Source organism: Clarias gariepinus, chromosome 10 (genome assembly GCF_024256425.1).
Source record: "Clarias gariepinus isolate MV-2021 ecotype Netherlands chromosome 10, CGAR_prim_01v2, whole genome shotgun sequence".
NCBI lineage: Eukaryota > Metazoa > Chordata > Actinopteri > Siluriformes > Clariidae > Clarias > Clarias gariepinus.
Genome location: NC_071109.1, coordinates 1,839,528 through 1,944,468, shown reverse-complemented (window position 1 = coordinate 1,944,468; position 104,941 = coordinate 1,839,528). Strand labels below are relative to the sequence as shown.

At 39.6% G+C, this 104,941-nt stretch overlaps 1 protein-coding gene across 1 annotated transcript; it reads right to left on the bottom strand.

The window, feature by feature from the left end:
* Window positions 1–34,217: 34,217 nt before the first annotated feature.
* pdgfc (platelet derived growth factor c) lies at window positions 34,218–98,022 on the bottom strand. Its single transcript, XM_053505133.1, has 6 exons — window positions 97,405–98,022; window positions 62,084–62,279; window positions 53,034–53,214; window positions 38,785–38,983; window positions 38,018–38,238; window positions 34,218–36,511 (listed from the first exon to the last, which is right to left on the bottom strand). Exons 1-6 carry the CDS (start codon window positions 97,559–97,561, stop codon window positions 36,407–36,409), a joined length of 1,059 nt encoding a protein of 352 aa, XP_053361108.1. The 5' UTR covers window positions 97,562–98,022; the 3' UTR covers window positions 34,218–36,406.
* Between the last annotated feature and the right edge of the window lie 6,919 nt (window positions 98,023–104,941).

The window sequence follows — 104,941 nt, the reverse complement described above, 5'->3', positions numbered from 1 at the left end:
GGAAAAGGTTTTGCTGGTTGTGATAGAAAGGAGTCAGAACACACAGTGCATCACTATTATGGTGGTAAAGGGGGGGGGGGGGACTATACAATATTAGGCAGATGGTCATAATGTTATGTAATGTTAATATATTTCTTTTCATGGTTATCCCCATGTGAAGCATTTTGTCTTTGTTCATAAATACATGGAATATCAGTATTTCAATTTAATCCATATTTACTAACAGAGAAAGAATTTGTTTATTGAATTTTATCATGGATCTTCGCACAATTAAACAAACGCTAAGCACAAAGTGATCCTCAGCACTGCTTAGCATTTCCTTTCTCTACTCTTTAGCTTTATTTCTCTAAAACGAAGCTGAGAAAGTTCGTTTTTTTGCCCTCTATAATAATAAAAGAATAGAGCGTAATGAGCGAGTCGGCCGTCGGAGAGGTTCCCCGTGGACGCGGTCCAGTTGAGCGTTTGATCGTTCAGGTGGGAAGCGAAGTTAGCAGGGAGGAGAAAAAACACTTCATCATTGTCCTCCTTGTCTTTCCTTCCTTTAATCAGTACACACGGCCCTGTTCAGTCTGCTCCGTCATCTGGATAATCGAACAATTGTTTGAAAATAGCCCAAACCCCACGCTGCGGCACTGAGGCCACGAGGAATGAAGACGTAGTTTAGCTGAAATCTGACGATTAATCCGAGGCGCATTCATCACAATGAAACATCAGAGGGAATCCTCCACTCGTTTTTTTTCCCTTTTCATTTTTTATTAATCCATTCTGGAAACCACACAAGCGCTATCTGATGGGTTTTTAATGAAAGCCCTCGGGTCACTGAGAGGTCACGCCAGGACCTGAGAGAGATTTTGGCTTTAAGCCGTTCAGATAAAATTATTAGCAAAAGACGTTCACACACACATGTGAAAGAAATTATGATTAATGATACTTTTAATCATTTCAGTTTGTACTTCTTGCTAGCAAATCCTAAATAAATATCTACAGCATGTTTGGAGAGACCAGTGTACACTAGTTTTTTTTTTGTGCACTGGAAGCAAAGTATGCTAATGTAGCTTTAATATGTTAACATTTGTAAGTATGCTAGCATAGAATGGCATTGCTGTACCATTAATATGTTGGTGCATTAATAGTGCAAAAAAGTATGCTATTCAATTTCTTTAACAGGGCAAATCTGCCACAGAGACGTTTGACGTGATGTGACTCATTTTTACGGCGATGTTGCAACGAGGCATTCGTGGTGTTTTGGGTGGCACGTGCGCTTAAAGTGCAGTAGCACATCATTAGACGATGAGAAAGCAGGAAGATCTTCAAAGATGTCAACCCCCGGAAATGTTAAAACCATTCGTCCAAGAACTTCATGCCGAGGATCATTACTGGTGACAAAGTGTGTGTGTACGGGTACGACCCTGAGACGAAGCGACAGTCTTCACAGTGGAAGATCATCTCCATGACCGAAAAGGCGAGGCAGGTCCGCAGCTCCACCAAATGCATGCTCATCGCCTTTTTCGACATCCGCGACGTTGTGCATCAAGAACGCGTCCTCGTGAGCCAGACGAGGTGTCTGTAGGAGGGCGTACCGTGAAAGCGACAGGATCTCCGGCACAGTAATTTTGTTACCACTAATGTCCCTTTGCTATGCTCGTCTCAGGATTTAGAGAGAAAGAAGTATAATTACTTAAATTTTAATATGCTAATGCTAAAGTATTTAGACAAAAATATGCAAATAATATTAATATGCTAATAGGTTTAATTTTCAGCCTATCTTATGGAGATTTATCGGTGTGCTTCAGATCATCGTCCTGTTGCATGACCCAATTTCGACCCAGCTTTAGCTGTCACTTTTGTCTTTACAAATACTCTGGTATACAGAATTCATAGTCGACTCAGTAACTGCAAGGTGTCCAGGTCCTGTGGCTGCAAAAAATGATCCTAAATCATCACCCCTCTACAGTCGCGCTTGACAGTGGGTATGAGATGTTTCTGCTGAAATGCTGCTTGGTTTTTGCCTGCTTGGCACTTTGGTCTCATCTGTTCATCTGGACATTCTTGCAGTTTTATGAACCTCAGTCCTGCTTCCATCAGCATGCTGTGGATGACTCACTGCTGTTCTTTTTAAAAAGAAGAGGCTTTCTCCTGGCTTCCCTTGCACACAAACCATACTTGTTCAGTCTTCTTCTAATTGTGCTTTAATGTGCCTGGATTTTAACATTTAACATGCTCAGTGGCGCCTGCAGGGTCTGATATGTAGCTCTTGGGTTCACTTCTGGGATGATTGGCGGCTGTCTTGAATGCGTTCCACTTGTGAATAATCTTTCCTACTGTAGAACATCAAAGTCCAAATTGTTTGGAAATGGTGCCCGTTCCAGATTGATGTGCAGTAATAAATGCTTGTCTAAGACCTCTGCTCGTGCCTTTCCTCTTGGCATTATGTTAACACACACCTGAATGCTCCAGATCAGATGATTTGTTGATCTCAAGTGCTTTTTTGATTTCTATATATAATAAATATTGTTTCATACAGTATGTATTCTATGTGTTTATATAATGTAATGTATTAGGAATACCGCCTTCTCCTTTTCTTTCCCCTCTCTGAATCACTGAAGCTTTTCAATCTTTTCCTCCTCCACTACAGTACTTCGAGCTGTCTATCTCCCGGTGTATTTCTTCTCAAGCTTGTGTAAGTTTTACAGGGGCAGAAACAGCGAGTAGCTGTAAAGCACATCTGACGTGTCGGAGACAGAAATGCCTTTGGCAGGAGACGTGAAATAAAACTCTTTGGATTCAGGACTCTATTATCCAGACCGAGTCATGAATCTCGTCTAAAGCCGGGCGAACGGACATCAGGCTCAAACGGCCACGCCGGAGATATATTTATTACCTTACGCCAGTTCTTTAGCACGGGCTGAAAAATAAATCTAAACAAAACAAGCCAGGGGTTGGAGTGAGATTAGAACGAAGGGAATGGATTACAACATGTCCTGATATTTCTTGTCCTGCTGCTGTTTCCTAAAATCCACTGGATTTTACAATTTTTTTTTGTTATCTTAATACAGATGAACAGCTTGTGTATCTGTCCTGTGATTTTTATTACTTTCTGTAATTCTAAACCTGTAACGCGACCTCTCTACATGAGTACGTGTTATAAAAATATCATATGAAAATAATGAAATATATGCAGGAATTTGTAAAAGCTGGAGAGGATTTTAATGTTATTTATTAAATTGTGTGTTGCTTTTCCAGTGACACTCTGAAGTGAATCTCAATATATTAAACAGGAGGAAAAAAACATACTGCGTCACACGGCTTTATCTTATCACACGGTGAAAGTGCTGCAGAAATAAGAGCATGTAAAAAAAACCTTAAATATAGATAAGTTCAAGTGAAACTGATTAATTTATTTTTATTATTATTTCCCATAGTGAAGCACTTGGACTCCAAATTCTTTAATTTTCTTTAATGTGAGGGTCAGCCTTTTGTCTTTTTTATTTATTCATTTCTTCTATCTATCTATCTATCTATCTATCTATCTATCTATCTATCTATCTATCCTTTTAAGGGGATATTCCTCCTTCCCCTTTCTTTTTTTTCTGTTGTATTAACTGTTATTTTCCCATCTTTTTTCTTTTTGTATTCCGTTCTTTTCTTTCCCATTTTCTTTCTTTCTTTCTCTCTTTCTTTTTCTTTCTTATTGTATACCTTTCTTTTCCTTTCCTGTTGTATTAACTACATTTCTTTTCTCTTTCTTTCTTTTTGTATTTCCTTTTTTGTTGTATTCAGTGTTTCTTTTTTAATTTCTCTCTTTATATTCTGTTAGTGGGACCCTATCCTTTATTTTTCTTACCTTCTTTACTTTTTTCTTTTATAATATTCATTTCTTTTTCCTTATGATTTTTTTTTACTTCATTTAGATAAACAATAACATGACACTAAATCAGTAGGTACTCGACACATGGTTACATGACCGTCTGATGTTGGCATGTTAGCTTTTTTCCCTTTAAGATACAGTGTATTTACTAGGTAAGTGTATACGCACACTTTTATATTTAATTGGCCCAAATTTAGCTTAATTACAGCATGCAATCAAACGCTCCCTGAACCACCCTTTCACACCCTGAGCCCGATGAATCCTGGCATCGTCATCTTGGAATATGACCCCATCAGGAGAGAAACCCTCCATAGATGTGATCCTCTGGTGGTTCAGTACATTCAGGTGGTCAGCTGACTTCATTTTATTGCCCCATAACGTTACTGAGTCTAGACCTGAGTAACTGATCAACCCCAGATCATAACACTGTCTCCAGAGGCTTGTACAGTGGACACTATGCATGATGGGAGCATCGCTTCATGTCCTTCCCTTCTTACCTTTTCCCTTTGCTCCACAGTGCGTTCTTTATGCTTATTCATGTCTCTTTGATAAGTGGTTTTCTTAAGGCTACACAGCTGTTTAGTCCCAATCCCTTAAGTTCTTAATTCAATATTAAACATAACTATGAGTTCTAGTATTTGATTTCACTAACAGTTTAGGTGATACCTCATCACGCGAAGATAAAGGAATCCTTCCACCCCATGTGGAAAGTGTTTTAATTATTAACCCAATGTTAGTTTCCATACAGCATTCTAGCAGCTATAAACAGTCAGTCCCTCATTAGACTCTCTTAATTCTTTTTTTTAAGTAAAAAAACAAAACCCAACAGAAATGGCAGTTTGTCATGTGACTCAGAAATCACAAAGAAGCATAAACTCCTGTAGATGTGGAAAAACATACAGTTACAGCTTCACCTCTGAGAGCTCTGACACTGGAGACTCCTTCCACTAAGGTTAGAGAAACACAGATCTCTTTTCAGAATAAGACACACTTGTAAAGCGGGTACTATAAAAACATTTCCATAATACTACAAGGTCCTCTCTCGTGTGATCTGAAAACCTCACTTGTCTGTAGTGTAGCTGCTGGGCTGCTGCGCGTCGCCGCTGTCCTGAGCGGTGCGTGAATGCTGAATACAGAGCTCTGATTGGGATGAATGAGTCCTGGAGAGGCTCCGAGCGCTTATTAATCTCTGCTCAGTGAATCCGCTGAATCACCAGAAGAGATTGGAGAAGACACTGCTGTGGTTTTGGGTTGCAGATTGCTGACATAATGAGATGCTGAGATGAAAGTCAGACTGGAATGTTGGTTTGGCGTGTGTGTGTGTGTGTGTGTTTGTGTGTGCGCGCATGTGTGTGCGTGCTGCCGTACTGTATGGCTTTTAATTCCCTGAAACCTGAAGCTGCTCTGAAATCACTCACTCGTTAACTGTCTGTAATGGAGACGTGCAATATTTAACCAATAATCACTACTGAGCTTCACTGACACTTCACATGGGGGGGGGGGGGGGGGGGGAGAACAATGGGGGTGGATCGTTGTGCCAAAAACGTCCAGACTGTCCTTCAGTCCTTCTACCCATCTTTCCCTTTATCCACCTGTCCTTCTATCCTTCTATTCTTCCGTCTTCATATCCTTTTATACTCTTCCTCTTGTCTTTCTATCCTCCTGTCCCTCAATCTTTTTATTGTCTTGTCATTCTTCTTTCCTCCTGTCCATCTACCCTTTCATTGTCCTGACCTTCCATTGTTCTGTTCTTCTGTACTTTTATAATTCTATCTCCATGTCCTTCTATTCTCTTGTCCTCCTGTTCTTGTGTTTTTATCCTCCATATGTCCTTCTTTCAATTCAATTCAAAAATTTTTTTGACAATTGTCATTGTCGCAAAGCAGCTTTACACAATCAAAAGAATTATTTAAGTTCGTATGGAATGTGTAATGTGTGTAATGATAGTCCCTGGTGAGCAAGCCGAGGGCGACAGTGGCAAGGAAAAACTCCATGAGATGGTAGTAGAAAGAAACCTAGAGAGGAACCAGACTCAACAGGAAACCCATCCTCATCTGGGTGAAACAGGAAGCAGGAATTGATCTGCATTCATACTGTGCGTTAGGTGGCAGCCAGTTCAGTATAACAGTTAATGTTAATTGATGTTAATATGAAGTCCAGGTAGTTATTGGAGGCTCAGGTAGACTCGTAGGAAATTCCAGTCCTGAACCATCCCCAGACACCAGACGCATCCCAAAGAGACACACGGGGCATCCATGTGACGAGATCTCCAACCAGAAGCGGGGCACCAGGATGGGTCAGACAGGTCTGGAGGGCAGAGGGAGTCTGGATCACTGGCAGCTCAGGAACGACATGTGTAGCTCGACAGAGAGAGGGAAGAGAGAGAGGGGGAGAGAGAACAGAAGAGGGGAGAGCAGAAGAGGAGAGGTAACATCAACCGTTATGTAGTCGCAGTCACACAATGTATAATGTGAATGTATATTAACTGTAGAGTGCAAGCAGAGACTCCGGCAGGACTAACTATAACATCATAACTAAAAGGGAGGAGGCAGAAGGAAACACAGACATGAGGGGGAACTGAGATGTAAAGCGACCAATCACCTCACCGTCAGCAAACCTGAGTGATCAATGAGAGTGAGGAAGACAGCATCTAAACATACCAGTTCACCATAATACTCTACGTTCATGAGTCCCCCAGATCTGCTCCTTTACCTAAGGCTAATCTATTTATAAAAATGCTTGGCTAAATAAATAGGTTTTTAGCCTGGACTTAAACACTGAGACTGTGTCTGAGTCCCGAACACTATTTGGAAGACTATTCCATAATTTTGGGGCTTTGTAAGAAAAAGCTCCGCCCCCAGTTGTATTTTTTATAATACGCGGTACTGATAAGCAGCCTGCATCCTTTGATCGAAGTAGGCGTGGCGGATCGTAAGACACTAGCAGTTCGCTCAGGTACTGCGGCGCGAGACCATTTAATGCTTTATATGTCAAAAGTCGTATTTTATAATTGATGCGAAATTCCACAGAGAGCCAATGGAGTGAAGATAAGATAGGGGTGATGTGCTCATATCTTCTGGTTCTAGTGAGGACTCTCGCTGCTGCATTCTGGACTAGCTGAAGCTTGTTTAGACACCTGGTTGAACAACCAGACAGTAAGGCATTACAATAGTCCAACCTAGAGGCGATAAAAGACTAGTTTTTTAATTAGTTTTTAGTTTAGCATCGTTTAGTAACAATATATTTCTTATCTTGGCAATATTTCTGAGTTGAAAGACTGCTATCCTGGTAATATTATCTACACAAGCCTTAAATGAAAGTCTGGAATCTATAATCACACCGAGGTCTTTCACTGCTGCACATGATGGAACAGAAAGGCCATCTAAAGTTACAGAGTGATCTAAAATCTTACTTCTAGCTGTATGTGGCCCTATGACTAGAACTTCTGTCTTATCAGGATTAAGCAGAAGGAAGTTAATTAGCATCCAGTCTTAGGTCTTCTTTCCTTCTCGGCTTCTATACCTGTGCTGTCATGTCTTTCTATTCTGCAGTTTTCAGAGACTGAAGACTAGTTCCATTAATGTTTCCTACCTTCCTTTCACTGTGATGAGTGTGGGACAGATATGTGTGGGACAGATAAATGGGAGACAGATGAGTATGAGGCAGATGAGTGTGAGACAGATGAATGAGAGACATATAGTGTTGGACAGATGATTGTGAAACAGATGAATGTGAGATAGATGAGACAGATGATTGTGAGACAGATGAATGTAAGACAGATGAATGTAAGACAGATGAATGTGAGACAGATGAATGTGAGACAGATAAATAAGAGACGTATGAGTGTTGGACAGATGATTGTGAGACAGATGATTGTGAGACAGATGAGTGTAAGACAGATGAACGTGAGGCAGATGAATGTGAGACAGATGAATAAGAGACGTATAAGTGTTGGACAGATGAATGTGAGACAAATGAGTGTAAGACAGATGAATGTGAGACAGATGAGTGTAAGACAGATGAATGTGAGACAGATGAATAAGAGACCTATGAGTGTTGGACAGATAAATGTGAGACAGATGAATGTGAGACAGATGAATGAGAGACATATGAGTGTTGGACAGATGATTGTGAAACAGATGAATGTGAGACAGATGAGTGTGAGACAGATGGGTGTGAGACAGATGAGTGTAAGACAGATGAACTTAAGACAGATGATTGTGAGACAGATGAGACAGATAATTGTGAGACAGATGAATGTGAGACACATGAGTGTAAGACAGATGAATGTGAGACAGATGAATGTGAGACAGATAAATAATAGACGTATAAGTGTTGGACAGATGATTGTGAGACAGATGAATGTGAGACAGATGAATAAGAGACGTATAAGTGTTGGACAGATGATTGTGAGACAGATGATTGTGAGACAGATGAGTGTAAGACAGATGAATGTGAGACAGATGAATGTGAGACAGATGAATAAGAGACGTATAAGTGTTGGACAGATGAATGTGAGACAAATGAGTGTAAGACAGATGAATGTGAGACAGATGAGTGTAAGCCAGTGAATGTGAGACAGATGAATAAGAGACGTATAAGTGTTGGACAGATGAATGTAAGACAGATGAATGTGAGACAGATGAATAAGAGACGTATGAGTGTTGGACAGATGATTGTGGGACAGATGAATGTGAGACAGATGAGTGTGAGACAGATGAAGTCTGTGCTACATGAGGTTGTTGTTCTCAGTCTCGTGTATCCGTGGGTGTTTCAGATCACACTGTCCTTCTTTGCTCAGTGAATGAAGCTCCCGTTGCTCATAATAAACATTGCACTCCTCCACACGCAGCTCCTTTACCTTCACTTTACTGCTTTAATCAGGACGCAGCCAGATGCCTGGCCTCCTTTCAACACGCACACACACCACACACACACACACACACACAGACCTTGTCTCAGATTGTCTGACCTCCAGAAGTAATTACTCAGAGGAGAGGAACAGCGCTGCTCTCTGACCTTTGACCTTCAGAGACACACACTTCCAGGACAAAAGCTGATCTGACCTCGTGTGCAATTATCTCATCATGTTCCCATTTCCATTAGGCTGAGTGTGTGTGTGCGTGCGTGCGTGCGTGCGTGCGTGTGTGTGTGTGTGTGTGTGTGCGTGCGCATGTGTGTGTGTAAGTGAGTGGGTGTTCTATTAGATATACAAGGCATTTCAGAAACATTGGCACCATTTAAGGGACAGACATTACATCCAACCACCAACACACACACACACACACACACACACACACACACACTTATTTGATCAAGTGCCCAGGCTTGATTAGGGCTTTTGAAAGACACAGATGTTACAGACAATCATCATCATCATCATCCTCATCATCATCATCATCAAGCGAGAGAGAGAGTTGAGTTTGTGAGTAACAAAAGTGAAAGGAACAAAACTCACTGCAGTGTCAAGGTGGGTGGGGCTTACTTTTCTCCCCTGTCAATCACAGCCAATAAGGAACATCTACTGTATGAGCTCATATCGGTGAAAGAGAACAGAGAGCGCCTTCCTCCATGTGTGTATCAGCACCCTGTTATAGCTCTATTTAATAATAAATAAACCCAAATCATGACCTTTCGACCCATCAGAATAAAGAATTCATCTCCTTATAAATTAAAGCCTGAACTAGATGTCAGTGGTTTTTAACAGTAACCAGAACATCGCTAACAGACATTAGCAGATAGCGACTCATGGGTCTGGTGAAGAACTCATGAAGCAGACTTCAGAGCGACTCCGGTCCTGAGCTGCAGCTTTACCGCCGTCCCCTCGGCTCAGCGCCGAAATCTGATGCCTGAGGTTTGCGTTACGGCTTTATTGGGGAAAAGTCATTAAGGGCTTTTTAAAGACCCGCAAACGGTGATTATGGGTAATCATGGTTTAGTGGTTTTACAGCTCGCTGACTCTTTCGCTGACGTCACAGCGCTGTGGAAAATTATATATATATATATATGCTCCGGATATTAAATCTTAAAGCCTGCGAGAGTGTATTAATGTGTACGTGCAGCCGTAATAATGACTTGAATGTGTAAGGTTTGCTATTTTGGAACAATTCGTTTTGTACTAGGTATATTATTTATATTTTACAATTTAGCATGATACAGTGGACGTACACTTAACCCTTAGGGGTCTGCAGTGATTTAGCGCTCTTCTTAAATTTGTGTAAATTTCAACTCTTTACCAATATAGTAGCTAATACATTTATGTAGAGCACGAACTGGGCTTTTATAATGTGGCTGATGTAAATATATCAGCTTCATGTGCAACTTTTAAACTTATGTCAAATTGCGCACACACAACTTTGGCAGAAAAGCAGAGAAAAAGGAGAATAAACAAACCCGGCAGATTGTTTTGAACACAGAAATGAGTTTGTGAAAGTGTCGGTGTGTGTCCATAGCAGAACAACTCAATTATAACACTTAGAAAGACCTTTTATTTGGGGTAAAGTGACTGATGTGCCTAACTTTTTTCAGCAGAACCTCTGTTTCACTGAATAATCTAAGACTTTCCATGAATATGTAAGATCCATTCAAACCTGTGATAGGTAACATCCTGATCCAAGTGTGAATGGGTTTTACATATTTCACCAGGTCTCCTATTGTCTCAGCTGTTCACACCTCACACTAACGGAAAAAAAAGTTTCTAAAACATTCATTAAAATACAATTCTTATACAGCAAAATATGTTATATTATATCTTATCACTGCTGTTATACCCCTATCTTAGCTACGCGGTTTCACGCGGTGGCCGTAAGTACGGTTTATCATGATTCACAGTGAGTTTTGGTGCTGTGATTAGGTTTCCTTCTTTCCGCACGTCGATCCTCAAATAGCGAAACCACACAGGTGAGATAACAGCAGGAATAACAGAGGGGGGCGGGTTATCGGGGGCGGGGCTTGTAGAACCACTTTCACACACTAAGGGTTTGGGAATGACTGCTGTCTGGCTCACGGATTACGTACATTTTCCGAATAGTGGATTACATTTTTGAAAAATAACTAAATAACTGAGTACATAAATGGCGAAAGTAATCAAAGTTGCCTTGTAACTCGTTACACCCAACACTGTCAGCAAACAACACAGCAATTAACATTTACTTACATCTGAATAGAGTCTTTCACAAAAACACTTAAAAAAAAAAAGAAAAAAAAAGTGATTGGCATCGTTGACGACGCCGTCGACCCATAAGGTAATGTAATGCTGTGAGTGAACTAACATACAAACCTGACTCTGTGATTAGTGAAGCTAAAATGTACATTTTATTATATTATAAATAAATGTTTTTACATTTTAAAATGTCTTATATATACAGTATGAGTAAGGTACCATTTATAAGGTAGCAATTCTATAGTAATATATGCACAGTTCTAGTTCTAGTTTATTTCAGTTACATTAAAGAAAAAAAATTGAAACCCAGGCCTCACTTCCACTGTATGTCTGTTTTCTGTTTTTGTTTTGCTTTTAACAAAATAATATGTTAAATCTCATCAAATTTATCTACAATTTCTTATCTTACTTTCTAATATAAGATTAAAGCAAACCAAACATAAGATTAACCAAATATTATTCATTATTAGCAAATAATTTGCTTATTTGTGTTTACAAATAAATTCTTTATTATATAGAAAACATTATTATAATGTGTCTTATTTATTATGCTTATTTGTACCACATTTACACCCAGTCACAGAAGCACTTTCAGTAAGAACACACATCTGATAACATTATGGCGTCTTAAACAACACGCCGTCTCTGCACTAATCACTTCTAAGTCCTTCCAAAATGGCTACTAAGCTAAGCTAAGGGCACTACTAGGTGTGTAGAACAAGGAATTGTGCTCCCTACATAGTGCACTAGCTTTGTATTTAACATTTTCTAAAGTGGATTAAGTGGAAAATAAAGTAAATCTGGTGAGTTTCTCAGGACTGTCCAACACCTCCAGGGTTTAGTCTCCAGCTCCGCCAGCAAAATAACTGGTTAAATAAAGAAACAAATCATAATCTGATAATAAATGGCGTTTGTGGAACTGTTGTACTGTATAAAAGCAATATCACACTTGCGATCGTGCTGTTGTACTGAATATCAGCACGGCTGTGATATCTTCAGCATTCAAGCTGTGACTCTTGTGCCTAACCAGTACAACAGCGTGACCTTGAGTGTGATATTGCTTAATTCTCTTATTTTTGGGTTATTGATTTTTTTTTTCTTCTTCCAGTAAGACATATTAAATAAATTGGAGTAGATTCAAGATCTTTCCCCTTACTAAGGTGGCTGTTCTTGCAGTGCAGGAGACCTTGAGTCGGATCAAAGCAGTACTGAAACGCAAGCCAACCTTCATAATCATGGCATTGAAATGATAAGTGAGGACATTTAAATTCCACTGACACACAGCCATAGATGTTTTGTAACACTTCTCTGGCGGGACAAGGTGTAATATTAATGAAATAAAGATCACACAGAAACAGCACGAGCAGATATCTGTACTCTCTCGTATACCATTCTGTAAAAAGATGTTTTAAATCAGTTTTAAGAGTCCTGCAACGTGTGTGTGTGTGTGTGTGAGAGAGAGAGAGTTAGTTCTCCTTTAATTTTTATAATAGGAGAAGAGTATTGCAGATCATTAGAAGGGGACATAATATGGTTAAAGTTTAAGCTTTTGGAAGTTTTGTATGTTTTAAAAATTTTTTTTTTTACTTCCTCACATCTGTTCAGATCTACACATTGTTGCTCTAAAGTATATATTTGGCTTGATTTCTCATGGTGTGTTTTTATTTTATGTTTTTTTTTAAGGTGAGTTCGTACTTCGATAAGAAAATTTGAACCACATTTCCCATCACACACTTGGGAAAGAGTTCGGCTTTGTCCCTGTATACTGTATGTATTGTAAATACTGATGTAAAAATTCTTCACTGTACTTACAAAACTTTTTTGCTTTAGCTTTAATTTTATTGTCTTTATGTTGCGCTTTTTCTTTCTTTTTGAAGTAATTTTTAGGATTTTTAAAAGAAGATGCTTGTAGTCACGAAGAAAGTTTACTAACACTGATTTACATGACACAATGTACAATTAATTTAAATAACTTCTTAATCATAAGCTTACAATAAAGTAATTAAAAAATAATGGTTTACTTTTCAGTATATACTTTTAATACTTTATATACGTTACGGATGATGCTTAGTGCTCCGGTGCGCAGTCATCTTGGAACTGGTGTGGGGTTGTTGTTTAGGAGTTGGGCTCAGCCCCTTATTTTCATTGAAAGGAACTTTAAATGCTTCAGCATACCAAGACATTTTAGACAATTTCATGCTCCCAAGTTTGTCTGAACAGTTTGGGGACATCCCTTCCTGTACCAACATGACTGCGCACCAGTGCACAAAGCAAAGTCTATAAGACATGGATGAGTGAGGTTGCAATACTCCACCAATCAGGCCTGTATGGTAGGGTGGCCAGACAGAAGCCACTCCTCAGTAAAGGCACATGACAGGCACCTGGAGTTTGCCAAAAAGCACCTGAAGGACTCTTAGACCATGAGAAACATTTTTTTTGTTGAAGCGTTTCAGGCACCAAAACAGCCTCAGGTCTTTTTGAGTATGATGCTACAAGATGTTTATTTCTTTAGGCAAGTTCCCCTCTCTTCACAGAGAAACATTGAAGCTCTTTCAGACCATTGAGTTCTTGGTCACCTCCCTGACCACCGCCCTATGGCCTTCTCTCCGATCGTTCACTTTGGCCAAGTGGCTCTAGGAAGAGTCCTGGTGGTTCCAAACTTCTTTCCTTTATAGATGATGGAGGCCACTGTGCTCATCTGGACCGTCAATACTGCAAAAAAAATTCTGTACCCTTCCTCAGACCTGTGCCACGATACAATCCTTTCTTGGAGGTCTAAAGACAATTCCTTGGACTTCATAGCTTAGATGGGACCTTATATAGACAGGTGTGTTTTTCCAAATAATGTCCAGTTAACTGAATTCACCACAGGTGGACTCCAACCGAGTTGTAGAAACATCTCAAGAATGAAGAAATTAATGTTTACATCACAGGGCATTGGTGGCTCAGTGGTAGGTTTCTCTCATGTTATGTGGAAGGCCTGGGTTTAGTTCTCGCCCAGCACCCAAACCCCAACCACTGGATGCCGGTCCCAAACCTGAATAAAGCGAAATGGTGGCGTAAAGAAGGACATCCAGTGTAAAACCTGTGTCAAGTTGTGGCAGATCGAACCTTTCAACAGCAGCCGAAAGTCCACCAACAACATTATTTACAACACAGCTCTATGGAGTCCCCTGCAATGATACTATGAACCACTAGGGGCGCACATAACCCAGGGAAACCCCTATCTAGTAAATCTGGACACATGTGGGTTAAGATGGCCATTTGTTAGTTAATCTAATGTCAGGTCTAGATAGATTGGACGGGGGTTGAACGGGGGTTGGACGGGGGCAGGTGGGAGAGATCTCAAGTGCTGTTGGCTGTCGTGTAAATCATTCAGACACTTCAACACATCATCACTCTGACTTCCTGTTTTCAAAAGAACATGTGTTAGCATAAGGAATTAAATCATGTGGATTTTGAGTGCAAAAGTTAGACCATGAACATCTGTGTTTTTGCTTTTATCTGGTTCTCTCCGGGGCCACACCCGCATATCTCTGCTGTTATGACAGCTTTGATCAGACTCTCTGTCTAGACCGTGAGAGGAGTGGGTGGTCAGCGGTGTTACTTTATCAGTATTATCGCAGAGTAACAGATCTGCCGCATCACAGCACCCTCACTTTTCTTTTTGCCTCTGTCCCTCTCCGCCTAAGGACACCTCAGATTCCTCTTAAATACACATTTACTTCCTCAGGTCATGACCTCTTTAATAGTGGTGATGATGTGAGCGATGTCCAGCTGCGTCCGGCTTGCTCAGAAACTCTCGCAGGAGTCAGGCTGATATTTAGGGGCAGATGTTTTATTTGGGTTGGGCTCCTTTGATCTGAAATGAAATTCGCTGAGGAATGCTGTCGGTTGGCGCAAAGATCCTTCACACACACACACACACACACACACACACACACACACACACACATACAGTGTTTTCCCAGTGCTGTGTTTGCCATGTCTTTGATCTCATTTAAGCAGAAAGAACAAATTTGCAGGGACCAAAAAAAATTACATTAGATCACATTAATCATATTAACAATATAATCTCAAAAACATTGTGGCTGTGTCTTAAATCATGCTCTATAGCCATGTTATAACACTAGATACTACATAGCTATGTCTAGTACCTGTTAGTTTTAAAACAAATGTGAACATTTTCAACATTTAAAGCAGAATTACCATTCGCCGCATTATCCGAACTCACTTTCAAAAATACTAAATTGTGTCCTAATTAGTACAGATGTGCTACTACACCCTGCAAAAACATGATAAGGATACATGAGGTTGAGTATTATATATGTGAATTATAGTACATGTCTACAAAGATGAATTTTGAGGGAGGAAAAAAAGAATAATAACACTAATAATGGGCCTGAAACTCAACCTTGTGGGACACCACGTCACACAGTAAGCTAAAAAAATGCTCCATTAAACATGACCATTTATTTCCCTTTAATTATTCAGCATTGAAAAAATATATATTTTTTAGACATTATGGGTTTTAAAACTGTGATGTAGACAGACTTCTCTAGACTTGTTAGAGAACAGTTCATAACAATGTGTTTCAGTAACTGTTTGTCCCTGTTGGGCCCTTGTTACATTGGTTTGCATTGCCCTGACCTTGACTGCTACAAAGGCGATTTAATGACATCCATTCTTCATGAGGGACATTTAAACAGATTTCAGGATCCTCCACTGGCTGGTACTCTAACCACTGCTGCTGACAAGGTTGTAATAATTCTATAAATAGTGTTTGGAAACTGGGATGCGTTTCTGCTCTGGGCATTTTGTCATGTCTGTCTTGAAATGTGAAAACAGTATAAGCAAATCGAAAGGAATATGATGTATTCAGCCCAAACCCAAACCTTGTGGGACACTATATTGCATTTTTTTTTTTAGTTTTGAATTAATGAAGAGAAATTAGATTAACAAATCTGTAGTGGGAATAAATATTGCAATGAAATATTGCAAAAATAACAACCAAACACACAAAAAAGGAGAAGAGTAATAGTGGGCCTAAAAGTGACCCTTGGGGAACTCCAGTATGTTCTCTGTTACATCTCATTACATATTTTATGGAATTTCAACAGTATGAAAGTGTTTTGTTTTAAACATATTTTCTTTATTTTGCTGACAACACAAGCAAATAAAATAAAAATGAAAAAATAAATAATCATGGGCTTAAAACTAAACCTGTGGGGTGCCTGTATTAAGCTTATTAAACATCTCCATGATTGAGAACAAATTAAAAAAGTGTCCTTGATTGAGAATATGGATTGGATAGTTCTCTGCCTTTGTGTTGTTTTTCCAAAAAAAAGGCTGCATCATGGGCTCTGAGGTTCTGAACAATTTAAGTCTATTAAGCCTGACTAATTAGTAAAAGTCTGTCATGTAAAAGAGCAGCGAAGAACCATTCTGTCCGCGTTCTCCAGACTCACGGTAAACAGGACTTAAAGCCAACAGTCCCGGTCTTATTCCATTATACTCAGTTCTCTGCCTTTGTGGTGTTTTTCCAGAGTGTATTTGGAATTTCTGTTTCTGTTCCGAACACTTTGTCATGTCTGTCTTAAATTTTGCGAACAGAGCAGGCAGTACAAGCAGTGGAAGGTTTTCTGGGTTTAAAATAGCAAATAAATGGCGTTCCTGTTTATTCACCAGCACACTCCTGTTTCTGATCCCGAGCCAGTGCACGCTGGGAGGAAACGGTGGTTACCTGAGGATACGCTGCCGATTTGTCACAGAACCTCACTTATCCTCCTCACATCTCATTTTTTTCTTAGCTTTGGCCTGTACACTTTTTTTTCTCTACAGTGGCTCCTGTTTTTTTTCCAGCAATTTCACTTTATGGCCAGAAAAGGAAAAACAAAAACAACACGTGAGTGTGGAGCTTATTTTCCTTCACTCCATTCTTCCTTCATGCGTAGCCAGAAAGAGCAGCGTGGCCTTCATTTGCTGCAAAACTGCGATTTCCCAGGGGAACAGCCTTTCTCTAACAAAATGTCATGTATATAAAGCACGCTGACATTTATACTAAAAAGATTTTTTTTTATGTACTGTATACTTTTAATTTTAAAAATGATAGAATTTTTTTATCTGAAAAGTTCTTAAAATTAGGACATTTAATCTGAATTAACTTTTAACACAGATCAATACAACCAAAGGCCAGACAATAAACATATACTATAGATACACAGGTAATAAATATATTATGTTATATATTCCACGTCATCATGAACAATTGTGACAAAAAAAATTAGATTTTTCAAAATGTGTTTAATCACAGAATCATATGTGACCTGGTTATGCGTTACATAATTATTTATCACAATGGCTTGACAATTTAATATTATTCTCTAATATTTAATTCAGTCACCATTAGCTGCGATTACATACACTGCAGTGTTCATGTCATGTGTGAAAATGATTCCTCTGGTGATTCAGTACATTCAGGTGGTCAGCTGACTTCATTTTATCGCCCCATAACGTTACTGAGTCTAGACCTGAGTAACTGATCAACCCCAGATCATAAAACTGTCTCCAGAGGCTTGTACAGTGGACACTATGCATGATGGGAGCATCGCTTCATGTCCTTCCCTTCTCACCCTGACACGCCCATCACTCTGGGATAGGCTCAGTCTGGACTCATCAGGTCACATGACCTTTTTCTATCGCTCCAAAGTTCAATCTTTTTGCTCCCTTACAAATTTAACAGTAAGTATGAGAATAGCATGACATTATATCAGGGTTTTAAATTGATAAGTGTGTTTCATAAGACTGCTTATAAGAGTTATTTATTAATACTTTTAACATCTTTATGACACTATAATGACAAAGTTATGTATCTGTTTTTAATCCCTAAGCAAAATTTATTTTTTGCTATTTTTATTATTACTATTCTTTATAAGTACTTGTACAGTGTCAGGAGGATATTTACTCTTCATCAAAGTACAAAAAACCCTTAAAGTTCCTTTCTAATGAACACTCAGAATACTTTAAACTATTTTTTTAATGGAAAGTTTTAAGACTTCCTAATGGTACACATATGTATCTATTCTCTGGCCTTCCTTTGAACATGTTTTTGATGTTTTGATGATTTAAAAAAATGCTTTTATAACTGCAGTTATAAACCAGCAACTTATTAATAACCGGCATGTCAGTCATGTCCTTTCACTCAACGGAAAAGTGTTAACGTCCTGTTTGCAGCTTCAGCATCCTTCAACCTCTTAGTGCCAGATGAACTAAAGCAAAATGCCATGTCTGTGTGTCTACGTGTATGTGTGTGTGTGTGTGTGTGTGAATTCGATCTGCTTCACCTCCCTGCCGTTTCCTTTCGTCCTCTGAGAGTTCGTCTCATCGGCTCGCCGACTCTCGCTCTCTCAGTCAGTCTGACTCAGACTCGGCCAGACAAAGTCGTCTCGCTCTGACAAACAGCTAAATGGCACAAATCTCAGTGGAGCTCACTCGAGATCCGCCGTCTCTGTTTTCCCGTGCTAAATACGAACGAGAAAACAGTGTGGTCCAGAAATAACCCCTGAGGTCGGGACACGGGATCAGGATCACTGATTGTTTTGGAGAGATTGGAAAAGGAGCCATTTGTTTGGTTTATGTTGGCCTGACAGAATGTTCAGAGTGAGGGCGTTTTCAAGGACCACGAGCAACTTAAGAGCCGAAAAGACAAATCAGAAAGTTTAAATTGGTAACATTTTATTTAAGGCCGGTGTCAGAAACTGAACATAAATCAACATAGTGTACATCAACATAAAGATTTATGAGACCGTACACCAGTAAAGTGTCAAATGTCAACTGTCATGAAGACTACCTGCCTCGATGAACGTCGATGTAACTTTGAAATGTTAACAGTTTTCTTGCTTTTTTATCGTGTTACTGCTTATAATGTATGTGTTATATATACTTACAATATGACATTTATAGCACAATAATGTCCGCTATATGAATATTAATAGCAGGACGATGCCATAATAACCATAAGATTATATATATTTTCTCATAACCTTAATTCATTTTATAACTGCGTTTTAATAAATAAATAAATGTTATGACATTTTAATGATAGACCTACAGTATGTATTTATCTTATGACAATTAAATAACAGAATTTCTAATTACTTTTTAATATTAATGTTATTATATGTTAGGGCAAAAAAAAAGTATTTAGTCAGCCACCAATTGTTCAAGTTCTCCCACTTAAAAAGATCAGAAAATCACTTTGTAGGATTTTTAATGAATCATTTGTAAATTCCTCTGTAAAATAAGTATTTGGTCACCTACAATCAAGCAAGATTTTTGTCTCTCACAGACCTGTAACTTCTCCTTTAAGAGGCTGCTCTGTCCTCCACTCAATACCTGTATTATTGGCATCTGTTTGAACTCGTCATCAGTAACACACTGCGCCGCCAGGTACTCAAATCCTGCAGTGCCAGACGTGTCCCCCTGCTTAAGCCAGTACATGTCCAGGCCCGTCTGAAGTTTGTTAGAGAGCATTTGGATGATCCAGAAGAGGATTGGTCAAGTGAAGATGTCATATGGTCAGTTTAAACCAAAATAGAACTTTTTGGTAAAAACTCAACTTGTCGTGTTTGGAGGAGAAAGAATTGCATCCAAAGAACACCATACCTACTGTGAAGCATGGGGGTGGAAACATCATGCTCTGGGGCTGTTTTTCTGCAAAGGGACCAAGACGACTGATCTGTGTAAAGGAAAGAATGAATAGGGCCATGTATCGTGAGATTTTGTGTGAAAACCTCCCTCCATCAGCAAGGACACTGAAGATGAAACAGGGCTGGGTATTGAAGGATTGGCTTCGTAAGAAGCATTTCAGGTTCCTGGAGTGGCCTAGCCAGTCTCCAGATCTCAACCCCATAGAAAATCTTTGGAGCGAATTGAAAGTCCGTGTTGTCCAGCGACAGCCCTAAAATATCAGTGCTCTAGAGAAGATCTCCATGGAGGAACGGGCCAAAATACCAGCAACAATGTGTGAAGACCTTGTGAAGACTTACAGAAAACGTTAGACCTCTGTCATTGCCAACAAAGGGGATAGAACAAAGTATTGGGATGAAATTTTGTTACTGACCAAATACTTATTCCACCATAATTTGCGAGTAAATTCGTAAAAAATCCTACAATGTGATTTTCTGGATTTTTTTTTTCTCATTTTGTCTCTCATAGTTGAGGTATACCTATGATGAAAATTACAGGCCTCTCTCATCTTTTTAAGTGGGAGAACTTGCACAATTGGTCGCTGACTAAATACTTTTTTGCCCCACTTTATTAAATTTTTTCTCAGGTTTTTTAAATAATAAAAAAATAACTTAACACAATATTATGAAACTGTTTTGACAATATATACCATAAGCTTACTAGCTGTATTTAATGCAACAAATTATACATAACAACATGGACATTTAAGCCAGCTGTTAAGCTAACTAGCTTTTTATAACTGCAAGGCGAGACAAGTTGATCAGCCAGTTTTAAAAAGAAATCAGACTGACTTGATTAGCGTCCTTCTGCTATTATTTAAAAACAAGTTAAACTTGTAGGTGAATTATATTTTTGGATATGAACAGAAACCCAATTTGCCACCAACAGCTAAAAGAAGTTTCCTCTAGTTTCTTAGTTTCCAAATTATAAGTCCATAGATTTAATTCCATAGTTGTTGTTTTTTTTAGTTCTGAAATTCTCAGCCCCTAGCTATTCTCCCCTTGTTTTTTTCGTTCCCTACCTTCTTAAGTCCCCTAGGTTCCCAGTTCCTTGATTTTTTAGTTCTCAACTTTTCAGCCCTATGTGTTGTCTCTCAGTTTTTATTTCACGTCATCCTTATTTTCCTGGTCGTCAGCACCTAGCTGTTGTGTCCTAATTTTGTTAATACTACTGTAATTATACTAATATTACTTATATACTAATAATACTAATAATAATTAATACTGAAACTAGTTATTATGGTCCCTATTCCCTAACTGTTCTATATTCAGAATTTCTAGTTTCTAGACAACACTGTGTTCATCCTTTTTTAAACAAAAATCAAGGTGACCTGATTAGCTATCCTTCTTCTAGCACTTAGCTTTTAAAGACTAGTTGTTTATATTCTCTAATAATGTGTTTGCTAATAAGCTGTTTGTAATAAACATGTTTTTACATGACGGTCATGTGACTAATTCGAGTTGCTCACTTGAGAGTGAATTTAATTTCCGGATATTAACAGTTCCTCAGTTTGTGACCAAGAGCTAAAAGGATTTTTTAATGATGAATCAAAAAAAAATTTAAAGTTAAAAAAGGCTTATTAATGACCGTCTTCATTTCCTCGAGTGACATTAGCGAGTCTATCACAGCAAATGATCTCATTTCAGACATAATGTCCTGTGATCATATTCAGCCGTGCCCTGTTCATCCATTTTTCCTGAAATTCTCTCGGTTCTCTTGGCGTTCCTCGTGGCAGGCTCAATAAATCCTGCTGAAATGAGACCATTTCCACTTTCTCTGAATGAACATGTGGCATTTAGACGCTGCTTCCTGCCGCGGCCGACCTGACACACTGGCTTTTTCAGCACTTCTGTGACTCTGTGGTTCTGGAAAGGTCAAAGCAGACATCTGAGTCACGTGCAACAATCGTTTAAACATCACACATCTTTTTCCTAATGTCAGGAAACACTGCATGTCTTTTTCCTTTAGACCTTTTTAAAAAATCCTCTGATCACTTTAACATCAGCTACTCATGATGCGCTAAGTCTGACTAATACCACGATTAGCATGATTGGCATGGTCTTGTTAATGATTAACTTGGATAAATCAAACATATCTAGTTTGAACTGTAGTGTTTCTCTAAGGTTAGCTAGCATTAGCGTGTTGCTTTCTTTATGATAGCTCTTTATTTTTACTTTCTAGTCTCACATTTTAAATTCCCTAATTTACAGATCATTGGCATAGAGTCCAAAGTTACTTTATTTTCAGTATCTGTATCTATTACTTCTGTAAATAACTAAATTCTTAGTTCCCTAGTTTCTAGTCATAATCTCATATATTTCTAAGTCTCTTGTTTCTAGTTATTGCTTTGTAGTTTTGTCTTTGTTTTCTATTCACTAGTTATTATAGTCCCTTTCCCATATTTCCCTAAAAAACTCAGCCAGAGCTATCGTCTCCTAAAATCTTAGTTCCCTACTCTGTAGATATAGTTATTGTCTCCTAATTGTTTACTGTAGTTTGCTAGTTTCTTAGCTTCCCAGTACTTATCCCCTACCTATTGTCTCCTAGTTTTTCAATTCCCAAATTCACAGCTGCTAGTTGATGTTTTCCAGCTCAATCATTTTTTTTTCAGTTCCCTAGATTGTATTTCACATTTATCTAATTCTCTAAGTCCCCAGTACTTTCCTAGCTGTTTTCAAATTCTTAGCCACGAGCTGCTGTCTCTCAGGTTCTCAGTCACTAATCCTCAATCTCTAGCTATTGTCCTTTTAGTTTTTTAAGTTCTACAGTTGTTTAAGTTTCCAAATTCAGAGCCCTAGCTATTGTCTCCTACTATTCAGTTACTCAGTTTCCTAAATGTTTATTTCTGTATATTTCTAGTTCCCTACTTCTTTAGTTACCTTTTGTTTAGTCTCCTAGTATTTTTTTTTATTTCTTAAATTCACACCTGAACGTATTGTATCCCAAACTGCAATATGTTATCTTAGCAAGTCAAATATTCGTGAATCTAGCCACACCTATCTATAATTTCTAAAAAAAGAAAGTAAAAAAAAAGATTACAAAAGTCAAATACAAGATTATTAAAATTCTTTCTAGTAAAATGTTACTAAACTAAAATTGCAAGTAAAAAAAAGACAATTTTGTCTCTTTCAAAAAAATATATTTCTGAAAACAAGCAAAATTATCTGCCAATAACGAGAATTTTTTTGTTTGCAATTTTAGTAACATTTGACCAGAAATCAATTTAATATTCTTATTTTTAACTTACTAAGATGCTAAGATTTTTTTTAGTTTACTTTGTCCCAAAATTTGTCCCAAAATCCCCAGATTCTTATACTCTAGCTATTGTCTCATAGTTTTATTTTCTCTAGTTTCTTAGTCTTCAATCCATAGCTAGTGTCTCCTAGTTTCTTGGTTCTTTAGTTTTTAATTTAAATTATCAGTAACTTTTAGCCTCTAGCGATTGTCTTCTAGTTTTTTTAGTTCCCTGCTTGCTTCCTTCCCTACCCCTCAATACAATACAATATCCGTTTGATCCTAGGTTCTTTATTCTTTATCCCAAGTGCACTAATTATTATGGTCCCTATTCCCTAACTCCTAACTTTCATGTTATAGATTCCTGGTAGGCCAGAGTTTCCACTTCAAAGCTTAATGCTGTGTTCAGGATAAATTTGCAAATTGTTATTCCCTAAAAATAAATACGCCCCTCAAGCTGTAGTTTCAACTCATCAACTTGGGGTAGATTTCTCAGCTAACAGTTCTTGACATTTACACAGAGAGGTCGAATCAACATGGCAGCTCACAGCATAAAATTCCATTCTTCACTTCCTAATGAGTTCACAGCCCTATGGTTTTGAGATCTGTTTATATACAGACTCAGAACCTCGTTAAATCTTTCAAATTTATTAGATTAATCTCTAATTTGAGAAGGTAATCCTGACCACGAGAGTCATCACTTGAGGCTAAAGCATGCATTGATTCAGACCTGTGATGTGTCGAGGATGTGGTGAAAAACTTAAGACGTAATAATGAACCAGTCATGAAACAAAGATGTAAAACCTCTTATGATGCTCTTTTTGGTGTGCTTAGCTCTGTAACTAGAGGTACTGACTATCTAAAGTCTTACTTAATAAAAATAAAATCTTTAAAGCACCAAACAGAAGAGCTTAAATAAAGTTTATTGCAGGACAAATCCACTAAGAAGCTTGAAGTAAAAGTTAGATGAATGTTGGATAACATTCTTTTTAAGAGCTTAGACTGTAATTTGCAATTGAGTTGCGCTTTTTTTTACAGATTGGTTTGATCTCGTAAATCCGAATCAGACTTCAAAGACACTTTTCACGTCCAGGACGAGGAGGGATCGTCTCACACTTCACGCATATGATGTCACGCTGAACTTACATCACACACATTGTTTTGAAAATCCAATCTGTAAAAACCCATCAAAGTTTCCCACCTCGATGAGTTTTCTGATTCAGGATCAAAGGCGACGTGGAGAAATAAGTCCCCGAGCTGATAAAGAGTGATTAATTCAGCTGGGACCGAGAAGAAATCATGAAAGGACACAGATGCTCCTCCGCTCAGGGAGGGTGAGACTGATGGATACTTGGAGGCTCACATCAGCTCGCGCTCGAACCGATTCAAAGAGGCTTTGTGCGACTTTATGACCTCTTAGCATGCAGAGAACCGGTGATTTAGATCCGTGGCATCCCGAAGCGGCGCCCTGCCCTCGAGACTCCGGGACGTTTGGCTTGGACTGAGGCCATTTTAGTGAAGTCAAGCAACGTCCCACCCTGCACACACTCCCCAGAGAGACAGAGGGAGAGACAGAAGAAGAGAGAGAGAGAGAGAGAGAGAGAGAGAGGGTGGACCTGGGCAGTACACTGGCCTTTATATCCATAACTGAGAATCTCAGCTAAACAAAAACACGTCTTTGCTTCAGCACAAAATGCCGCTTTCATGGACGAGGCTTGACACTACTGCGTGGTATGATGCAAAGCGATGACCGAGTCGAGGATGGAGAACACACCCAAAATGTGCTGATGAGTCAAAACGTGGCGAGTCATGAACATTAGTGATACTCGTAAACTTTAAAGCTCTCTCTCTCTCTCTCACACACAAACAAATAAACAAACAGATGTCTGATGGTTTATCTTCTCAAACTTAAAGACTTAAAATCCATTAATGAAACATATCTACTGTATCTCGAGCGGCGGAGGAGCAGATTCCCCGGTGGACCAGAGGCTAGCATTCAGCGCTCTTAACATCATAGAGTTCTTAATCCTGAGCTCGAGGCTTGATTAATGAATCAAGGGAAACAAACATAACATTAGGAGCACGGACAGTTCCAGGATGTATTTGAGTAGAGAGATAGAAATATACTGTTTTGAAGTTGTGTTTGCAGCGTCGTGTTGAGGTTGTTTATTTAACCTCAGTGTTTTTGTAGTCAGCGTTGCTTCATGTTGCTTTCCATTTAATCAATGTGATTCCAAAAAGAGCTTAATACTTACAGTGTTCCAACATCTGTATCATCACATTAACATTCGATGGTGTTCCAACATCTGTATTGTCGTCATATTAACATTTCCATAACGTTTTAATAACCAAAACATCCTGCTAGGAAAATGATGGAGATTTGGGAAGAGTGTCTAAAAATGTTTTTTCTATTTTAGTTTTGTGAGTTTTGTGAGTTTTGTGAGTTCCACTTTTGGCATTACTGTTCAATCTGAAATAAACAATTAATTATTATTATTATTATTATTATTATTATTATATTGCTCAAAGATTTTAAGTTTGCCTTTAGTACCACACACACACTAAGACACAGACAATTTCTCAGAGCTTACACACATCTCACACACTCTGTGTGTGTAATAACTTGATCCAGAAAAGGTGACACTAAACTGAAGGTCTGCTGTAAGATTTGCTTCCTCTTTGGAGTTTTCACAGACCACCACTACACTCTAACACACACACACACACACTCTCTCACACACACAAACACAAAGTGTAACGAGTGTGTCAGACTCAATGCCAAAGCAAACACACTTTTGGTTGAGATTAGGCCGATGTTAGATGCTGAATGCCCCCAGTGTGTGTGTGTGTGTGTGTGTGTGTGTGCGCACGCCTGTGTGTGTATGCTCTCCTGATCAGCTCAGATGCCTTGCAGAAACTTTCCGAACGCCGGTCGCAGAGAGAAGGGCGGAAACTTCCACGGTGTTAAGCATCAGCGGTTTCCTAAATTTGTAAGCCTTTGAGCATTAAAGAGTAAAGTGACCCCGGCTGTTGTTTTTCCGCCCCTGCTCGCTGCCACTCCTTTTTTTTCCCCCTTCTGATTTTTATTTTTAAGAGACCACATCACTTATGTGAATTAGAGGCCCTGAGGAAAGACAGGAATGGTGCATTCTGGGACGGCAAAGCGGTAATGTGGAAGGACTTACATGTGGTCGGTGACCCTCTGTTCAATCAGGGTCAGAGAAGAAAGAACGAGAGAGAGACCAGGGCAGATGTGGTGCTGGGGGGGGGCGGGGGGTCAATGGGGTAATGGAGGCGGGGGGCAGCTGTGTGATCTCGACATTTATTTCATGGCTTATCAAAGGCCAGATAATTTATAAAGAGATTCAGTTTTATTTCAAGTAACAAAAAACTGTTTGAAGTTTTACTGTTTCACTTTATCTCTGTGTTACTGCAGTAAGTACATTAAGTCTGTAAATGTGATTGCTTCTGAGTATTTCTTAGGCAATATATTACATATTTTAGTATAATTTTAATTTTAATTTGATTTCGATATTTTTATACACTACTTTGACTTGTACGTCACACTGTAGTGAGACGTGACCTTTAAAACGTCTCATCACCGTACTGTACTTGAAGTCTTCTGTAAACGTCAATCATTTTCACTCTTCAGAAAGTCCCGGTTTGACTTGAACGCTCCTGGTAGATCCAGATTTCAGATCAGACGGAGATCAGATTAAGTTTCTGCTCCAGAAATGAGTAAAAGCTAAAAAAAAAAAAAACGAATAAAAGTGCTCCCTCTTTTTCTCTCCTTGGACCCGCCCACACGTCTGTGAGATGAAATTACTGTACAAGGAAGAAAAGAGTTCACAAAGAATGAATAACAAAACACCCCAGAAACACACGCCGGCCTATTTACGATCTGCTGACTTTAAGACCGTGACTGCGTACATAAAGAAATCATTAATTCCCGCTTCCTCCGCGTGTTTTAAGAACATCGCTCAGACGTATTTACGTTCCCAATTGGCCGTGGACGTGTGGAAGGAGGAAAAGGTTTCGACCCTCTGCCCCGCGCCGAATAAAAGCCGTTTTTGTGTCTCGTTTGTTTTTTTTCAAGGTTCTGAGCGAAAAAAGGAATAATGGGGCAAAGGTGTCCAAGCAGGGGATTCTGGGATAGTGGACGGGTGGGGGGGAAACCCCGACGTCATGGCCCGGGTGAGAGATGGAAAACAAGGTGCGAGAGAGGAAATTTCCCTTCATGAGGAAAAAATGGCAGAGCATTCATCTCACACACAGAAGTGTTTTATTCATTCATAAGCACGCGTGAGCTTTAATTTACAGCCCTGGGAACTGAAGGAACTTTCCAGAAGGTGTGAGATGTCGAAGAGCTAACCGTGTGTGTGTGTGTGTGAGGATCTGATCTGAAACTACAACATCAATCACCGAGTGCAGATGACCTCTGACCCCTCGTACCACGTTTCTTCTTCTTCTCATTTTATTAAAGTTCATTATCGTTAATTGATTCATTTGCCGACAGTGAATGACAGAAGGGACACATGCGAGTGTATTGCCATGAAACACAAAAACACACACTGTGACCATGAAACCAACAAAGAAAACTAAGGAAAACATCTGAGGATGGACAAAAGAGAACCTTAACACACGCGGTAGACTAATGCCGTGATCAGACTGCCAGCCCTAATCCGATCTCAGATTCAGATTGGACTCCTAAAGACGTGTCTCACTCCGGACGCTCCATCCGCCCAAATCGGATTTCAAACTGTCCATTACGTCACTTGCAACCTGACATGGAAGTTCAAGTCCACGTGATCCATGGTGGAAACTAATCAAGCATGGAGGCGACGGAAGAAACGGAGACGGAAATAAAGAATTGTTTTTATTTATTCCCACTTTTGGTGGCATGACCACTAAGCATGTAAAAGCTGTGCCCTTCTTCTTTTCTTTTGTGTAGCTAAATTAAGTGTGTCTTCAGGAAGAGCGTCTGGAGAACAGCAGCGTGTGGACAGAGGACGGAGTGAGATGGTCTGATAGCACTTTGTGGGACGCATCAGTACAGGCCAAGCGGGAGTTAAGGTACAGAATCAGGACAATATATTAGGGAATGTGGAGCCGCGAGCGAGCCTCCGGCGTTGTTACCATGGCAACCGGTGCAGATAGGTCAAAAATGTCTGAGATTTGGTTACTAATCTGAACAGAGACAAATCCGATCTGATCACTGACAAATAACAGTGTGAACTTAACACTCAGCCCCAAAGATCAGACTAGTGAAATAAATCAGATTCACCTGCAGTCTGAACACGGCCTCCGAGACCCTCAACAACAACCACAGAGAGGACAGCGAGTCTAATGAGACACTTCTCATGTGATGTGCCGGGGCTGATGGGTAGTGTAGTTCTGTGCTGTATCACTCTCATGACATTAGCATCACCATAAAGGAGTAAAAAACTGTCGAAAAGTGTAAATCTGAACCAAAAGAGTGTTTTATACAAGATAAGGATGTCTTAGTTCCCTGTTTATAATCCTAAAATTCTTCTTCTTCCTCTTTCATTCTGTGTAATGTATGTTTAGATTTTTAGGCAATTTTATTTTAGTGTAATTTAATTCTGTGCTTTTTTTAGTAATTATGTAAGTATCACAAACATGATAAATCTGTGAATTATAATTTAATTGATTTAACATTAAATTGGACTTATTATCCATTAATACAGTAGTTGCAGCTGTAAACAGTCCTTCCCTCACCTGTTTGTCTCACTTCTCTTATATGAACATAATAAAACAAATCAAAAATAACAAAAATAAAATTGCAGCTTGTCATGTTAGTGAGAAAGCCTAAATCATCACATTACCGTTTTAAATCTTCTGATACTGGAGACTCCTTCCAGAAATGTTACTACAGAAATAATATCATAAATTCGCTCTACTGTGGGAGAAAACTAAGCAACACATTTTTTGACCAATCAGAATCCAGAATTGAGACCCAGAGTATATCCAAGCTCCTGGTGTGACATCAGCAGTAATGAGCAGCGTGTAAAACTCTTATTAATACCGTCTCTAAAAATCTTCCTGATTGGTTAGTATTTTTCTCCGTAACCGCGACTGCTTCCTGGAACACAAGTCTGTAATTAACAAGCAGAAAGCGAGGCGGTTAAACGCGTCGTCCATGTGCTCTCTCAATTACAGACAACAGTGATGGAGAAGTCATTTCACAGAGCCGTCACCGCCGCCGTAATTCTTCCCCGGTTCGCCTCGCAGCGGGCGACTGACATAAACAGGACTCCGCGGGGAGCGCAGCGGCCGCGCTAGCGAGAAATATAGAGTTTGAACAAAGACAAATGGAGTCATGAATCACGGGGAAGATGTGTGACGTGTCTCCTTTCACACTGCGCTCTTAATTCAATTACACGTCCAGCCGTTCTGTCTTTACACTCTGTACGTGTGAGATCGACAGAATTCGGTTTAATAACGCGCGTTAGCATTGGCTAGCATTTATTATGTAACACATGTTTGACTATGTGTGTGAGAATTACAAAAACTAATCCAGCAGATCGATACACACACACACACACACACACACACACACACACACACACACACACACACACACACACAGTTCGGGTCACGTTTGTAATTTAGAGTCCAGTGTGACTGAAGACGTGTTTACAGACGCAAAGCTTTTATATTTCATGTGCACGCAGAAATACACACTAGAATTTATTCGTCAGGAAAGTGTTATGACTTTGGGACTTTAAATTTTAGACTTTTTAATCAGAATGATAATGAGTGATTGTGATTTAATGTGTCTGTTATAGAGCTGTCCAATTTAATTAATCATATATTAAACAGATCAACGAATTAAATCAATGAGTTTAAGATTCAGAATCAATTCACTTTAACGTTAAATGAAGAAATGAGTCAAGAACATCACACAACTTTTTCAGAAAATACAAACCGCAAAAATACAAAGAATGTACATCTTCCGCTTTGTGAGATTATCCCTTCTTTAGAGTTTATGTACGGTCAGTGTAATACCACCACCTAATGGACTGGAGCGCAGAGCAGAAATTTGGCAGGAGAAGAAGATCGTGGCTCTGTATGAGACACGACGTTTACACTGTTTATAAAATACTTTAGTAGTTTTTCATACATTAGAACCTGTAGGAAATTCAACTGAAGAACTTAATCAAATTAAATTGATGAAGAGATCTCACAAAAATCAAATCATATCTAATCGACACTCGTAGCCCCTGAGGTCATTTTCACACTTATGTTTTTTTGAACTCTCCTCCCACTCTCTGTACTGCGGAGGATGGTATTTATGGAATAAGATCACTGTCAAAAATATTTGTGCGTAAAAAAAAGATTTGTGTGTAATTCTGTCTTTTGTCTGAGTTGGATTTCAAAATCTACGGTTAGTTGATTTTGAGGAGTTAATTTTGGATTTCAAAATCACAGACGAATTGCGAAATTACGCCCACGAATGCTGTGTGTTAAACATCTCTGTAATTTTACTTCTCTTAAACATGTTCGAATCTGTGGTGAAGAAAGCTCACCTGAGACGAGGAGAGAGCGCTCGGCTGCTGATCTGGCATTTTGGCGCCAGAGTTGTAAAAACGAGTTTTGTGTCTGTAAACGGTCAGAGTCGTATATATTTCAGAGTTGTATTGTAACAAACACAGAAAATCTCGTATCTGTAAGCTGTCGTGGCCGTAGATTTTCTCTCAGACAGACGACAGAATTACACACAAATCTTTTTTTTTACGCACAAATATTTTTGACAGTGATCTTATTCCATATGTATTTTGCCACTGAGACGTGTAATTCCAGCTCTCTGAATCTTTTCAAACTCACTCACTCACTGTGTCAGGGCTATCCACCCACTTCCACCTGCGCCTGCTTCGTGCCTCTCTCAGTGGGCGATCTGGGAGAAGGTGTACATCTCTCTCCACATCACCAGGACTCGATGATCTTCTTAACTGTTCTGCTGCGCCGCTCAGACACTCAGAAAGATGTTTTAAATCCTATATGATCTTTGATTTACTTTTTTCCTCCTGAACCACAGGGTTGAGTTTTATCTCCTCTCACAGTGATTGGTTCGGCTTGTTACGTTACTTCCTGTTTCAGGTTCGGTGATGATGCGGATGGTGTTATGGAAACTGACGATTTTTTATATGATATGTTTTATTCCAATCTTTAACTTTGTTACAAATGTGGACAACTTGTCAATAAAAATGACAAAAATGAATCAGATTTAAGGTTGTTTTTGTATTGAGAAATATAAACTGCATTTTTGTTGTTAAGTGATTTTTTTAACGAAATAAAAATCAGGATTTACAAGAGATCCAGATGGGTTCAAAAGAGAAATGTGATGTTAAACGTGTGTGTGTGTGTTTGTGTGTGTGTGTGTTTGTGCTTTAAAGTGTTGACTGAGCCACTAGAAGATGAGCTGAACATTCTCTCTCTCTCTCTCTCTCTCTCTCTCTGTTTTCTCTTCTTCTTCTCCCCCAGCTCCAGATGAACATTCCAGGCGTTCGGAGCTGCTGAAAGCCTCTCGCAGGAGATGATGGATCTAAGAGCTTGCTTTAGAGACTCTGTCCTCCTGCTTTGAGGACAGCGTGATCAAAGCGGAGGAGACTCATCTCGAATGACGTGCGAATTGAAATCCGTTCCATCAAAGAGCTGAGCGTGAGGAATGAGGGGGAAAGACGCTGAAAGATGAGAAACGTCACGCTCTTAATTCGGGAAAGATGACTCGGAGATCAGCTGACAGATGGCACTTCGTCTCTGCCGAGGGAGAGCGGCGTGATGGATTGCACATGCTACCGTTAGCATGGTAGCGTTCAGGTGTCTCAGCAAAATGACTTTGCTTTTAAGACGCAGGTCTGATTGGTCACATTAGTTTTTTTCTTACGTCTGATTGGTCAGAAGTCGCGTGTTGGTTTTGTGTGGTTCTGGCTGCAATGTCCAGTTTATGGTTATGCATCCGTTTTAATACGATAGCGTTGCTATGGTAACAGCCCATGTGTTGTTTTTTTTATTATTTAAAGCAGGTTTCATTTAAAGTCTTCTTTCTGTCTTTCTGTCTTTTCTGAAGAGAGAGAGAGAGAGTTAATTGAATTGTTGGTAGACTTTAATTTAAGTTAAAACTGGAGGAACAGGCTTGTCCCACAACATTAAAGGTTCTGTGTTATGCAAAATTCACTTTTTAGTCACGTCTAGACGTTCAAAGCTCAAACATTCATTGCTTTTTGCTCTTTTTTCCTTTTTTTCTTATTGGCCGGGACTTAAACAAAACAAATATCCATAACATTATACATTTATTATAACAATTTCTCTTCTAATGTGACATCATATAAGAACAGCCCCACCCCCATGCTCAGATCGGTTGTTCCCTGGAGAGGGCGTGGCTCAGCAGTAGCTCATTTACATAAACACTGAAATGGCGTGTTTGGAAGAGTTATAAAACAATGCATTCTCTGATGCAGTGTTACAGCTGGGGAAATAACACACACACACACACACATTTTTCTTTGTTAAAGAAATAGTAAAATATGGGACCTTTACGTCTAAGGACAGGGTTTACCCAGAAATCTCCACATAAAAACTTAAACAATTCCACACATGAGAGCAGAAGAGTTACGACGAGTTCATGATTAGTGGGAGACATGAATCCATGCGTGTGTGTGTGTGTGTGTGTGTTTACAAATAAATGGCTTCATCATGTAGTGGAGATTTTATAGTATTTGTTGTAAAGTTAGAGTTTGTTCAAAGCCTTTATTCCCCCTGTGTACAGAGACTTACGTGATTCACTGTTTAGTGTGAAAAGCTCGACATGTCAGAAAACTTTAATTTAATCTTAAGAAAGTATAAATCAGTGTGCAGAATAAAATATAACACACTCCAGGAACACAAAGACACACAGAAAATCAATTTGTCTAACGCCAGAGCCAGCTGTGTGTCGTTGATGCTTATTTATTACTCAATATAAGAAACTTGGAATATTTTAATTTCTTTCTTTTTTTTGAAGGACAGCAGTTTTGCGTTGTAGTTTCTCAAGGTGGGAGAAAATTGATTCAGTTACGTATCGAGATTCGTTTGTGTGGCGGTTCATGAAAATCGCTTTATAAGAAAATAGTACTTTGATATTGATAATAAAGAAGGCGTGTTTGATCAGCCGGTGACTGGAGGTTCGTCTCTGGTCTTCATTTTGATCACAGAACTGAAACCGAGCGTGTTTTCACGTCTTCACATTATCAAAAGTGCCACACAATAAAAAGCGTCTGATCAGCGCGTCTCCAAAGTCTGCGAGTGAATTCGTTTTCAAACCCCACTGCTTACACACACTCACACACGTCACAATCCGTGTAATCACACCCGTTGACCCGCGCGCTCATGGTCAAGTTGGGTTGTGAGAACTTGGAGGCGTTTGAGGCGGTAAGAAGTTGCTGTTTCATTATAATCCTGCAGGTGGCGCTCTGATGTATTCACACATCTACATCCCGTGTGGTAGGAGTAAACGATTTGCTACGTTTGTTTCGAAATTATAATTATGATGTAACAGGGATACACGCTGTTTAGTAACAATGTAGCTTATTTCTTTAATTTTAAGTAAAATGTTAAACTCTTTTTGAAGTTGGTTTGTATTGTTTAAATGCAGCATTTGTGAGAAAACTAATGCTATAAGGCACATGCTACATGAAGATGCTAAAAAGATATAAAGGTTTTAAAAGGTCTTATAATTGTAAAAAAAAACAGAAAAAAATGTATCTTGAATTGGGATATTAATAAAATCGTGACACTTACCGAATCACAATATTAATTAAACCAGCATGATGATAATATTGTATCGCGTCCCCCCCGTGGTTCTCATCCCTACATGTTTACAGACATGACTTCATCATCTTTTTAAAACAATGATGCATAGTTTGAAGACAAACTGCAACATAAAGCTGTTTTTCCTTTTATTTTTTTTTAAAACCATAAACCTAAGTGACTATTCATGTATTTATGTAAATAACTATTTTCATATTCATATCTCGGGTCGAGTCCTTGAGGACGTCAGAGTGGAGTCTGAAGGTATGTTTAATGTTTTAAACAATCCAGAGAAATTTCAGGGATAAAAAAAACAACAACAGCAACAAAACACACACACACACACACACACACACACACATAGAACATAAACACAATAAAATACGAAGCGACAGATCGGTTACTTTAGACCGTGTTGCACATGAAGTTAAATAACAGATTACACAAAAGACTGCGGTTAGAAAGCACATATACAACCGTGAGACATTTTACAGGATGATTTAACAGAAATAATAAAACTTCCAGTGAGATTTATAAAATAAAAATAAAATAAAAAACACAAAACAAACAAAAAACAAAAAAAGAGAAAAGAAGAATCGAGGGAAGAATGAGATGTGATTAGTGTTTAACTGTAAAGCTCAGGTTATAGACGTGTAATGATTGTTAGTTTTTGAATGATTACATTTTATGACATCACTTTAACTTTTAAGAGTTTGTTTGGTGATCTTTAAGTCTGTATCTGTACACAGCAAAACTCAGAGTGTCGAGTGAACTCTTAGAGAACTGAATTAAAGGCTCCTGGGTGGTAAAGGGCGGAGTCAAGTAAACAAACAAACAAACAAACAAACACAAACAGTCATTATATTATGCATGCTTTTGACCTCTGTTTCCTTGTATATTTTTACTTTTAAGTGCACAATATTTGTCGTATGTTATTTCTCAGTCTCAGTCACTCGTGTATAATTTATTTCTGAATCATGATGATGATTATTGATATAACAACATGATTGCAAAACTGTATCTGTTTAAAAGTTTGTATGAGGTTAAAAGAAATTCCTTGTTCTGCATTAAGATCGACTACATGAACTCAATCTCCTCTAGAAATATTAAATAAATAAATATACCTTTTTGTGAGAACCGTCATGAATTCCCCTGCAGTGTAATTTTTAAGCACCGTTCAGTAAATCCTTTACAGTAAATCTTCCTTAATTCGCACCTGAAAGTTTATTGATCTTTTTAATTTTTGTTGTAGTGTGAACAATTTTCCCACAATAATTTTAAAGTCCTGTGATTGTGATGTGATCTCCAGTCCTCAAACCAGTAGACGTGATGATGATGATGATGATGATGATGTTTTCTGCAGTAGAGACTTTAACATCATGTTTTATTAAACTGACTAGCTATTTTCTAGTTTCAACTTACTAACTAGTGAACTAACCAGTGAAAGTACTTAAATGTGGTCAGAGTGTCATGGTCTACCACCTCTGTTTTTCTTTTTTGTGTGTTTCATCAGTAACAGGAGGCTATAAGTACATAAAAATAACATTTTTAAACGTACCTGTGTTAGCATGCTAGCTCTTTAGTTTATCGTGCTTTTAAAATGTCGCTTTTCTCTCCTTAGTTCAATTATGTAAATTATTCAATAAGTTTATGGCTCCTTAAAACTGTGCATTATAATTTTATTTCAATGTGATCTTTATCTTTTATGCTGCTCTGTGTTATAATTAGTGTTGCCTGATTCATTTTATTAAATTCTAAACAAGAGTCAAGTTTTAGGGTTAAAAAAAACAACTGAGAACTTTTTCTTCTCCCCGATCCTATAAGAGCTCATTCGACACTGTGGATTTTGCTGTGAGGGACTCGTTACTGATTAAAAGTGAAATAACGAGGAACGAGTGTAAAATTGTGTGACACGAGGCACATGACTGATAAAAACAACGATACACAACCAAAGAAAACCAGAACAGGAAGGCTATTTACAGTACATCACTGAAAAAAATCTAAAAAAAAAGAGCTTGTCCAGGTCTCCTCACTCATCTCGAACCCCAGCGTTGGACGTTTGATGAACGAGCTTAAGAAAGGACACTCAGAATCAGACATTTAGCTCTCTTTTCTTTCCCTGAACCTCCATTTCAAACACAAACCAAGAGACAGTTTTATTTTCCATAAAAAGCCAAATGTAACGTGAAGACGGCATGAAGAACAAAGACATGTAGAGTATGTCTCTCTGCCCTCCTTATTTTTATTTTACTAATAAAGTAAGTTCAGTAAAAGTTGGAGGTTCTCTTCTGGTCCTCAGTGACCTCCAGGGAAGAGGTTCATGCTATCGAAAGCGTCATTAACAGAATCCACTGAGACTTGGAGAAGGATGAAGAACGTCAGAAAGAAAAAACAGCGTAATTAGAAGCAAAGGTTCTTAAAAAACTTTTGTCCATATTGAAAATGTTAAAAGGTCCATCATGTGGTTTTGTTCCACAGATCTGTGAGATGAACAACACTGGAGTCCAGATACAAAAAAACATGTTTGTGTCTCCATTCAATCGTAAAGTTAATCGAATAAATATTTCCTCATGAGAGCTCCTCATTCAGTTGTTCTTGCACTCGCAGTTGCACTCCTCATGATGCTCCAGCGCCACGTCCGTCAGCGTCTTCTGCGACCCCCGACCTGGCCTGTACTTCAGCATCAGGACCTTCAACCGAGACGAGAGAGAGACAGAAACGAGACGCTGTGAGTCTGAGTCAGTAACACAGAGATAGAGTGTGATAGAGCGTGCGGAAAACTAACATTACAACATATACAAATAAGCATAAAGAGAACGTCCATGAAACCAGTCGGTTCTAGCAGCAATAAACACACATCGCTATCCGCTCCTTACGCTTACGTGAGATCACAGACGCCCGTGATTGGGCTGTAGAGGTGCGTTTGGTGTGCCACTGCATCGAACCCTGGCCGTCCGCATTGGCAGGTGAGGGTACGACCACTAAGTCAGCGATGTAAAATCTCATAAAACTATTTTTTTCTACATATTTCTTTAAGGAAGTTTTTTTTTCCTTTTGTGTCCCTTCAGAGGCTCAATACTTAATATAAAGCAAAAAAAAAATAAAAAAACTCAGCTTGTCATTTAAATATTGGAAAAACATAATACAGACATTTACTGTAGAACATTAAATTATCTGAGTTTGGAACATGAAGCTGAAGATAAAGGGCACAAGAGTCTCAGGACTACAGCAGTAATGACATTTTATAAAATAACTACATTTTTATCTGTGAAACTGAATTTTGCTCAATAACGAAAGATGAAGCGAAAAAATATGTGAAAAAAAATTAGACGTAAAAGAACTAGGTTATGTCTGCCTCGCTTTGATATAACAACATGAGTGCAAAACTGTATCTGTTAAAAAGTTTTTATGAGATTAAAAGAAAATCCTCGTTTTGCATTAAGATCGACTACATGAACTCAGTCTCGTCTAGAAATAAATATTCTAGTCAAGACTGAATAAATATTAGATACTGTAAATAAACATACCTTTTTGTGAGAACCGTCATGAGTTCTCCTGCAGTGTAATTTTTAAGCACCTTTCAGTAAATCTTTCTGAACCCGCACTTAATAATAATCATTTTTTTTGTTGTAGTGTGAACAATTTTCTCACAATAACTTTAAAAGTCATGTGATTGTCATGTGATCTCCAGTCCTCAAACCAACAGTAGTGATGACGATGTTTTCCCCAGTAGAGACTTTTTTTTAAAACATTTTTTAGCTTTGTATTAAGTATTGAGCCTCTAAAGGGACACAAAAGGCCAAAAAAAAAAAAAAACATTCCTTAAAGGCCAGGGTTCGATTCCCACACAATGCCCCAAAACCAAAAAATTTGGCATAAAAGAACTAGGTTCGGTCTGCTTCGCTTTATAGATATTGCAAGTCGGGATACAATAAAAAATATATTGTACATCATTCGTTCATTTTCTTAACTTTTTTGCAAAATCATTTTTGAAAAGACCTAACATGTTATAACTTTGCAAAAGCAATTAAATTGATACATGTAACAGAATCAGTTATAAGCTTTCACCACTGGAGGCACTGTTTTAAAACAGTTTAGCTAATATCTAATTCCCCACACCCATGTTAAGGTTTAAGACGTCCTCATTCTTGCATTGCTTTTGGGAACCCGAGAGCTCACTGGAGTCTGTATTGTACCTCGTGATATTTTTTGGTGATTTTAGTGGGCGTGCACTGACACTCGAAGCAGTTGTTCGAGCAGCAGGCGCAGTTTCCACCACATCGCTTCACCAGCAGACAGCTGGGCCAAAAGATCACGTCCGTCCTCTTCAGCTCCTCACGCAGGGACACCGAGTAATTACGAGGAGTGCAGCTGTAGAGTCGGACCTCCTCCCGGAGCAGGTTCAGATCCACCACGCCTTAACACACACACACACACACACACACACAGAACTTAGACAGCTGTTTACTTTAGCTTTTATTGTTGGCCTGAGACGTAGCAAGTTCCAAAATGTCTGAGTCCAGAGTCAGGATCTGTAAATCAAACACTTCCTCAGCTGATCCTTATTACTCAGGAATTTTTTATTCCAAACTGGGACGAATCTAGAGTTTTACTGTGAGCCCAGAATGTTACTTATTTGTTTGCTTTTTTGAAATTGATGGAATTTTTCATTGAAAGTGAGCGACATCACATCAGAAACATTGCATCAGCATTAGAAAAGTGAAACAAGTACATTTTATTAATATTAACATCCTAGTATATGACAAAGACATAACATTAAAGTGTCACAGGATCAAAAACAACTAAAAATTCCAATTTATTCTTAAAGATCAGATTTATATTTACTAACTAGAAATAATAATAATAAAAAAAAAAAAAAGATTAATGATCAGGTCATGATAAAAACCTCTGGAAATTATAACTCCAAGAGCCCTGAACGATCAGTTCCCTGCATTATTCTTACCTCTGGTTTTCTTCTGGTGGATGAAGGACTTGCCCAGGACGTGCCACGTGGGTTTGTAAAGCTCCTCCAGGTCGAGCTGCCAGCGATCAGGCTCCAGGTATTTCAGGACCTCCTCCACTGTGCTGAATTCAGACACGGTTTCACTCAGAACCTCCACGCTGTGCAGAGCCACGGGCATGACGGCGGGCACGGCTGGCTTCTGCGCCAATCAGATAGGAAACAACCTGGGTCAGGTTTATTCACCAAGCACGTTTTACAAAAGGAGTGTGTTCATTTTCAAATATTTTGAATAAAGTATCATATAAGTTCAACAAGAACTCTGAAGAATTAGAGTAAAAACATATTTCAGAGGGAAACCCATGAAAATTATATGGATTTCTATCATATGAAATGAAACACAATCCTTATAGAATTTAAAAATATATTGAGTAGGAACTCTACATAACTATTTAAATAGATAACCCAAATGTATTATTAATGCTCTTAGGAACTCCATATTTATTCATATAACTAAAGTTCAGTAAGTACACTATCAAAATTTGATGATATTTCATTGGATCTCCCACCCAAATCCTGTAGAGGCTTACTGAACCACAGATGGAAGCCAGTAGAAATCAACCACATTTCATTAAATATCCCATACAGGTTAAACAAGAAGATTATTTCTATCAGTACTGTATGAGTACCTCATAAATATTCAACAGGAACCCTACACAGGAACCCTTAAAAGAACCAAATTTTAGAGGCCAATTTATAGATGACCAATTAAATTACAATTAGGACCCAGCAGAAATCAACCATATTTCGATAGATAACCCATCTGAAAAATCCCCCATGAGCACCACAGAGCAGCACATGATCAATTCATTAAATAGCATGAAACAGTCCAAAAACAAAAATTCTACATTAAGTAGACTTATATTATTCAAATGGATAATGCATGAAAAAGCAGGGACCAAAAAGAATCTAAAAGAAACATATTTCAATAAATGATGAATCTATTGTTCACCGAGAACACAATAATGTCCAAACTTACAGTAATATCCAACAAGAACACCATAGAATTAGACCTGATTTTTGTACATAAGGATAAAAAACTTTAACAAGCCACCTAAAGAATTAGACCCCACAAACATCCAACAACAACCATATAGAACATTTTAAAAACTTAATTTATTAGACAACCCCTTAATATACATTTGGAACCCAATTAAACCATATTTTAATGTGTAACCAATTAAAAATAATCAATCAGGAACGTTAGAGAACTATATAAAAACATTCTAATAGATAGCACACAATAGCCCAACAACAATAGTTCTAAATTATGTAGACTTGGACCATGTTTTAATGGATAAAACATAAAAATACAATACAATAGGAGATGTTTGGATTTTGGAAATTCCAAAATACACCAGAGACCCAAAAGAATCTACAGAACCATAATTCAATAAATGAAAAGTCCAACATGAAGAGGAACACCAAAAAAAAAAAAACAGATTTCAGTTTACTCTATAATGATACACGTCTAACAAGAACCAAATCTTAATGCCCCCCCCCCCCCCCCCCCCCCCACAAAAAAATTAAATAAAAATAAATAAAAACATTAAACAGGAGCACTATGGAACTAATAGCGACCCAAATACGACTGGAACCCAACAGAATTCCACTACAGCTCAGTGAGTAACCCAGTAAGGTCCTTTAGTCTCCCATTAAAATCTCACATCCAGTGCATCTCCATTGCAATTCACCAGAGGATTTGAGCAAATTCCTCATTCAAAAGGCATTTGCTGAGTCTTTACTGTAAGCACAGGAGGAGAGTGAAAAGCTTGTTGTCATGGTTACGGCTGTGTAATGGACGTCATGGTGGCTGATAAAGGACGCTCGCGAAATAAAGGAGAGCTGTGAATGGGGTCAGCGTGGCTGAAAGAGGGCGCCTCGAATCCAAAGACACAAAAGTGTTTCCAGAACAAGGACGGTTTCAAGGTTGAAAAATAAAATAGCAGCAGAGCAGATGGATCGTTATTCTAGACGAGAAACCGCGGCGCGTGGTTTTAACATAATTTCATCATACTTTCAAAGTCATCCCTGTATAAAGTATGAACACAACCCCACACCGGCCGACATTACAATGCACCGTAGAGCATGAGAGCATACTAATGACTCGAATTAACATATTCTATTAGGCTTCACACTGAAATCATGAATATTGAGACAGATATTTTGCGATATGTTGCAAGTCTGTCCGTCATGAACGGGAAATGTCACTTGTTTGGGACATTATTTAAAGAAAGAAAACATACTTTAAATAATGGATTTGTTTCTAATCTTTCTTCTGCTTCTAAATGTTCTTGCGACTCGCGTCCTCTCTCTCTCTCTCTCACCCTCTCTTCATCTCCTTGCTGTCATGAATAATGTGGAATGGAAACCATTAACAACTTGTGCATGTGTGATGCTTTTCCATTCTGTCACATAACGGACATGTGAAGTCTCGTCTGCTGAGACGTATATCATATTAGATGGTTTTCTGATGGAATCTTGGACACAAAGCAAAGTTCCTCTGCACAAATCTCATCAGGTCTTCACAGTCCGAACTCAGATGTTATGTACCTTATGTACTGTGTTTCCACTTGTTTTTACTTCCTGATTATTAGCATTTTGCAACGTGTGAACATGATCGATGTCTTTAAACAGGATGAAGTTTTTCTGAATAGTAACACACAACATTCCTGATATGAGGATCTTACAAGGACGTACAGTAGTTGGAAGAAAATGTGGTGTCCTCATGCAGTCATAGCGAGGCATTGAATGTTAGGGTAGGAAGATGTCCTTTTAGAGACCTTTGGGTAATTTAAGTCATCTTGCTCGTTAGGAATGCCAAAAAGACATAATCTGCTCTGCTAGGTTGTAAATTCTACAGTAACCAATAAACTGAAAATTTCCATATATAACACCCACACACACACACACTCCAATACAACATGTTCGCAGAGAGCTTTTTCTAATTCTAAAACAACCCATATGCTCAGACAGCCTTATGCATAGCAACCCAGAAAAATATTTACCCCCCTTAAAAGGAGTTAACCTGATCTTATTCCTCTGCCTTCCTCCGACAAAATCCCTTTGACGTCATGCACAAGATCAGAGCTGATGAATTGATCTCGTGAGGTATAAACCCCGGCATGAAATAATGAATCCCACTGTGTTGTGTAGCTCTGACAACAAGGTGTTCCAAATTGGTTGCATCTGTGCGTGTTTGGTGGGGTCGGAGGTGGGGTGGGGTGAGCTGGGGAGGGGTATGGGGAGGGGGGGCAAAACAGACCTGAGACAGACTCGGTTACTCGGAGCGAGAGAAGTGTCCGAGTACAAAAACTCCACCAGGAACGTGTAATTAGAGGCGAATAAACGAACAGCCTGGGTGAGACGGGTTTAGTGCGATGGCATGTTCAACATAAAAACTAATCTTAAAGCTACCAAGGAATTAGGAATAACTCAATTAAACATGCTTATTTATTTACTAGTAGACATTGCCATGACAATTTAGATAAATCTGGATGTAGATTTCAATTCCTAATTAGGAAGCCAGAACTCTGAAGTGATCCATGTAAAATTCTCTTAGCAGAAGTTTTTTTAAACAAGCAGCATGGAGGAACATAGAACATTTAGTACAGGTGTGCTTCCTACTGCAAACAAGTCTTAAAAGATTAAAGATCCATCTAAAACCTTAAACATGAAGCTCATTTATGGCATTTGGCAGACACCCTTATCCAGAGCGACTTACAATTTATATCATTATACATCTGAGCGGTTGAGGGTTAAGGGCCTTGCTCAAGGGCCCAACATTGGCAACTTGATTTGAACCTGGAGCTCAACAGTGTGTTCTTAATCAGTGCGTGTGTACTTAATCAGTCCTCTTGGAGAAATCCTTTTGTGCTGGCTTGGTGATATGGGCAACCAAGAACATAAAAAAACATGGAACATCTGGTGATACATTGTTCTTTAGCTTGTCTCATGTCTTCAAGGACTTGCTTAGGAAAAAGTTAAGTTAGAATTTAAAGAGAATCCCAATAATTGTCTTCATGGAATGAGATCAAGGAATGTATACAAGTTGTATCCTTTGAGGAAAATGTTTGTGGATGTAAATTAATTCCAGGTTGATTAGCTTCTTATAAAACAGTCCACACAGATTCTTCACAAACTCGCAGATGAACATGTTACCCTTGTTTGTGCTGATTTTCTCTCCCGGTTTTATTAATAAGCTTGCTGATACTTGCAAAAGCAAGGACTCTTCTATCACTCAACAGCTAACAATCTGGAAGGATTATTAGCTAGCATCACTGGTTGATGGAAGGGAGACAAGGTGCTGCTTTATTTTTAGCAACCCACCTCATTCCAGCTCCATAATGAACCCACAGGGTCACTAGAGGCCAGAAAGGTCAATAACGTTTGAGTGATGTCTAAGATCTGCCTCAATCTTACTTTCCAACATCTAATTATGGACCTTCTATGACTGTGGAAATAAGGAAGGTTATTGAGGGTTCTTGAGAAGTCACCTAAGGGCAAGAAGACTTCTTTTACTTTTTTATTATATTCATAAGAAATATTTGACATCTCAAGCTTGAACTCCTCAACAACAGCTTCTCCATCGTCCTCCATGGGAATATGATTGTGCCCCGTTTCCAGAGCTAGGCGCTATTTTAACAGGCTCTTCACTCAAACCTTTACTGTTTTCCAAAGGCTTTTCCTGGGGTTTTTATGGCTGAAGCTGGTTTTTCCTCCGCTCCCGGGTGAAGTGGTGAAAGTGAGTGATTGCTTATTTAGGTGGAGTGTGTTTAGCGATGAGGCTGACCACAGAGAAACAGAGCTCTGCTGTTTTAACAGAAAAACGAGTCTCAGTGAAGAGGAACTCTGAGATGATCAACAATCAAGAGTGATTATGTTAAGAACGTATCCTTGTTGTTCGGGGGTCTTTTTTGTACCTCCAGTTAGAGTAACATAATTGTAGAGAAACATCATGAAGGTCTAAAATTTGGACATAACTGAGCGCTCTTGTTTGTAACTTGAAGAAGTACCATTTGTGAACATTAACACTTTCTCCCAACCTTTACCTTCACATCAATATAGCCTCCAAACATCTACAAATGATTGTAGATCATAACAAATGATGTACAAATGATGTACAATAATTTTTTAGCATGTACAATTGATAGCCTGAAATACACACATCTGATCTTCTGCAATAACCACCTCAACAGATTTCATTGAGATTCTGCTAATATCAATAATCTTTGATCAGCTGTAATCTCTAAAAAGTGCATCCTTTATCCAAAGACATTTGGATTATAACTTCATTTACAGTCAAATGATTTCCAGAACAGAACTACACACATTTGTGTACCACATTTGCTATGCAATTTAAAGCAAACATCTTAAAGCAAAAAGCATGCCATGTTTGGTATAGCTATATATTTTTTTTGTTATTTAAGAACATGGATTTCCATTTTTTTTTTTCATTTCCAAAATTTAATTTATGGTACATTGGCAAAAGTTAAATCCTGGACTTTTTCATCTCCAAGCATGAAGGTTCTTTGGCATGTCCTTCTGGGGTTCCTAAAGGTATGTGATCTCATTCCATAAACAAAATTATTGGATTGTGCTTGTGTGTGGGATTTCCTTCAAATTAGAAGAATGGAAACTTTCCCTAAACAAGCCCCTGGAGACCGAAACAGTCTATTTCTTGTAGTTCTCCCAAAGCAAAAGAACAATGTATCACCGTTTCCAGATATTCTATTTTCCTGGTTGTGGAAACACTTTCATAGAGTTTTTCTGTAGAACATTTAAGGGCTCTTCTTGAAAGACAAACCATAGCAGTTTTACTTCAGATCCAAATCCAACACACATAGAGCTCTTCAAGAAGATTGACTAAGCAGAAAAAGTACACACACATCAGGTATTCCATGTTGGTTCTTCAAGTGCTCTGTTGGACTCCATATGTAGGGCTCAACTGTAGATAGATCTGTCGAAGGATATATAAACTTTTCCAAAAATGTTTCCAAACCTGTGCGAAATGTTCTGTTTTATGTTGGTTATAGGTTTGTTTTTCTTTTGTGTGAAGATTATGCATGTTGGTAAATGTTGATGTCCATGTAGAACTTTAAAGGAGTTCTACAGAAATCCTAACAGCAGAGCTTTTTCCATTGAGAAAAGGCAAGCATCCATAGAACACTTTATTTTTTATACTTTAATGTTATGTTTAGCTACATGTGTTGATAAGAATGATCATGGTTAACTAATGTTATTTTAAGTGTTAAAGAGTTCAGGGAGCTTTAAAAAAAAAGGAAGTGCTACAGGGTAGACAGACACAGCATGACATGCAATAGCAAGCCGTATATCTGTCATTCTGAGCTGGCATTGTCTGCTTCTGCTTGGACACCCAGAAACACTGACAAATGAGCTGCTTGGTTTTTACTTTGGCAAAAATCGTACCTTCTCAAAAGCAGTATTATAAGACATGTAATTATGCTAATTTAGCAACAGTACTGGATAAAAATGGTGCTTAAAGTCAGTAGGGCTAGCGGTTGCTCGAAGACAACATGGCTTTACAATCTCAAATCCACTTTGGCGTCACTGTGATCCGGGCTATTTTTGACAAAGTTCCCCAGTGCACGAGAAAGACATCGATAAACACACTGCAATTTAGCCAAACGCTTCTCAGAAAGGAAGGCAGCCAGACCGAAAGTTGCCTCGTCACACTGTGTCATAAGCGTGACAACAGTATTACAAGACCTACCATTACCTTAGGTTATCATTTTCAACCATGCGGATTGTTGAATATGGAAAAACCAATTTATCGCTTTGGCATCAGGCAATTTTCACATGAAGTAAACACACACCTTACCACAGACCCAAACAAACACATCGCAGTTTTGAAGGCCAAACACTTCTCAAAGGGAAGTCGCCGTCTCACACCTTGTCACAGGTTCCCCTGACAGGAAGCATGTCTCGGCTGGATGGAGTCATGAAATACTTCTGGAAGTCTATTCAAGGTCTGCTCAAACAACTGGGACTGTTAAACAACTACACACTCTGTCAATCATCAGACTTAAATGGGAAATGAGTCACATCATTAAATCAACACGCAATTATGTAATGGAAAAATAAAAGTGCATGCTGTATACCAACAAACTGAAGTTTTTATTCATGATTATCACCCATGGTTTGCTCCAGTCCATTATGATATTACTACAGTAGTTACTAAATTTAAAATGAAAAAGAATAGATTTATATGAGGTCCGTTCAAAGCTGGACTTTGGACTGTACAGAATAACAGAACACAGTTCAGAGAGTAAAAACTCCCTTTATTTCTCTATATAACTCCCTGATACACTAATGCACTTATCCCAGTGTTTCAGTAGAGCTTGGACACCATCAAGATAGAAAGGTTTCTCAGTAGGCTGGAGCCATGATTGGACTGTCTGATTCATGTCTGAAACGCCGGCCTCCCAGGAACTCATTTAATGGCCCAAACATGTGGAAATGGCTTGGAGCGAGAACAGGACGGTACTGGGGATGTGGCAAAAACTCCCAGCCAAGTTCCTGTAATGTGCAAGTGGTGTTGGTGAACAATTGTGTGTACATTATTGCAGTTACAGTTTCTAAATGTTAATGGGCATCACTGCAGTTGGCTCTGAGCCACCCCACACATAAGGAATTCTTTAAAATGTGTACACCATTCAAATGTTTTACTGCGGGTAAAAGTCTCATCAGTTTACTGTTTTTGTAATCTTGCCATCCTCAGCAGCAGTTGGTGAGTGGTCTCCATGTGATGAGAACTTCTCTCGATTACAGCGGTCTACCTTATAGAGGCTGTGCAGAAGAACCTGTTTGTACTGTAGGTTAAACATTTATGATGAAGAGTTGGAGTGGTTTGCTCCTATATTCTGCATTTAAAGCAGAATTATACATTACAAACTTTACTCTGCATTACGTTCTTAGAATGACTTTCATTGATAAAGACTTTCTTTGTCTTCAATCATAAAGTCTTTGTAAGTCTTTATAGGGATTTTGTCTTCAAATTTGACTTCAGGGAAAAAAACATGAACTAAACAGTTACAGATGATTAAGTGACAGGTTCTCGGCCAATCACTTACAGCATGGCAAAGATTTATGATGGTTTGCTAGATTAGCTCTAGATTATCATCTTACATGGAAGATAGATAAGCATCAGTTGGAACATTGCTTAGATGCAGTTGGTTCAGGACAATCCTTATGATTCTTTTGCAAGAGAACCCTGAGAAAACTGGTGGAAAACCATAGCGGTGATGAATCCTTCAGCATTACAGTAGGTTAAGGAATTTGTAAAATGCTGGAACAGGGTGTTTTACAGTTAGAAACTTCTCTGCAAACAAAACAATTAAAGTTCGCAATTTGACTTAAGCCCAGTAACAGCTAACAGCAAACTCAGTTCCAAAAACCTTTCCAAAATGATGACACATGCTAATAGCTACAGGAATGTGAGCTTGGGTGAAGTGAGCACATGGTTCTGGGAACACACAATAGCAGGACATGGAGTCTAAGTCAGTAGCTATGCGAGTGCCAGGAACCAGACCGACATTGTATCATGCACCGCATGCTCATCTCTGACACGCAACACTTTAAACACTCTCGAGACGAATCCCCTTAGATGGAATTCTGACCGCAATCCAACTGGACGCTAAATGGGTTTTGAGAGAGGGTGCCAAAAGAAACGCAGGAAGGCTGTGAGTCAGGTCTGGAGGGGCAGCAGAATTGTAGGTTCCCGCTCTCCGTCCTCCTCGACGCTCTATAAATAGAAGCTCCATCAGTCAGCCACACCTTCTGCAATGGGAGAACCCTGGGCCAAAACACACCTCCTGTCCGTCTCAAAGTGCAAAGAAAAAACACAACACTTACAGACCTGAGAGCGCTGATTGCATAAACCTCATCTAGAGAATCCATCTTCATGGGAAAGCTGTTCAAATATTAGTTTTTCCTGTCATCAGTCATAATCTGGGATATGACATTTTAAAAGCATGGGTGAAGTTGCATAACCTTTATTGTTCATTCATGTACTACAGCAAACATCTAATAAGGTATACTCTGACGGGATTAGTTTTTCAGGGATTTCTCTGTTGAGTAAAGTTAACAGAGAAATCCCTGAAGGCTGGAGTAGGCTGGAGACCAGAAGGCTGGAGTAATCACAATGTAATCATTGTTGTCTTGTAGACCGAATAGAATGCCTTTATCCTCATTGTGTTGTGCAAAATGAAATTTGGAGAGCTTCTCCAGCAGACATACGACACACTCACACTGTGTAGACTGTACTAATGTATACTTAATATTGCAATTGACATGCTTTCACTAGTAAGTAGCAGGTTCCCTGCTGGACCAGTCGCTAGCGTTCAGCGGGCCGTGATCAGGGAGCCGTGACCTTAGTTGCAGAAAAAAAAGCTAGCATCATCAGCTTGGGCATTTCAGACACGGAATTCAATCATAAATATATTCTACTGGTCATTTTAAAGACAGTTAAATATAATATTTCCAGACGAATACATGTGCAGTCCACAAGACAGATTCTGATAGGTCTAAAATGCCAGAGGTTCTCCAGTAATAATTCGATCGCCGCACCTCCGTGTTTAAAACGAGTCCCGTCCGAGTAAGGCTTTAGACGTCAATCGTGACTGTTTTCTCCTGAGCTCAGCACCTGAACCACTACTAAATCACCGAAAAGAAGATAAAGAGTGACTTTGTTCAGCATAAGGTGAGAGTATCTCTTGCCAATTCATAAAACTGTCAAGACACGCTCGAACAGATCTGTAAACAAGCAAGACAGAGAAAGAGATGGGACTCGTAAAGTCCTGACAGGCATCAGACATCAAAGGCGAGTGTGTCTATTAAATCATTTCAAGGGAATAATCCTCCCTAAATGTGCCATGCGAAACCCTGGAGGAAATTGAAGTGCGGCCGAGTCGGAAATGGAAAGCGACGCTCGTGCAGGCAGGAGTTATGACGGCAGCCTGGAAAATCTCCCCGGCTATTATTGTTGGGGAGGTCAGAAGGTCATTTTGGCTGGGATTATACACCTCAGTGCGCCGCAATTAGGCCGAGAGTGCGACACATTCCTGGTGCATGAGCTTTCCTCTCTAAGGTAAAACGCTCCACTTGGATGGAAAGAGCTGTCTAATACTGTACAGGTTAATCATAAGTGGTGTATCAGAACCTCCTTCTCAACTCGGACCAGATTCTAGCTACTGTTCAACCTCCTCTGGGCCTCCTGTTAATAAAAAAGAAAAAGGTTTTCTTTCAAATTCTTTCTATACAATAACACACAAACATTGGTTAATTTTCTCCTGCAGCATCCCTGGCGGTGATTAAGACTGCACCCTGTCTACTAGAACACCACTACAGCCTGAGATTTCTTCCTCGCATTCTACAGCAGTGCATCATGGTAATTATGGCTTGTAGATGTTTTATCTGGGGCTTTACGGTATCTTATTATAACTGTGGTTGTTGCACTCATGAGCAGGACATTCTCATGGTTTTAGAGCATTTAGTGGCTAAGGAATATAGTTTTAACTGTTATGTTATGTAACGGTCATGAATGTGGTTTCCAAACCATATTTAAAATAATAATAATAGTAATAATAAAAAGTATGATTAATCTTTGCGAAGGCTTGCGTTTGGTGTCTGATGATTTAAGTAAGTTTTCCCAGGCAGTCCTGCCACACCAGGCATAACAACGTTGATCAGTCCGCTCTGTTATTTTTCTCTCAAATTCTTCATCTGTTCCTGTTGTTGATGTTTAAACAAAGGCCCACTTTGGGTCGTCAAAAGCTTTCAGAGCTTCTCTAAAATATTTGCCAACTGGCAAACTGTATATCAGCCTTTTTCTACCCGTTCCATCCTCTCGTGTAAATGTTTAACTAAAAGCTAGACTTTTAAAAGGGCAGATCATTTACAGTTCCCTGCCGCGATCCTTGCGCCTCCTTATTTAGCATGATCTAATACCTATTTACAAGAGCCAATCCAATCTCACTTCTTATCAGACTTTAAACAAATGGAAGACAAGCGTGTGAGATGTTTCTGACCAGTATATTAGGGACAGTGCCTGGTGGCATGACTTGGGGCAAATATATCGTATTTGTTTGCTGATTCGTCTTCTTGTGAGGTCGTGGTGGCAGCAGACTGGGAAGATCTGTTGAGAATTTTAGATTTTCTTTCTCGCTTTTTCATTCTTAACCCTGGCCCAGGAGGACCCACTGAGTAATTTCCCAGCTCCATCAGACCCAGTTCGCTTTAATTCGGTTCAAAGCACGACAATAAGCAGGAACGCGGTGAAGAACCACTGGTCTAACCCCAAATGACATGAGCCTACATGATCTCAATAGCACTAAACCTGACCAGGTGGAGAACCTGTGATCAATTGTTCCACTATAGAATATCATTCATTGTACTGGTTCCAAGACTTGATTCTCAGTAACTCACACCCATAGCGTTTTTTCATAGCTTTCACGGAGGTCTTTGCTCTTTGTCTAAGAGCTCAAAGAACTTTCATCATGACCCTTTAAGCAAGTTGGCATCTGTCATTATTCGGTAGTAGGAACTTCCTTGTCTTAGCCAAGACAAGGAACTCTTTCATTACATCTTCTTAAATTTCACAGCCCTTATTGTTTTTTTTGTCCCCTACCAGCCCTCATTAGTTGTACAGATGAGCAGGTTTTGCTTAGATGTGTTTACTCAGAAGAGTAACAGCCGAGTGACAGGGAGGACCAGACAGGGCACTCTCGGAGCTGACAGCTTTTGTGAGAGAAAGTAATGGAGTGTGGAGGCTCAGGATGTGTGTGGTCTGAGTGGAGGAAAAGGAAGGATGAGATCGGAGACAACACAGGACAAAGAGACATTAGAGTCAAGGATGAAGAGGAGGGTATATGCAGACAGACAAAGAGAGAGAGATAGAGACAGACTGATGTTAAATACAGTGTGTAGAGTGACAGAAAGGAGTGTTTTTCCCCCTCAGACTCATCTTTCCTGTGCTCTAAGGGTAGGAAAACAACGCGAGTAATAATTCACATTGTCTGGATGCTGTACTGTATAATCTCAAAGCCCTTTCTCCACTCATTAGAGCTTTATCAGTCAAACCAAATGCTGGGAAATTCCAGCAAGTGTCATTCACACCGCTGATGTCATCACCTTGGGTAAGACCACATGACACTCAGGGCCTGGAGGTGTAAACGACTGGGGAAAGCTGAACGATGCTATTGTAGGTAGATAATCGTGGTGTATCAGTTTCTCAGCCTTTGTTCAGACACAGACTGTTCCAGATTTACACAGATGACCTCTTATACTCCTTTTTGGAACGGAGAAACTACTGTATCTGAAGCGCTTATTGTCCTTGAAGGAGTGTGTCTTGTCCTTTAGATGGAGATAAACTGCTGAGTCTTGACGTGAGGAATTTGCCCTCCTGTGTTTGGACACGTATTCACAAAGTGGTCGTTTCATCTCACTGATTTCTGTCAGAGCGTTTTTGCCCGGATTGTGTTACACCGCAATGGGATTTTTGAAGTTTTCCAGACACATATACAGGACACTGAGGTTCCACTCGCCCTACTTTTTCCTCTCTGCTAGATGGTGTTGGCTTTGTGTTGGACCTTGTTGAACTAAACTGGGTGGTCCCAAGCTGTTTTTTTTTTTTTTTTGCTTTAAAATGTTCCTTCAAAGTTAGCAATGTTTAAGTGTCCTAATGTATAGAAAACATGCCAGAGGCTTCAGCATTGTGGGCACCAAACAGTCTCCAGAACTTAATGACCTCCAATAGACCATCAAATTATCTAAGAACTACTCTATGAATCCCTGTGTATAAAGGATGAAGTTGATGTCTATGAAGATCTGGGCAGTTATTTGCGACATATTAACAAATATCCAGGATGTACCTACTGGATTAGTGGAAATATGGATCACTTGCATCCAACAGTGAATCAGCCTCAGATGAATAAGGCTGGAGAATATGATCACTAACAGGACATGGTTATGGGAAGCCTGGAGCCTATTACAGGGGATTCGGGGCACGAGGCAGGGTACACCCTGAATGAGGTGCCAGTTCTTTGTAGGGCACAAGCACACACATACTCATTAACACACTAGGGGCGATTTGGAAACACCAAATAACCTAATCTGCGTGTCTTTGGACTATAGGACGAAACTGGGGTAACCAGAGGAAACCCACCTGGTGGACAAGAACCCTTGACCCTGTAGGTGTGAGGTCACCGTGCCACTAGAATATAGTCAATATAATGATAAATTACATCATTATACACTGTTTTGTATTGTGATATGATGTTAACCGTTTTAAATACAAATCAAAAAACACTTCTTTTCCTGGTTTGCATAGTGCAAGTTTTAACCAAATGCTTAGGTACTGTAGAGGCTTGACACCCAGTGGAACCCATCAAAGCTTTTAACCCCCCAAACACCCCTTGTGATTTGGTCCAGCTTCACTATCAGTTTCAATAGACAGTAAATTTTAATGGAGGTTGCTTGTGTATGGAAATGTACACTGTTTAATTCTCAATCGTAAAAGATCCAGACTTTAATCCACACTCCAGAGGTCCTGTAAGACCACCTTGTCCTGTACAGTTTTGTGTTTTCCTGGTCTATCATACACCCAGCGACTAGGGATGAGACCCACTCATCTGGACCATTCAACGTATAACGTTTCACCCCCTTTCGCCCTTCTGTGTGTTTAGAACGGGCATGTTGGGTAAACCAGTCACAGTGTTTTCCTCCATGGTGCCTATTTTTGTTCTGAACATACTGTAGGTGATCAAAAGGAGGAAATATTTCAAGCATTTCCTCATTAAACCATTCTTCTAGTCATTCTATTTACTCCCACTGGCAATTTAAGCACCTGAATGACAGGAAACCATAACAGACAAAAGAAAAAGGAGGACATTTTCCTGAGCTGAGTTGGAATAAAGCCTAGTTATCTCTGAATAAACCTTCAATTACGCCTGTAAATAGCAGCATTTCTCAGTGTGTCTTGAATCATCTGATTTAAAGTGAAAAGGAGAGAGGAACAGAAAAACAAAGAGCTATGATCTAGGGACAAACTCTCAGTCACGATCTCACACTGCTCACAATGTGGAAAATAACCTTGGCTCTCCAACCAGCTCTCGTTATATAAGCGATAATTGCATATTTTGAGAGAGAGAGAGACGTTGTGGTAAACTGCTTACCTGCTGCATGATGGAGTAGTGGATGCTGAAACCAGGCTCAGAGGGAAAGTACTCGTCTGAAATGAAGCGAATGCGAATTTGGGTCCCTTTGGACGTCAGAGGGCCAGGAGCAGCTTGAGAGCCACACCAGCGACCCAACACCAGACCTCCATCAGGTTCCTCAACTTCTACATAATCATACCTGAAGGAGATGAATAATAAACACAATAAACACACCGATTGTACATTCAGTTGTTAAGTGTACGCTCATGTGACTAGAGTGGGGTGGTAAGCGGGGTGGTAAAGCATCCATTACATTGTATTTTGGGAAACGATATAACACCTTTTGTTCTGATGGTGTAGGCTTTGGAAATCACACAACAAGAGTTGTCCATTTCCATTATTTTAATGATGCTTTTTCTTCTATCCTATACTGGGACTAATAGAAACAGAGGCTTTTGGGAATCCTCTTCACTCTAATCAACAGGCTCAAGAGGTGACACCTCTTTAATTTGGACCCAGAGGCCACACCCCCTTTACTGTAATAAACAGAAACAGAGGTCACGCATCTTTTATTAGGATTAACAGGCGAATATAACACCCACTTCACTGAATGCACAGGAACAGAGGCCACGCCTACTTTACTGTATGGGTATGCACATAGGCCACACCTCTTTTACTTGAATTGAGTGACAAATAGGCCTTCAAAGGCCTGACAAATTGAGTGACAAATAGGAGTGACAAATAGGCCTTCACCTTCTTCACACCTTCCAGAAAGGCCATGCCTACTTTATTTACAGACCATGAGGCCACACCCACTTCATTGCATGCACAGGAACAGAGGCCACGCCTCCTTCTCTGTAACGGCCAGAGGACACACCACCTTCAGTATGAAAGAAAGGTGTCACACCTCTTTCCCTTGGACTGGGAGATAAAAAGAACACACCTTCTTTGTATGATAAATCATAGAATGTTGAATAATGTTTATTACTGTTCCAACTTTTATGTCAAATTTCATTTAAAAAATGGTTTACATATATTATAAAATCAGCGAATCTTTACATCCCATGTTAATTTGTTTGCAATAATGTAGTTTCTTATTTATATTTACTGATTTCTGGTCCTACAATGTATGTAAAATTTTTATTTTATCTATATAGATTACATTATTAATATATACATTTTTTGCTCAGCAAATGATCTAAAACTTGGAAGAAAACAAGTCATGAAGTGTTCCAATGCTACATTACAGGCCAAAGAAACGATGTTTAAAATTAAATTTTGCTACAAACCGCCATCGCTAATTAACCACAAATGCGGTTTCTTGTTTATTCAAACCAGCTAGCGCTAAATAAACTTCAGGATCATCAGTCACGAAGCAAAGCTGCGCTCATATTCCCGTTTGGCTTTGCGTGTTTTTTAAGTTCTAAGCAAGATGTGCTTTGATTCAGAGCGCATTAATTTGCGTCATGGGGTATTTGGCTTTGATTAGTAATGCGGTAATACATCACCATCTCACAGCTGAAAAATGGGCGCCACCTGCATCGCACCACAGGTCTGGGTTCAATGTGTGTGTGTGTGTGTGCGTGCGTGCATGTGTGTATCTCTGTCCCTTATCACCCACATACCTTTTTGTTTCCGTGTATGTGTGTGTGTGTGTGTGTGTGTGTGTGTGTGGGTTTGGAGAGAGACCGCTAATGCCTTAAATGGGATCTAAACAGACCGCTAATGCTCCAAGCAGCTGCTCTCTGATGAGTTGGAGTGAAATCATTAAAGTCCATGTGAACATGTGATTTTTAAACCACACACTTTTTCCCAAAAATACTTGTGTGTGAAAGAATAAACAAAAGAAAAGCTAGTAAAAAAAACGTTCTAGCTAGTGAACTGTAACTTCTAGCACATAGTCGAGGATTTATTCAAGGTTTACAGTTTAGTAAAAATATTAATGTCAACGGAAATACTTTATTTTAATCCAGTACAAATAAAAAAAAAGTGTGTTAAAGAGCAGAGAACTGACTAGCTTAGCTGAGAGTGAGCTAGCATCGATCTGTGGTATGTTGATCAGCATATTCAGAACCTTGACTTTCATTGATATTTATTCATTTTTTTGTCGAAATATAAACCAATATCAACCATAACAATTGTTTATTACCGGAATTAGCCGTGTTAGATAGTTAGCATAGCATGCAGGTTCTAAGAGGTAAACATGTTTGCACATAAGATCATCATCATCGATTAATAATTCGCAAGTCATAATTAATACAGACGTATGATGTACGTGTACATTGATGCTAATTAATTGTGACTTGTTAGCTGCGTTAGCCTCATACACGAGCTTCACTGAAACAAACTCCTCATTCGGAGTGAGATGAGCATCATGTAGATTTCATTACTGGCTGAAATACAAGAGATTAGCTTTGCTGAAATTGCGCCTTGTATATATTTAATTTAGCTATGATTTCTCTGATGGTCTCCAAGACACAGAGCCAATTAAGCTAAAACAAGTCTCCTCAACGTGGCTCCTCATGCTCCTCGTTAAGGTCTCGTTACGTCTCGGCTCATAAACAGCCACCGGAGGAAGCTTAATAAAAGATATCAAGGAGATTCAATATCCGTGACCTGGATATCCAGGCCGTGTAGACGCCCTACACCGTGTCCTCAGAACCCCGCTGAGAGACGGATATTTACAGACATAATGAAGTTCGTTTGTGCACATCAGCACTCGCGGGGACAGCCAATCACATCGCGTGTTTCCCCGACAGGTTGGCTATAAAGTAATTAACCAGCATGTAAATGAAGGGAATTGACTTCCAAGTAAAACCTGAGGATTCGTAATTAGCGGCGTGCTGTATGTGCACACGGTCTAACCTGATGAAGGAGGAGTCGCTGTAATGATGTTGATTGTTTTTCCTATAACGACCTTTTCTGTTCCTGATACCTTTAATCAGGTCACGTGTCTCTATAGTCCACCATATATGGTGCATCCTACTTATCTTACATGTTACTATGGAAACCCGTGATTTGCATCTTTAATCTTCTGACCAAATAGAATCCAGAATTTAAGAGCGCTTTGTTTTTAGGTAAAACACACACACACACACACACACACACACGCATGCTAACCTTTTCTCTTTTTAAAGGTTTTAATGCTGTAGTGCTTTGATGTAGCCTGGCTTTGAGAAAGTGAGCCAAACCATTTTAGAAATGGAAGGCAAAACACACACACACACACACACACACACACACACTCAGTAAGCAATACTTCTCCAGTGCTCGGTAAAGCTTGGTTTCGGTGGCCAGTGCCAAGGCCTGCTACTAATCATTTGAGTAGATGAGACAGGCATGCTAACCCTCCCCTGTTTGTGTGTGTGTGTGTGTGTGTGTGTGTGTGTTTGTCAGCACATATGCTTGGCTTTCTAAAAGGAGTGTTTACTCGCGGTCCGGCCCGGCGCTAGCACTTGAAACCGCGTTCAGTAAAAGGAACAGGCGTCATGCTGAAAGCAGACATTTGCTGAGACGTTAAGCACACACACACCGGATGGCTAATTTCCGCATGCGCTTAGCATTGATTTACACTCCGCTAACACGTTGCAGATCTCAAACATCAGATGGCAGGCTGAGCTCCACTGCGATTTCACTCCTTTTAAGTGAGAACGGCGCCCTTTCGCGAGATCGAAGGAGCAGAATGGACAGCAGGGGTAGATCGGATTCTGCCTCGCCCGGGTTTGATTCCCGCCTTGGAGTCTGTGTGTGTGGAGTTTCCATCCACTCCCATGCTTGGTCGGTTTTCACTGGGTACTCCGGTTTTCTCCCACAGTTCAAAGACATGCAGATTAGGCTAATATGTGTGTGTGCGTCTGTGTTTGTGCCCTGCGATGGATTGGCACCCAGTCCAGGGTGTATCCCGCCTCGTGCTCAAACATTCCTGCTGGAATGTCACAAAGCAACTTTACAAAGCGGTTCATATAAGTTTTGATCCTAAAGCATGATGCATTAAAAAGTTTCTAAGATTAAATACGTTTTATTATATTGAGTGTCGAGAGCTGCTAAGTTTGTGCAACAAACCCTAATTTACAATCAGTAAAAGCAGCATTTTTCCAATACGATTGCACACACACACACACACACACACACAGGACTGTCACATGTACACTAGCGGTGATGAAAGTCAACATGCTAAAAACCAGCGAAATCTCCTTCGTACCTCAAGATCACTCTGAAAAACATCAGTCTTTAAATTAAAGCCAAACTTTTATCAGGATCTGGTCGTGTTCGGTGAGTAATGATCTGTAAAGACCGCTGAAATCACACGGTCTACAACCGGCTTAGTAGGTAAAACTAAATCCTGGCTCATCGCTAAAAGTTATAAATCTTACTTAGATATTTTAAGCCTGAATAAGAGGACAGGATAAAAGAGGACGCTGGGTAACCTGCACTAACCCTCTCTGTAGTGTTTGGATAGAAAACGTTTGCGAATGTGTGGTGCTGAGTGATGAACTGCTCATGTGTGGGAGAAAGTGTTTCTCATCTCGGCCTCGCCGCGAAAGAGCGACGCGCTCCAAAGCAAACACCGTGCCGGACAGATGGAGCATCAATAACGCAAAACTCACTAATTACTACCTGGACCTGCTTCCACTCTGACGGCTTTGAGAGAAGATTTCAGTGAGAGACCTGCGAGTGCACACGCGAGTGTGTCTGAAAGCTGGAAAAACGGTTCGGCGGAATTCCTGAGATTTTTGTGTATAATCGCTCCACTTGTGATTCTCACACTGTTAAAAATCATTTTCCTCTATAAAAGCGGCAGAAATCTAGAACTGTACTTACATCATTATTTGATCAGTTAACGACACTTGTGGGTGGGGCCATAGCAATGCTAATTTGTTATTTTACGTGTACAGACTTTTTAGTTTTCTTTATCGGTTTTTATCCAAACACATTAACACACAAGACTTATAGCTTTAAAGATCAGCGACACCTCAAAAACCAAACGCTCAGTTTATAATAATGATTTTTCAACAACGCAGCACTGATTAACATTACCCCCCCCATACTAAAATAAATTAATTAAATGATGTAGATTAAATGAAATAAACAGGAACAAATGTTTTACTGCGACAGGCTACAAAGTGCCTAAAGATACAGTTTAAGAGTTGTTGGTTTATGTACAAACCTTACCTATGACCTCATTTCCCTAGGAGGAAACCGGAGAACCCTGAGAAAACCCAGGAAGAACATGAATAAACTTCACGCACAGACCGGGGCTGAGATTCGAGCCCCTGAAGGTGTGGGGTGATCTGGTATGAGTGACCTTTATCCACTTACATTATTATCCCTTTTTTATATCTAAGCAGTTGGTATTGCTGGAGTTCGAACCTGGAACCTACCTACCCCTCCTCTTAGTAAGAAATCCCCAGAAATGCCTTTAATAACCTTCACTGACCTTGTGAAGATATACAGGTACGACATCCTCATCAACAGTCGGTAAAGGTTGTGTTACATGTTGTTGGATTTATGGATCAGAACAAACGATTAGAGTTAAAGACACAATGTTAATCCATGTTGAATTGATGATGATGTTGTTACAAGCCGTAATGATGATGATGATGATGATGATGATGAAGCAGTCGTTTATACTGTCGTCATGGAAACTGATCCTGTCTTATTTCAGCGTGGTGGAGATTAAGCTGTATGTGCAGGAGAAACACACGTGCATCAGACACAGATGGAGCTCAGTAAAGAGGGGATGAGCCCCATCGTGTGTGTGTGTGTGTGTGTGTGTGTGCATGCGTTATTCTTTATTGTTCATTAGGGGAAATCCAGCTGGTCTCATTTTCAAGGCGAATGAATAAAAAAGCAAGCAAAAGCATCAGCGCTGCTCGTATCTTTAATCCTCACGGCAATCAGTCTGCCATGAATATTTCAACACAGCCATGATGAAATGAAAACATGAGAAGTGTGTGTGTGTGTGTGTGTGTGTGTGTGTGTGGTTGTGTCAGGCGGGAGAGGGGGCAGAGAGAGAGAGAGAGAGAGAGAGAGAGGGAGAGAATGTGTGATGGATAACAGTTCTTGACTGATGACAGCAATGCCAAATAGAGCAAACACAATTCCAGCATCTACACACACACACACACACACACACACACACACACACACACACACACACACACACTTTCATCTATGCATCGTCTAATCATTTCCCGGTTTATCCCAAAGTGTTTATTCCTTTTATACCACAGAAACCTGCCTATGATAATTATTATTTATTTTCTTTTAAATCGTACTTTTTGTCCATTTCCTGTTCTCATTGTGTCCTGAACAGTTCAGAAAATGTTCAGTTAAAGCTTTATCTCTGACTGTTATTACACAGCACTCACACTGGAGACTCCTTCCACAAACGTTAAGAAGCTGCTCTTTAGAGCTTCTGACCAATCACAATCCTGAGCTCTACAGCACTGTGGAATCCCTCATACTGTGTGTGTGTGTGTGTGTGTGTGTGTGTGTGTGTGTGTGTGGATGCTGTGTTGTTGATGTAGATCCAGATGGAGGTGCTGTGGATCCAGCTGGCTTTGCTCCAGCTCTCGGACTGATGCGCAGCGTCACGTGATCTACTTCACACGACGTGAGAAAAGAGAAGAAAAGACAACGCTGCTAATTATGTTGAAAAGTGTCACGTCATGTGTTGGACTGAACCCTGACACGTGTGGCTCGAGTTTCCCATCATGCTTTGGTTGATTCAAATTATATAATAATAATAATCTAGTCTAAGAATTTAGACCCGCACTCATTAACCAATAGCAAATCCATGATTAAAAAAAATAATAAGATCATTTAAAAAAAAATAATCATTGCAGGTGTGTGTGAACTTGTTACATCAGGTCGTTTGTAGGAAAGATTGATGTCCGACTTGTGATTTATATGAAAGAAGAGCAGCGTGCAGAGATCCAGGTTTGTTCTTGTGGTCTGAGGGTGGACCTGGTGCTGAAACAACTCACAAAAGAGCATAAACAGGAGCGTTTGCGTATCTGCTGAAACAAAACATGGAGCGATACTCTAATGAAGGTGAAAGTTAATTTTAAAAATAATTATTACTGGTGACGAGACACGGATTCATCTGAGAGTAAACGGCAGAGTCTGGAACGGAAACATCCTCAATCGCCGATCAAGAAAAAGTTCAAAAGTCAACAATCACCTGGAAAATTCATCAACACTTTCGGTTTTCTGGGATTCTCAAGCAAAATTAACAGTGCTTGTTCCATTTCAACCATACCATGTAAGTTCCATCAATCCATCCATCCATCCATCCATCCATCCATCCATCAATCCATCAATCCATCAATCCATCCATCAATCCATCCATCCATCCATCCATCCATCCATCCATCCATCCATCCATCCATCCAGGAACCTCTAAGGACGTCAGTAGTGACTGCTGTATTTATTCCCATTTTGTACAACCGTGGTAGGACCTCCGGTCAACATTCAGACTTATTTACAAACCACGGGCAATTTGGGAACACTAATTAGCCTAATATGCATGTCTTTGGACTGTGGGGGGAAACAGGATAACCCAGAGGAAACCCACCAAGCACGGGGAGAACATGCAAACTCCATGCTCACACATGGTAGTTATTTGCTGATATATTGCTTGTACAACACTATGGTACATGCGTCTACCATGGTATGTACTTTAGTGTTTATTATTGTACATGGTTCTACCAGTATACTGTCAAAAATACATTGTACCATACTGGTAATATTAATTTAATATCCTTTGTAGTGCCATTGAACCTATAATGGTTTTCTCCAAATGTTAACACATATTACTTATTTGACACCACTGGTGCTTCCAAAGTTTAGCAGGTAATTAATATTGTACTGCCTGTACTATACCATATTGGATACCTGTTGAACTTTAGCAATAAGGGCAATGGTATTTACCAAAGAATTATGGTACCACCACAGCTCCCACTGAAGGGGAACAGTTCCCACAGTACCTACCCTGGTACTCTGGTTCCAACTATGGTAATGTCCAAAGTACTACAAAGACGTCTTCATGCCGTTCTGAGATCTGTTAAAGAGCAAGGGCCTCCTCCCAAAGGACTGTACCCGAGTCAGGTGTTGCTCTCAAACAATAAGGAAAGTCAACAAAATGTTCATCATGTACCAATGACCAAACCTGACTCACTCAGACGTTCAACACATTCTAATGCAAATGTTTTATCCTAAAGCTTTTACTCTTTGGATGTGCTTCCCGCCCTTTTGTTTTTCCAACATTGTTGCGATATGCTAACTGTAACCTGTCCTCATTAGTACGCTCAGACTTCTGGACGTGACTAATATTACAAATCAATAAGTGTGGAGAGCCCGGGGCACGCCGCAGAAACAGCTTGTGTGAATTTAAACGCTCTGAGCAGACGCTCGCTTTTATCGATCTCTCCCAAAGTGAAACTCCATCCATCCATCCATCTATTCATCCATCTATTCATCCATCCATCCATCCATACATCGGCTCCAAATAAACAGCAGTTGAGGAGCAGAGTGAGCGAGGTACATTGCCTTAAGCCTTTTTTAATGTGGACAAACTGGCTAGCATGTGTGTATATATACAGTATGTGTGTGTGTGAGTGTGTGTCCATGTGTGTGTGTGCGCTGAATCTTAAATAGATGCCCAGCAGTGACATGGGTGACTCAGGGTCGATATGTGCTGGATGCATCACCATGGCAACAAACCGAGAAAGTACATTTAAAAACACAAAGGAATATTCAACTCCATTCTACATGAAGGTTGGAACAAATATTATAAAAATCCAAGTTTAACTATTAATCTGGTCACAAAAATATTTTTAAAAAAGGATGGCATTGAAGGTAGTTAGTTTTGCACTTAGATTTTTGTTTCCTGATATAAAATGTATATAAATTAAATAAGAAATTATACATACATTATACTGTATATACATTATATATAAAACTTCCTCTTCTTAAAAAATGCATGCACGTGACAATGTAGGGGACAACTCCTGGAGTAACTGTGTATATACTGGGTGTGTGTGTGTGTCATTGTTTTCACATACTTGCAATTGCCATCCTCAGGATCCTCCAGGCCGAAGCGGGGGTCAAAGTTCAGCTGAATCCTGGCGTTCTCATTGGCTGCCACAAGCCTCCACACGATCACAGTGCTGCGTGGGTACGTGTGTGGAAACCCGGGACTGTGGATGACCCCGTCCCCGCTCACCATCACTACCTTCTCATGCTGAGCCTCCTGAACTCCTGTATACACACACACACACACACACGGTATAAGGAATGTTAGCGTTATAGAACACAAGCTACAAAATCTTTAAAAAAAAAAAAGATTTATGAAAACAATCTCCTACAGTTCAACAATCAATAGAGTAAAATGAGCTGAGGGAAGCGCGCGGCATGCTAACGTAGCCATTTCTCTCAGCATCAGTCCTCATCGACGTTCCCTCCCTCCAATCTTAACCACTTTTTAATTAACACTGATTATCCAATTAGCCATAAAACTATATTTTACCAAGCACACCGCTAAAATCGTTATTATTTAAGTAGCTCGTGAAGGTCAGAAACATTACATTACATTAAGTGCAATTAATTTGGCACAGGGAAGCGGTTTAGTGCTAAGATTCTGTTTGAATGATGTTTTCATCATGAGATGTAATAAAGTCGTACAGTAAAAACCCTATACACCTACATAAACACAAAACTGCCTGAATATAACAAAACTAGCATGGGGTAGTTACTGTACGTAGCACTGATATCAGCTGACAGCGCATGTCAAATTAGCAAGATAGAAGTTTTTATGATTACTACTGTAGATGACAAAAAAGTGGGCGTGGCTGACATTGTGTAAGGCTTCAACACACTCATGAGTCACTCATCACTAACGTCACATGATCTGTCCTGAGCTTCAGGCTTAAAAAGTCCCTTTAGCCCTAATCCACCTAGCGATGACGAGCTAATCCAGAGCGCAAACGCTAACCGAGCAAGAACAGGCTAATCTGTCGAGTAAATGCTAACCTAGATAATAAATCCTAGTCTAATGCTACGTGAGAGCTAACTCTCTGACTAAAAGCTAAGCTCGCTATATAAATACAAGAAAGGTTTTGTCTGTACATCAGTCAGAACTCAGTCTTTTAATAATATCTTTACATTTTATATGTTGGAGGACCAGAAACCAGTCAAAAAAAAAAAAATCTGTTTATCTGTCTGTCTGCCAGATTTTGTCACATCACCACACAAAACTCTCTGGATAGAATTAAATGAAGCTTCGCTAGTGCTTTTTTTTTCCTGAAGTTTAAAAGTGATGTTATGAACAGTTATGTGTGGGATTTAATAATCTACTGTAAAATAATCTACTAATGCGCTCCTGTCTCAATGTAAACAAACACCTGCACCAATAGATATTAATTAGAAAAGATAAAGTGGATATTTTTACTGGGATTAGTTCATATTTTCACTTTGGCTGAAATAACAGCGCTGAAGTGGTATAAGTGAATTTTAACACGCTGGAGTGGTTTTAAGACAAAACTTCATCTTTATCCTTTGATCTACTTTTTCCATTTCTCATCTGTGATTCACTCTCCGATTACCGAACAGGGAGTGTATTTGTCTGAGCACCAAAGAAGGACAACTTAGTGTAAACAAGGCGTAAGATACTCAACCTTACAGAATGGGATTTCTTTGTATTAATAAGTTAGACAGAGAGTTCTGCTGTACAGAGAGACACACAGACATGTACGTGGGCTTCAACCTCAAATAATAATAATAATAATATCACTGATTACATTAAAGATCAACAGAAAGTAGTTTATCCACACGATCTGTACAATCAGTTGTTTTTTGTTTGTTTGTTTGTTTGTTTTGTTTTGTTCTTAGGTGGGAAGCTGGAACATCAGCATGAGCAAACCTTTCCTAAACCAGTAAAGCATGAAAAGATTTCCAGACATTTAGGAATCCATGAATAAATCTTGATGTGTGTAATTTGTATCTGTTGGCCTTTAGATAAATAAATGCCTTGTTAATGTTTTCTTCCTGTGTATTAAAAACCTATTAAAGACAATCAAAGTACGACAGCAACAATCACACAAACGCAGTCTGAGGCATGGGAGAGAACATCGACACTTCTAGAACAATCAGTGAACGATATTCATGTTTTTTCAGCACTCAGAGCCACTGGACCGGAGAGAATTCACCGACATAAACGTTCAGTGTGGCTGTGAGAGGAAACGAGATGCCGCTGCCGCCACTGCGCTGCCCCGAGCGTGTCATGTGATGTGGCGTAGGGAAGTGTGTGTGTGTGTGTGATGGGAACAGACAGCTGTTGGAATGCGACAGCGCTGAAAGGATTTTCACACACTTCCCACACCCGGCGCCCACCCAGGGGATACATTTCACTTCACCTTTCACACCGCCTCAATACACACACACAGCTCTATTAAACACTGTGGGAAGCAGCATACACACACACACACACACACACACACACACTGCCCCCAGACAGACTGATCTGTTCACATCCTGCTGCTCTCATCACCACACCTGACCACCGGGGCAAGAACAATCAGGGTATTAAAATAAAACACAGCTCATGACCAACACTACAGGGCATAAAACACACAAAAAGAAGATCTCGGAATGCCCTGGTGTGTGTAAACTGTACACACAACCATTTACCGACACCACTCGGCCACAATACAGCCACGTCCCCCATACAGTCCTGACCTCACTCCAAGCTATTTCCATATGTTTGTTTCATTAAAAGGAGTTCCTGGGAGGCCGGCGTTTCAGACGTGAAGCAGGCGTACTGAGAAAACTTGATGGTGTCCAAGCACTAGTGAAACACTGGAATAAGTGCGTTAGTGTTGAGAAATAAAGGGAGTTCTGACTCTCAGAGCTGTGTTTTGTTATTCTGCACAATTAAAAGTCCCAATTTGACTTGAACAGTCCTTGTATATACCAGATTTTTGGCACGTTTTTATTCCAGACACGAAAATACTTCCAACAGGCCATAAAACAGTCTGTGCAGGCTATGGGGTGTCTTCCTGTCCTGAGAAATCCTCGTTCAGAAAAAAAAAAAAAAACAATGGAAAGACTCTCTGCATAAATATCACATGAGTCATGCATTATACACTCATTTGCCACTTGTAATGGGAACCTCGGCTCTTCCAGTGAGCCAGACCAGCCGAGTCGCATCGTGTGTACAATAAGAGTCGACTCCTTCGGTTCAGAAATATCCAAAGTCTTCTAATGAGCCAAATAACATTGTCTAAGGTTGAATTGAATCAAATCTAATAATGGAATAATGCAAATTAAATCCGTAATCAAACATTAGCATTCATCTGAATGCTTTTCCAGATTACTCAAATTAACAACCAATCGACTCACTGGAATCAGCTCAGCAGTGAAGAGCCCTTCTAACATTCCCAAGCTTTATGTGATAGAGCATGCCAAATCGAAGGATTCCTGGTCTCAGCCACACAACTTTGCCAAACTCATGCTCAAGCCTACAAACTTACACGAGGCCCGACTACACCTCACGATTTTTGATGAATTACCCGGGCGTATTATGAACTGCTCTGAGTTCTCATCGTTAAACAGCCACCTGGATGACTGTGACTACAGATTCGTGAACCCGCCATGCTGGTTCAATTAAAAATAAGTAACTAGTAGTTAATACAGGAGCTACTAAAACCTAAACCTAAGATTCAAAATTCGGTTTAGTTTCAATTTAATTATTTAGGTTTTTATTAATCCACTTATATATTCACATTTATTGTTGTGGAATATCTGTGAAACGCCGGTTCTTACTCACATTCCAGCACTAACATCTGACTGTCCCTCTGAATTTCACCACCGTGTACTGAAAGACTGAATGTCATAGTTTTACTCTAATGATTTTACTCTTGCTCAGCATCTTATGATTAATGAATAATACAGATTTATTAAGAATAAAATCTATAATTTTGGTCAGATTGCTGGGATGGAACTATATGAGTGAAAGAACCAGATGAGGATGGGTTCCCTGTTAAGTCTGGTTCCTCTCAAGGTTTCTTCCTATTGCCATCTCAGGGAGTTTTTCCTCGCCACTATCATCAGGGACTATCTGACCATTTTGATTCATACACATTCACATTCCATATAAACTTAAATAACTCTTTTGATTGTGTAAAGCTGCATTGCGACAATAAAAACAAAAAAACAAAAAAAATGCTATACAAATAAAATTGAATTGAATTGAATTAAACTAGGTGTTCATGTTGTCATGTTGTCAAGGCGCTAGGGGTAGCTCAGTGGTTAAGGCTAGGGGTAGCTCAGTGGTTAAGGCATTGGACTACGGATAAACGAACGTGCTCTGGACGTCCTAGACGTTTATGTTGCGTTTTGTAGTGGCGCTTGATTGACTTCTACACCTGCGTTCGTTTGTCTCTGTCTAACGTCAGCCTGCAGCCCAAATTGTAGTTTGTGTGTTAACCTGTGGGGGCAGTGTGTCGGGAACTGGATATGAAAGCCCGCTGCTACTGGGTTCACCCTCTGACTGCACAACGTCGGATTAAAGGAAGTTTTCTTGTGGTTTATGAAGAAATGCGAATATTTCCACGTACATTTTTTTAACAATTTATTTTTTTTATTTTGCCCTTTTGTGCATTTCCCTATGTATAGCATGTAGGATCATGGGATATATCCGGGCCTCTGAAGCGTAACATGAACGCGCAGAAAACAAACTAGAAGCGGTTTCTTTGCGTTCGTTGGGTTTTGAACGCCAAGAAAAAGCTGCATGCAACGTTTTTTTAATGCTGTATAAACGCGCTGCCGGACAAACGCACGTCACCAAAGCCCGTGTGAACACTCTCATTGACTCCTACGTGTAGAAAACACTCGCCGCTTGATCCGCGCTCACCGGACGGTACGAACGCAAAAAAACAAAAAACGCTGGAATTTAAAGTCCGTGTGAACAAGGCCTAAGACTCCTGGGATAGGCTCCGCCCCCAGCGACCCTGAATACAGGATAAAGCAGTATAGAAGAGGAGTGCGTGAGTGAGAGAGTTCAGTTCTATGTTTGTGCTTCACACCTTCTTTTGCTATCAAGAGATGTTTTTATTAAAAGCAATAAAAAATATATATATAACTCTCAAAATAAGCAACAATTGCTCGTACGAGCTACCATTTATGAGGAGAGAAAACCTAGAACAAGGTCATGACCCCTTGTCTCGTTTTATTCTTGTGCCATTTTCCGATATCATGAAGCTTCGTTCGCTGTAATTTCTCGTATATGGTGCGTCAGATTCTTGGCCTCTTTCAGTTCCAGATGCAAGACGACTGAAATGCGTAGTGGCACAGGACTGACTCATTAGTCTCGTTACATGGACGGAGCCAGATGCCCGACCGTGTTTGCGAGTGGACAGCGAGTCGAGTCTGCGAGCGAGTGATTCATGCAGGATTCTGTTCCAGGAGTCTGTAACGTGCCAAGAGCAATAACGCAATGATTTACTGTCTGCCTCGATAGTTACAGACAGCCGTGGGCAAGCGCTCCAGCTCTCGAGAGAACACAAGGAGAAAAGAAAAATTCCACCGGCTTGACCTTAAACTGGGGAAGAAAAGCGTCAGGGTCATCACAGTTCCCCATGTATAAAAAAGGGGAAGGTTTTTCTTTCCTTCTTTTATGTCTACGTGTTGTGTCATGATCAGATGCACACCAGGGACCAGGGGTGAAAGACGTGTCATGTCTGGAACACAAACGCCCCACACAGATCATGGTATGTTCTGCCCCGGAGAGCAGACAATCATCAGGCTTTCTGAGGTGAAGCGAGATCTCTGAGGCTCCCCCGAGACATTCAGCGCGAAACTTATCCAAACACGCGGGGCCGCAGGCGACCGGTGTAAGGTTGCGCTGAAAATCTGCCTTCTCCGCAAGACAAAACACTTTATGTATCCAGTTATATAAACAGATCAGGGGGCTGGCTGTCGCTGCCAGCTTCGCTTTTTATGTCCTGTCACGGGAGAAGCTGGAAATGACACAACGCTTTGTTTCATCTCTTTTCAGCGTGTTCCAGCAGGGTGCAGGCCGCTGATTGACAGCTCGCTCTCAAAGAGGTTTCACGTTTCCTGCAAGATTTCACCAATTCAGACCTGCAGATCTGCGGTTTTAAACAATATTTAGCCCTTAAAGGGAGGATTGTGCTTCTCAGTCTCCTTCCTGATGACCGCACACGATTACAGCTAGGTCGAAATGTCAGATCAAGAACAAGGAACGCTCCTAATGTGATAAATCTGAGGGGGGAAAAATGCGTTGGACGGAATGAAAAGCTGGAAAACAGTTTAAACCTAAACTACAGTAGTTCTTCCTGACATGAGAAAGGTCCCTCCGCTTCATTTACCCATGATCACATTCTTCATTTAAGCTGTAGTGTTCGTAGGTTCTTTCCTGTAATGTTAAACATTATGTGCATTATAATGCAATATAATGTAGATTATATATGTGTATCACTCTAATCTACAGTAATTCAAATGTTTGCTGCTTGTCAGAGAGGTGAATTATGACCCGGTGTATTCACCGTACAGAGAACGCCACATGCCATGTACACTTATGTTTTATTTCTAGTAAGTAATAATTAAACGCTGTAGTTACTAAATTACTGTAAACATTGTAATTTGTAAACAATCTGAACATCAGATTTAGGTACTAAGTTCATTTATATTTTAATTCATATACACGTTTCAGTTTTTAATTCATTTGTGCAAATGATAGTTACTTTCACAATTTGGTTTATTTGCTGTTCAAATTTGTTTTTTTAAACAAGCGAGGCAAAATAGGAATAAATACGGGACCACTGTAGGTCACTATAGAATATAATTACAAGAATTAAATGAATCACAAGCTCCGCCTTCACATTTTAGGACACACCTCTTCCCAGTCAAGTCTAATGCTAAAGAAAGAAGTAATCTACTGTAACTCTACCAATGTTTATAATAACCCTAATGTCTTTGTGTATTTTACTTAAATACAGTTAAAACATTATTTTTATTTCTTTGTTAGCCTTATGCACACTCAAGATAAGATAAGATAAGATAAGATAAGATAAGATAAGATAAGATAAGATATACCTTTATTTGTCCCACAGTGGGGAAATTTCTATTGCATCCTCTATAGCGCTTATCCTGTACAGGGTTGCAGAGGCCTGGAGCCGATCCCAGGGAACTCTGGGCATGAGTCAGGATACACCCTGGTGCCAGTCCATTGCAGGGCACACACACTCACACACTACGAGCAATTTGGAGATGCCAGTTAGCATAATCTGCTAATTTGGACTGTGGTAGGAAACCAGAGTACCTGGAGGTGACCTTGCAAACCCAGTGAACACAGATCCGAGGTGGGAATTGAACCCTCAACCCTTAAGGTGTGAGGCCACAGTGCTTACCAGTACGCCATCGGTGCCACTTAATTCATGATTTAATTTGAGTTTTTTTAATAAAATCATGTTTCAATGTGTCCAGTTCTAATCATAATGCAAAACAATGTAAACTATCCTGTTGCCATTTTCAATTTTCGAACAGTTTCTGTGCTTCATTTCTCGCTCCCTTGAGACACCAATGACGTTCAGAAAACTTAAAATTACTTGCTGGATTTTTTTTTTTTACTTAAATTTACATTAAATTTGATGAAACTTAAACTCCATGCGTCTCTCACACAGACCTGAACAACATGCAAAACAATCACAACAGCCTGATCACACACACACACACACACACACACTGAAATCTACCTTCAGAAATCTGTGACGTGCATGAGGATTAATGAGCTCTAAACACGGAGTACAACACACACACACACACACACACACACACACACACACACGTGTCTGACGGAGAGACGTAACAAGCCCTTAACACACAGACGGCCAATTAGGAACGCACATATGGCTTTGCAGAAACGTTTCCTGATATAATAATTCCTTTAGAGAAATCAGCAACACAGTGAGTGGAGTTACAACTTACAGACGGATGATTAAAGATGGAAAAATCTGGTTTTACATTTAGCCTCCGTAAGAGAGAGAGAGGGAGAGAGAGAGGGAGAGAGAGAGAAAGAGAGATAGAGAGAGAGAGGGAGAGAGAGAGAGAAAGAGAGAGAGAGAAAGAGAAAAAGAGAGAGAGAGAGAGAGAGAGAGAGAGAGGTGATACAGAGTTATAACAGCACGTCACAGAGGCGTTCTATTCCACTTATACAGGAGTAATTTTGCTAAAGACTGTCACATCATAGTGTTTATCTGTTTATAGTTCTATTTAATTATTAATTGTAGTGAGGCTCGCTTGCAGTATAGCAGCTATAATAAACAAACAAGCAAACAAATAAAGTTTTTTCCTGTTATAAAGAGCATAAACTCTTCTGTCTCGGTGTAGAGATGTCTGAATCAATAAAGTTACAGCACTGACACTGGAGACTCCTTCCCTGTTACAGAACACCAATCAACACTTTCTGAACAATTCCTTGCCACTCTGTTCAGGTATAAGAGGAAATAAAACGCTTCACAGTAACAGTGACTCTTTGTCTTTGATTGTTTTTCTATAATGGCACAACACGCTGTGGTTTAATCCTTATTTAAAACACTCTGGTGCTCAAGACTCGCGGTCTCCTCGGCGGCGACAGGACCGTGTTTCTGAAGCCGTTTTCATTGCGGTGAAGTGTGTGTGTGTGTGTGTGGTGAGGTGACCTCATCCGAGCAGGTTAAATAATGCCGTACACTGATCAGAGGCCGTTCCCCCGAGTGCATTACCTCAAACATGACTTTTCCTTGACCCACTTTTCCCCGGACCCCCTCCCTCGCTCGCTCGCTGTCTCTGATTAAGGGAGGAAGCTGAGGATGAATAAACACAGACGCACAGAGCTACCATTGTGCCTCGGCCGTGCATCAGACCTCCGACCGAGCGCACGGTTTAAATATTAACCCGCGAGCAGTTAGAGACAAAGAAAGCTCTCACACGTGCCTCTGTGTGTATGTGTGTGAGCGTGTGTGTGTGAGTGTGTGTGCTGTAGTATATGTATGACAGAGCAAGTACAGATACGCCCGCAGTGTAACGATAGACTGAAGGACCCAAAAGGAAACATTAATATCGTATTTCAGAAACATGTAATGATTTACGGCGACTGATCGAGTTATAACATTAAACACCTGCCGTGAAACGAATCGAACAAACCAGCAATTTGTTATCTATTAGATTAACTAATACCACCAACCATGTCTGCATAATGTCCTGTGATGTCATCGAAATGCACCTTTGTGTGTGCGCCTGTTCTCGCTCATCTCATAAAAGCTGCACAAAGTGTTCATTCATAAAAAAATATTAAAGTCGCACCTCTTTCACCAGTCATTCATTCACTCATTCATTCATTTGTCTGATCCTAAGCCCCGCCCATGCCTGGTTACTGTCGCTATGAAGCAGATATGAAAAGGAAACACGAAGCGTTAAATCTGTAACTTCATTTAGGTATTTAAAGTAATAAATAAATCAATAATCAGAAAGCAAAATTATGATCCAAGATATTTATGGTAGGATTAATGATAATAATAATAATAATAAAAGATAAGTCTTAATTCTCCTGAGAGATCTACATCACACTTCTAAAAACCACAGCTTCATTTCATCCTTCTCATCTGCGTCAAACTCCAAAAACCTTTCTTTTGCCAGGGGCTCAGCTTTCTGACTCGGTTATGAATCGTTGAATATTTATGACTTGTCATATTACAAGCTGAAAAACTGATTTGTTTCGGTTTTAAGGAAACAGGTCTTTCATGAATAATAATGATTAAAGTGTATGTGAAAATCTTTTAGTTTTGTTTTTTACAGAAATGTAGTAAAAAAGCGATTCTTGGTACTCGCTAAATTTTTTGGTAGACCTGACCAGAGGCTATGTTGATGTACAAGCACTTCATCTTTCATTTCCGTTTTCTCTCCCTGCATCAAGATGGCCTTAATATCCAGTCGAAGGAACGAGATTGGTTACGCCAACACTAATTCAAACGAGCGGGGACGCACACTAGGGTTTTAAATATTTGTATAATTTTTGGAAGGAACTCTACGTCCAAAAAAACAAAACTGGTTTGTATAATGGGTGCCAAAACTTTCAGTCTTTACTGCAGACAGCGTTAAGCTAACACTTAATCAAGTGAACAAATAGGGTGACTCCCCAGGATGCACTCCTTAAAGCGGTGGATATTTGGAACACCCCCGAACAATCTGACGAATTCCCACTTCCCAGTTCCAATAAAGGAAAATAAAAGAAAGTTTACATTTCTTTCTTTCTTTCTTTTTTTTTTTACAACTTTAAAGCTGCAAAATCCTTCCTTTTTCCCCATGGAGTGCCTTTTAATCCCCACATGTGTTTAGGGTTGAAACGGAACCCCTCGTTTACTGATTCCGTTCCTCGCTCACGCTCTCTCGCGATTCTCGTCCCCTCCTTTCATGTCTCTCGGACATCTGCTGCTGGTTAGGGAGCGACTGGTAACTACAGGTGCTGTAAATTCCACAGCAGTCCTTATGATATTTATTACAGTTTGGAGAAAGAGACAGGATGGAGGGATGTGTGGGAGAAAGAAAAGAGAGGAGAGAAGGGAGGGAGAGAAAAGGAACTCAATCCAGGGAGGGAATTTCTCATGCTATTAAAAAATCATTTGGTTTTATGGGCAGGTTGGCGTTTTCTAACGACTCAATATGTGAAGCAGATTGTTTTTCTTTTTTTATGCTAAACACACACACACACACACACACACACACACACACACACACACACACTCAACACTCACCTGTTGTCATTTAATCAGCAAAAACTGACTTTTAATATTACAATCTTTAACCTATTTAAAAAAAAAAAAATCTAAAACTGAGACTTTTGGGGAAAAGATTGAACCCACAAACAAAGACGATGCCCTGAATCTACATACGTACTTATTTAAGAATCCAGTGATCTTCAAAACACATGATGAAAATTGAAACTTTTTTTGATGATGTCTTGATCATTCTTTGAAGTTACTTTATTAGTTAAACTAGATTCTGGATTCTGATTGGTCAAGAAGGTGATGATTAGTTTTAGTTTCTGCTATCATAGAAAGTATGTGTACAATATATGTTGGTAAAATATGGTAATGTTTCTATAGTAATAGGTAGGGCTGCACACTTTGATAAATGAAATGAAAATTAATTTTTATGTGCTATTAACTGTGCATATGATAGTTGTGACTTGAACCGTAGATCTTTTACATTAGCAGGTTTTTAAAAAAAACAAAAAAACATGTGGGTGAGTTCTTTATATTTAACCTTTAAGAAAGGAGTCTCCAGTTTCAGAAAAGTTTAGTCTTTTAGTAATGTGTGTTTTTTTTTTAATTACTTCTGATTTTTAGCCCCTTTCATGTCAAACGTGACTATTAACGCATATACAATAAAAGTAAATGACTGTAACAGTAACAGTCCATCCCTAATGAAACAAACAGAAAAGCTCTATTTCATTAGGGACTGTTCCTAAAGCGTTAGTAGCTTTTGATGTTCAGACTATTTAAGTGTAAATTTAACTTTTTTTCTTTTTTCCTTTTTTTTTTTTTTTTACACTTTGTCATCAGTTGATTATTTTCAGTCTTCTGTAACTCTAAATGCCTCCTGGACCACCAGCGCTCAGCATCTCAGCACGCCGAGGGATAAAACCCAGGAGCGCTTGACTGACAGGGTGTGTGAACCATGTGACACCCGACTGCTACAGGTCAGGTATCATATTCTCACTCAAACACACACACACACACACACACACAAACACGACGAGTAAAGTTCAGCTTTTCCACATATGCCTTTGCCACTCTCGAGCAGTTCTATGTATGATTTAAACTCACACCCTTCCGGTGCTAGCTTGCCATCTGAGCTATAAATACTCCACTTAATGTTTATCGTGCATGCAGCGAGGAAGCTAACACGCTCTGAAACGCAGCTAGCACGACAGTTTAAAGCTGAAATAAAGGTTTACGGCTCGTCGCGTCTCACGTTAAGCGGCGTGAGAGCAGGTGCAGGAGATCGACTACTGCTCTGTCAACACATGCACAGAAATGCAATACTGCACAGTCTGGAGCAGGGGTTAACACACACACACACACACACACACGGTTTTACTAGTGCTACCCACATCAACACTCATCCGTTAACACGTGCTCTTAAAACACACCACAACATCCGGAAACCAGATCGTATAGCCGATCACAAACTGTCTCACTGCCATGTGGGTGTGAGAGAAAGTTTTGGCATCCTGTACTTGAAAATTAGCAAACCATCTAGAAAATATTAACGATGGTAGGATATTTTAAATCATTACCTTTTTCTGCAAAAGTACTTCAATAAATATTTAAATAGATACTCAAATTTGTCATTTTTTCCCGCAGATCAGTGCTAATCAAATGATTTTAGCAACAGCTTTAGCTACAAAACCGGTGTGGTCAACTAACTAGCAATTTATCTAGCTGCTTATTATGACTATACATCCCTGACCACACCGTCCACATCCTGAGGGTTAGATTTTGCTTTTTACTTCCTAGCAAACATATTAAGTAAGTGTTTGTGTCACGGTTATTGCTAACACATTGAATCAGTAAAACTCTGCTACATTTAAATAGTTTACAAGAATATTCCACACGTACAGCACAATCTTTCTATTCTCATTTATAGAAGGCAAAATTTCAACATGGCTGCTACTATCGCTATTTACTCTAGCATTGTGAGATTGTGTAAAAATGAGATTATAAATCTATAGAAGCTTTTTTATAATATTTTATTAGCACATCTGAGGTAAATATTGATATTTCTGACATTTTTCAGTCATCATTTGTGTAATTCTGCCTTTGCTTTGTTCTGTAACAGAAGATAAATAGCGAGTTTTGCTCAGTATTAGCTAGCATAGACTAGTGTCTGCATTTCCCGGTTGCTTAGCAACGGTATTGTTTCTGGTATAACTACTTAAAGGGTGAGCTAATTGTGTGTTCTTATAAAAATTCATTAAAAAATCCTTCCAGTAACTAGAAGCAAATTAGCATTGATTATTTTGTTTTTTTGTTATTTTTTTATGTTTACTTCACCAGAAACTTCTGGGAACCGTTCCTTAACATTCCCTTCATGGAAGTATGCTTTTAGGTTTTTATTAAATTTTGGAACCACAAATTAATGTTTTTTTTTTTTTTTTTTTTTTTTACAGGATTGCTTTTATGAACTAACATTCCAAGTTCTCTGAACCATATTAATGTGCCACATGAATGGTATATTTCCATTGAAAAAATTAAATAGGAACTACAAAAGATCAGTTTTCAGAACATTTCAGAACTCATTAGCAAATATTCCCTAAATATTTTGTTTCTTAAAAGCTTGAATTTTTAACACTCAGTTTTAATCTGCAAATGTTCCCTTATAAAGTTTTTTTCTTTCCGCTGTTTCTCATAAATAACATTCTGAATTGTTTGTGATTTTTCTGCAGTGTAAAACCATCTTTTGAATGAATCCATGCAAGCAGGAGTATTCATACACAGTAGTCACTAACAACTTCAATAAAGGAACAAATAAGAAGAAAATCCAGGACAAATGAAATGCCTACATGCCGCTGCTCCTTCCTAACAAAACACTACTCAGGATCGAAGTGGGTGGCCGAGAGAAAGTAATGAAACCATTTTAATCTCGCGTTAACCCGCCTGATGCAAGTGCGCTGGGATTAAAGCAGACCGCCTGCAGGACGAGACACAGCAGTCGGCAAAATCCACAAGTTCAGAGCCAACACTTAAACACTCTCCCTGGTTTTTGTTTAAAACCCGTGCTCTCACACACACATGAGCGCGGGCGCACACACACACACACACACTGTAACATGCAAACATTGGATAAAACCTTACACAAGACATCCCACACATGTGCATGTGTGTGGTTTGTATTATAGTAGCTCTAAAACTCTGTGTATAAATGTTTTGATTAACATTTAATTAACAAAAAAGCATTTTTAAAGGCTCTCACAGGCCAATAACACGCACAGAGACCATGCTTCCTTCACTACTTATTAACAATGACAAAAAGGCCAAAATTTGCCAAAGAATTTCGAACATTTCAAGGCCACACCTCCTTCACTATTCAGTTTCGCTGATCGTCACAGAAGCCACTATTTGCAGATGTTGATACAGAGGCCACGCCTCCTTTAATATTCAGTAATGCTAGCAGACACGCAGGCCACGCCTCTCTCACTGTTCATTAGAACAGAAGTGACGCCATCTTTAGTTTTAACACTCATTACCACTCCTTCATTATTTACTAATTATTATAGGCCATGCCTTCTTTCCTATTTATTAATACTCCTTAACATATAGGCCACGCCTTCTTCACCATTTCTTAACACTCGTTCCCAAAGGGAGCAGAACTTTATGAATAATTAACACTCATTAGCACAGAGGCCACCCCTTCTCTAGTTTTAAAGACTGACAGAGACCATGTGGCGGTAATGCAACTTACTGGACGTCAACCACCGTAAAGCCAGAACTAGAAACACTGAAAGTGGTAGGAACACAGGCCACGCCTCCTTCGTTTCTTCATAGGACTAACATGCACAACATGCCACGCCTTTGTTCTTATTGGATTGGTGCAGGAACTCATCACACCATCTGGGTTTGTCTGACTAAAGCAACTATTTTTTTTCTTAAATCTTTGCCAAGGAATTCCAAACATGTCAAATCAGGCCATTTCGGATTTTAATCAATTTTAATATCAAAGCCTGCAGCAAACTGAAGTTTAAATAGTTTATGAAATGATACCGCACTCAAAGTGCCGTTTATAAAAAAAATAGAAGTAAATCCATAATTATACTGTTGGAAACGCATTCATGTCAAACAACACAGAGAGGAATTCAACCACTAATCAGTAATGGATTTCTAACGTCAAACACTGAACAACGACTGGAAGAGCGTGACACACACACACACACACACACACACAACCGCACTTCAAGCTGTCATCTCTTTATCATTAACACAAACAAACGAACAAAGCCGCCGCTCCATCGTGTCAGAATGATCGCTTCCCCAATATCTAATCTAAATGAACAAACAGCACAGACGGAGGCGAGACGAGAAGCAAATGAGACGGAGAGGGACGGAGACAACGCTGATTGCATCTTTCCTCATAATTATAAAATAAAAATGGAGATATTTTTACATTTGGTTCACAAACTCAGAGCTGTAGTGTGAAAGAGAGAAATGACAAGAGGTTTTTTCATTTCATTATCTTTTGATATTATGTCTTGAGTAGAAAAACTCTTTTCTGGTTTCTAACATTACTTCTTGTTTTAAAGATATTTTTTGTACTAATTAAAACGCTTTCAGTAGATCTAATTGGTAAAGTGGCCACACCCTGGTGACTGTGTACTTGGCCTGAATGGATGAGGCCACGCCTCATTATTCACTTATGTTGATACTCACAGTGGCCACACATCCTTTACAGTAATATCCTCTTACACTGACAGTCACAGAGGCCACGCCTCCTTTATTTTTCACTTATGTTGACTGTCACACAGGTCCCGCCCCACCCTTTGTAACCAACATTTCTAGAGGCCATGTAATTTCTGCTTTTACTAAAACTGACAGGCTAAATGCCTAAATGCCAACATCAGGAAAAAAAATCTAACAACCTCCTGAGAAACCACATACACACACTGGTGTGAAATACCTGAGGATGAAGTGTGTATTGAGCACAGAGATAAAAGTGACAGGGATATATGGTGACTTTGCTTCAGCCTGGTGATCGGATGTCCATCATTACTATACTATTATTACTTAATATGTTACATTCTTTATCACTCATTGTGCTATTGGCTCCAGGAATGCTTTTCAGAATGATTAACTCGAACCAGCAGCTTAAACCAGGCTAACGTCTGGTGAATGATTTGCATGAAGAGTCCCAAGACACGAGATCTCCAGCTGAGGTGGAACAGTTTGCTCTGGTGAAGCTTGTAATCCGTGTGCTTTTGAGCTGAACCTCTTGCTAAGCCCTTCTGTAAAGAGTCTCTGACCAATCACGGCTTAAAAACTCAAGCTCAGCACTTTACAGCAGGCGGCGGTGGGGCACTTAGGAGAGGAGATGAAAAATAAGCAAACAAATATGAATTATCTAAGATACTGTGTGTGCCGCGCAACAAATGCGATAACATCATAGCATAGTGAATAAACCATTTACATGATTAATAAAATCACATAGACAATAGACAATTACAGTAATTTAAAGTTTGAAATAATTGTTCCTATGAAGTAAAAATATCTTGACTTTAGTCAAATTTATCAAATATTTCTTATTAAATGAAATACTAATAAACAAAGAATAAAAATTTACTTTTGCAAACTGCAAAAAAACTTACCATAAACTTACAAAAACGTTGAAATCTTTGAAATATTCTTGAAGTTAGACAAACGTACCTATAATTTCTTAAAATAAGTTTACAGCAAACTAAATATGAGATTATTAAGCTTTATTGATCTTGTTGAACGTTACCAAAATTGCAAGTGAAAACTAGTGGAATTATCTGATATCTTAATAATCACATGTTTGGTTTGCTCTTAATCTATTTAAAAAGGTTATAAATAGGTTTGGCTAGATTTAAGAATATTTCACTTGCACATATCGGATATTTACTTGATCTACAACTACACATAAGGTCGGGTTAGGTCTGATTTGAAAAGATTGTCTGGAAATAATATAATATAATGAACTTGATGTTGTGAATGTAAAATAAAGGCCTGGGAATTAGAGAGAAATGTGCTAGACAATGCTCTAAACTTTTTTAATAAAATCCAGATAACACTGCAAGTATTTCTTCTAATAAATATAAGACTAAAAGTCTTTTATTCATCTTATACAACAGCTTTTTTTTTTTCCAAATTCACACTTTTCCCATCATCGGTCAGATATCAGATATCGGGTTATAAGATGCAGCAGCCTACAGTACAGTACCACATATCTCCAGCCACGGCTGCCTTCTCTTTGCACTTCCTCAATGAACTCTTGCACCCGACTCTTTCATACGCAACCTGTTTGCTGTTCTGCAGATCCGTTTCTAATCTCTAACTTCCTTCATTCATCTCTCTGTATCAGGCAGGAAGACGGCCATGCTCTGCAGCCAGCCCGTGTTGACACTTTTGATTAGAAGTGCACATATTTAAAAGGCGTTCCCAAATTGCTGCCTGGAAAAGTAAAAAACACACGTCCCTCGGAGAGGTGCTTGCAGGTGCTTTACAGGAACCTGGACATCAGTAATAATGCATAAAAGAATTATGATGCTTTATTTGTGCCAAACTTGAACTGGAGCTCTGCAGGTTTAGTGACAGGTGTGTCCTGTTTCTTTCCTAACACTATGAATAATGCCTGGACATCCCAGTGCTGATAGAATCATAGCGATTTCACGAATTCCAGGATTTTATTGCAATCTATTTTGATCATACCATATATCTGAACTAATTTTTTAAAATGAGAAACAAGTTAAATACCAGAAATCAGCAGCCATCACCAACCAAAAAGTAGCATACTTCCATCTAGAAGATAATAGGGCTAATATTAGCTAAAATGGCAGAAAATAAAACAGCAGCTAAACAGAAAATAATAAATCACTTAATTTGTATAATGTTTACTGAAAGGTAGGGTTGCACAACCAAATTTTGGCTAGGTGAAAGCTGTCTGAACATTGAATTTTTGCCCAATAATGTATTCAGTGTTAAACAGTATGGTCAACTAAAATGTAATAGAATTGTTACAAACACAATGCTGTCCAACCTGATAATGAACTTGGATTGTGGTTTTAAATACACAATAAAAGTTTTCTTATAAAATGTACCTAGCTATTAGCATAAATATCTACTGCTTCCATGGGAAGGTAATTTAGTAGTAAGCTAGTAAGCATTAGTACAGAGCTAAGTTTAAGACATTGGCTGACTTAGCGAACATTAAATTTAGCAGTGATTTGTGCTAAGCCATTTTGGATTAATTTTAAGAGTAAAAAAGGAAAAGGTGGTAAAGCTTGGCCATTAAGGATTTACATTAACGAAAGGTTCACGTCAAAATAAAAAACTTTTTTATACTGAAAAAAATAAGTTTTTATACTGTCAACTATTATGGAACTCATCAGGACAGTTTTGACTTATTTATTGATCCTTCTTAGGTTTGGTAGAGACTAAAAGTTCAATACGGCATTCCTCAGGGTTGTGTTTTAGGCCCACCGTTGTTTTCTCCAGAATCCAGAACAACAAGAAAAAAAGGAATTCCAGAAAAGTTTCAAAAGTATGGTTAAAACAATCCTGGTCTAAAATCTCTAATTGATACTCATGTAAGCAAACCAGGCGGCAACAAATTGAAACTTAAGGAAACACTGAAAAATGAATGTAAATGGAAAACAACAGAGGGCTGTTGAGGGCTTGATTGATACCATATGGTACTGTTTGTGCTTTAAAGCCTTGTTATTTATGCAAAAACAAAATGTAAATAAATAAAATATAACCATAAAGGGTTAAAAAAAACACACTGGACAGCTCTGTTGTCAAAATATCATAAACTTTGATTAAGGGTTAGGAAATGATCCTGTTCTGAACAATTACATAGATAGATGGATGGATGGATGGATGGATGGATAGATTGATGCTTCAATGATCCTAAAGAAGATTCACAAAAAAGGACATTCAACCTTTCAAGCTGCTCTAATAATAATGATAATAATAATAATAAAACTTTGGAATTAAAAAGTGTAAGCAAACCAGGCGATAAGCAAATAAACAAGATAAACAAAAATGATATAAATCAAATTAAATAAACATTAAAAACTAGAGCGAACCATAAACAGGACTTTGTGGTATGCCTTATTAACATTCTTTAAACATTATGTGAAATAAAATGTTTATGATCTGACTGATGGTACAAAATGTAATTTCTAAAAGCTTGGTGTAGAGAATCACAAACTCTGTCCAGGTTTTGGGCCACAATTTTGATCTAAACAGTGTAAAATGATCAGCTCACAAATAAACCAGGGACATAAATCTGACACCAAACAAATCCACATGAATCAAATAAAAAAACAGCCTTGATGGATCGCAGATCAGACTTTTGTGCTTTAAATACACACTGGACGAGACCGTCTTGATAATATCATACGCTATGATTCTGATCATAACAGTTCAGACCAACTGTCTGAGACAGAATGAAATAAACCGGGAGAGTGAGACATTCGTACCCAAAGTAGCATCTGGTCTGGAAATAGAGCTCCAGATGGTTTGTTATAAAAGATCTCCTTGTTATTTTTCAGACACAGGTGGCCTGCTTAGAAAACAGCTCTGAAAAATATGTATATATATATATATATATATATATAAAAAAAAAAACACCAGATAAATTAAATCTTTTCAGCAGAGCACTGTTACTCCAGCAGGATCGGAAAAACAGATCAAAGTCATTTCTTTATATACATTTAAACGGCTTGAATTTGAGCAAAATTAGCCTCTCGATTAGTACCCATCTCACCCACAGGAACTTTATCTGATCCTCTGAGATCAATCCTCACAGAACCAGAGAGCTCGTTAACACGTTCCAGCCTCCTGCAATATTAGCGCTGCAATATTCCAGACCTGATAGTGTAATAATCATTAGCACATCATTTGGACCAACAGGGCTGAATAATACAGCTCAGAGGATTCATAAGCTGAGAAGATGAGCGATGCTGCGTCAGAGTGTGTGCATGCATCTTATTACAAGATATTTATATCGCGTTCAGAAATTCCCAAATGCAAAGTTTTCGACTAATCATATTTTTTAATACTCTAACATGCAGAGACATTTGCTATAATGAAGGTACGTCTCTAAAATCGAAACTCTAAACGTCTCCCAGTGACAAATTACATTTCTGTCTTATTCAGTTTGGATTGAGTGGATACAGGATTTTTCAGTGCAATTTCATATGCTGCAAAAAAACTATATAAGCGAGTGAAAATATCTTTAATATAGTTAAATGTTTCTACAATTTTTAAAATAAGATTCCAACAAACGAAATAGGTGGCACAGTGGCGTAGTGGTTAGCACTGTCACCTCGCACTGCCAGGGTCTGTGTTTATGGAGTTAGCATGTTCTCCCCGTGCTTGATGAAAAGTAATCCGTTATTTAGACAATTTATGTAATCCGTGAGCCACACAGCAGTCATTTCCAATCCGTTAGAGTGTGTGTGTGTAAAAGTTGGCCTACAAGCCCCGCCCCCGATAACACGCCCCCTCTGTTATTCCTGCGGTTATACCCCTATCTCAGCTATGCGGTTTGACTATGTGAGAACCGACGCGCGGAAAGATGGAAACCTAATCACAGCACCAAAACTTGCGGTGAATCATGATGAACCGTACTTACGGCCCCCGCGCGAAACCGCGTAGGTGAGATAGGGGTATTAGTGGTTAACAGATTATGGGCCAAACTTCACTGATTATAAAGGTCTTGACTAAAAGAACATGCATGAGGAATCACAAAGGAGTTTTTATTTTTTTGCAATGGGAAAGTACTCGAGCTAGTTACTTTTATCAGAAAGTAACGCTGTAATGTAACTGATTAATTTTTAATGACAGTAATATTGAAATGTGATTAGTTACTTTAAATGCATGGCTATTTCTCTTGCTTGTCATTTCTGCAGCCTTTCTTTCTTTCTTCCTTTTATCTTTCACACAAGTTTTATCACTTTCAATATACTCTTCTTCTCCTTCTGTAGCCGATCAAACAGTATGTAAAACAAATTGTAAAAAAAAAAATCTAAACAAATTAAATAATGTACAATAATAAATAGCTATAAAATAAACCTAGTTAAGAATGATGACATTTTTTACTATAAATGTTGCATGTCAGTAAAACTAGTTCCTTCTCAACTTCCTAACTCAGTTAAAATTAATATTTAAAAAAATAAAATAAGGACCAAGAAGCCCCAAAGAAGCATAAAACTTGCCTGTCTGGAAATTGTAAGAACACTGGAGACTCCTTCCATAACAATTTAGTAAACACATAAATAAACTTAAGCATTTATAGAAGGATTAATACTATCCATTAAAGGGCATTACAGTATGTACTGTAGGCTATGTATGGAGCATGATCTACCTGTGTTTATTAACTTTGTCTAAACTGGTTTAATGAGCAGGTGTTATAACACATTATGTGGTCTGAGGTTACAGTACGTTATATTAATCTCAAGCCTTAAAATGAACTAGTGTCATGATGCAAGTAATTATAACTAGTTAATAACTAAGCTCATATATGGTGTTACATGTGAAATATAACATCCAGATGTTATAACTGTCCAGATGTGGTAACTACATGACAAAGATAAAACACACACACACACACACACAAAAAGACACATTATAACCAGTTTGTCGTGAAAGTCCCAGGAAGGTACAGAAACTACATTTCCCATCAGCCCCTGCACATCAGACCCTAACGGACTCTGTCTAGGTCTCGTCGTACCTTACCAAGTGCGTTATTTAGTTACTCTGCAATGTCTTAGTGTATATATATATAAATATATAAACACTCGCACCTGTGTTTTTTTTTCTCTGCATAAGTGAAATTAGATTAAGATACTCTGCAGCCAGAAATACATTCATTTTCAATGATGTCATCATGTAGAGTGGCGTTTCATAACTTTAGCGTATAAATGTTTCAGATTTGGGGATCGCGGTATGCAGACGCTCTGTCCGGCGCAATCTAGAGACTCATAAATCAGGGTCCGGGGTCCATCTGATCCAGACAGCTGTTGCTCGGAGAAAAGGATCCTCGGTCTCTAGGGAGATCACCGGGTTCCCTGCAGCATTCGTGTGGAGCCCGAGTGTGTGTGTTTAAAAAAGAAAAAGCCCTATTTGTGCTCAGGCCCTATGCCAAGCATTCTCCTTCCACTAGCCGTGATTGAGTTACACACGCCGGGGTGTGTGACACACAGTTGTATATCACGTCGAAGCGTGTGTGAGGCCGCGTAATGCAATTTGCCTGCCACGGGGATCCTGTCGCTTCACCGATGAGTCCTACAACAGGTGTTTCTGTTTTTTTTTTTTTCCTCCTCCCTTTGCAAACACAATGTCCATATTTCAGCGGCGAATGTTGAACCGCTGACAGAATGATAATGAGGCTGTTGGTCACGGTGCTGCACGCATCTTAGCGTAGCGTTGCAGGAGATTTTACTAAGAGTTTCCATGTTTGCTCTGAAAGTAGAGTGCTAGAACTAAAACCTTAAATAATCTTAAACCCAGTAATGTGTCTAATGGTAGCTATAAAGAAACACAAACAACACATCAGTGCTAGAAGAATATTTTGCACAGCAATACTAATATGCAAAAGTTAGCAATAACGCTATCTTAGGTAATGGTAAACTGCTATAAGGTGTAATTAACAATGGTATTTTTGAGACAAAATTAGGAAACGGTTAATGACGACGGCATATGATCGAGGTATTAGCATGACCGTGTTAGCGTGTTGTTTCTAGCCGTCAGTCATTAATAGCGCTGGAATGACGCTTTACAGCAGATGATCTCAGCAAATTCTAGCATAACTTATCCTCCCGAGCGAGTTCTTACCAGCCGCCTTTGCTGCAAACGTATGCACTCTCTCGCTCTCGCTCTCTCTTTCGCTCACCCTCTTTTCCTCTTTAGGGCTAAAACATGACCTGACTCTCAAAATTTCTCTCCACAGCTGCATAACAAAGTGTCAGAAAAGACACAAAGAAGGTTTAATTGTGAATAATAGTAACATGTGACTCGGAGTGCTGCAGCGAGAGTGGATCATTAGCGAAATGAAATGTTAGCATTTGGCAGCAGCAGCGTTTCTCAGCCCTCCCCGCATCTCGTCTGGAAGAATGCATGAGGAGAGAGAGAGAGAGTGACAGATGGAGGATTGGAGAGGGTCTCTCAGAAGGCACAGGGGGAGCATATGGCAGCGCCGTGGTGCTCTGTTGTGTCAACTGAAATGTATTTCATCATATTTCACCTTCACTTCAGAGCCCCGGCGCTCCAAAACAGCAGCCAGGACACGGGCTCGCTATCAGGAGCTTATTCAATCAGCAGCTACCAAAAGTACTGAAGGGTTTTGGGATTTTTTTTTTCTTTTATCGAGGAACTTGCAGCTTGTTTTGGGGTGATTTCACATCTATTAGAGCAAATATTAGTGTTGATTCATTTGGTTTGGTTTGTGATTGAACTGAATGAAACAAACCACAAGAATCTGAGGGCGTGTAGCGCTCAAAATGTCCTCATAAAAGACTTTTTGTAAATCGTTAAGAATGTTGCAATGGAAAACGTTCAGTAATTGTAACAATAATTAACAATCATACACAGACAGCAACACAATTTACTCTAAATAAATCAGCACAAAATAAACGATTGTGTATTTAGATATATGAATAACATGTTGGACTTGTGTGGCTTTAACATCTTGATGTTCTGTGTATTTATATGGAATCATATACAATTTGTAAATGTACTTAATTCTATTTATTTTCTATTTATTATTTATCACTTAGGTTCAGGTGGAAGTCGTTTCTGTGAATATTATTTTGGTTGATTAATTTGCATCACCACATGAGAGCATTCTTAGAATGTCTGAGCTACTGTAGTTACGTTGTTGTTGTTGTTGTTGGTCTTTGGTTGGTCCTGGCATGGGGACGCCACAACGGACCACCCGATCAACTGTGTATGTTCAAGTTACATGGAACCTTGGGTGCTACAACGTGTACGAGTGTTGGTTCAGCTGGTAAGCCTGTGATCGGACCTTTACGAGTGAGAGCGTGTAGTGAGAGCTGGGAATTATGCCAATTGAATTGGATTTTTGGCCGTTATGATTTTCAAATCTATTTGATTTGATAGCACTAATGTCTATAGTCTGACTTGTCTTAAGTATCTAGTATTATAACTGTTTAAAGTATCTAATAAACATTATGATGTTGTTTATTGTTTAAATGATGACATGATAAGCTTTGTTTGAACTCATAAAAACAAAGGAAAAAAATATTCTCATAAAACATGAGTATTTGCAAAAGCTGTGGGATGTTTAGGACCTTTTTAATTTTAGACAATGTAAGGTTTGTAAGGTTGCCTAAATGAAAAAAAAAAAAGGAAATAAATTCTGAATAGAAAATGCAGCAATTTCAGAAAATTCTTAACATCAATTAACTAAATCAACTAAACAAAGGTTAGAATAGCTCAGCTTGTATGCTGATGTTAAACCTTGAGCTTTGAGCTAGACCTGCATAAGGGACTGTTTTGGTGATCTCGTGTATCCAGGACACTCCCTTTCTTATTAAAGACGAGATCTAAGTGACAGACTGAACTGAGTTTCCAGGTTATATCATACCAGCTGCACGTTTGGTGTCGGCATCCTCTGAGAATCCCACAAACACGGACAAACTTTCAAAACATCTAACCACACAGGCACAGTCAGGTCTGTGGTTCAAGAAGGCCATCTAGTCAACACTACTGAAGTACAAGAGTCACATTTGCAGAAGGAAAAGAAAGAAGAAAAGCGTACGCTGAAATAACAAGGCGAGTCATGACCGTGGGTTTGACCCTGGTGTTTTTGAGACTCGGCTTTCGTGAGATGATGTGAGTGTTGAGTCAACATCGGTCATCGGGGGCGGCCCGGCAAAACAGAGCGGCTCACATCAAATAACCCACCATGAGAGAGAGCGAGAGAGAGAGAGAGGTGTACCAGGGCATTTCAAAATACCTCTCTGACACTGAGAACTGAAATCTGCCAAGGTATGCAGACGGTAACTGGGGTCATCACATTTGCCTCCTGCCAGAAACAAAAAAGACCTTTGGAATTCAGTTTGCTCTAAAAACTCCAGGGAAAGAGCCACACATGGCCCACGGTTAAGCTCGCGGTCATAAACACTTATTATCTCGCTCTAGGATTACTAACACACCTCAAAGCTGTAACTAAACTTTTCTTGGATATTTCAGCGACCACTCACACTCTCCTCATATTACACGGGAGTGATTTTATCAGGCTAAATGATGCCCGGAGGTGAAAGAAGTGCAGTCGTCTGAGGATGAATCTGACAGGTACTTGTTGCGTGGAGGAACGTCGGACCCGAGGGCGAGTCGCCCTGACCCTCTCTTTTCACAAGAGAGAAGGTCTTTACACAGGAAGAAAGAGCTTTATGGCCACACTCTTACCACTTCTTGCTTTTTTTTTTTACAATCCAGGTTTCTAAACTTACATGTATGCGTAATAGTCATTAAAAAGAAGTAAAAGAAAACACAGCTTGTTAACCATCAATCTCTCGTGTGGTGTGTTCTTTAAAGACCGGCCTCGCATCCGAAACCTCTCCACAAAGGCACTTCGTGACCGGCGGTTAAGCAGGACTCGCTTATCGCAACATATAATCTTCTATCTTGAACAGCCACCAAGAGGAAACAGTTGTTCCTGAAGATTACAGAGTTTCAAACCTCATTCGTATTTTTCCTTTATCTCTCATTCCCCTTCTTTTTTTTTTTTTTTTTAAAGAAACCACCATGGCAAAAGGTCTTTCCTCTCGCTGATTCTGGAGGTTTGGTTTGTTATTTTAAACCCGTCATTATCTCAAGGACTTGGATCAAAGAGATTTGGGACCGGTGATGACGGACAAAGAGCGATGTGACGGATTCTGGTTAGCAGGACGGCTCCAACTCAGCTACGACGAGCCTTCCAGTTGGAGATGTTTGATATGAATGAGCAGCAGCGCTTTTCACTACGGTCGTCATCTGAAGGGAAACCAAGGAAAAATCTTTCCAGAGAACTTTGTTCATTAGTTCCTGACTCAAAGCCAGAAGGTATTCAACCACCCACGAGTCTGTTTGTCGAGTCGGAATCAGAGCAAAATTGTGACCTTTCGGTTTGTTTGCTGTGATTTTTCGTTGGTTTTCACATAATTAACCCAAAGAGGGAAAACAATATCGGAATAGTCTAAAGTCAGGCTAAACAAGAAATGTCCTCATGAAGCGTTTCCACTCATTAGTCATTAATGTCAGTGTGGAAAAGGTAAGACCTTTTCGATGTGTGGAGAGCACGGAGAACACCAAGCCCTAAGTAAACGTACAAATGTGTTCTGTTCCCCGGAGCTGGAATGCATTTTACAGGACATTTCACTTTTGTATTTACAAGACACTTATTGTGATTTCTCTATCGCTAGTAGTTTCTATTCTATTCTGTTTCTAGCACCTCCAGGGTCGGGGTTCGATTACTCCCTCAGGGACCGTGTGCATGGCGTTTGCATATTCTCGTTTCCTCCCACAGTGCAAAAACATAAAGATTAGCCTAAGTGGCATTTCCAAATTTCCAAAAGTATGTGAGTGTGTGATGCCTTTTTGTGCCCAGTGGTAGGTTGGCACCCCATCCAGGGTGTACGGCCCCTGCCCTCCTGCGACCCCGGACAGGATAAGCGCTTGGTCTGGATCTGCATCCTCTATCTTGACAGTCTTAAAGCTACTATGTGGTCATCCTAAAGGGACCATCTTATGTAATTATCTAATCATTTTGGTTCGTACACATTTCAAACAAATTTACATCATTTTCTTTTGATCGTGTAAAACTGCTTTGCGACAATGATAATTGTTAAAGGCACTATACAAATGAAATTGAATTGGATTAAATTAAAATCTCTCAAACCCATGGTGTTCCTGCAGTTCTACAGCTCCGTCCTTTGGCTCAGTTCAGCTGCTTGTATAAAATCCTGCAACCCGAAACTCAGGCCGTGTTCGATTCACTTCCTGCAGCTGAATCAATTCAGAGTCGAATCACTTTCTCAGTGTGCTTCGAGTTCACTCGGAAGCAACTCAGGACCACCTCGGGCAGGCGTTCTCTCTCAGGGCTCTCGAGGGTTCTGTTTAAACACTGTGTGTGTGACCCAAAGATGCTTTATATCGGCTACTCTTTTATAAATCTCCGCAATATATTATGCACGTCTTTTTCTTTTGCCGAACCACATCGCTGCTCCACAAAGCACAGGCTTAAGGTCTGTATTTATGATGTGTCAACAGCAGTGAGAGGGGAAAGAGAAAAAGCAAAAAGTTCAGCCTCTAAAAGCGGCTTAGAGACAGGAAGAGAAAACAAATGAAAGCCGTGACCCAGGTCTTTAAAGGAAGTGCCCTCCTGGATTCCCGTTATGGAAAGATATTTGTGCTCGAAGGCTGACATGGCAAACATCAGACAGGCGTCGACTTGCCAGTGAATCCGTCAGACTTTGAAAGTGCAGTGGACACAGTTACCCTGTAATCTCCAGCTTTCTAAAGAGAGATTTATCTTTGGACAATGCTGCGTGTGTTTAATTCTGCATGTAGTATATTTAATGCTCTTGAAAGTACCAGATTTTCTGGCAGAACCCAGCATGAGGGCTTCGGCTTTTAAAGTGCGACTTGTATTGGCAGAGTGCACGGTGTCGACTGACAGCTCGCTTCAGTGCCTGGAGAATTGCAGCCTGGGGCAAAAAAAAAAAAAAAAAAGGGTCAGGGCAGAATCCTGCTTTAACAGGGACTCATTTGTCTCTGTGTGTGCCATGAAAAGCTTGTCTCATTTCTCAGTACTGCAGGGTGCTGAAAATCGTTCTGGAAAGATTTTGCAAGTTGTGACAGCGTATGAACGGCAGATAAAAGCTATGGAAACCGTTCAGCACAACAGAAGGGTAATATGGACGCAGAAAGCCAAGATGGAACCCGTGCCAGCCCTCACATCATCGCCGCTTGTGCTGCAAAATAAAGAGCTGTAAGATTAACTCACGCCCTTTAATGAACTCAAGGACCGCTTCAGTCATCATGGTGTCTGGAGCGATTAGAAGTTCCTGCGAGTTTCCGATGATGTGTAGCATCCTAAGTAAAAAAAAATAGCTAAAATTCACTCGATGATGTCATAGACTTCATTAGGATTTGGGGCACATTAGGTTACAAATAAGGAATAGGATTGATACGATTAGTTGTTGGGAAACAGTGATTGGTCGTTGGGAAGGAATGGCGATTAATGATTGGTCGTGGCTGTTAGAGATTTCGTTCCAAGCACAACACAGTCCGGCTTCACACACACACACACACACACACACACACCTGTCCCTCGATCAGCAGCTGTGATGTGAACTGAGGAGCCACATTAAGTTCAAGACAGCCCCTAATGTGTGCTGGAGAAGACAGAACACAGAACACATTCGCTACGGCCAATTTTCTAACATAAAGGGGATTAAAAAGTCAAATCTGTCAACAGTCTTTAAATTTGAACTCAGCAGTCTTTTTGTCCCAGTGAGCCAATTAACATCAGTATGAAATGATTGACATCTGCACAGCCCCGCCCCTTTCCTTAACTCACACAGTTTATGATTAATGTAAAATCCATTTATAATCAGCTAAAATTAAATGAGTAGTTAACATTAGTTAATAGTATTGTTTAATCTATCAAGATTTTAAATGTTTTTTTGTTTTTTCACGCTTCTCTCTGAAAAACCTCTGACGTTGTAAATGTAGTTAATATACGGTGGAAATAAAAAATTTAAAAGTAATTTTAAAAAACTTTTAATTTTTTAAAAACCAGTCGAGTCTTGTTTAAAAAATAACAATTCATTCTCCAAATCCAATTCCTGATATTTGTTACCGGATCCCCTGTCCGGTATGTTTTCACTGATATCTAATCCGTATTTTTCCTTCAGCCCATACCGAGTGTGAGATCAGTGCGATCTTGAGCTCCGACACCAGAGCTGGATCAGTCGAGTCACTAATTTATCACAAAGCTCAGGAATGTTGCCGCGATGCCGGCCTGGACAGAGGGAAGCCCTGTGTCTGGATTGTGGAAGTGCTTCAGGTCTGTGCCAGGTTTCTGCTTGACTGGTGATGGTGAAATACTTCACTCTGTGTGATGACGTTTTGATCAATGCTCACTTTACGGACTATTAGTTACCATGTATCTTAGGCGTCTCTATTCATGCAACTGAAATTCTACGCGCTAGGTTTTAAACTTGGGGTTAAACCTCCATTGGCCAACAACAGACTGAAGTTCATGTGAAGGACCAAGATTTGGTTGGTTTACTTTGAATGAGAATGTGACTTTTTCCTGAACACTCCAAGCTCCTTGAAGGTACACGGCGCATTGTTCGCTCGTACTCGAGTCCACCTGTCCGGGTCCAAAGCGGATAAACTTGTGATTGCTATTTAGCTCGAATGCCACATTAAGCTCCGCTCCTCTCCACAGAGTTATCCTGCAAATCCACTAAGTGCTCAGCTGTTGCGTTTTCTTTTATCCCGCCCCTGATGCTGGAGGGGCTACAGCGGCTTAATGAGGGATAATTGGGCTCGGGTACAAACTGCCTGCAGAAAACACTTTGCAATATCTGAACCCCATCCAGCAACAGGCCTGAACAAAAATGTCTACTAGCAACAAAAAAAAAAAGAAAGAAAGAGAACGTTTATTGAGTGAACATTCATCTTCTGCACAACAGTGGTGATTAATGCAACTCAGAATACAACGAGCAACATTTACTTAAAGTTCTTCTGCGGCTAGTTTTGCCTAAAGACCACCGTTCTGAGCTGCACACACTCATTAATCAGCTCGAGGTGCCAGAGGGTTCTTACAGATCTTGGCAGTAAAAAAAAAAAAAAGAAAGGGAAAAAAAAGGCATTACAAACGTGTCTTGGGTCACATTTCCTGCACATCACTCAACACCAACATATTTCAGAATGTTAAGACTGAGCAAAGCTGTCTTCGAGCTTATTCGGGCATCTGAACAGGAATCTACAGGGATTTGGACTGATGGAACCGATGGGCAAACCTTACACTCAGACACACACACACACACACACAAACACACACACCTAAGCCTTCTTTCATTGGGAAACATTCCTTAATTGAAACAAAACCACAAAGTGGTAGGTGAGTAGTTCAAATCCCATGACTCACAAATTAGATTAGATTAGATTAGATTAGATTAGATTAGATTAGAGTTGTTGCACAGTCATGGTGTACGGAGCAGATGGTTCACTTATAATATATTGTTTAGAAATACTGAATAATGTCCGAAATATCTGCTATTTTAAAGACCCGTGCATTACTGTGCATTCATTACGCTTTCAGCTTCATTAAACACGTGAAGAAAACAGCCGTGACCTTTCAGAAAATAAAAAGAAGACGAGGTGTCAGGAGAGGTGTTTGGTGTTTATTAACAGCCACGTGTTTCTTACATGCAGTTTAACCTTAACCCTTTACCCTGTACCCTCTCCTACATCTGCTTCCTTTGCTGTCGCTCTTAGCATGCTAGCATGCAAGTTCATTTATCACGCACCACTGTTATCAAAAATCGCATGAAAACAAGGCTGTTCGAAGCAGGATAATTGGAAACAAGTTCGAAGTCTGTCTAAGTATGCTAACACGCTAGCTGTTTTTGTTTGTTTTGTTTAGCGCACATCACAAGATACTGCCACTGGAGACTCCTTCCTTTTAAACTAAAAAAACATTTACAAAACTTTACATTTTTCTTTTTTACGTAAAAACACATTCAGAAATGTAGTTCATTATTATCATCATTATTGCTTGCTCGCTTTTTCGCGGAGCGTACGCCGTACGAGTTCCTGTGAATATGCTGTGGCTATGGTAATGATAACGTATTTCGAGATGAGCATCAATCTGGTGGAATCAGAATATAGAACTCCCTTCTGTGAAATTAATAGCATTTGCGGAAATATTTTATGGAAATATTTTGTCTAAGAAAGTAGAACTCTTTGATCTTTTTTTTGTTGTTCATTATCGTTGTGATGTGTACCAGGTACATCAAAGTAAAATGTAATAATAAGGTAATAAATTAAACTTCTCCTCTACGGGCTTGCAAGCGTTTTTTAAGACTAGGTGGAAATTTTGCGTGACAATTCCAACCACCTGCACTGACATCCACCGAGCGAACACCTGTAAATCTGCCAGACTCATCAATTCCTCATCTTCACCATTTCATAATCCTCCGATTCCTCTTTCCAGCTTGACTTCCAGATCTCACCTGTGCAGCTCTTTTTGGATGCCAACCTCTCCAGCTGCAAAGCTAAGCTCGTCCCAGATCAACAGTCAGTGGCAGCTTCCATCAACGCGGCGAAGGAACGGCTGCGATAAGGCTTGCATTGTTGACGTGATAAAAGAGGACTCGAGAACAAGACTCACCTTTGAGATACACTTGGCAGAGAATTCGACTCATTCATTGCTCCTTCAGTCTCAAGGGAACAGAAGGGGCCGTTAAAAGCTCGCATCCTACCAAGACATAAAAGTCGAACCCTTGTTTTCAGACCACAGAGTCATGCAATGCTTCAATTAATTGTTTTTCGTGGATTCCTTGTGGATTTTGTAGAAGGATACGGGAACAAGTCGTTCCACTCTACAAGTTTTTGGCAAACTAAAATGCATTAATTAACTAATGAACACTTTAAATGTGCATTCTGACCAAAAAACTAACCGAAAAACGTCACATTTACAAGTTCCCAAACCTGTAGCTCACACATGTACAAGTCCCAAACTTGTAGTGTAGCTCACATCCCTTTTAAACTTTTAACTTAGGCACCTGCACATTTCCAAACCTTGGACACTCATTGTTACAAGTCTCTAAGCTCAAACAGCTACATGTTTCCAAACTTATAGTACAATTGTCTAAAAGAATCTATAATTGTTTTATCACACGCCTACACTTCATTAAACTTTAAGCACAAATATGTACAAATATCTAAACTTGTAGCTGAAACAGGTACAAGTTTATAAACTTTTGTCTTTTACATTTTACAAGCCTCAAATGTTGCAGCTTAAAAACTTAGAAGTCTTTGTACTTGTAGCACCCGTAACTCCAAGCTCTTTAAACCTGTAGTATAAACTACAAACTACGATCCCATAAACCTACATGCTTCAAAATTTTGTGCATGCACAAGTACAGGTTTTTACACTTCTAGGGCACACATGCATTTCTTTAAACATGTAACTTAGGTCACACATTTACAAGTCTACATTTCAAGCTTACACATCTACACAGTAGCCTGAACATACACAAGACAATTCGACTTCTGGAAGCTTCTAAACCTTGGACACTCCCTGTTGCAAGTCTCTAAACTTGTAGCTCAAACAGATACAGATAAACTTGTAGCTCACATACAACCTATACAGTACCTAGCCTCTAAACTTTATACTTGTAGCTTGCACACATGCAGGTTTTTAAACTTTGGACGAACATCTAAGTTTCAAGCTCACAAACCTACTGTAAAATCAACTAATCGGTTAGACATCTACAAGTTTCTACACCTTGAATACACTTCTAACACACATATTTACCATTCTTCACTAAATTTAATGATACAAGTTTTTTAATCTTTGGGCACACACAAGTTCAAGCCCTTAATCTTTTATCTCACACCCTTGTGGCTCTTTACTTGTAGAAGAAGAGATTTCAAAGTGTAACAGGATGTTGAAATTCCACTCTACAAGTTGTTAGCAAACTGAAATGGATAACCAATAAACTAAGCTAAATGTGTAACGAAAAAAAGATGTTGTGCAAATGTTTTTTTTTCCCTACTTTTTTTCTTCTTAGCTTTGACCCTTGACCCAGTTCAGGTGCGCACCTTTCTCAGTCAACACGTTAGCGGTTTAATCAGTGTCAGCGCTATGCGGCGGTGGCCGACGGTTTGTTTGTCTCCACCGGCTTCCTTTTTTTTCCCTCGAACTTGTCAGCGCTCTGTGTTTGAGTTTTCTTGCGTTGTGTTCGCGTTAAAATGGGACCTTTTGACATTTTTCGCTATTCATCTCAGCCTATCAGTGGGGTTCAGAGCTAAGCAAATTACGCAGCCCCAGGGCAGCTAGCGCTCAATGAATGGAGCCTTTCTGTGATCAGAGAGGAAGCTTTCCTCAAGGGACGCTGTTATTGGGAGGTTTTCTCCCCCTCTCTCGTCCCTTATATATACATACGGATCCACTTTAAAGCCGACGGTAATTTCCACTTCCTACCTACGATAATGCTGTTTGACGCGAACAAGCGCGGCCATTCAGAGAAAGTGTGGGAGAGTGCAGAAAGAGTGTGGGAGCGCAGAGAAAAGAGAAAGAGCGCTTGAAGTGAGTATTTGAAGAGTGCAGGAATGCGTGTAAAGAGAAGTAGTGAGGTAGCATGCAAGACACAAGGCAGGTTCTCGGAGGAAAAAGAAAAACAGATCAGAATGCAAAATGTGCTTCGAGTGTCTCCGAGTGCAGAAGTGTCGTGAAAGTGATCAGATTAATTGTTAAAAGTAACTGGATGGTGAAATCCCACCCTACAAGTTGGTAACAAACAGAAAGTCATATTTATATATATATATATAGTAAACACAGTATATTCTGTAAACTTAGAATAATACAAGTCTCCAAACTTGTAGCTCAAACAGGAACAAAACCGTTAACTTGTAGCTCATACACTCACATGTATCTAAATCTCTAGCGCAGTCAATTACAAGACTCCAAACCTGTAGCTCATCCAATTACAAGCCTCCAAACCTGTAACTCATCCACCCACAAGCCTCCAAACCTGTAGCTTATCCACCCACAAGTCTCCAAACCTGTAGCTCATCCACCCACAAGTCTCCAAACCTGTAGCTCATCCACTTACAAGACTCCAAACCTGTAGCTCATCCACTTACAAGACTCCAAACCTGTAGCTCATCCACCCACATGGCTCCAAACCTGTAGCTCATCCACCCACATGGCTCCAAACCTGTAGCTCATCGAATTACAAGTCTCCAAACCTGTAGCTCATCCAATTACAAGACTCCAAAGCTGTAGCTCATCGAATTACAAGTCTCCAAACCTGTAGCTCATCCAATTACAAGACTCCAAACCTGTAGCTCATCGAATTACAAGTCTCCAAACCTGTAGCTCATCCACTTACAAGACTCCAAGCCTGTAGCTCATCCACCCACAAGTCTCCAAACCTGTAGCTCATCCACCCACATGGCTCCAAACCTGTAGCTCATCCACCCACAAGTCTCCAAACCTGTAGCTCATCCACTTACAAGACTCCAAACCTGTAGCTCATCCACCCACAAGTCTCCAAACCTGTAGCTCATCCACTTACAAGACTCCAAACCTGTAGCTCATCCACCCACATGGCTCCAAACCTGTAGCTCATCCACCCACATGGCTCCAAACCTGTAGCTCATCCACCCACAAGCCTCCAAACCTGTAGCTCATCCACCCACAAGACTCCAAACCTGTAGCTCATCCACCCACAAGACTCCAAACCTATAGCTCATCCACCCACAAGACTTCAAACCTGTAGCATACATAAGAACAAAGCCCTAAACTTGTAGCTTATACAGTTACTTAAACTTGTAGCAGACATACGAAAAATACCATAATCTTGTAGCTTGTACACCCCAAAGTCTTCAAACTTGTAGCATATACTCCTTCAGTATCCAACTTCCAGCTCACACACCCACAAGTATAGCATATACCCCTATAAGTTTTTAAACCTCCATGCCACATACCCACTAGCCTCCAAACTTGTAACATGTACCCCTATATATCTTTACATTTACATGCCACACGGCCAGACCTTAAAACTTTTACTGCACAACTTCAACTATCGACACTTGTAGCTCACAAACCTATTTGCTTTTAAACTTTAGGTAGACACATCTGCATATACCTAACCCTTATACTTGTACAGTAGGTTTGTGTGCTGTAGTTCATACACCCACAAGTATGCTCACAAGCTTCAGCACACCCAAATAACAGGCTTTAAACTTTTTGCACAATTACCTGCATGCCTGCAAAATTCCAGCTCACGAACATAAGTTTTCCCAATGTAAGCACACATAATGACCAAACTTGTAGCTCACTCATATACAAGGCTCTAAACTTCTAGCTTACATAGATACACAGCATACTATAGATAAGGATGAAAACTTGTAGCTAACACACCTTCATGTCTCTAAATGTATTGCTCACACAAATCTAAACTTTCATGCATAAATATAAAAGTCTTTAAACTTACAAATCACAAACATGAGTCACCTGTACCCCCACACGCCTACACATGTTTAAAATTGTAAGTGTATCTACTGTACAAGTATATTAACTTGTAACTTTCATATCTTCCTTCAGTGCACAAAAATTATTATCTTTTAAGCACCAATTTACAAGTCTCAAACTTGTGGCTGACACACCTACAAGTCTGAACTTTTGGTGCGTAAAAAAAAGAAGGAATCTTTAAACTTATAGCACGCACACACACACACACACACACACACACACACACACACACACACACACACACATTGAAGTGTCTAAACTTGTAACTGACACAGCAACAAAGTCATTCATAAAGCATCAGACTCACCATTGTGCTCTTTTCCATTGGAGTGGTGAAGCTTAGTGAGGAGCGTGGATTCCGCCTCCAACCCATGAAGAAGAGACAAAAGAAGAGAGAGGAGAAGAAGAGGAATCATTTGGCTCAGCTTTATACAGTGGATACACGCTGGAGTCCCGTTCAGCATGAGCACACGGAGAACCCGTTCCTTACACACACATCCCGCACGCGGAATAACGAGGCGAGGAGAAGTTGAAACCACATAGTCGTGATGGAGAAGAGTCCTCACGTGAGAGTCCTCGGATTCTGCAACGTTCTCAAAGTTTCAAATCTGCAAAAGGAATTTCTAAAATCTAAAATCCAGAACAGAACCAAAAACGAATCTAAAAAAGAGTTTGTCAATCACAAACCATCAGCAGCTCACACCGCATTCTACCAAAGCTTGAGGAAAAGTTCTCCAAAGTTCCTCAGAGTCCATCCAGAAGTCCAGGAGCACTGCATGAACGTCAGGCATGCTGGTTAAGAATCCAGATTTAAGTAAACACTTTCTGTAGCATTAAGAATTCCCAGAGGAGGAAAGCTTTGTGAAGTTTTGCTTTGCGATCTACAAGGTTTGCAGCGAGTGTGAGTGTGAGTGGGTGTGTGTGTGTGTGTCAGAGTGAGCAGAGGGGCCGAGTGAACAGGTGCTGCACATAAAGCCTGGAGTCGACCAGGATGGAAACTCCCAGAGAAGGCGGGACTCTTAAGTAGACTTTAAAACACACACACAAGCACAGACACACACACACACACACACACACCCTGCTGCGAATCGAATGGAATAAAAAAGGTCCATCACTATAATCAAATCTCAGGCATTCTCCACATGCACACATCATTCTCTTCTACAAGTATTTAAACCTGTAGCACACACATGCGATTCATTAAACTTGTAGCACACACACACTTTCACGGCTCCAAACCTGTAGCACACACATGCAAGTCTCTAAACTTGCAAAACATATACACGTCTCTAAACTGGCATTCCTTCATTTCTCTAAACACAAGTCTCTAAACTTGTAGCACACACACACAAGTCTCCTAACTTGTAGCACATACTCCTACATTTCTTTAAACCTGTAAATTGTAGCGTACAAAAACACGTCTCTAAATTACACATGTTCACACAAGTATTTAAACTTGTACCACACACACATACAATACAAGTTTCTACACCTGTAGTGTCTGAAATTTGGATACGCACACTTATGTCTGGAACCTGGTACACAAACACCTACAGTACACATTTCTAAACTTCCTGGTAGTTTCCTTCTCCTTGTGCTGTAGAATGTGATACTCTTCATGCAAAAATAAGAAAAAAGAATCGCATTACTTTGGAATGTAGGAATTGAAAGCAGGCCAGCGTCAGAATTTTGTCTTCCCTTGCTGCCCCAGATGAACTTTTTGCCCCTGGCGAGTTGCCACCAGCAGGGGCATCCATTCATCTTGGGTTCCATTCTCACGTCGGAGGTTTATGAGCAGACACGGCGTGTCCGGAGTGAACCTCAGATATCCGTCAGCTATTCCAGACTCGGGCCATGTGTTCAGGGCCTTGTGTCTTAATCTTTCCATAATATTTTTGGAGTTTCATCATCGGGATTTGGGAATATATAGCGTCTTATGGGAAACGTTGGAGAAACGTCAGGATTTGTCTTATCAAAGCTCCGTCTCGCTCCTCCCGTGAGCCATTTCCTTTCCCCGGCTCAATACATCACCTCACAAAAACCTTTTCATGTGGTTAATCTCGTCTCTGCTCTGCCAGTGAGTTCCGTATGTGTGTGTGTGTGTGTGTGTGTGTGTGTGAGAGAGAAAGAGAGAGAGAGTATGTGTGAGAGTGTGTGTGTGTGTGTGTGTTACCCCCACACACACTCCTGTGGCAGACTAAACAATCTGAGCAGGGGCACACACATTGAAGTAATTCTGCCAGACACATGATGCAATAGCAGAGCAATTTGTGCTCAGACCACCGCTGGACGAGAGACGTTAAGGAAGAAACGAAGACAAAAAAAAGGAGAAGAAGAAGAAGAAGAAAAGAACATTAGGACCTCTGATCTCCAGGGCTAGCCTAAACCATCCAGGGCTTTCTCATGGTCAGCTCCAGTCCAATTTCAAGATAGCATGGTGTTAGGGTTTGTTGTTGTTGTTGTTGTTGTTGTTGTTTAAGCACTAATCAGCAGTTTATAACCACACCAACAGAAGTGCACATCTTGCACAAAGACAAAAAAAAAACCATATACATATGCATTTTTCTGTTTCTTTCATTTAAATGTTATACTGGTATTTACACAAACTCTGTCCTACAAGTCTCTAAAAGTGTAGCTCACACACTTATTTGTCTCTTAACTTGTAGCTCAAACATGTACAAGTCTCTGAACCTGTAATGCAAACACATACACATAGATGTCTCTATACTTTTAGAAAGAGCTTACATGTCTCTAAACCTGTATCTCAAACATCTACAAGTTTCGATACTTGTAGCTCACACTTATATTTCTCTAAACTTGTAGCTCAAACACCCAAATGTCTCTATATTTGTAGTTCATGCACTTATGTCTCTTACCTTATAACTCAAAAACATAAAAGCCTTTACAGTTGTAGCTTTACCATGTGCACAGTCCTATACTTGTATCTTACACACTAATAGTTCTCTAAACCTGTAGCTTAAACATCAACGGGTCTTTATTTATGTTGCACAAGCACCTTCAGGTCTCTATACTTCTATCTCACATACTTATATTCCTCTTAACTTGTAGCTCAAACACCTACAAATATCTAAGCTTATAAAGTTTACAACTGTATATATCTCTATACTTGTAGCTAAAAGGTTTACACTTGTAGTGCAAACACATACAAGTCTCAAAATTTTGGACACACACACACACACACCATCCATCCATTATCTATACCGCTTATTCCAGTTCAGTGTTGCAGTGGTAGCAGGGTAAGCAGAGATGCCCAGACACCTCTGTCTCCAGCAACTTCCTCCAGCTCCTCCTAGGGGAACCCTAACCTGGACAGTCGTGAAATATAAACCCCCACGTGTGTCCTGGGTCAGTCTGGGGCCTCGATCTGTCTGGCCGTGCCTGGTACACCTCCAAAGGAAGACAACCAGGAGACAGCCTTATCAGGTGTCCAAACCACCTTAACTGGCTCCTCTTGATGAAGATCTACAGTGGGTCTACTCTGAGCTCCTTTCCAATTTCTGAATTTTTCACTTAATGACAACCCAATGCAGGACCATAACCCAAAGTTCATGACCATAAGTGATGGTAGTGATGTACAGTAGACCCACTGGTAGTTGAGAGCTCTGCCTTATGACTCAGCTCTGTCTTTGGTTCAGGTCTGTAGTGTGATCATATCACAGCAGGAGCTACACCCAACCTACGGTCAATCTCATGATCCACTTTCCCTTCACTCGATCTTGAGATACTTAAACTACCAAGCCTGGGATAGGGTCTCCTTCACCTGAAAGGAGCATGCCATCCTTTCCCATGAGAGGATCATGGCCTTGGAAATAAAAGTGTCGATCGGCATCTTGACCATCTTACACTCAGCTGCAAACACTTCACGTGCTTGCTGAACGTCCTCCTGCCAAAAAGCTGCAAAAAGCAAGGATGCGACCTCAACTCTGGACTCCTTCTTCTACTCTTGCTAAATTGAAACCTTCCTGTCTGTAAAAATCATGGACAGGAGACAAGACAAGGTACATTATTGAACCTAACTGCTTAACTTAACACCGAGTACACTTCAGGTATCCTGGGATTGATGGCCTGCAAAAGTACCCCTGATACCCCTTACTCCTGAAACACTCCCCACATAATCTTTCAGGGGACCCCATTGTACAAGGACTCCCACACACATAGTTTTAAACTTGTAGCTCTAACACTTACAAGTCTCTATACTTGTAGCTCAAACACGTACAAGTCTCTATACTTGTAGCTCAAACATGTACAAGCTTCTGTACTTGTAGCCTCAAACAAGGCTTTATACTTGTACCGCAAACATTTACAAGGTTTTGAAGGTCTTGTACCACCAGCACCTGGAAGTCTCTATACTTGTAACAGGTTTTAAACTGTAAGCCAACACCTACAAGTCTCTAAACTTCTAAAACACACTCTCATATACATTATACATGCTTTATCACAGACGTCACAGTGCTGCTGATTATTTTCCTGAAGCAGCACAACACACACACAGTGTTTTATTCCTCACACACTGTATGGAAGCATTGTGTTGTAATGATTCCGAGGAAAAACTCCAGCTATGAGAGATTTATGTGACCCAAGTGTGGTGTTGAAAGTGAGGCGTGTGTGTGACCCCAGTGTTACTTTGACTTCTTTGAGATGTGTTACGTTGCTTTAACTAAAAGACCGTAACCAAAAGCAGGACTTTTACGCAGCGCGGCGAGCGCTCTGACGCCGGAGTCTGGACGTGAGCCGTCTGTGGGAGAGGATCACATTCCACCGTCCGAAACACTCACAGCAGATGTCATGTCAGCACCTAGGCCAGAAGGAATCCCTCTGTCTCTGTCTGTCTGTCTATCTCAGTGTGTGTGTGTGTGTGTGTGTGTGTGTGTGTGTGTGTGAGGGCCTCAGATGACTGGAATACTATAATGTCCTGAGCTCTCACGGTGGTCCTGCAGGAAAAGAAAACACTCCCATAAACAGTGAAGTGAAAACCAGGGTGGGGTTTTCAGCGTGATCAGACGTTCACACGTTCCAAGATCATTGTAGACGTATAACCGTTCCACTGAAACCGCATCACAGAGGAGCCAACATAAACAAAAACCTGCAGTCACCTTGTACGTGAGCTTAGATAGCAGTCAGGAGACATGTCCAAATAACACAGCTCTTGGGGTAAATTTCTTTTATGGGTGAAAAAAAAAAAAGTTCTTCCTTGTTTTTATAACAGATTTGTGGCTTTTTTGGACAGTAGTTGTAATTAATTTCTTTTTTTAAGGCTGCAAAGATTAACAAATACACAAAATTATTTTATTAAACAAAGCTTCAATATAAAAAGGAAATAACGGTTAGTTTAGTTTATATGTACCTATTTAAACTTTAATATATATATATATATATATATATATATATATATATATATATATATATATATATATATATAAAACATGTTTTTATTTTAGAATTTTTGTTCTACCATACAATATACCAGATTACGTTTTTTATTGAAAGTAAAATTTCTTTTATATGTTATTTTTAACATAAAGCTGTAGTCAACTTTTATAACATTATTAGAACATTATTATTATTATTATTATTATTATTATTTGAGTTTGTTCATTTTTAATGAAGACACAAATTCCTAATTCAGGATTCCTTAAATGCAGAAACAATTCTTTTATTTTAATTATTATATCTCTATTTTTTTTTTCTTCTGAACTGAGTCCTCAATTAACCCTAAGTGAGGCGTGTGTATAATGCATGGTTCTGCTTGGAGGCTAGAGACACCTGGTGGCGTCCTGCATCTTTACAGTTACATCACACACATTCCCGTGTCCTGATTGGCTGATGGGAAAGCATTTAAAAGGGGTTTTGATAGAAATCCACCACGTCTGCGCGACTGGAATCGGTGATGTTATTAATGTTTTGGGTTTCACGCTGTTCTGAATTAATATAGGTTTGTAGGTGCAAATTGATTTAATGCTGTATTCTAATATTGAAAGTGGCAACTTCAGTTTGATGGCAGAGTTGGAGGTAGCAGAGCTGAAGATGTTGAGGTTCTCTTTGGAAGTGACAAGGATGGATAGGATCAAGAATGAGTTTATCAGAGGGGCAACCCACGTTAGATGTTTTGGAGATAAAGTCAGAGAGGCCAGATTGAGGTGGTTTGGACATGTTCAGAGGAGAGATGGTGAATATATCGGTAGAAGGATGCTGAGGTTGGAACTGCCAGGCAGGAGGTCTAGATGAAGACCAGAGAGGAGATTTATGGATGCAGTGAGAGAGGACATGAAATTAGTTGGTTTGAGAGAAGAGGATGGAGAGGATAGGGTTAGATGGAGGCAGATGATTCGCTGTGGCGACCCCTGAAAGGGAACAGCCCAAAGACTAAGAAGAAGAAGAAGAAGAATGAAAAAAAAATGTAGAAGCTTGCAATTGTTAGTAATTCAGAACTTCCAAAATGTGTTCATCATCTCAACCGGAAAATGAGTCGTTTCTTTGAAAAACACTTTTACTATTTTTTATATACTACATATATTATACAATATTACATTATGTTATACTGTGTACTATATGCTATAAAACTATATTATACGGTATATAGTATCCTACTATACAGGTATACCAGTATCCTATACACTACAATACCCTACCTTGCCATCCTATACAATACTATACAGTACAATAGTTACTACATTGTATTGGTAAAGGATAGATATTACAACTGTGCTGAAATTCAGTATAACATATTCATTCGGTTCAAGCCCTTGATCAAGGGGTTAGAGAGGGATTTGGGATTCAGCCTTGTGTTAGAAGCTAGCTAGCTTTGTAGCTAAGCGTTAGCCGTGAACAGAACGACGCGGACGGTTCAGAGGCGATTGAAAAGGACTTAGAAGTGATTAGTGCAGAGACGGCGTGTTGTTTAAGACGCCATAACGTTATCAGATGTGTGTTCTTACTGAAAGTGCTTCTGTGACTGGGTGTGAATGTGGGTTTAGTCAGACAGCTCTCTCCTCTCCTCTCTCCTCTCTTCACTGCATAAGCACAGGATGGTCAGGTGGTGTATAACACATATTCACACAGTGATGTAAATGTTATTTCAACCTTTTAAAATCCTTTATCCTATACCTTCCTTATTTAGTCTATGTAAAGCCACCATAACTGTCCATCAACCCGAGGCATTAAAGTTGTTATTTTCTGACCTCTCACCAACAAGCTGCAGAAGTGCATCTCCGTCTGTATCAACTCTATGGACAACAAAACATGGTTAAGCTAGCTCATCTGACACTGAGATTTCTTCAACACTCTGTTGTTTAATGTGCAAAAATACAGTGTATAATGTGTCCTGTAAATTGTAATCCACTCCAAAGATAAAGCCTATGAACGTCTGATAAGTTTCTAATTGTTTCTGGCTTTCTTCACAGATTTCAGAATCCAGACCTCAGTTCTGAAAATGTTTATTTTAAAATTTAATTTGGGTTTTAAAACAACTTTCATGACTCCTTTCCAAAAATATATAAAACAATTTAAAATCATGTATTTTTTTTTTTCTCAACTGACATTATTATAATATATTTTTTTCCTTCTAAAGGGAACTCATTCCTTGTTATTTATCAAATATACACTGGCTAAAAGAAAGTCACACACTCTAATATTTCACTGTACCTCTTTTTGCTTTGATTACGACCGTGGCATCATTTCGATAAGCTTATGCAACGTCACAACATTCCGTCCAGAGTCGCAGTAATTTCTTTCCAAGATCATGTACTGATGATGGGAGAATTGGATCGCTGCACAATGCCTTCAGCAGCACATCCCAAGTGTTCTCAGTGGGGTTTCCATGTGTG

Excerpts from the sequence above, each read along its gene's own strand:
- pdgfc (XM_053505133.1), bottom strand. The coding sequence starts at position 97,561 with ATGCTGAACGGGACTCCAGCGTGTATCCACTGTATAAAGCTGAGCCAA. Across the intron at positions 62,280-97,404 it reads CAATGGAAAAGAGCACAATG|GAGTTCAGGAGGCTCAGCAT; the intron begins GTGAGTCTGATG and ends GTGTGTATACAG. Across the intron at positions 53,215-62,083 it reads CCTGAGGATGGCAATTGCAA|GTATGATTATGTAGAAGTTG; the intron begins GTATGTGAAAAC and ends CATCTCCTTCAG.